We start from the raw sequence: 144,179 nt of genomic DNA on the forward strand, positions 1-144,179 counted from the left end.
TAAATTCAACACAGATGCAGTTTGAAGTAAGTGCACCAAGATAACTAAAGGTATGATCGCAATGAATGCACGTACGTGCAAAGTGTACGAGTGTATACTGTAGAGCCATAAGAACACGTTATGACTTGTTCATTGTATATTGCTCTTTCCAGATTTTGTTTCTCATCTGCACGCGTGAATTTGCACATACGTGCATTCAATGTGTATCTACAATACATTGTAGATGCACAAGACCAATCCAATTCAATTAACGCCAATCTATATTCAAATTTAGGCTACATGCTTTCAAGGACATTTATTTTTTTGCAATTTTTGAAGAATTAATTTCATTTATGAAATGATTTTTATACAGTCTACAAGTTTTCAAGTCATATAAGTCTTAGTGCCGGTTAAATTTTAACCGTGATTAATTCCACGCCGTCTTTTCAAAAACTCTGGTTATTATTAAGTTAATGACGGTTAAAATTTAACCTACTTTTGTGCAACCAGGCCTTATAGTCTTTTTACATATAAATGAGTTCACAACCTGAAATTCCAATTGTTTGCTGATTAAGAGCGATTTAGTAGAGCTATGCATGTTGAAGATATAAGACTTTTTCAATTTATCACAGTAATGTGAGAGCTGAATAAATTTAATTAGTTGTACTCATTTTGTTGTTCATTTTAATTACTCAGATTGATAATAAATTGTTTATATTTTGCATCAATTTTACAATTCAACATGAATTTCATTGGCTTAAGAAAATTTATTAAGACTGTTCGGTACACTTTTTTATTTAAATTGGATAAACTTTTTTAATATAATTGTTAAGATCATTATAAGAGTGAGAAAAAGTAGCAACTGAAATTTTCAAGTGGTCTGAAGATTATAAACGGTTTCGAATTTTACATTGGAGTTTTTTTTTCAATTCATTCAGTATATCATTGGCTTTGTTGTAATATGCGTTTTTCGCGATTAATGCCAAAATAAACAAGTTGTCGAATTTACGAAAAATTTTACTTTTTTATTTATGAACGATAAGGGGATAAAATTTTTTAGTTTGGAAAGAAAACAAGAGTTAGTACTTCAACAACCCATAACTCGCTTATTAGACCACTTAAAAATTTCAGTTGCCACTTTTTCTCACTCTTATAATGATCTTCACAACTATATTGGAAAAGATTATCGAATTAAAAAAAAAGAAAGTGTACCGAAAAGCCTTAAATAAACCTCCAACCGCTCAATGTTTTTGAATAAACAATTTATTTGATGAAAACTTCTGTTCAACTATAGAAAGTCAAAACACTGTATAACTGCGTGAAATGTAAAAAAATCTACGGGGGGAAAGAAACCTTCTTTCGGTTGGCCGGGTGCTAAAAATTGTGTTCAATTTGTAGATCTATGCGAAATAGCTAGAAACCACTTCTCTGCCCCAGAAAACTAAAAAATGTTACAGGTTAAATTACGTTAAGAAAAATATCTCTGAAGCAGTTACTCAACTTTTTCGAATATAACCAATAAAGACGTTTTTAAAGAAGAATTCATTGGAAATGTGTGAGACAGCCTTCCAAATTTGACAGTTGGAGATTTGAAAGTTCATTTGAGCGTTGATGTATCTAACAAAGTGGGGTGTCTCTGGGCTCTTTCATGAGAATATTATGAAGAGAGCTCTGCATAAATATGCGATTTTAGTGTTTCCTTTCTTGTTTATGCCTCCTTTGTCAAACTTTCATGGGTCTTTTCACTTCAATATATATCTAATGTTAACTGTGTTTTATTATGTATTTAATTTTTGTTTACATTATCCACATATAGTTTTCTAATATTGTATATTATTTATATTTTTCAGGCTTGTCTGTTTTTATATTTCATTTTTCTATAAAATTGGTGTTGTACCGTTGGAAGATGAATAAATAAACAAAAGAGATGCAGTGTGTTACATACATAATATATGCTTGCTAGTTCAGCTTGCAAAACATGGAGCAATACAATTAATAATTGGCTGTCTCGAACGTAAATGGCTCAAACCGGCAAATGACTACGCAAAGATGTGTTGAAATTCATAATTCAACTTGTAAGCCGAGCAAGTGTCAGCATCAATGAGAAAATACAGTTCAAAAATCGAAATCTAGATGAAAACATGAAGCAAAGGTATTGATTGCTATGAAAGGAGACGATATAACAGTAAATACCACATTATTGTCATCTAGAAAAAGATATTTTATTCAACCCGTATTCAAATCCAAAGAATGTGAAAGGAATAAATAACAGGCATTGATTTTTTATAATATTAGAAGTGAAAAATCTACAAATTAATCATACACGAAAATAAAAACAAAATATAAATATATTTGTTATAACTCATAAGGTCACACAGCTATACGAAACTACAGATTTGATGCAGTCTCAATTTTTAGGCTGTAACCAACCGTTCGTGTTTGATACAGTGATCAAGCAAAATAAATTTATCAATAATATCCATACGTCATTAAATTATCAAATTATCAATGGAATCTAGAAATCTTTATTCCAGATAAAGCATAGAATTTGAAAAATTAATTGAATTACTGTGGTTACAAGTATACTCAGCGATTTTAAAGCGAGTTAAATTGAGAACGGGAATGCTTAATTGACTTGGAATAAATGTTATATATCATAATGCTTTAAATTCCACCGTATTGACAACTTTCTTAGTGAGTGCTTTTTACTTTGATTCAATTCAACTCAAAAATAATACTGAACTTCAAACACACCATAAAAAAGAAACTGACAACTACTCTTTTGATAAATGAAAATTACAAATATAACTACAAAAATGCGATCAATTCCTGTAAGAATTTTCCAAACCATTTTGGTTGAAAGATAAAATGAATTCAAAATAAACGTTTCCAATGTAAGTTATAATGCAAAATTTTCTTAGAATCGTAAGTAGACGGTTAAAAGAATTGATGCATGTAGCAAAGGAATTTACTGGTACGTACATAGTACGTAAAACTTTCTCAAGCTTCATTGACCAAGGAAATGTTTTTCAACACTTAATCACAAATTGAAGAATGTTCAGAGATCGTAGGAGTTTTCTTGAAGAAGAAATAACAGTGAACTAGTGGAGCTTGGTCTGGTGTTATCACATTTCATAGTTTAGAAATCTGAAAAACAAGAAGGCACATGTTATCTATCAATTAAGAGGACAGTTATAAAATAAGGAATACAATTTTGGTAAAAATTTCAAGGTGTTTGCAAACTACAGCTTACATTTTTCATTTCGCAATAGAAATATATCAACTTATAGAAACAAATAATAATCTATAGTAATAAACGAGAGTAGGGTTGTGTATGGGTATGTTGATTGGCGAAAATTAGTGGCTTGAGTAAGAAACTGGAATGATTTGAAATACTGTACACAGATAGCTTTTCCACAATATTTGTTACTTATTGCACAACAAAGTTAGAACTACAGTTTTCCTCTTAGATTTCCAGGAAATAATTATCCAGGTCCGGTTGCCAAGTTGTATTATATTCAACTGTGATGAAGTAGACATCTGTTCATTGAACACATCTGCCGCTTCTCTGAATGGTTCTCGTGGCATTTAATCATAATTTAATCACTGTTAGAATTCAACTACTTTTGTGCAAGCGATAGGAAATGTCACTGAACTTCCATTGATTTGGAATACTATGACTCATTAACTATAGCTTTGATAGCTTCTTGTGAAAGCGCACTACCTCCAGAATAGATGTGCGATTACTTCAAAAAAGATTATAGAGGTGAAATAAAAGAATAAAAGCGATTTTGTCAGTTCCACATAATTTCTATGGAGATATGGATTTGACACACTACAACAACAATGCATTGACTGCAAAAGAAGAATTTCATTAGAAAATGAAATTTATTAACTTTGAATTGGATGATAGAACATGACTAACCTCTTGTGGAGATTCTAGAAGCGCCTGTGCATTGCTGGCTTGCCGGAGAACCTGTTCTCGTTGTTGAAGCGTCCACCGCCTCCTCGGCCACCGCCGTATCCCCATCTGCCACCTGTCACAATACATTAACAGTTCAGTCTTCACATAAACAACGCTTATGAATTCATTTATCAACTTTAAATCCATTTCCAGATAATTTGTGAGTGATATGTGGAAAGAATCAAATAATAAAAATTACTTTGGCGAGATACTACAGGATATTATAATGCACATGATTCATCGGTTTCAATTTGGTGATTGAAAACCATAAAAAAATATTCACTATGCAGATTGATAGAAATGAGTTTGCATTAGTTCAAATGCTAATGAATATTATCGGACCTATTCTTGGATTTTATTCAGATTGTTTACTTGGATTTTGGTACAAAAACATTCAACTTATCAACAAATATTTTTCAGATCCTTCTCAAGTGCAATGCCGTATTTTCGAATAGAATTGCCAGAATAGATAATATTAATCTATGATGCAAAATGTGGCAACGTTGGGCCAATCACCAACTTGACGTTTCCCTAATAAGCTTGGGTGACTACTAGGAGATACTTTATTATAAATTTAATAAAATGCTTACTAAGTTTGTGTTTTTTTCTGTATTTATTCAGCTTGTATTTATTCTAACTCTATTTAGTTATTCAGAGCAATATTTCTCTTTGATTTGGTTTAGGCTATCTAATTATTATGTGAATTTGTAATTGTATAAATCTTGTATATATGGCAAATAAATTGAACTGAATTGCCAAACCAATCAGCCAACCGGAGAGGTTCTAATAACAGAAAAAACGCTCAAAATGGTCTTCCCCTTATTTTTTCCAATAATTCATAATATGATGTGTGTATTGTTAAAGTGTGTGATTAGCATACCTCGTCCACCACCCATGGATCCTCCACGACGAGCGAGGTCGACCAGTTCAGCGGGCACCTCCTGTTTGGCCTCCTGCAACACCCCCACCAGGTCGCGCGCCTGCTTGGCGTTGTTGGCCGTGAAGAACGTGTAGGCCGTGCCTGTCTGGTCCGAACGGCCAGTTCGCCCGATCCGGTGGATGTAGTCCTCAGACGAGTTCGGGTAGTCATAGTTTATCACAAACTTCACATCATCTACGTCTACATTTCAATGAACAACACAACAAACTGTTAGTCACAATGACCGGCAATTGCTTATGGAAGCTAAGTCATGTTGGGGGATCGATGAGGCATATCCAACCTAAACATTTGCTATTCTTATGAAACAAATATGTGCTCAAAGAGGAATTAATTTATTAAACTACCAATAAAGTTATTCATTGTGGAATATCATCCTTCTCAAGAAATTTGAAAACTCTGTAATGCATAATTGAAGAGGAAATCGAATAAAATTGGATTAGTGCATCATCTACTTCAAGTTTACAACAGAAAACATAAGTCGACACACAACATAATTTGTGGAGTGAAACCAATTATATAAAGCGATAAGTTAACAATATATCCTAAACACAATAACTTTCTTTTGAAACAAAATGATGACTTTGATGTCTGAATTATCTAGATCCATGGGGGTTATTAGGTGACTTTCCAAATTAATCTACTTCAATCATAATATTTCAATGCCGTCAATTAATTTACACAGTTCGAGTAAACTGCTTGATTTTCAATATTTACTTTCAAGTTGTTTTGACAACACCACTATATTAACAAATAATTCCACTGCAATTCAAGACAATATTCTTGAACTTCTACTTCAGCAGCAATCATAGAAGTATTCCAACCCTTAACTTATCAACTCACGCCCTCATCAATATTGTATGTATATACAGCTACTGATAAGTAACCCCTAAATAAATATTACTCCATTATTGAGTGCATTACTTAATAGCTTTTACATTACCGATTCAGCAGAAAATTGATGAGCACAGTAAGTACAAAGAGATGATCAAGGAAAGGCCGGTAGAGGTGAAGCAGTTGCGTTTCCCAATCACTTGCCAATCTGATTCAAGAGCGAGACGAGACTCTCTCCCCTCCCTACTGGCTCGGACCGATCCAATCTCACCACGTGGCTTACTGTCATTTTTTATTTCATAGAATAGCAAAATAGTTGGTAAAACATATACTTACACATGAATGCCTCATAGGGGGTTCTCTAGTTCTCTCTCTCTCTTTCTTGTCCACTAATTTGATGAGAGACAGAGAAACAGGTGCAATGTGTAACAAGAGTATAAAGGCAGATGCCTCGGCGAGCCGCTGCGGGTGGCATTCAAAGTGCGGTTATGTTCATTTCGACCTGCATTACTCCTTCTCCAAATCTTTCTCTTCTTATTTTACTCCATTCATCATCACAATCAGAATTTAATCACAATCATCATAATCCACCAGGTCTTCAAGAAATCTCGCTCCACGCTCCTAGCTCTTTCCATTTCAGCGGCCAGCGAAACGGTAGACAGAGCGTGCAACGAGCAGAGGCACTTCATACTGTGCCTCTGAAACATAACACAAGAAAGGCAGACTGATCAGTGGACACCAATGCAATGCAAGCAAATACACACAACAACAATACACCGAAGGATACAACACAACGTCATCAAATTTACACAGTGCACGGTGGAGCAATCAATTAAAATAATCATATTATTTCATTTACTGTAGTTAATCTAGAAAATATCAATAATGCTACTGGAATCATTGATTAGATTCAGAAGTGAATATTCAATACAATAATATTATAAATGAATAAAAATAATGATACAGGCCCTTCCAGAAAAGCTTAGCTTCAGCTCTGGAGGGACTATTCACTTCTAAATATTGTATTTCAATATGAAGGCATATATCCATCCATTGTATTATTACATATTTCCAAAATATCAACTTTTTGTTTCTTAGTAGTCTATCGATTGCTCCATTCTTGTCTAAAAAAATAGTTTTATAATGCAGAGCAGCTTAGTATTTGGTGGACTGATATACGCTTTATATTATACGCTAACCGATTTGCTAGAAAACGGGTTGCTACAAGGACAACCACTGTTTTACTAGACTACGATTCATATTATCCAGATTACTAGTGACCAGCACAGTAACACCGACGGACGACAATAATTCAAGTTTAGCACTGTGTAAACGAGCCTCGCCACGTCATCATCAATTAGTAAGGCTGATGCACGTTCAATGTACTGTTGTTGCTAGAGAAAAAACTGCAACATCTTCAGGTCCATAAACACTGAGCATACATATCTTGGGGCACAATACCCCCCCCCCCACAATTTCCCACGACCGAGTCATTTACTTTGTACAATAACTTTTACCAATTTAAAATCTCTTCTCTCGACTAAAAGCTTCTCATTCAAGGGATTTTTAGAAAATTACTTACTGCTCTCAAAACTTATCTGTTGAGAATCACTTCAGATCTACCCATCATATAACGTTAGATCTATGAAAAGACCAAATTCAAATAAGACTTTTAAATTCAAAGAATTGAGACTTTTAGAAGTTGAAGAATTGAAAAACTACTTTAGGTCGATTTTGAGATGCCCGTATGTATGCCCAAATTTATGCGGCGACAAGAAGCAGCTTTCCCTTGTCCGCCTGCCTCTCTCTCAGTCCAGTGATGCCAGCCCACACCCGCACAGCACACAGCAATAGTCACCGGTACTTACCAAGGCCACGGGCGGCAACGTCTGTTGCCACCAGGATCGATGATCTGCCCGTACGGAATTCTGCAACACAACAACAAATTCAGTATGTCTCATCTCCAATCTTCCACTAATATTATCATACTAATTTCAGCCTATCGATGGCTTACGATCTTGTCAGGGTACAATCATAAATCAGTAAAGCACATCAATTGGTTGCATGTGTTGTTCTAAATATTGATCAACGACCCAAGAATAACTTAGTTTATTTTAATTTGAAATTTGTGAATTTGTACACATTTAATTAATTTAATACATGTCTAGTAAAAAATCTAACAACATTAATCAAAAACTGATTATACAATCTGACCTTCTCAGTTCTTCTTAGAGGACAAATATATAAATCAATAAAATTCATGGAATTGATTTCATCATAGAAGGTTTTGGAAATTTCAATTTGCATAAGAATTCAATCAAATATATTGTGAAAGTAAACAAAGTCATCACAGGTAAAATTTAGGTGACACATCAAAGTCAACTATACAGGCTGTTTACGAACTCCCTACCAACACTCTAGGGCATTGTTCCTGGGTACAAAATATAACTAAATATCATATTTTAATTGTCCGGAAGTCTTCAGTTACTCACACAGCGGCCATATTGCTTTCTTCACTTATTATTTTCTAAATAATGGTTAAACATACGAAATTAGAACTTTGCACAATCATTAATAACAACCAGACAAAACTACAAAAGAATTATGATAACTTTTTAAATTCATAAAACAAAATGGCGACCATTTAAAAGTTTGTTTCTCAAATAACTCAGAAACCCTTGGATTTACAAAATATAACACAAGAATAACTGTTTTTAGTAAATTTAATTACCTATCGATTAGTACCTGATTTTCTAAGATTGGACCAATGTTAACTGAGATAAGGCAGCCTTGGTGATAGGTAACCACTGAAAGTTTGTTGCTGTGCAAACCAAGGCATGCTATTAGAGTCGCCTCAATTATGCAACAATCTCTATTTGCATTGCATGTTAATAGTAAGAAATTTTAGGTTATTTCGAACAGTAAAATAACGTTACATAACCCTCTAAAGATGGGTTACCAACCACTGAATCTGCCATATCTCAGTTGATAATGGTCCAATATTAAAAAAAATCTGGTACAGAGTTAATTTTTAAAGTTCGAGAGTTAAATCTTTACAAGTTATTCTTGTAAAGTTTTTGTAAAATCATCGGTTTCTGAGTTATTAAGAACCATCGTTTTCTGAGTTTAAGAAATCAAATTTTAAATGGCCGCCATTTTGTTTTATGAATTTGAAAAAAATATCATATTTTTTTGTAGCTTTGTCTATTTGTAATAAATGATTGAGCAGTTTCAATTTCGTATGTTTAACCATTATTTAGAGAAAAATAATAAGTGAAAAAGCAATATGGCCGCTGTGTAACTAAAGACTTACGGACAATTTAAATACGACATTTAGATATGTTTTTTACCCAGGAACAATGTCCTAGAGAATTGATAGGGACTTCGTAAACATCCTGTATATAAAATTCAGAATTGTATAAGATATTAATAAGGAATCAAATATTTTAAAATCGTTACAATAGTATTATTATAGTTTTAATGTTGAAACATACCTCTTAGAACATAGTCACGATCTTGCTGGCTCTTATCGCCATGAATTGACAGTGCATTCCATCTGTAAAGCAATGATTTTTATCAGTCACTGATTGCACTTATTGCACTCATCTTGCATATTAAAACGTAACATAAAGTTTCAGTAATGTTTACTTTGTTCTTCAGTGCTTAGTTACTTATTTGTATTACATTGCCAACAAATTCGCATTGCAAATTTGTATCTTCTTGATTCACTCCATATGACATAATACTCATTAGGAGGCGACAAGCAGATTCATTATTTTTGCACCGATTGAGAAAGCAATGACACAAATGCAATTAATACAACGTGCTTTGTTCAGTGCAATTAGAATTACAATCATTGTAAAAAAGTATTGCAATATAAAAAAAATCTAAACGAGGATTCAACTTTATTAAAATTTCATCAGTTGATCCCTCAGCAAATTTAGAATAGAAGAGTTTTAGCAAATGCACACAAAAATGCAAGAGATAAAGGATCATTGTCATGCTAGTCTAATGACAAGTATTTAATTAAACGAGAGATAAAATGGTAACTCACCCAGAGCGTCTTATTCCTTTCGCGATCAGCTCAACTTTCTTTTTTGTTTCAGCGAAAATCATTGTCTTATTCTCAGGTTGTGTAGAGATTTGTTCCAAAAGTCTAATCAATCTGTAAAAATTAACATTGATATTATCAATAATATATCATGTGATACTAATATGATAGTTATTCAATCAAACACAAACCGTAATACATTCTAGTTTCACCAAAAACAATAATTGATTGGGTCTGACGTCAATATTATTTTCAACATTAAATTATCATTTTCATCAAGCGATTTGTACATTGACATCAATACTGTTCCTCAGTTTGTGTTATTCTAGATTATAAATGTGGTACAGCTTGTTGAATTCTAGGATACTGCTTGAGTGGTTGGTATTAAATACATTATCAATGTTTATAGTTATTACGTTTGTTAGTATAGAATACGAATAAGTGCAGTACGTATGTAAAGTGTAATCATGGAGAATAATAAGTATGTTTCCCTCACAAATTTTTAGATAGGTTTTTTATTGTATGTATAGTTATCAAATCTCCTTCAATTCAGACTAGTACCTATGAAGGGATACCTCCTGTAACTTTCAATTGAACCCTTTCTTTGTATTGTCTAAAGGAAAAACGATTTAATTCTTTTCATCATAAATTTGTTATGTAGATACGAATTGTCATGAAAAATAAACAAAAAGGAATAGAAGGTTTAGGCTTACTTGTTTTCTTTCTCGTGTTCTTGGCAAACATCGACTACTTGTACAATATTGTGATTGGCGGAAAGCTGCAGGGATCCAATGTTGATTTGTACGTAATCTCGGAGGAAATCCTCAGCCAATTTCTTCACTTCTTTTGGCCATGTGGCAGACCACATAAGAACTTGTCTGTCGGGCTGTAAGAGAAAACAGAAAATCATGAAAACATGACATATTTGATTTTGGTCAAAATAATAATGCAACGACATGTGCATGCCTTATGAATGCCTTCTCAGTTCTTCTTAGAGGACAAAACATGATGAATCATAGAAAATCATAATGGTAATCTCATCATTGAAGGTGTGCAAGTTCATTAAGAAGTGCTAAGAACGATATTCCCATTATACGTATAGGAATCACTCCAAACTTGGGCCAATTGATTGACGAAATAATGTGAGGCTTTCGTCATTCAATTTGTCTCAACATTCAAGTTATAAAAAGAAAGACCACCCTCCCATTCGAAAAAAACAACAAACATTGACAATTTTTACATAAAAATTACATCTTCAGTTAGTCATTATTACTATGACGAATTCAAGTTTCAGTGAAACTAGACGATGTCAATAGATGACAAATTCGTTGAGAAAAATAATTTCTTCAATTCAATGGTCATGAATATGAAATAAGATTGTCATTAACTGTACAATAGAAGAAAAAATATTTTTTCAATATAACATCTGATAAAATAATGACCTCCATTGCAATCTATGCAAATCCCAATTTTCTATGGAATTTTGCAGAATATTTTATCACATTCATAATAAACTCGTTGTTTTTGTGCTGGAATAGTTAGTTCTGGGTGGATTTTTCATGAGAATTCTTGCTTTCAAGTAATTCCATAGAATAAGGTTGCAGGTTGTCAAATCCATGGTGCAGGGTGGGATAGGATCCATCACTTTTAGAAAATGACGCCGCCTGAGAACAAAGCATTCACAGCATTCATGATAACTATAAGAGTTGCAATGTTGTTTATGAAGCAACCATTCACTGAAAGACCCTGTATATTATACAGGGTGTGTGCCACGAAAGATATAACAGCCGAACACCATAGATTCTACATGAAATTGGCATCGCCTTAGTAATGTAGATTTTTCGACATTTTTTTTAAAAATGCCAATAACTAGAAAACTATCTTTCAAAATCAAATTAGAAGGATATGGTTGTAAAGGGGAAGAAATTTCAAAAGAAATTAATGTGATTTGTTCCTTTGTTTGACGTTTTTGAATGTTGAAAAGAGTATATTCATCGAGTTCTAAGACAAATTTCAATCAGTTTGAACGCTCTTAAAAATTTCAAAAACGTACAAAGTAACAAATTATTATACGAATCGTATTGGAATTTTTTTCCTCTTTCTAACCATATCCTTAGAATTAGATTTGGACTGATAGTTTTCTCGTTATTGACGTTTTTTTCAAAATATTTAACAATAGATTTATCTCGAAAACTAAGGTCGATATACGAAAATTGTACTGGACATTATGTTATGCAAATGTAGAATCTATGGGTTTCGGTTGTTACCCCTTGTGTGACATATCCTGTATAATATAGGGTATTTCAGTGAATGTTGCTCTGTAAACAACATTGCAACACTACAAGAGATGAGTTGTCATGAATGCTGTGAATGCTTTGTTTCCAAGCTGCGTAATTTCCTGAAACAGGGATACATCCATCACCACCCCGCACCACAAGTTTGAAAACCTGCAACCTTATTCTATGAGGTTACACACCTGTTACACATTTCGTTGAACACTCTGTATTATAATGTACAGTACATAAGTAATCGATTTTTGGAGTAGTGATACGATACTCTAGTATATCCTATCTATCCTATTACAGTAAATATGATGTATGATTGATAGTGAATGTTGCGTTCTTACCCGAATTTGTTCGATGATCTTCCTGATCTGGGGCTCGAAGCCCATGTCGAGCATACGGTCGGCCTCGTCGAGCACGAGGTAGGTGCATCGCTGCAGGTTGGTGGTGCCTCGCTCGAGGAAGTCAATGAGGCGTCCAGGTGTGGCGATGACAATCTCGACTCCACGCTCGAGTGCGCGCGCCTGCGGTCCCTTGGGTGCGCCGCCAAACAGACAGGTGCTGCGTACATAGGTGGCTGAGCCAAACTCTTCAGCTACCTGCTGGATCTGTTGCGCCAGTTCACGCGTCGGCGCCAGCACCAGTGCAATCGGCCCGTCGCCGCGCTGCAGCGGCTGCTGGTTGTTGATGTGCACCGTCGCTGGCAGTACGTACTACAACATACATAACACATTCATTGTTACTTTATTCTCAAATTATGCATTTTTGAGATTTATTCCTACAAGTGCATTCGTAAGAATAATGTTTTGACGATTCTTCAAATCAAATAATTAACAGAAAAAAAAACAAAATTAAAAAATTATGTATCACACAATGGGTGTTTACATTCCAAATATTCAAGTTATAACCCCTTATTTCTTAAATCAATCAGTCGCCATTTTTTGATTAAAGTACCATGGAACAATTTTATCGATGTCATCTTTCTTGTTTTATGAAATGCCTTTAAAATGATTTACCACACAATGGGTGTTTACATTTAAAATATTCGAGTTACAACCCTTAAGTCACCTCTTTATAAGGGGTTGAAATTCAGTTATATGGTTCAAAAGTTACGAGTATTTGACCATAACTCATGCTGAAAGTTACAGTATTATACCTACAACAGTCTCCAATTTATTGAAGGGTTCCCATACATATGACTCACTCTGTATAGTAGTCTCTGACAAAGAAACTTGGCTGTTAGCTGATTGATAGAATCCCAATCACATAGAAACTATAAATAAATAGTTAATATACAATAAGTTATTGTTGCGATTCTTGATGTTTCCTTTATTACATAATCCATTCATTATCAATTCACTACTTATTCCAAGTAGTGTTTAATGATGTTCCGATAAATTATTCATTATACTTTTTTCTATTCAACATTTATTGTAAATTCATATTTCTCTCTAATCGTCAACCCTCCGATTACCCAGGCAGAAAGAAGTCTAGGGCTTATGTGTGTATTTACCTTCAGCAAATAAATAAAATAATAATTATAATAAAGAACAATAGTAGAGTGAAAAATTTATAGCAAATAAGTTGTTTCATCATTCTACCTATGAAAATAACTTACTCTGAAACAGTGAAAGAATTGGGTATTGTTTTCAAGTTCACGTTGTTTCTATCTCAAAGACGATTTAAAACAAGAGGTAATTCAAACTTCTGATAAATTTACTGAATAATAATGGCCTACATTTTTGTTTATATAAATTTTTGTTAAGTCAGGATATCACATTTCACAAAAATGATGATCTATGCCAGAAGTGGAAAAACTTGTAGTTGAATTTTGAATATCAGCCAAGGAATATTAGTTAAAATACAGTGTACATTATACAAGCTTTCCATTATAAAAAAGAGAATGAATAATACTCACAGCTAAAGTTTTGCCAGAACCGGTCTGAGCAATTCCCACCATGTTTCTGCCACTCATTGCAATCGGCCAGCCTTGAGCTTGAATTGGCGTCGGGAAATCGAAACCTTGTTTCCTGTAAAACAGAAATGCCACAATGAATAAAGCTATAACGTTCAAGTGAGAAAAGTTCATCACTTCAGTAAAATTCAAAATGAATAAATAAGTAAAAGAAAAGTTATTCATGAGTAAAATAGTCGTTCAGCACTGTTGTGCTGAAAGATGTGCTAAAAGATACAACTATTTCTAAAGAATAGAATTCCTTCTCAGTTCTTCTTAGAGGACAAAATAAATGAATCACAATACATCATTGAAATTATTTCATCATGGAAGGAAATTTCATTTTAATCATATCGAAGATGAGTTAGGTAGATTAAGATGTCTTTTGATAAACACACACGTAAAATTAAAGAACAAAATTCGAAGTGGAAGAAACACTTACTTGACTTGATCCATGACGTAGTCTGGGAAGCTAGCTTCTTCGAAGAATTGGATTGGGTTTGGAACGAGTCCCTTGACAGTAATTTCCTTGCTATTCCTGTACTGCTCAACTTCAGTAAGAGGCCTGCAAAGTCAATTTGAGTTAGGTCGATATTCAACTAATAAAAAGCAATTTATTAATCTGGCAGATCTACTAATTGTAAGCAATCAATAAAAGAATGTTTCAGCACTGGTCATCTCAGTTCTTCTTAGAGGACAATACTCAATCACAGGAATTCATGTAGATATTTCATCTTAGAATGACCAAGGCCGATCAGAAAGTGTTTTTTCAAACTTAAAATTTAAAGTTGTGGTAGGCTGTACCGACAATGAAAGCGTTGAAAGTTGTTACACTTTTAACAACTCTACATTCCAACATCAATCCCCGGTTGTATAAAAGCCTATTACATTTTTATCTTGATTAAATGCAAGCATTTTAATCTTGATTAAATGCAAGCAACAAGAACTAATAAGAGAAAATCCTCTCTGGTTTTCCTGGCAGTTTATCATAATTAGAATCAAAAAGGCTTCAGTGCAACCGGGTCCAAGTGTTTTAGATATTCAAGTTTTTCTACTGACAACTCGATGATTGAAGAAGTTTATTATTCATGGGTCTGTAATTTATAAATTCACCGCTATGAATCTGAATCAATAAAATTCATTAAAGAATACGAACTGTTATACATTTCACAAAATGCAATAAGGTGATAACTTTTGGTTATAATAGAGAATGAGTTGAATAGAAATGTTGAGTTATAAAAAACTGACTAAAACATTTGAATCAGCAAAAACTGAATCATCAAGATCAATGTATTAAAGTGTAACCTGTAATAAGAAGGAAGTTGATCCTAGAATTATATAGCCAAACTCATATTTTGGAAGTATTTTCCATCGAACGTAAAACAGCAAGAAAGTCTATAGACTTAAACAATTTACACTCCAAAAATGCCGCACTATTATAAATATGATCAAAATTGAATAAGGCCAAACAAAACTGTGATCATTCTTGAAAAAAAGGGCTTTAGCTCATGTGTCAAGTGAATCAATCTTCATTTGTAGGACCATTAACCAACCAGATAAGCTGGGTAGGTCATCACGTCAATATATAATTTCACACAAAAGTTTTTGACAACACTGTCACGTCAAAAAATAAAACATAATGGCATAGATGGCTAAACACGGTGATGGCCGCTAAATGTCAACTATAGACTCCTGAAAAAATTCACTCAAGGAGTAGTATGGTCTGGCACGCAGCCAAGACTTGAGTCTCCTCTTAAACTCACTGTCACTCAAATGACGCACAGATGTAGGTAGCATATTCAACATTTTAATAGCGATATTCGGATAACAGTTTTGAGCCTTACTTAGCCTACATCGAGGAACATTGACGTCGAGAGCATTTCGAAGTGAGTAGGCACTCTGCAACCCCCTCAAATTCACTGTCAGATTGGTATTCCTAATACCAACCAGGGAAGCAAAGATAAACTGGCTAAAAACTGTGAGAATCCCGAGTCTGGCGTAGAGTGGCCTACAGTGCTCCAGATGACCACTAGAAGACAATATCCGAACTGCCTTCTGTGGTTTGAGCCTTCTGAATACGTGGCTAATGGCTACGTGGTTTAAGCCTTCTACTACCTTCAGAATGTGGTTTATAGCTGGATTCTCACACAAGTCACAGTGAACAGTTAAAATGTAATTGCCAAGTTCTAATGAGATTATTCATACTCGGTCGACCGGCCTCAATGGGAATAATGCCATTGGAGATTATGCAAATTGTATTTTCACAGCTGTGTATGAATCCAATACTAGATCATTTGAAAGAAATAGTCATTACCTTCTGGCGACATTAGGATGAGGCACATAGAAGTCTTTGGAGAATTCGGGCAGATCGAGTTGGCTCCAGTTGGGTTTGCGAAGGGCTCCACCCGGCTGTCCTGACTTGCCCCCAAAGCCACCTCCCCTGCCGCCTCCACCATAACCACCGCCTCCTCCGTAGCCATTGCTCATACGAGCGCCGCCTCCGCCACCGCCTCCACCATAGCCGTTGCGGGCACCGCCGCCTCCACCATAGCCATTGGTTGAACGGCCGTTCATTCCGTTACCTCTGTAAGACCTGAACAAATCATAACAATTACAAAGTTGACTACAACCAACTACTTAATCCAGTCAAAATAAAATAAGAAGTGGAGGAAAGGTAGTGCGATACTAATACATAGGCTTTTTCAAGTAATAGAACGGATAAATAATTTAATATGTTGTATGACAAGCAATAATATGCAGAATAAACATTTACAGGAATAATGCATAAAAGAAGTAATTTATATTCTCCAGTCTCTAGAAAATCAGAAAGGGAAGACAGTTTGATCGGTAGCAGTAGTCTAACTGTTAAAGAATATAACAAAATAAAATGACTTAGGGATGCGATTGTTTCAGTTGAACACAATAATTATTTTAGCAAAAAGAAATTGATTATTTAAGTTGCAATTTCAACTGACTGACTAGAACAGCCTAGTACTGTATGTATATAATGAGATTCACGTTAGCCAGTGGAAATGATAGGAATACAGTCTCTTTTCACCGCTATATTTATTCATACAAATAATGTATGGAAGCAAAAAATCAGTGATCTAATTTGCTCGCATGACAACCATCAAAAATAACTTTACAAATTAAAAGATGAATGCACAAATAATACATACATAAGCAACTATATTTCAAATCAAAAATATTAATCGACAAGAAAATTAACCAAGATTTGTTAATACAATTTTTTAATTAAAGTCATATTTTTATAGTTTATTACATTTCTACTCTACTACAACGATTTGTAAATAGGGCGAAAAAAGAGAGCTAGGCCTACTTGCTTGGTCTAATGGCAGACAAGACTGACTTGATAATTTACTTTTCGTACTTTTGTAGGGCCTACATAAAATTAAATAGCAAGAAAAAAAAATTCTAACTTAAACAAAACAAAATACTGGGAATAAAATAGTCTACTCTGTTATTATAAGCCGCTACCTCAATAGGCTAGCTAATTATAAACTAGCCTTTACCATACAAGCCATGACCTTGATAAAAATTGCAAATTGTAAAAGTTAATATCATGGTTGAATTGTGTTGAGAAACAGCCTTAAGGTAGGCTAAATGAACAAAAAATAAATATAATTTGAGATTATTTAGCTTTGATATTCAAGTATTTTTACAACACAGGAATTAGTAAGCAATCTAGCAATGGGCTAATGTATTGATCGAAAGAGTGACGCCATTTTGGCGAATCTCGACATGTTGCAAATTTCTTTGATTACCAAGTCAAGAAACAAAACTAAACTCTTGAATGTTTCAATAGGCAACTCAATGTGATTAAAAATTTAAGTAATAGCTTGTTATGAGTCAGGTTTGGAGTTACTCGTCTAAAATTATACAAAATTATTACGGTGGAATGTTCTAGAACGAATACCCTGAGCAATTGCAATTAGCATACTTACAAGGAAATTGAATGGCCTACTAATAACACAATTTCCTTGACCTCAAATAGGCCTACTTAAAATAACAAGAATTAGATTTAAATTGAATTAATAAATCAACACAATAATTGAAAACTTACATTGTGCAAGGTATTGATCGTAGAGTTGACAAACAGAAACGGGTAGCAGACAACTTTGATACTGTACCTGCAAAATAACACAGAAAATTAAACTAAAGGACAAAATCAAAGCCTTTCAAGAAGGAAAACACAATATTAAAGTTAGAAAAAGGCTTAGAAGAGATTTACTTACTGAACATTATGAAAAATGATGAAATAAAAATGTGGTCGGACTAGGAACTTACCAGTTGTCAATACGGTGGATGTGAAAGAGACTGAGCCAGCCGGATATAGACATCTATATCTGGTCTCCTACCACGTGATCAACTCATGATCCTAAAAAATATTTTGCGAGATTTTATTGAGAAATATATTTGAGATCTGAGAAAATATCACGAAAAAATGCATAACTTCTGAAAAAATTACTTGAAAAGAGCAAATCTATTTTTTAAATGACTTTCCGATGTTGTAAGTATACATAATAAACAGAAAGCATTCAAACCCTATTTTCAGGATCTATTATTATTCATGAAACTTTTTTCTCTGTTTCTCGGATGATTCTCCCTTGAATAAAATTATTGGTAGTTCTAAATAGCCTTCATCACAAAAACTATAACATTTAGAAAATGAGACATTGTGATGTTGGTGTGACTGATTCTATAGAGAAATTATTGTCCAATCGTATTTTTCTAAAAAGAATGGCGGGATAATTGAGCTATTTTGAATCGTGAACTGTTACACAGTAACCAACTTTTTGATTTTTGATGCCGTTTTTACTTTCCTTGCCCTATTACCATAGGTGAGGAAAGTATTGCTCTCCGATAAAAATTCAGGTACCCCAATTTCAATACGTTTCAAAGTCCCCTGAGTCCAAAAAAGTGGTTTTTGGGTATTGGTCTGTTTATATATATGTGTGTGTGTGTATGTATGTCTGTGTAAACGATATCTCATCTCCTAATTAACGGAATGACTTGAAATTTGGAACTTAAGGTTCTTAAGCTGGGTTTACACCAAAGTTATAAAAAAATGCTAATAACATAATCCTTATAGATTCTATTAGATTGAATGGAACTTGACAAACACATATGTTCATCATGTGTATGATAAGATATGTTCAATCTAATAAAATCTATAAGGATCAAGTTATTAACATTTTCTTATTAACTTTGGTGTAAACGCAGCTTTACCATATAAGGATCCGACACGAACAATTTCGATCAAATGCAATTCAATATGGTGGCTAAAATGTTGTCAAAAACAGGGTTTTTTCGCGATAATCTCGAAAACGGCTCCAACGATTTTGATCAAATTTATATCTGGAATTGATAAGCTCTATCAACTGTCCCATATCTGTAAAAATCTCAGGAGCTCTATGCAAAGTTGTATTTAGATTCCCAATTATTACGCTTCAGATACAAATTAAACAAAACAATTCAAATGGAAAAGATTGAGCATGAAAATCTCTACAATTAATGTCCAGTAACATTTTCACCTAATATTTAAAATAATAATGTGATTATTCAATTGCAATAAACTGTTGATTCTATATTAAATCATTCACTATGAAGAGATAGCAGAAGACCTTGTGTGTCTCCAGCGTTATTGTCCTGTCACCAGCTGGGTCTGATATTTGAATAGTAGACTTGAGATGCGCGTGAACACCAGTAGCGTAACGCTTCCAAACCGGCCCCCCCCCGAAAGAAAAATTCCGGGCAACTCTTCTAAAATCGTATGTACCACCTTTTTCCAACCCCCTTCTCCCTTAATCCCAAGCATTAAATTCTAATGTGAACGTACATCTTTCATGAGTGAATTACATAGCTTAGTTGAAAAAATAAAACTTGTTCTCAATTGAATTCTACAATTCAAGTCAAGAATTATGTTTTAAGCTACAAATATAGAATCCAACCTTTAGAGCTAGAACTAGAATTAGTAAGTAGTATCTATAGTGAGGTCCACGTTATAATGGCAGTGGATAAAGATAGAAGAATAGCGATGCCGATTCTCTGCATTAATTAATTATATTTCTACACTGTCAATAACATAATTGGCATCGTGTTGGACCTAGAAAAGGATAGTACCACTGGCTTTGTCGAATGATAGAAAAGGATAGCAAAACCAAAGTTGATCAAATACTGTCATTATAACGTGGACTTCACTATAGTCTTACGATTAATTTTTTCAAATAATATTTCTGATTGCCAATGAATTGCAACCAGAGGAGTTTATTGACAGAACATATACATCATAGTTGTTATATTATACATACAAAATTGCTAATACTAAACTAACTTAGTTCTAATTATGATACCCCACTATAGTAATATGTGTCGGGGTGATCATAATATTCTTTTCTAAAACATGTATAAAAATGTAATTAGTAATTTTAGTTATAAAGGTTTGTTAGTTATTAAAGGTAGAATAAAAAGAAGACAGTAGTTCATTCTATATCATATTTACAATGAGCTCCTCGGTCTGGTAAATGCCAGTATCATATAACCAATTCCGTACTGCTCTTTTAAATCTATATTTATTTCGTCCTTTGTGATCTGCAGGATTTTATTGTAAATTCTAGGACCTAAATATTGTACAGATCTCTGACCAAAAGCTGTGTTCATTCTGGGAACGAGAAGAAAATTCAGATTTCTAATTCTGGTGTTGTGGCTATGGAAAATTAAATCGGTAAAATTTATATTCTTCTTAATATAGATTAGGTACTAAAACTAATACATATAACTGTCTGGCACTGAGAACTCTACTCTCGGTGAACAATTCACTTGTTGGAAAACGGTTGTTTCTGTTTGTCATAACCTTGAGAATACGTTTCTGAGCTTTAAAAAATTGAATCTTCTAAGTTGTAATTTGCTGCTTCTCAATCCAACAGTCCATATCTCAAAAGTGACTCTACAAGTGAGAAATATACTATTTTAATCATATCTTTACTAATTACCGTATATGACGAAGCTGGTAGAACTTATAAATGAGCTTTCTTATTTTCTTAAAATGTGTACGATAAATGCTCATCCCATTTCAATCGATCATTAACAATTATACCTAGATACTTAACATTATCAGAACGCTTAATAAGAGGACAATCACAGTTTCGATTCTCCCCTTTACAATAATGGAGCTTCATTGATGACTTTGATGGTTTGGTGCTATCAGTTATAGAAAAGGTTAAGAAATTTGTTTTCCTTGCATTTAATGTTAATAGGTTGTTCCCCATCCATGTGGTGACCCTGGAAAGTTCTGTTTCTGCTGTTTGAAATACCTCATCCCAGTTTCTACCCTGAAAAAGCAGGGCCGTGTCAACTGCAAATGCTATTACCCTACCTCCGATTCGAATGGAGCACCACTCATTTGCAAATATAAGATATAAAATTGGGCCCAAAACTGTTCCTTGAGGAATTCCAAGGATCCTTCTGCACTCATGTGACTTCCAACTTTTGTTCTCTGCTGACGGTTGCTAAAAGGTAGGATTTGAACCACTCCAGAGTGGAATTATTGAAATAAAAATTTGATGTCTCCTACAAGACTCGTCCAAGTTCTACAATCACTGCTTTCTGGGCACAGTTGTAGCACCTTGGTTCTTTCTCCCACATGTCTATTTTCTCACATGTTTGTATTCTGATTTCTTGTTCGCGCACTTGAAGAAGTTACAGTTTTAGTAAGAAGTTAAAATTTTTCAAGGTTTAAAATTAGAGTTCGATTGATAATATTATTTATTTTGTTGATTTGAAAAAAAATGTTCAGAAGAAATAGTAGCTTACCTTTGAGTTGTAGGATTTATACTTTTAATTTATTCTGTCGTCTTGCTTTTTGAGATGCAAATATTCTTATAACTATAATTATTATTACGAGTATATTTGAACAATGATTGTTTTTTCTTTCTTGCCTTATTCATTATTTTCTACTTGTATTCTCTTGATATTAATTTATAACCAGACTGATAACATTGTTCTATTGCATATATCTTCTTACACAATGAATGAAACCTGTCATTTTCCACAATAACACTTCTGCTTTTTTATCAAAAGTTACTTCCATGATTATTTAATTTTTCTTTTTAAAGCATGCAATATATAATTATCATTTTGGGCCCTATCCCGGGTAATTTTATTTTTTCAGAAAACCTATATTAGCCTACATATTATCCGGGCCCCCCGCGCCGCGGGGGTGTACGTTACGCCAGGTGATCAATTTTCATAACGGCAAGGACAGTTGTGTTAGTGCACCACACTAGATTTTTAATTCTGTAGAACAGTGAATCAAATAAGAAGAAATATATACTTACATTATGCTTATTAGTTGATAAGAATAATTTCATTCTGGAACCACTTTGTAAATTATAATCATGGATAAAAACATTGAATATACTGAAGTATAACTTTAATATTTTTAGATTTTATGACCTGTTAGCTCAATAATAGTAAATTTACTGAATTTATATCAGTAAGGATATTCATAGTCAATTGTTTAAAAATAACAATAAAATGGTACCATTAATAAAGAATTACAGTGCAACACTCAAAGTTAGCTCTTAGTAGGTAACTGACAATTTTTCATAGTCTGCGTTTACACCAAAATTAATAACAAAATGTTAATAGCTTAATCCTTATAGATTCTATTAGTTTGAACATAACTTATCATACACATGATGAACATATGTGTTTGTCAAGATCCGTTTAAACTAATAGAATCTATATGGATTACCGTAATTTATTAACATTTTGTTGATAACTTTGGTGTAAACCCAGCTTAAGCCGGCTAAAATTTATTCCATTTTTTAGTTTAAACTCAAAATTTTGTATTTTTTATTCTACAGACACGTTTGAGACTATTTGTTATTTTTTATAAGAATTATTGTGTTTTTAATTAGATATAGCTTGCAGCATTTTCATTCATGTTTTCAAGTTTTTATCAAATTATTTACGTTCATGATTGTACAAATTTTGTAATCCAATTTTTACCTTCTCCCAATTCACTAGACTTGAGTTTTTAAATTTTCAGGATAGGTCAAAACCCAATGACAATGCATTTTTTTTTCAAAAATTAACTCACTCCGTTGACATTTTTGAGGATAACAGGATATAATTGATAAGATAATATTGATGCATAAGAAAAACATTTCAAGTTACTGGTACACATTTATCATTACAAATAACATGTTCATCACAAAAATACAGTTAATTATAGCTGGTCATAGGAATGGTAAGGGAAAAAGAGGGATCAGTAATAGGACAGGTTTTACAGCAGGGGCGTTTGCAGGGTAGGGTACCAGGTGGAGTTGGGATTTCATCAGAGGTGAGTGATTGGTTATTACTGAACATTTTCTTGAGGTTGGGAGGCTGCTTATAAATGAGGGTGGGTGTTTGGTAGAGGGATTGGAGGAGACGACATGGAACAGATCTTTAAGGACAGGTTTGAGGTTTTCGATTCCAGGGAAGTAGGTGGTACAGAGCTTTGGAATTTTGAGGGATTTGGGAATTTTTTGTGGTTGGATTAGTGTCTGTTTTGGAGGAGAAAAAATTCCCAAATCCCTCAAACTCCAAAGCTCTGTACCACCTACTTCCCTGGAATCGAAAACCTCAAACCTGTCCTTAAAGATCTGTTCCATGTCGTCTCCTCCAATCCCTGAAATGATTTTCAAAATTGATTTTTTCTTCAAATATCACTCATTTTTGAAAAATCATAACTCAGTACTCATTGGAGAAAAAGAGTTCCGAATGATCTCATTTTATTCAGAATTTCATAATCTAGAAAAAAGGCGAGAGCAAATTTTTCTGTCCGATTACGAGATTTGGCAGAAATAGCTGAAAACTGGAAAATGAGCCGAGAATACGAGGTTTTTGGGCCACTCTGTATCTAGCACAAGGAAATTTTGCATGAAGAGATTGGTTATGGACTTCTCTTATGTACCCAAATAATATATTAAAAAATCAGAACTGCAATATAAATTGCAAGCACACCCCCTTTTTTATGTCTATATTGACTGGACTATTTTTGTTGTGATTGAGGTTCAGTGAGATCTGCTCCTCTCTGTGTTCCCCAGCGCCGTGAGCAGCTTAAATCTCCAACACTCTTACTATGTCAGCTATGACATTTTGGCACAAGAAGGTGATCGTGAATCGTCAATCTGGCCGGCATAGAGCGACAGAACATGGGCGAGCGGCTGAAGGAATCAGCTGTTGCGCCGTTCCTTCGACTACAACGACCAAACAGAGTCGTCATAGCCTACCGAGAACCCAAACTCCGTGGAGAGGCCAAAGTCATTATGATCGTTTCAATCTCTACTTCTTTTGACAGTTTTTTGTCATTTTTTGATTAATCTGAAAGCTTCAGTGAAGTTTATGTGGAATTCAACTGTTTTCAGGAATATACACTACAGAACATAATAAACAGTATTATGATACAGGGTGAGCATAAATTATTGAACACATTTCATAGGTGAATAAAAAAAATAACAAATGAGTGTACTTACATGAATATTGATTTATTGAAAAGCCAATTTCAAATAGTTTTATTTAGAACACATGAAAAGTTCAACAAATTTCTACATGAGCACCTTTTGTTGCACGTAAAATATCTAGACGATATTCAATTTCACGCCATACATTGTCGATTATTTCTGGAGTGATGTCCTAAATTACGGCTACAATTCTTCGTTTTAGTTCGTCAATATTACGTAGCTTCGTTGCATACACCTTATTTTTGACAAATCCCCAAAGGAAGAAATCGAGTGGTGTAATATCAGGGGATCGAGGAGGCCAGGAAATCGGTCCATCGCGGCCAATCCAACGTTCAGGAAATTGTTCATCCAGGTAATTTCGAACATGTAGACCCCAATGTGGAGGTGCCCCATCTTGTTGGTAGTAAACATTTGGCTGTCGATATTCGATTTGTGGTACTGCATACTCTTGTAGCATGTCAAGATACGAAGCACTAGTCACGGTAGGCTCGGCGAAAAAGAACGGGCCGATAACGCCATATGCAGCCAACGCACACCAAACATTAACCTTGGGGCTATCACGTTCAACCTCTTGAACAACATGAGGGTTTTCGCTACCCCAAATCCGACAATTATGACGGTTAACAACACCGTTGACATGGAAGGTAGCTTCGTCAGAGAAGATAACCTTTCTTAAAAAATCATTATCTTCTTCAACTTTGTTCAGAATTTCGACAGCGAAATTGTACCGGCGTGGTTTATCGTCTTCTTTAATGTTATGCAACAATTGAATTTTGTACGCATGCAATTTTAGGCGTTTGTGTAGCACTTTCACAATTGTCGACTGCGGTATGCCAAGTTCTAAACTCGCACGACGAGTCGATTTACTTGGGCTTCTCAGAAATGCTTCCCTTACTCGATTTACTCGATCGACTACTTCCTCGGATACAGTAGGCCTGCCAGCACCTTTCATGTGCAAAACATTTCCTGTGTCTTTAAATTGTTGATACCAACGTTTAATGGAGTTGTTAGAAGGAGGATCACGGCCATACTCTAAACGAAAACGTCTTTGAACAGTAATAACCGATTTGCTTTCGTGAAACCACAGAACGCACATAGCTTTCTCCTGCACGGTAGCCATTGCTCAACTGAGGCTCTGTCACCCCCACCATTGAGCCGACTGTGTTACCGAGAACCCAAACTCCGTGGAGAGGCCAAAGTCATCATGATCGTTTCAATCTCTACTTCTTTTGACAGTTTTTTGTCATTTTTTGATTAATCTGAAAGCTTCAGTGAAGTTTATGTGGAATTCAACTGTTTTCAGGAATATACACTACAGAACATAATAAACAGTATTATGATATAACAATGATAGGATATCGATCGACGACAAACTGCATTGATGATACACTATGATGATATATATACAATGATGGGATATCGATCTATGACGAACTGTGGTGAATTGAGCGAATTTGTCTGGAATCAGGTCAACGAAAAATACTTTTCAAATGAACATTGGAAGACTTAGGCCTGGTTGCACAAAAGCCGGTTAAATTTTAACAGTGATTAATTACACGAGAACCAATCAGAGAAGGCCTTTCCAGCAAAATTTGGAATTAATAGCGTATGGCGCAAGCTTATCATGAATGAAGAGGCACCTTTATCCATGAAGTGGGTGATATTTGAAACAATAAGTAAAGCAGTCATGACATACGCGGCTCAGGTTTGGGGGTATATGGAGAGAGAAGAGTTGGAGATATTTTTAAGATCATTTGTTAAGAGAATATATGATTTGCCAAAAAAACACGCCAAATTATATGATTTATCTGGAGACCGGAAAATATATGTTGTGGCTGTTTACGTTGCAAGCACACACTAAATACATATTGCACTCTTTCGAGCTCCCGGCTGAGCGATATCGATCAATGATTGCAAAGTACTGTTTAGAAGAAACGTGTGGATGGTATTCGGAATGGACTAGGTTATTGAGTGATATTGATATCGAATTGCCGATAGCAGCGCGCAACTGGTAAGCGGTGAATTTCAGACAGGGGTGGGAGGCAACATGGGAGCGGGCAATGATAAAAATGAAAACAAATTTTCAAAATAAATGGCTAGAAAGACGAGAGCGTTCCCAGTTCCATAAGGTGTACGCAGATGTAAAAATTGATAAGATGATAGATTTATCAATGATGAGAATAGGCGCAACGCTATATAATTTATATTTAAAGCCAGAGGGGGACTATTTTCATTAAATCATAGCCCACATAGAGAAGAAGAGATTGGTATTTGTTCAATGAGTAACAACAGAGAAACAGAGGATATCTTTCATTTTATCGATAGCTGCTCCATACTGTTAGAGATAAGGATGAAATGGCTGAAAAGAAGGTAAATGGAAAGAGAAGCAGTGATACTTGAACGGTAAATGTTGGCAGAGTCTGGTCGGGTTTTTGAGAGAGGCTTGGGCTTATAGAAAAGAGTTGATAAGGGAATTTAATTTTTGATTCGTAAATAATAAAGTCGTTGATAGTTTTATAAGTGTCATTTAAAATTAGTTATTAATGTTTTTATTTGTCTTTGATCAATCCAGCCACATTGACGCCCATATTGAACTTGATTAGTGTCATAGTAAGAATGTGTAGGCATTCTGAGCATTTTGTGTGTGAGCAATGATGCTGTGTCTGCTTTTATTATAAGGACTGTAAACTATCAACCCGGCTGACGGCTTCGGCCAAGCCAACTTTTTTTTTACTTTGTCAAAAGAGAACATATTATGTTATGTTGAATTCATTTTTCAAACGAGGTGTTTTTGTGAATGAGTTTTCATTTTCTCTTTTTGTATTATCTGAATTACGTTAATGAAGTTCTATTCTATTCTGTAATTGATAACGATTAAAATTTAACCGGCTTTTGTGCAACCAGCACCAAATGATCACCTACAAGATTATTGTTAAAAATGCAAAAAACAATTAATATTACATTATCTTTATCTCTTATAAAAAATTCATACAGTAACATTTTAGCATTAGCAAACCTAAATTCAAACTATGGTACAACACTCAAGTGAATATAAAATTCAGTCAAAAATTCCTAACCTTGAACTTTTAAAATTAGCTCAATCTTTAATCATAGTAAATTACTAGTACAACTTTGTTTCATTGTTATATGAGCACTTGAGTGCTCGAAACTAGTCGTGTTTATATAAAAATAAAACAAAAGGGTACTAGTTATCTTCTATAATTGAAAAATCAAGTAGCCCTATTGAAATACTTTACAAGCTAAATCTATTCATCAATTACATATTGAAAATTCTTAAATTTTATTTTGACAGTTTATGAATGTCGTATATCACAAAACGGCCGAGACAATTAATCGTTGATAAGTCTAGCACAGTATTGATGTAATAAACCACACTGAGTTGTAACTATTGTTTTTTGAAGCCTTTCAGTATTGGGTATATATTGTCAAATGCCTCATAGATTTCTTGCCTCACTTTAGCTCCTGAAAAAGAAAGTATTACATTATTAGTTACCTATGGATTTATCTGGAGACCGGAAAATATATGTTGTGGCTGTTTACGTTGCAAGAACACACTAAATACATATTGCACTCTTTCGAGCTCCCGGCTGAGCGATATCGATCAATGATTGCAAAGTACTGTTTAGAAGAAACGTGTGGATGGTATTCGGAATGGACTAGGTTATTGAGTGATATTGATATCGAATTGCCGATAGCAGCGCGCAACTGGTAAGCGGTGAATTTCAGACAGGGGTGGGAGGCAACATGGGAGCGGGCACTGATAAAAATGAAAACAAATTTCAAAATGGCTAGAAAGATGAGAGCGTTCACAGTTCCATAAGGTGTACGCAGATGTAAAAATTGATAAGATGATAGATTTATCAATGATGAGAATAGGCGCAACGCTATATAATTAATTTATATTTAAAGCCATAGGGGGATTATTTTCATTAAATCATAGCCCACATACAGAAGAAGAGATTGGTATTTGTTCAATGTGTAACAACAGAGAAACAGAGGATATCTTTCATTTTATCGATAGCTGCTCCATACTGTTAGAGATAAGGATGAAATGGCTGAAAAGAAGGTAAATGGAAAGAGAAGCAGTGATAGATTACTTAAACGGTAAATGTTGGCAGAGTCTGGTCGGGTTTTTGAGAGAGGCTTGGGCTTATAGAAAAGAGTTGATAAGGGAATTTAATTTTTGATTCGTAAATAATAAAGTCGTTGATAGTTTGATAAGTGTCATTTAAAATTAGTTATTAACGTTTTTATTTGTCTTTGATCAATCCAGCCACATTGAAGCCCATATTGAACTTGATTAGTGTCATAGTAAGAATGTGAAGGCATTCTGAGCATTTTGTGTGTGAGCAATGATGCTGTGTCTGCTTTTATTATAAGGACTGTAAACTATCAACCCGGCTGACGGCTTCGGCCAAGCCAACTTTTTTTTACTTTGTCAAAAGAGAACATATTATGTTATGTTGAATTCATTTTTCAAACGAGGTGTTTTTGTGAATGAGTTTTCATTTTCTCTTTTTGTATTATCTGAATTACGTTAATGAAGTTCTATTCTATTCTGTAATTAATAACGATTAAAATTTAACCGGCTTTTGTGCAACCAGCACCAAATGATCACCTACAAGATTATTGTTGAAAATGCAAAAAACAATTAATATTACATTATCTTTATCTCTTATAAAAAATTCATACAGTAACATTTTAGCATTAGCAAACCTAAATTCAAACTATGGTACAACACTCAAGTGAATATAAAATTCAGTCAAAAATTCCTAACCTTGAACTTTTAAAATTAGCTCAATCTTTAATCATAGTAAATTCCTAGTACAACTTTGTTTCATTGTTATATGAGCACTTGAGTGCTCGAAACTAGTCGTGTTTATATAAAAATAAATCAAAAGAGTACTAGTTATCTTCTATAATTGAAAAATCAAGTAGCCCTATTGAAATACTTTACAAGCTAAATCTATTCATCAATTACATATTGAAAATTCTTAAATTTTATTTTGACAGTTTATGAATGTCGTATATCACAAAACGGCCGAGACAATTAATCGTTGATAAGTCTAGCACAGTATTGATGTAATAAACCACACTGAGTTGTAACTATTGTTTTTTGAAGCCTTTCAGTATTGGGTATATATTGTCAAATGCCTCATAGATTTCTTGCCTCACTTTAGCTCCTGAAAAAGAAAGTATTACATTATTAGTTACCTATGGATTTTATTCAAAGAAATTAATCTCATAATTATATTTAATTTGTAGGAGGCCAAAATATTTTAGTGAACATTTTTACATGTATATTTCACCGAGTAAAAAAAATGCAGTTAAACGATGAATTATACAAGGTATAAAATAGGAGATATAATAAAAATACAAATTTCTTTAAAATCACACAACATTGGAAAATTGTGCACACAGCGCAAAAGTAAACAAAAGTTAAAATTTAACTTAATTGCAAAAATATGGATTTTTGATCTCTTTGGATTTTATAACTTTTCTTTGCTGAGTGTGGTGAGACTCCAAAGCGATTTCAAGTGCCGGTTGTACAAAAGCCGATTAAGTTTTAATCATGATTAATTCCACGAGAACCAATGAGAGTATTTTCAAGTTTTTTCAAAAAAGAAAAAACCTCTGATTGGTTTTCGTGGAATTAACCAGGATTAAAATTTAACCGGCTTTTGAGCAACCGGTGCAACGGGAAGAAGCACTCTTATCTTATCTGAGCAATTAGTGATACCAACGTCAACCGCTTCCCTCAATTTGTTTATCAATGTTTCGTCTCTTTATATTTTCCAATTAAACAATTTTCTAGACACCTTAGATTGAAATTTGCCAAGAGTTATTTCATTAACAATAATATTGAGAAGTCTTACCCACCTGTTAACACAACTTTTCCGGATACGAAAATGAGAAGTACAATTCTTGGTTTCACCATACGATAGATTAGCCCAGGGAAAAGTTCAGGCTCATAACTGAAACACAACCAACAAAAATGACAGTTACTGATGGGTTGCGAATAGTGAAATAGTTTCCTTCAATGTAAGAATTCTTTCCATGTAAAATATTTTCACATAGGCATGAAGAAAGTGAAGAGATAACTGACTTGATACAACTTTGCCTGGATAACATTTTGGCTAATTTTTGGTATAACTGTACTGGAGTAATAGAAATATTTATAGAATAAGATAGCCTATAGATGGAAATGAATGAAGAATTGCATTCATTAGCATTTGAACAAAAGTCATTACTGATTTATTTTCATCTGTAGACTGGCTGGATGACAAAAAACAAGAGAAACTGGAAATTGATTGGAATTTGGTGAGTAATAGAGTTGTTGAATATTTGAACTCATTCTCACAGTCAATGCGAAAAAACTAAACTGGTAAATTTTAGTCTTAGAAACACTATCTCTGTGCCGTTTTAAATTGCGCCCAAGTAGAATAAAATTTTACAAAATCACGATTAAACTGTATTTATAGATTATAAATGTATGAGGTAATATGTAATGATTCTATTATGTAATTAAAAAAGTTGAGGAAATTAGTATTTGAGTATATTAAAGAAAATATTGAGATTCTAGAAATCATAAATTTTTATATCTAATTGAATCACAATATTTGTTGGTTATACGGAACTAAAACAAGGGAGAGGAGAGCGCAGGCTCCTGCTGCATATGACGCGTCACATATTGACTGACAAATTGGATCTTAAAATATTTCTATAAAGCAATGAAAATAATATTACTCAGATTTCATAAACAATCTATAAATACATACTACAGTAATATTATTACTGGAATACTGAATACAAGACTATTTGACTGATGATGAACTTGAAAGAAGTAAAAAATGTTATCGATAAAGAAAATTCCAATATTATATAAAAATTGCAAATGCAACATGCACATTAAATTTCACAACAAACAATAAAAAGATAGAGAGAGCGTATCTTAATACTAATAATATTAGTTTGCTTATGATGCCTACAAAAGTCTATGACCTGTGCTTCAGTAACGAATTGAGGAATGTACAATAAATATCAGACGGATTGGGAATCGAACCTAGTAAACCATTTAGGGCCGGTTTCCGAGCTCGGGATTTAGCCAAGTTCTAGACTTTAACTGACTTCTGACTCTGGAGTCAGAAAATTGGCTTTCCGAGTCAGAGTGTTAACGTAGTTGAGGACTTATATAGACTCTGGAGTTTAGAGATCATGTTAGACCCTGAAGTTTATAATTTCGCTTTCTGAGTGAAGGTCTTATAAGTCCAGGACTTAAATTAGATTCTCGCCTTTTTCCGAGTCAAGGATTTATCAAAAATCGTCAAGTCCAGGACTTAAAACAGCGTGATTTTAAACCCTCGACTGAGGTAGGGTTTAAATTCAACTCAATGCTATGATCAGCAAGTTCATTCTGGAGCAGGTTTTGATATTCCTTGGAGTTCAGCATCCGTGACAATTTTATTAGCTCATCATAGGCGCCGACGAAGTTGGTACCATTATCGGAATACATGACCTTACAAGGACCTCGTCGAGCAAGGAAACGGCGAAAAGCTGATAAGAACATTTGGGTTCGATAAGTCCGAAACTAATTCAATGTGAACGGCTTTAGTTGCCATACAGACAAAAGACAAAAGTACGATTTTGAAAACGATAATGAGACAACGAATCTACCCGAATTTTCACGACGAACGGACGATGCAAAATTCTTCTCGCATTCCAACTCATCAGCAGTGAGTTGTTTTCCTACATCTGGAACGCTTTCCACTTCCCAAAATTTTCGAACTAACTTATCCAACGGTGATGTTAGACAAGTCATCAAACACGTTGAATTTTCTGAAGATTGAGTTAAAATAGGGGCTCTACCCATCAAATATAACCGAAAACACTTCCAAGGCCATCAAATAATTCGAATCAATTTCCACACGACCATTTCGGAAAATATGGGGCACTAATTCAGCTCCTATAATAGCGTCAATTTCGCTGGGAATGTGATAACTTTCATCAGCAAGTCGAAGACCAAACAAATTGATAATTTAGAATTATCAATTTTACTAGTGGGAAGCTGTTCCATGATTTTTTCGACAACTAATGGTTCAATGGAAAATTTAACACTAGAATCGATTCGAGATTGAAGCGTGACAAAAGTACGACCAAAAACTGATTGCGAATTTCCGCCAAAACCATTCACAATTAATTGGAAAGGAGAAATCGATATACGACAAAGCAATTTACGACAAAGTTTACGAGTAATGAAATGACTTTGACTAGCTGAATCAACTAAAACTCTTATTTTGTGCAATCTACCTCTCTTATCAGGTACCTCGACTTGAGCAGTTGATAGTAGAACACTATACGGTGCCGACTTCGAATCGATAGAACAACAGGTAATAGTATTATTTTCTACCTTTTTCGCATCCGAATTTGATGACGAATTTGAAGCATTTCCGAAATGTAAAAGCGAATTATGCTTCTGACTACATTCCTCGCAGGAAGAAGTACAATCTTTACTACGATGGGCTGGCGAGAAACATTTCAAACAGCAACCCTTCTCCTTAACAAAACGAAAACGGTCCCAAGGTGATAACTGACGAAAAAGACGACAATTGATCAATTTATGATTGTCATCGAACATTTCAGACATTCTGATATTTTTACCGGTGATTTGGTCACTTGCGAATTCGATTGAACAACCAACACTTTGGATTTTGGTATTGGTTTCACTACTGGCTTGCATTGTTTAGACGATTCGTCATGCGGTAACGATTTAATCTGCCTTTCGATGAATGAAACAAAATCAGTATATGTGGGGTCATCCTTAATATGAACTGAAGCTTCAAATGCCTTTCGAGAAACAGGATCTAAAATTTTCAACGCTTGGAACAGAAATATTGCATCAGATACATCTTCACCTCGTAGCGTTTTAAGCAGTAATTGAACCACAGAACTGATCGACTATAGAAACTAAACCTGCACGAGACTCAGATTTTAGACAATTGAATTCGAAAATTTGTTTCAAGTACACATTTGAGAGTGAGCGGGGGTCATTGAACCGCTTAATTAATGCATCCCAAATAATTTCATAATTATTAGCAATAGGTGGTAGATGACGTGAAATATTAGCCGCTTCTCCAGATAGTTTGGACACCAGATATTGGACCTTTTGTTGATTTGGAATCGATTTGTTGTCATGAATCATGCATTTAAACATTTCGTAGAATACCGCCCATTTTGATTGATCTCCGTCGAACACAGGAATTTCAATTTTCGGTAAAATATTAGACGAATCCTTATTGGAAGATACAAGTTGAGCCGGGTAGAAACACTAGGTACAACCTGACTGCGTTTTTTCAATTCACTAGCAATTGCTTCCATATGTTCGAACATTTCCATATGTGAACTACTAAATTTGGGTACAAATTCCGGGTCTTTTTCCATTTCAAGCTCCTGTATTTCCATTTCAACAGCTTCATAATCCTGAACAGTTTTAAGAGTGGAACTATAGAGAATTAGAAATTGTTTAGCACTAGCTTCTTCTTTTAAAGCCTTTTTCGACAAATCGAAAGTACGTTGAATACGATAGAAATATTGCTCAAGTTTAGCTCGTTTGAGCTTTAACTTCTTTTCACTCATGATTGGATATTGGAAAGGTCTTAATGATTTTCATTTACTAATTTTCGAATAAAATTACAAATGCAACAATGAACGATTTTCATTGATGATTCAAGCAAGCAAAATGATAATGTTAGTACAAATTGAACAGAGAAAGCTCATAGACGAAGCAAGCTAAGCGATAACGTTATCAGCATTGCAAAGTAACGGTTCCAATCGGACATAGAGATAAGAGTGAACCAACTTGATCGGCTCAATTCATAATGTACAAACAGGTTTGAACCCTAGCATGCACAAACGATTTACAATAAAATTGGATAAGTGCTTGCCAAATATTTGAATAAAAAATAGCCAATAAAATCTGGCCTGGTGGACAATGTAAACTCTAAGGTTCAACTTTACGAAATTTATATTGATTTTAAATTGGTAATCAATAATTTTGATGTAAAGTGGACTGTATTGAATAGAAAAGGAACAAGTGATATCTCTACAGAAACAAGTACATGCAATGAAATATAAAAGAATAACTCACCGAAAATCTGCAGAGTACCTAATGTAATATTTATATTATTGAGCTTACAACTCCCAGGTAAGGTATTCAGGTGTCCCCGAGGTAGGAGATGAATCAAGGATGGTGAAAAGGCAAGCTTAATTGTCATCTACTGTTGGTAAATTCGGCTTCCATCATATAACGTTGCACATATATTTCTGACGAGATATTTACAATGTCTTTAAAGACTATAGATCGGTGAACTTTCCAATCGAAAAATAATAGTTTAAAACTTTCAACTAAAGGGAGTTTGGCAAACACTCTTCCAAACGTAGGTTTATGGTGTACGATTTAACACTAACGAAAAAATATGGATTTTTGATCTCTTTGGATTTTATAACTTTTCTTTGCTGAGTGTGGTGAGACTCCAAAGCGATTTCAAGTGCCGGTTGTACAAAAGCCGATTAAGTTTTAATCATGATTAATTCCACGAGAACCAATGAGAGTATTTTCAAGTTTTTTCAAAAAAGAAAAAACCTCTGATTGGTTTTCGTGAAATTAACCAGGATTAAAATTTAACCGGCTTTTGAGCAACCGGTGCAACGGGAAGAAGCACTCTTATCTTATCTGAGCAATTAGTGATACCAACGTCAACAGCTTCCCTCAATTTGTTTATCAATGTTTCGTCTCTTTATATTTTCCAATTAAACAATTTTCTAGACACCTTAGATTGAAATTTGCCAAGAGTTATTTCATTTACAATAATATTGAGAAGTCTTACCCACCTGTTAACACAACTTTTCCGGATACGAAAATGAGAAGTACAATTCTTGGTTTCACCATACGATAGATTAGCCCAGGGAAAAGTTCAGGCTCATAACTGAAACACAACCAACAAAAATGACAGTTACTGATGGGTTGCGAATAGTGAAATAGTTTCCTTCAATGTAAGAATTCTTTCCATGTAAAATATTTTCACATAGGCATGAAGAAAGTGAAGAGATAACTGACTTGATACAACTTTGCCTGGATAACATTTTGGCTAATTTTTGGTATAACTGTACTGGAGTATAGTCAGTCTATAGAGTCTATATGGAGTATATAGTCAGTCGCCTGACAAATATTTATATAATAAGATAGCCTATAGATGGAAATGAATGAAGAATTACATTCATTAGCATTTGAACAAAAGTCATTACTGATTTATTTTCATCTGTAGACTGGCTGGATGACAAAAAACAAGATAAACTGGAAATTGATTGGAATTTGGTGAGTAATAGAGTTGTTGAATATTTGAACTCATTCTCACAGTCAATGCGAAAAAACTAAACTGGTAAATTTTAGTCTTAGAAACACTATCTCTGTGCCGTTTTAAATTGCGCCCAAGTAGAATAAAATTTTACAAAATCACGATTAAACTGTATTTATAGATTATAAATGTATGAGGTAATATGTAATGATTCTATTATGTAATTAAAAAAGTTGAGGAAATTAGTATTTGAGTATATTAAAGAAAATATTGAGATTCTAGAAATAATAAATTTTTATATCTAATTGAATCACAATATATGTTGGTTATACGGAACTAAAACAAGGGAGAGGAGAGCGCAGGCTCCTGCTGCATATGACGCGTCACATATTGACTGACAAATTGGATCTTAAAATATTTCTATAAAGCAATGAAAATAATATTACTCAGATTTCATAAACAATCTATAAATACATACTACAGTAATATTATTACTGGAATACTGAATACAAGACTATTTGACTGATGATGAACTTGAAAGAAGTAAAAAATGTTATCGATAAAGAAAATTCCAATATTATATAAAAATCGCAAATGCAACATGCACATTAAATTTCACAACAAACAATAAAAAGATAGAGAGAGCGTATCTTAATACTAATAATATTAGTTTGCTTATGATGCCTACAAAAGTCTATGACCTGTGCTTCAGTAACGAATTGAGGAATGTACAATAAATATCAGACGGATTGGGAATAGAACCTAGTAAACCATTTAGGGCCGGTTTCCGAGCTCGGGATTTAGCCAAGTTCTAGACTTTAACTGGCTTTAAACTCTGGAGTCAGAAAATTGGCTTTCCGAGTCAGAGTGTTAACGTAGTTGAGGACTTAAATAGACTCTGGAGTTTAGAGATTATGTTAGACCCTGAAGTTTATAATTTCGCTTTCTGAGTGAAGGTCTTATAAGTCCAGGACTTAAATTAGATTCTCGCCTTTTTCCGAGTCAAGGATTTATCAAAAATCGTCAAGTCCAGGACTTAAAACAGCGTGATTTTAAACCCTCGACTGAGGTAGGGTTTAAATTCAAGTTCTAGGCTTAACTGAGCAAACACAATTCAGTTATTGTTTTGGAGTAGATAAAAAGCCAAATAGATATCATGGAATACCTAAATTATTTGGATTAGTCCATCTAAATTCATAATTAATAGTTTGCAAGTTTATTTTGGAATAAAATTGTATCAGAAATATGCGTAAAAAACTAACCTCATTTTACGACTGTGACATAACCTAAAAATGTTCAAGCAAAATAATACAAGGATTGCTTTGGAATTTGTATTTCAATCTGAATGTTATTATTCAATGTCATATTCAACATATTAATAACAATAACAATAATGAATTATTATTCCAGTTTTTTCAAAACAAATACGTTTTCAAACTCAATAGCCTAATGATATTTTTATTCCAAAATCACTGGTTAGGATCAATAATAATATCATAACGTAAAATGAAATATTTATTCATTCACCTTTCAAAGGTTTTGCTTTGAATAGGTCTACAAAGAAATCGAAACTTATTTTTACAAAATAGTTTGGAGAGCATGCTCATTTGAACTGTCGCGTTGCAATCAGCTGTTTCCGTTTTGCTATAATGCCAACAATACAACAGCAAAATATTGTGAATTTCCCTCATGTTTACTGCGTTAAAGTCCTGGACTCAAATACGTCGAGAACTTGATGGACTCCGGAGTTTAGAAGATGAAATCGTGACTCAGAAAGTCAATTTAGACCCGAGAGCTTATTTTAGTCCTGGACTCTGTAAGTTCAGAACTTATAGATCCCGAGCTCGGAAACCGGCCTTTATTGTTGGTTACAGTCTATCTGTTGATTTTCGAGTGTATGAATTGTGAACAATATTAAAACCGACTTTATTGTTTATTGTTTTTGAAGGGACGGATTCAAGGATCCAAAGGTTCAGAGAACCCCACACGTCAACCGAAGCTTATTGTGTTCCTAAGTAGTATGTTAGTTAGTAACTGTGTTCTTTACAAGAACCAGGAGTTTTCCCTATACAAACATCCCATTCATCACCCGGTTGCTTGTTGCAATCCAGTGTGATATGCTTGACAGTCTCTTCAGACTCATTAGTCCTCGTGACCTACGTGAGTTCCACTCCTGGCCTACTTTGAAGGTCCTACCGCTGAGGGAGGGGTGGTCAAGTTGCCTCTAGGGCGCCCGGCCACCCTTGACTCAGCCTCTTGACCCACATTTGTGCCTAAAGTTTCACCCATCTCTGGTCTCTTGGGTTTTCTCTTTTTGCCCCTCCGAAACTTCGCAGAGTCAGAAGCCTCACCTCTCCCAAGAAGTTTTGCCTAAATGGCCGTCCTTCTTTGAACAATGGTGAGGTTTGGTCACTCCACCCAAAACTCTTGACCTACGTGAGTTCCACTCCTGGTCTTTTTGTAGATCCTTCCGCTGAAGGAGGGGTCGCCAAATTGCCTCTAGGGCACCTCGCCACCCTCGACTTAGCCTCTTGACCTACATTTTTGTGCCTGGAGTTTCACCCATCTCTGGTCTCTTGGGTTTTTCTTTTTGCCCATCCAAGTCTGCCCTGATGGGGCAGAACCGTGGGTTTGAAGGCAAGGCAACTCCAGAAGTTGCCTTGAGGTCCATTTTAGTCGCCTCCTACGACAAGCATGGATACTGTGGGTGAATTCTGGTTTCCAACACATTCTTGAGTACGATGATCGACTCAAAGCTCCCCCAACCCACAGGGGGAAACCGACTTTATTTTGTAGAATTGTGTTGTTTTTCTCCAAAAATGTATTTTGTATACTTGAAATTTCGTATAAAATGTCGTTGACCATGCATTTTTTAAAAAGTTTCCTATGTCAATACAGCAATTTCTATTTCTATCAGTCTAGCAGGTACTATCTATGATTCGACTTGGCTAATTATTCAACTTTACGTGAAAGTTGTTAATTTAAAAGTTTCTTTTTTAAACGTTTTCTAAGTGATCTATGAATGGTCTAGTGGGTGTAGCAATTGCATAGCAGCCTTGAGTTCCCGGGCTCAAGCCCGGATATGCACAAACGTTTTTAGCTGGGTCATTCCCGAGTTATATATATATATGCATATGCATACATAGGCCAAAATTATAAAAAAAAACATAATTTTAAACTTAATATTTCAAATACTAATAGAATTTAGAACGTTCTGGAGCCACTGACACGCATCTTCTCCAGCATCATGGAGGGCCGACAGCCCTCCATGATAGGAGTATTGTGGACACTCAGATATAAGGTGGTTCATTGATTGGATTTGTCCACATTGGCACAGAGGATCAGATGTGTATCCCCATGCTGTCATCAGCTCAGCACACCTTCCCACCTGCGTCCTGAACCGGTTAAGGCCACACCACTCTCTACGTCTCAGCTGGGTGCCAGGAACAATGTCATTTGGGTCATCCACAAGGCCTTTGTTCCTGACCTCTCCCTGCAACCATCTCAGTCTCCATAACTCCCTTGCACTTCTAATTTCCTCTTGCTCGTCAAGTCTCAAGTATCTTCTTGACTTGAGGCGCCTTGGTGGAGGGTTAGCCAAATCTCTTGAGACTGGGAGATCCTCATGAATGTGTTGTAACTGGGAAATGAACTTGTTCTTCTTCTCCAACCTTCTGAGATCTGGAGGCATGATGTTACTGAGCACAGGCAACCACTCAGTCTCTGTTGGTCTCAATGTCCCACTAATCTTCCTCATAGTTTCATTGAAAACTGTATCAATTTTCTCAACATGTCTGCTGCGAGCCCAGACAGAAGAGCAGTACTCCCCTGTGCTGTACAGAAGTGCAAGACTTGATGTTCGAAGGGCATTCATGTCACAACCCCAGGTTGTTCCCGCAAGTTTGCTGATGATATTTAGCCTTGTCTTCAGTTTATCTCTCAACCCCTGCAGATGTTGTCGATATGTGATTCCCGTGTTATCGAATGGGCACGATAAACTGTAGGTCCTGTCTGATATACAGTAAACAGTCGTGAGATCCATTGACGGCTTGAATTAAAATTATGCAGGCAAGGTGGAGCTTCAGTCAGCGACTGCCTGAAAAGCCATTCATAAAATCCATACCAATATTATTATTATTATTATTATCAAACCTTCAATAACTTCTTCTCTTGAGAGAACAGCATGAAAAATAAATATAACATAAAGTTGTTGATGAGCTGACCTGCTAAATTGACCGTGTAGCAGCACAAGTCCTTCCAGTCTTATTGGGAATTTCACGTCACAACTGCCAACCATGTTTTGGATTTTGAAGTCCAAGAATTTCGCCTGAAAGAGAAAAAAGAGATTCTCAGAAGAGTTGACAATACTTAAGAAATATGATTATAAATGAAGGCAAGTGAAGATACTGTTTGGGAAGAAGTGGATTAAAAAATATGTTCTATAATGGACCTAATTCTATAATGCACCTTCTACGAGTTGTTTAAATGACTTTGTATGAAAGTCTGCAAAGTGGAGATTGAATGAAATATTCCTGCGATGACTTCTGCAATTCTTTATTTTATGTACAAACTAATCTCGTTTAATAAAACAAAATAAAACTTGTAGCACCCTTTATTTATTAAAAAACTTAAAGTTTTATTTTGTTTTATTAATTTAAAAGCAGCCCAATTCAATAAGTGTTTTATAATCTCGTTTACTACGTTTTTTTTGTATAAGTCGTATTGAATTTAATACTATGTTTTATATGGTCGAACTAACAATGCTTGAGGGTCGACAGTAGGGCGGCCATTTTGGATTTCCATCTCCATAAGCATAATGTTCATTTGTATTTTAAATAGCTCGGCTGATTTTCATCTAAAAATTCCAGTCAATATATCATTTTCAAGGTCTATTCGTCCTCTGTTATTTTGCTTTGTTGAAAATTAATATGTCTTCAGAACACCTTTCCTATTATCTAATTAGAAAAAACTTCCATGATCTCTTCTGACGTTTTGGAAAATAATTTCGCCATCTATATGGTAAATGCGTTTTGTTAAAAATAATTTTTTCATAAATATCCACTCATCCGTCTAGTTTTACAATGGATTTTTGTGAAGGTATGTTCCGTTTATAAAACACAGAGTACGTTGACAGACCCACACACCGAGAATGACTCCAGTCGCAGAACACATCTCAACTATCCTTGAACCGTTATCAACTAGCAGTAGATAATAATAATTATTATTATAATCGGTAATAACAGCATTTGTTTATCATGTCCTGATATATTTTCCATTATTATAGTGATTATGAGATCATTTTTCATAAGTGTTATGTCAGTTAATATTCATGATGTTATGATTCATGTGAAGTATTCAATTCCACAATATTATTTGATATAACCTAGTCAAAAACTCCACACAATTATTGTAATAGACGCTTGCTTTCTGTGCTTTTGTATAGGAATTTACAAATATATTTCAAAATTTACTGATTTTACAATTTGTTATTATAGTTATAGATTATTATAATTTACAAACTCATCGAAATAGGACGTCGGAGCAATGTATGTGCATATTATTATATGAATGTCCAATTCGTAAGCATTGTGAGCAATCAAAACATCTGGATAGTGCATTTTGTATGTATTTGTATGACCTATTTTCCTATAGTGAGGTCTACGTCATAATAGCAGTGAAGAAATATAGAAGAACAGCGTTACCGATTCTCTGCCTTGTCACTGCCTTCTATAGAGGACAGCTGATACCAGTATATCTGATGTAATATTAACTGGTCATTCTTGTTTAATCATATTTTATTCGTCAACAACATATATTTTTCAATGATTGAAAGATACATTTTTTTATTGAGATAAAATATTGTCAATCATATTTCTACAACGATATAGCAACGTTGCAGAGCTAGAAAGGAATAGCGATATCTGCTTTATCGAATGATAGACACCAATGTTAATCAAATACTGCCATTATAACAGCCCTGGCCCTCACTATAATAGCAGCTGGGGAAGCTGTCATCCTAATTGCTTCTTTACAAAAAATAATAAGTAGTATGGCTTTTTTAAAAGTTGAGTTTAAAAATTAGTGTACAAAATGTAAGAATAGATTTTATTGAATTTGAGTTTGAGGAATTAGTATACTTATTCACATATTCAATAATAGACAAAACACAATTCATTAAAATGATTGAAACAGGCATAGCCCAAAACTGTTCCTTCCCAAAATTTTGATTTATACACCAAGTCCCAAAATTAGGTTATGTTTCATTCACTTTTGAATTTGAGTCCAATTTTCAGTCCAAACAAATACTGACTATCGATCTATTGAAATGAGAGTGTGAATAATTAGAAGGTATACTGACTGGAAAGCCGAGCTTCTGAATGATGCGAGCGTATTTGCGCGCGGCGAGCCGGGAGTCTTCCTCGCTTTTGGCACCGGTGCAAACCATCTTGCCCGAGCTGAATATCAGCGCAGTCGTTCGCGGCTCTCGTATCCTCATGATCACCGCCGCGAATCGCTTCGGGTTGTACTCGGCATTACGCGCGTGCAACGCTATCTTCTTCAAGTCCAGCTTGCAGCCGAGGTTCACCGTTGAAACTATGTTCCTAGAGTTCACAAAACAGTAGTTACTCATGCTTAAGCAGTTACTCATGCTTACTAGTACTTCAATGGCTGATATTTAGGCTAAGATCAGAATAATGGCCGGTTATTCAAACCGAACATGTTTATTTGTCATAAACAATATACAATCAGTACATTTTTTATTGCTGATGATGCCCACATGAGCTTGTGCGTGGGTAATAGGAAGTGCGAGGATGTATTATGAGATTACCAAACGCAAATGCCTATTCGATGGGAATTCGAGCCCGCGACCAGGTAGTACAAGCAGACTGAAGGGTGCAACGCCTTAGTCAACTCGGCTATCTGGCCGGCAAAATGACAATCAGTGATTGGTATACATTAATATATTATATATATTATCATATATTCATTCATTACATGGACTATAGTATACTATATGAGAATAGTTTCACAAATACTGTAGTATACTATATAAGAATAGTTTAAAACTTTGACAAATGATGATAAAATACACACAAATGTAAAAATGCTTCAATGAACAATATTATCAGTTCGAATAAGCCATTTAATTCATTTAAAGAAAGCAATATGAAAGAGCTGCAATAACTGAATAATAAAGTGATGGAAAGGTCAAATAGTGAAAATAGTTGGGGATTTTTGTATTAGGAGGTTGAATTTCATGATGTTCATGTTTCAGTAATAAAAGTGTTACTCAATATGATAATTATGTTAGGAATTGTTCTTATTATTATAAATTTCCAATTGTAAGAGAACTGTGAAACATACCAATAATTCGTGCAACCCTGAGTTTGCAGCACGAGGCTTTATGACCAATGTTATTTGAATACAGAGTGTCTGATAAGTCACTGAAGCCGACGGCTCCGTTCGGATTTAATGACTCAATGGCTCAACCACACGGCGATAAGTGGTGTTCAGTTTAACTATATGTTGTCTGAGGACATTCAAAATCTCAAAAAAACATTACTTGCGACATGCGGAAGTAGCTAAAAAATATTACACTTTAAATTAATTTACTGCTATACATCACTTATATACTGTAATATTCAATAAAAAATAATATAAAAACTTATAATACCCTTAACGAAAAACTATATACCCTTTAAGTAATAATACCCTTTAATAAAGGGTACTACAATTTTTCGTATTGTTTTTATTAATTTGAACAAAAGTAGCCCATATATGTGAAGTGATTTTACTGTAATATTTGTTTATTAAATTCCTAATTCGCACACGACTCGACATACGTCGCAATGAACTAAAATGCCAATGCTCCGATGACGACTAGTGTGCGCAGCAACTAATAAAAGTACGAACCGTACGAAGCGTGCCGTCCGTCCGATGACGATCTGTGTGCGGCTACCTTAAAAGAAATCACTGCGTCAAGGATAACGTGAAAGTGGTCTTTCACGTTACTCTGTTGCAATGATTCTTAAGAAAGATCTCAGTGTTATTGCACCCAGTGTTGCATGGATCCCTCGTTCAGCCCTCCACCACCTTTGAACTCGCACCACAGATCCCCACAGCTCATAACGAGCGGCTATTTCTGCTCTTTCTTCCACAGTCAATAAAGGGGGCATTTTTAAATTGAAACAAATGAAAATTGGTGTTAAACACAACCTCAATGAGTGCTCTATCTAACAAATTTAGTTCTAACAAAATTGGTTCATATATAAATAAATTATAGCAGTATAAAAATGGGGAGTGACTTGTATAACAATACAGAAGCACACAATTGCCGTTTTTTCTCTCACACAGTTTAGCTAACAAGCTCTCTGAATTCTGTGAAATCTGGCATCACTGTAAACCATGCTGCAAACTAAGGTTTGCACAGACTACAGTAGAGCACATGCAGAGAATAAGACCAATTCAAATAAATGAGGGTTTACATCCGTCGGTTTCAGGTTGAATATTTGGGAATATAAGAGATGATTGATGAGCTGCTATATAATTGAATTGGATTTTAAAACCGACACAAGAAATATGAAGACAAAAGTTACGTAATCCAATATAAATGCAACCACTTGATGAGCTAGTTTGGTAATGTGAATGATATAGAGCCTAACTATGAACTATTCTCAAGAACTCAATTTTACAAGTGCAGTTTGTTTGCCTAGCATCCAATAACATGACCCAATTAGAGTACAATCTTAGTTCTTGGTAGCGAGGAAACCAATTGCTTTCAATACTTACTGCAATTGGGGCACAATTCCTGGATCAGCTGAGGATGGTGTCATGGGTGTCATAGGTCCTGGCGTTCCGGGACACATACTCGACAACTGTGGCGTTTGGTTGGGAGCTACCATTGGCGACATCATGTTTTGCTGCAACATTATCAATACACAGTTGATCAACACAAAAAACTACATTGTTTTAGATAAACTCAGATTAATTTTCCAAAGGGTAAAAATTCCTTCCTGAATATTTATCTCAATTTTTTAATTGCGGATGATCTCCACACGAGATTTTCTCTTGTGCATGGGTAATGGAAAGTGCGTTAGTGATTTGATGAGATAATCAAACGTCCATGCCTAGAGCGGGATTCAAACCAACTACCAGGTAGCGCTAATAGACTGAAGGGAGCAACACCTTAGTCGTCTCGGCTATCCTGGCCGGCAATTTATTTAACACACAAATGAACTTCAATTCCATTCATTCTCGATTACTAATGTTTCTTATAAAATTATAAATTACTTTACATTTAATAACAAAGCTGGATTTATTGTCTAATTTTCTTTAAAATGTGTAATTAACATCTCTATAGATAAACAACCATAGCTGGAATACGTTAATTTATCGATGAATGCTTCTGCTGTAATTTTTCGATGAATGCTTCTGCTGTAATATATAATATAAAATAATGATGGATGGTGTTTGTTCTATGTTTGTAATACATTGAAGGGAGGGTTATCAATTGTTTGTACTAAAGAAGCCCTTTTAAATTGTTTGAAAGGGTTCGTCTAATTGTTAATAAGTAAGTGTCCTTCCACGAATATTATCCACTATTTAGTCACAATGATAGCACCACATTGATTTAGTTCCAATTCATAGCACAATGATAAATGATTCAAAGATTTAGAAAAACACAAAAAGAATATTTATCATTGATTTGGCTGATTTTGCATTGATCTTATGAAATTGATGATTTGTTAATCGTCGCTAGCAGATAAACCAATAAGGTTTTGCTGGTAACGCCGAATAATTTCAAGAAATTTAACATTATATTTTTTGTACTTTCAAGTAATTTTTTTCAAAGTATGTATTGTTTTCGTTTATTATTTTGAGACAATAAATTAATTTATGTAGGCAACTTACCGGTGTCTGCGGCTGCATGAGCTGCTGCGGCGTGGAGAACCCGCCGACGAGCGAGGGCGCGTAGGAGGGGCCGGACAGGGGCAGGAGTGGTGGGGGCTGCACTGGCAGCTGCAGCTGGTCCTCATCGTTCTGATGCAGCGGAGTGCCGATGCTCGGGATGCTGAACCCTGGACTCGGTAGCATTCCGTCCATGATCGAGCCGTCTCAAACAAAACATACAAACATAAATAATAATTGCCAATGAATTGCAACCAGAAGAGTGACTATCTATTTACAAATACTTAATAATTATAATACACATATTAAATAAGTTAGTACTAATAAACTTAGTCCTAATTATGATACCCCACTAGTCATGATATGATCATAATATTCTTTTCTACAACATGAACAATATCTAGTTCAAATTGCATGACAAATATCTAGTTCTCGTTCAAAAACCTGATACTGCATATCACTCAACCTTCAGGTAGGCTACATTCCTTTTTTCAAAAACATAATATTGAACTCTTTCACCGACATTTCATTAGTATGAACTACAAGGGATCTTATGTTGGTAGTGCCAAAAATTAAATTGATGATATTGTATTATTCCTAATATTGTATTAACTTGGTATTCAACTTGCAGATAGGCTTATTTCCTTTTTTCAAAAACATTTATATTAAACACTCATATTGAATCGACATTTCATTAGTATCAAAATAATATAATCTTATGTTGGCAGTGTCAAAAATTACATTGATAATATTGTATTAATCGTGTTCTTCAGTCAATGTATAGTATACTCTAGAAATGTTGTAAAATGGTGTTTTTTCTGATCTTTTGACAATAAAATTCAATTTAATATATCGATACATACCCTGTTTCGATAAATAAATACTGTATTAATAGGCTACTGCACAATATTTCCCCCCAAACACTTCGACAATCTCACAATTATATTATCTGGTTCTCCAAGAAACTTTGGGTTATGTGAAGAAGAAGCTCTTATTGCATCAACTTCGCCCACACACTTGTAATAATGTATACTAATAATTAAATAATGTTAATAATTTTCAACTCTCCAAGAAACTTTGTTTGGGTTATGTGGGAGAAGAAGCTCTAATTGCATCAACTTTGCCCACAACACTTGTAATAATTTGTAGTGTAATAAATAAAGGCAATTATCCTAACCTACCAAAAATTTTATTCTTATATTCTCAACATCATTATCTTAAATTACCTTAGCGCTCTCTCATCCTCTCAATTACCGTATATACTTTTATATACTTTCCAGGAAGTCGGCAATTATTTGTTGAAACATCGCCGATTTATGTAGTTACATTATAATATTATACTATCATTATTCAAATTGCATTAAACCTTCATTGTGATTAATAATTTTTCTAACTTTGTAAAATTTTTGAATAATTAGCTATACCGTCATTTATTGTAAGTTAGTGTATAAGCCAGGAAATATTGTAAATTACATGAATGAAAAACGCATGACTAACATAAAAAACATGAAGAGCTCTAAGCTAATCATATCCTTGCTCAATTATTGATCAGGTCTGTGCTCCATATGTCATAACCAGCTTTACCGTACATTCCTGTAAATTTTTTCTTTATTTTCACGAGTGATGAGCCTGTTTTTGAAAATTCTTTGATTAGTATTGTATGCACAATTGCTCATAAATATCCTATTAAATACAAGGAGTTAGTGTTACTCCTGATTTCTAATAATCATGATAAATTGTACCGTATCATGAGTACTGTAGGCCTACTAAGTGACCGACAGTTGATACAGTTATTAATAGTTGTTCTGTGAACAGTAGACCTCGCGCAGTTATTAACCGCATCCTCCTCTTATACTGTCCATCAGAGTAAATCCAGTCTGTATGACGTGACGGCGAGATATCGGTGTGGAAACGGCTAATGGCTGTTCGGGTTGGTGTATCAAAAATGCTAACATTAAAAGCTAATCTCCTTCAAGACATACTGGCTACAGGACAGCCCAAATTCAAAGCAGAGAAAGTTCGAGAGACAATACTATGTTATTTTAATTATTAATTGCATGCGTTATTGCACGTAATTAATAGTTCATTTAATAGTGCATAAAAATTGCATTCAATGAGGCATGCAATTAATAGTCTACACAGCTGCTGATTTTTTTTTATCAAGTTACATTGAGATATTGAATTGCATGCGTCATGGCATGCAATTTATAATCCACTCGACAGCTAATTTATGATGAATAATTCTTTAGTCTGATTTTTACTCTAATATTGGAGTATGAAGGAGGCTTCTTTTTCCTTTTATATTATCCTTGAAATTCAAAATTTCCAAAAACCTTATATACGTTGACGCGCAATTTAAAAAGGAACATACCGGTCAAATTTCATGGAAATCTATTACCGCGTTTCGCCGTAAATGCGCAACATATAAAAATATAAACATCAAGAGAAATGCCAAACCGTCGACTTGAATTTTAGACCTCACTTCGCTCGGTCAACAAAGAATAAAACATAATAATAGTAAACTGATTAAGTGTGTGATCACATTGAATGCGTACTGTATGTTATGTGCTTGGTTATGGTTATGTATGACCAAGCGTACAGACTAATGAGAAACATATCTGAAAAGAGCAATAGAAACTATAGAAATACTCACACTGAAAGCTTGTACTAGTACTTGCTATTTACGTTTAGTGTGAGCAGCTTCATGCAAGTCACAACTTATTTTAATGGCAATTTCCAGTGCACTTGCACATACAGGCATTCAATGTAAACACATCCATCATTTACAAATTGTATAGAATTTTGTAAAAACTTCTGAGTACATTTAATTTTCATTGTTGGAAATAAGTGTTCAGTAACATAGCATAGATATACATAACTCAACTAAGCTTGTAGAAAATATACTTACAAGGAAAACACAACAAATGGAAGCAAAATAAATGGATTGCAGTGAGTCTTATTTCATGGAAAATTATAAACCAATAATAATCCATCCCGGGAGGCGGGAGCCTTCAATACATATGAAAACTTCGAGCTTCAATCATTACACAAAACTATAACCTAGAAATTCGTTTATCAAACGCTTCAAGAGATTTTATTTCTACAGAGTGACAACATAACAAGCAGAAAAAATAAAGATAAAATGCGTCAAAGTGGGAAATGACCCTGACAAACAAGATTTTTAGGAACTTTGTAGTTGCACGCTGAAGCCCAGTACCAACAGGTGCATGGTGCATGCCGGTTTATAACAGTAGATTTAACAAGTTGATTTAACAATTTTTATTAACAGTAAAATTGGGAACATGAACCACTTTGTACCTGTACATAATGCCCATAACGCTCTCTGAATCTTGAGATATATTTTCAGGCAATATTTTCTCTATGCCAAACCATACCGGTATTTTGTCATGCTCAAAGGGGCCTTTAGTAAGGCTGGCTCACATTTCAGATGTCAAATCATATCAATATACAAAAATATATATGTAATATAAACATAGAGAAAAAATGCAAAATTGTCAACCTAAATCTTAGACCACGACCATTCGAATAGAATAGTGTAGAATATTATAGTTCTTCCTTCCATGGAGATGTTAACAGCTTGTCGAGGTATTATAGTAAGGTTCACGTTAAAATGGCAGGGTTTGATTAGCAATGGCATTGCTATCCTTGTCTATCATTTAACAAAGCGGTTAGCGCTTTCTTTTTCTTGCTTTGCTCTGTTGCCAGATCGTCCATTAACAATGTAGAATTAATCATTAATTAACAAAATATTCCATCTTGGAAGTTATAAAAATATTGAAAAAAATCAAGTCTTGCCCAATAAAAAATAATTGATCAATATAAACGAGAATGAACAGTTAATATTACATCAACAAACCTGTATCAGCTACCGTCTTAAGAAGGCATTGATAAGACAGAGGTTCGGCAACGTTGTTCCCCTATCTTTTTCTTCTGCCATTATAACGTGGACTTTACTGTAGTGCGAGTTGATCCTGAGAATGTCAGTCTTTGTTGTCGAGCCACCTTGACGGAAATTTTAAGAAAGAAAAATATACTATCGGAATAATTGAGGAATATAATAATTAATATACTTTAAATAGAGTCCAGTATAATTTTTAACATTTAAGAATCATTAAAAGGTTATTCTAATTATAATAATACAAGTAATATAGTTGGTAACAAGTTTTGGTTGGTACTTCCGCAGCTGTTTTCTCTTGCCCCATTGTCAGCGTCACATAACCTCTTTTTCATTCTCATTTTTGCTCTTTCTGTTGAATGTGTTTGCCTTCTGGTCATCAGATATTCGGCTTGGCTATTTGTAAACGTTTCTAATTGTATTATAGGTTATTAGAACTACTAATCACATATTTATTGAGTTGGAACAATATTGTACAACTTATAGCTACAATGGACGGTTCAATGTCTGAAGAAGCCAAGCGGCAAACTGTAGCTACCATGCTCAAAGGAATTGAAAGGTATTTATGTTAAGCTTGCCACACTAATTTATTACATAGTTAATTAATTGGATAAACTGATACCAAACATTATTTTTTTAATTTAAGATACAAATATTATTTATTTTTCCTTTATCTATGTAACATTTACTTGTAAGGGGTGCAGTTTAGTATATGAACCGCTGAATCCAGCATTGAGCCTACATAGATCAAGACGAGTTCAACCATGTAAGTTATCACAGTGTTGTCGATTCCAAAGGATCAGCTGTGAACAACTTGGCGGAAATTTAAGCTGCGTTTAAACCGGAGTTGATAACACGAGTTATTAACAAAAAGTTATCAACTTGACTGAATTGACAAAAATTTCTCTTAACTAGAGTTAATAACTCGTGTTCAGGGGCGGTCTGGCCAGGTCGGCTGGCCGGGAATCCCCGAGGATAAGGGACCCCCAAAATGTAAGGCCTGCACAGGCCTTACTCCAAAACGGTTTAAAAATCAATTGGGCATCAATTTATATGAAATTTTCCGGGGGAGGCCCCCGTAACCCCCCTCTTGCCGGGGAGGTATTCCATAGCCCCCCCCACCACCACCCGGTGAGGGGCCCCGCAATCAGCCATAGCCGAGGGCCCCCAGCTGAGTCAGGTGAATAAGTTCTGAAGGAAAAATATCCATCAATGTTGTTTTCCGTCTCGAACTGCTTATTATTAAATCACTTTTTGCCAAACCAAAAATTGCCATCCTATCCATCTACTTGTCTATGAGTACAACCAGGAAGATGGCGGATCTGCCGAATGATCTCGTTGGTCACAGTAAGTGAATAAATTATTCATTTATTGGAAAAAATCTGACTGCTAGTCGTTCTTTTTATAGCAAAAAGTGATATTTGAATATTCAGTCACTTAATAGCATTAACTCAAAACTTCCCGAGATATTTGGGAAATAAAAACATTTGCTCAGTCCATACTGTTCAATTTTCATTTTAATCATTCTTGCTACTTTCTTCAGTGGGTACTGAATTAGTCCTTTCTAATGTATGGTAAGTTTAGGCTTGGTCAGGTCAGGTTTGCCATTATTAGCCTTACAATAATGTAGATTGTAAAGTAAATTCTCTTGTTTTCTTGCTTTCAGATACAATCCATCAAGACTGGATATGCTTGAGCAGTATGTAAGAAAACAAATTGTTGATAATTCGTACGATCTTGAAGCAAACCTCGCTGTGCTTCAGCTGTATAGGTTCAACAAGAATTTTGAAGTGGACATCACTTGCAAAATTCTGCTTAAAGCACTTACCAATTTTCCTCACACTGATTTCATTCTGTGCAAGTGTCTGCTTACTCAAACTCTGGTAAGTGTCAAATGAACCAAACTCGACAATCTTATTTCAAAATTTTCAAATACATATGTACTTCATTCAATAGTTGAAATAATTAAACGTTGAAGCGATCCGAAATCAATTTGAATGATCCAATGCTTACCTGTTTTACCTGTACATCTATCTTTGTCATACGTCATTTGAAAAAAATATAATTTCCTCAAGTTTCCAATGCCATATAGTGATGTAGTCTCCACCATTGCTCAACTTGTTAATTTTCAGGTGCCAGAACTCTGGCTGGCCCGACTACCGGGGGGTATAGAATACCCGCCAGGGGAAGGGGGCCCACCCTCAAAAAAATGTTCTAGATTTAGCCTTAAACCCAGTTTTAAGTATGTTTTCAATTATTTAAATTTTCAATCAAGATTAACGTAAAACAAATAGAGGTTTGATCAAATTAAATGGAGTTTTGATATTTTTAGCTGCAACTACATTACGTTCTGGTACGTTCCTGGTTCCGGTCGCGCTGGGAGGTACCGGAACGCCGTTCCGGCTGAAATTAAGCACTGATCTCCACCCCTCAGAGCACGATAGATGACTTACATATCACGTTTCAAAATTAAAACTGAAATTTTTTAAATGAATTTTGCATAATATTCTGATGGATAAAAGGACAATTATTCAAGAAAACCAATCACAATTTTTTAAATAAACGAATGTTTTGAAATTTTTTATTAATTTTTCACAATCATTTGTCAATTATTTATCTGCCCGATGTGAGATAATTCATTAGCGTTTGCATATAGTTCTATGTCCATTAAATTTATTTGAGTGACGTCATCTTACCGAGCAATCACCGTCATCTGCGGTTAATCTCGTTTAAATTTAACAAACTTATGTGTAACATGTCTTCAATCTTTGCATAAATGATTTCTTTTATATATTAGCTTGCATAATTTAGTTATGTACTTGGTAAAACTTTTAAAATTGTCATAGGTCATTTTGTCAATGGAGGTAATGTTAGATCTAACTAATAATGTAATGAGCAATTCTGTTTCTTCAATACAGGAGGAATAATTTATGTTTTAATGTTTCTTCTTCTGTTATTTTTTTTAACAGAATTATGATTTTTGCGTGCTTTTATCACCGTATTTATTTTTTGTTGCAGTGTCAAGACCCCAGAATTCAAGGCATTATTGAACTTGCAAACTATTTGGAGTGTTGTCGTTTTCAAGAGTTCTGGGAGAAAGTGAACTCTTTGAAGGACTCTACAATCAATTCCATAACCGGATTCCACGATTCGATCAGGAAGTTTGTTTGTCACGTGGTCAGCATTACGTATCAGACCATCAATGCTGGAGAACTTGCTGAAATGTTGGGAAACATTGATAGTAAGTACCATTGGCTACAGGCTACTTAACCATTGTAGAACTATAAATAAATTGATAATGAAAAAATAATTTTATTTTGTTCAAGAGCCTTAGCTCATACAAATGGGTTGCACAATTGGTTGTCAATTAAGTAGTAAAAATCAAAAAGTAATAAAAAACTTCAATCCTTGAAATGGATAAACAAATAACAACATAAACACAAGAATCTTCCTTAATAGCAGATTTAAAGTTTGGATATTTTAACAAATGCAATTATGATTTATAATAAAATAATACTGTAAATCAGTGGTTCTCAAACTTTTTACTTCAAGCCCCCCCTGCATAATTCAGCTATAAGCCGGACCCCCTACATGTATAAGCATAGACTACTATACATGTTGTACATATACGTATATGTACGTATATACCTACATATTTTACACTCAATATTTATTTTGTTGAGTTTTCACATTCTATACATAACCCAATGTTGCAATAGTTTCAATCATGATAAAAAAACAAATTCATTATAATCTATTCAGGTACTACAGCTACTATAGTACATAGTTGTTATTCTTGTTTCTCATAGAAATTAACAATACAAAGAGAGTCAGTGTGAAGGATGAGATTGTTTTTTCGCACAGAGTTTGTTGAAACGGGGTGTCAGCTCCGATAACGCTACTCTAAGCTCCTGGGTCATATCCAGTCTTCATCTATATTCACTTTTCATGGCAGCTAGAGCAGAAAACCCAGTTTCACACGGATAAATTTTAGCAAATGGATTCAATATCTTCAATGCCTTTTTACTCAAAATTGAGTGTTCCTTTTGCACACCAATCCAGAAGGATGTAAGAGAATATTCTTCAAACTTCATTTTAAGCGAAAAGTCACCTTGGAGATGAATGAGGTTTTCTTTTTCTATCATGTTGAGGGAGCACTTATTGATTGAGAATTTGAATTTGACAATACGGTTGGTATAAATATTTTATGAGTAAAAATTACTCACATGTAATTTTAAAAATAGGAACATTGCTTATCGTAATATTATTTTAGAAGTAAATTTAAAACATTTTCCAACCAAGCTTTGCGCCCCCCCTGAGCATTCATCGCGCCCCACACTTTGAGAACCACTGCTGTTAATAATTATCCTGTGAATCCTCTAATCTCCCTAAATATCTTTGCCTGTTGCATTTCTTGTTACCATTACTGCATGGCGTCTACCATAGTTATCATTGTAGAACTATATTTCACCCAAAAGTCATGAAATTATGTGCTCCATCCTCCACCACATTAGAAATACTAACGAATATTCAATAAAAATGTTCAACAATTTGCTTTTTAGTCTGAATCCATTATATTATAGGGTATTCGGCAAATAGATTTTGAAGTACTTAGTGATGGAATTTACTGATGTAGAAGAAATTTTTCAACTCCCTGATGAACTAAGAAGATAGGATTATGAATAACCAATTGTTTCTACAAAATTCAGGGTTGACCTTATTATAGAATACCAAAATTGAAGGCGACAAAGTAGGGTTGGAACCTTGTTTTGAAACAGTATACCTGTGGTTAATTCCATTGTAAATACCGAGCAGTTCTTAGTGGAGGTTGCTGTTATCAAATGTTTGTAAAACGCAGACGAATGAATTAACGATGTAACTTACGGCTCGTATTACATTAGATCACCAGCTTCAGTCACCATTGGGACTTCAAGCGTCCAAGCTAGTCGCGGGACATTAGTTATTATTGCGCTCATTACACTAGGATCAATCATGGTGGTATTTTTTCTAACACGGGTCACTAGCCTGGTGGCCCAATGTAATAATGTAATACGATCCTAGAACTAACCAAAATAGATAGATATGTTAACCCAGTATTTTAAGTAACTCTCACAAAAAATTACACTACCTATTTAAATTTCATAAAAGTTGACAATATTTTTTTCTATACCAATATTGGTTTCTGGGTCGAAGAGTTCATTGTCCAATCCTGGTGTGAAATGCAGATTGTTCTGATCTGGAACAAGATTGTAACATGAAAGATTTGGTACAGAGTACATCACACTAACAAGTTTTTTATTCTTCAATCTTGTTCGAAATCGTATATGAAGTTTCGAACTGTGTAACGCTCCTTACCACTAGACCAACCCCAACCCGGCCGGCTATTTATTTAGAATTAGGTCTCATATCAAACGTGAATCGAGATTATGATATTAAAATCAAAGATTTGAAAACTTTTGTACGAAGATTTGGAAAAAAAACTTTGAGTCAAATTTCTAATTGAGGCATCCATCACCTCAGAAGGATTATGCAAAAATATGCTATAGTGAGGTCCATGTTATAATGGCAGTGTACGATTGACAATACTGTTGCTGTCCTTTTTTATCATACAAAAAAACACATAGCACTATCTCTCTCTAGCTTTGCATTGTTGTCAGTTTGCCAGAATATTTTATTTTTACTTTTGACAGTGACTGTACAAAAGTAAACAATTCATTATCAGTCGCCATTTTTTCTTCATTCTATCGAAATACTTGAGTACACAAGTCATATAATTGATTTAAAATGTATTTTTGAAACAATTAAATAATTTTTAGACATTACCGTATGAGAAACACCCATTAACCCTCCGTCAGGCGCACCTATGGCCGAACCGAAATAGGGCGCACCCGGCCTGAGAGGCCACCTTCATATTCTAACCACCACTTCACACTAGATCAATTATAATCCAAAATACTAATAGGGTAATGATTGGTAGGATCTTTTCTAAGTAATTATACCAAACATATTACAAAAAATTGATTTTTGAACACTACTAGTATGGTTAAATTTAAAAATAAAAATTATCAATTGTAAAAGAAAAAAAAATTTTTTTAACAATTTAGGCTATTTGTTGAAATTATTGGAACTGATCTTCAATAATTAGTCATTGTGATGTTGAGGCTCCCAAATTAGCTGCAGTCAAACAGGTTTGACACAGTGGCCTAATTTGTCATCCTAATCTGTCATTTTTTCTAATTTGTCATTCTCCTGAATCCTGTTTCAGTCACACATACTCCACACTTTCTTCTTTTGGGAGGTATTGTTGGTCATTTAGTATTTCAAGTTCATTGGGCAAAAACCTTTTCAAGCGAGTTTGCAATTGAATTGGCATTCCACTTGTATTGGGACTTCGCCGGGCTAATTGTCCCATCACAAGCTGATGAAACAAAGCTTTTAGATATATTCTCATTTTCTGAGGTTCAAGTTGATTTCCAATCAAGATCACTTGTGCATTGATGCACAACATTCAACATTCAGGTAGGCATAAAAAATAAACATTGGCCAGCATCTTGTGTTTATGACATAATCAGGCGCATGTGGCCTGTGAAGCCATGTTGAAATAACACGAACTATGCAAAAGTTGGCAACTGACTGAGGCTGGCATGTTGTGAGGTTGATAGATTTAGACGAAAAAATGGAGTGGTGGGGCGCTCGGCCGCCTGTATGAAGTGAAGAGGGAAATTATATTGTTGGTTGGCCTCTGAGGCAGGCTGCGCCCGACAGAGGGTTAAAATACCTGAAATGACATTTTAAAAGTTGATAACTAACCATCCTAGACTTCATCCAAAAAAATCTGATCTTAGTTATAAAAGCAAATTTTCAAATTAAATTATGGAAACAAATTTCCTTGATTAATTTGACATTAAATTGATTATGTAATCAAGGAAATGATAATTATTATTCGATAAAATTTAATGGGATGAATTGAGTAACAGCTGTGTACACTCAGTGGCAAAATGGAGAGACTTGTCAACGTTTTCTCCTATTTTCTTCACTGCCATTATAACGTGGAACCTCACTATAGGTTGTTTTTATCCAGTAAGAATTTCTCGAATTGTATTACGATGACTGTTTTGGACTGGAAATAATGACTAGTTTAATTTATAGGGTGGGTGAAATGTCCGAGAACATTAATATCTCATACACAAAGGTAATTTGACGGTGGGTGTAATTGGGGATCCTACTAAAATTGAAATACTACTTTATTATGACTTTAAAAATCTGGTCCGCCATTTTGAATATAACATTTTTTTTAATAGGAAGTTTGTCATGCGATACATGATTTTGATACGGAATTTCAAGAAAAAATGAACGGCGAAAACCGCACATCGGTGTATCAAACATTTTCGAAGATATTCACATTATTAATCAATACCATGCACATCAGAAATGAAACTGGTTATATCTTCGAAACGGTTCGAGATATCGATGTGCGATTTTCGCCATTCATTTTTTCTTGAAATTCAGTATCGAAATCATGTATCGTATGACCACCTTCCTATTAAAAAAAATAAAGATTCATTAAAAATGGCGGATCCAAGATGGCGGGCCAGATTTTTAAAATGATAGATAGATAGATCGATAAAGATAGATAGATAAAAAAATTTATTATACAAAACAAAGGATACAATTTACAATTCAATAAGTCAAAAATTCAATAGGCATGGCTTTATGCCGTCAGCCAGAGTTGGTTGTTTACAATATTAACTTAAAAATTAATTCATACATTATAGCAACGAATTATAATTAATAATTATAGCAACGAATTATAATTAATAATTATAGCAACGAGATACATACTTGAAAAAGCATAGATTACATACATCATATAAGTGAACATAAACTCAATTTTATAAATCCTTGATTACAAAAATTACGGTTAATCAGAATGCACAAAATAATGACAAATCCCACATATTAAATGTACTTATTCAGAAATTATACTCTTAACACTAAAAACTCCCGATACTCATGTGCCTCATTTACATACCCAAACAGGATTCTCCAATCTTTACCATTCAGGTATTGGAGAACTGCCACCTCATTCAATACCCAATACCAAACCATTTGGCACGTAATTCACCTAGGATTTTACATCTACCTATGAAGTGATGGGTGTCTTCCACTTCCCTACTATTGCACAGTGAGCAAATATAACTTTCATAATCTCTACCCACCCTAAAATTTAGAGGTAATAGAGACCCTCTCACCTTGAAAATCTGACTGATAAAACTCCTACTATGTATGTCGCTAATATAATCTGGTCTTACTGGATGACACATTCTAAGATTATAATAAATGGAATGAAACTGCGAATTTGCGGCACAATCCCACCAAGTTTCTATTATTTGTTGCGTATTCGATTAATAATAATCTCACATTTTCCTAGCCATTCATTAGGGTGAGTTACAGGGTCTATCCAATCCACATTATATTGTCTGCTCAACATTCTCCATTCCTTAGCCCAACCGCATTTACTTCGGGATGTCAATATTGTTATTTTTCTTATAAATTTAGATTCTTATAGGCTTATCGTTTTCGCTATGTATCTACAATTCAATTTTAATGTATCCAACCATATATTATTCTCTTCACTCTCCAAATACAAAATATAATTTGGTGTATTGACCGGCAAACAGAACAGTCTCTTAATAAAGAATCTATGCAATCGCTCCAATTCCTCTCTTTGCTGATACCCCCATACTTGGGCAGCATATGTTACCGTCGCCTTGTTTACCGAACTAAACACGGCACTTCATTGTTTGTAATCAGTTTCTTCCATACACTATTTATACCGTATTTTGCTATCGATACTTTATCTTTAAAAAGGCTCGTCAAAGATATCGTAGAAGTGAAAGTGACTTCAAGGTACTTGTACTCGTTTACTACTTCTATCGGTTCTTCTCCATACCTCCAATTCTCACTCCAGCTTAATCTACCCCCCCTTTCTAAAGACGATTATCTTCGATTTATCTGTATTCAATATCAAGTTCCACCGGCAACAATAATCTCTCAATTTATTTATCATTCTCTGCATTTTGTGAATACTATCAGTGAATATCACCAAGTCGTCAGCATAAAGGAGTGCATTTATTTCAGTATCTCCCATCCGTAGCCCACCTCCTATGTATTCACAAATATCGTGAGTAAAGATAGAAAACAGAATCGGGGATACTAAATATCCCTGTTTTAAGCCACTCTCAAACTCAATACTTTCTGTAAGACCATTACCATTCTTGCACCATACAGCGGATGTTACTTTCTCATATAATGCTCTCAACACCCGGACAAACTTATTTGAAATACCTATTTCCAATAATCTGTAGAACAACGCTTCTCGATCAATAGAGTCAACGCGGCCTTGAAGTCCACAAAGAAACAGTAAACCTTTTATTTCTTACCAACATATGATATCTTATCAAGTTGTACAAAACATAAATATTATCGACTGGCGAATACCCTTTTCTAAAACCGGCTTGATTCTCTCTAATAATTTTTCTCTGCGTTACCCACTGCTCTAGTCTATTCAGTAAACACCCTACAACCACCTTATAAATTGAGTTGGTGAAAGATATCGCCCTATAGTTTTTCGGATCTCGCGTATCTCCTTTTTTGTGCAATGGGAAGACTATTGATTTTTTGAATGATTCGGGAGCCTTGCCTACATAAAAAATCCTATTGAAAAGAATTATCATCAATTGTATGTATGTTACAGGCGCCCTTCTATCTTCCCCCGGAGCCTTTCCATTTCGTAACTTTTTTAGTGATAACCTGATTTCGTTGATATCTAAGGCTTTGTCCAATAACTCATCCGTAATATGGGGCTCTGCATACGATGTTGGTCCACATACTCGAATAGGCGTGTATAGCTCTTTAAAATGACATACCCATTCCTCTGGTTTTATATCTATTTTTCTCACCTCGTTTTTTCCTTTAAATTCACGCAACAGTTCCCAAAAATGTTTAGAATCTTTAACTGATTTTAATTTTGTTTTTACTCCCTCCCAATAAACATCTTTTTTCCTCTTACATATTTCTTTGTAGTCTTTCACAGCCGCTAAATAGTCATTCTTAAGTAAGATAGAGTTATTTTTCCTAAATAATTTCAATAAAGCAAACATTGTGTTCCTAGCCATTTCACATTCTCGATCGTACCAAGTACTTTTCTTGAACTTATTATTTACTAATTTCGGCTCCTTCTTGAAATTGGTGGTGTCGTATATCAGTTCCTTCAGTAAAGTACATGCCTCATCGATATCTTCTGGTAAATGAGAAACATTCCGACACCTCTCTGCTAATTTATCAACAAAACTATTTCCATTCGCGCTATTCCAGGTAAGTTTTGGGGCAAGTGGTACTGAACAGCTTTTTTCAACTTCTGCTATACTTTCACACTTGATAGATATACTTATGGGAAAATTATCTGAGAAGTTCGCGCCCTTCACTTCAAAATATTCAATTAAATGCAAACTATCTAAGCTGACACAACACAAATCGATAACCGACGCTCCTCTGTTATGACACAACAAATGTGAATTCCCCCGACTCATCCCCCGTGACCCTACCATTTAAAATAACGAAATTAAATTCCTCACAGAGATTTATTAATTTTCTTCCTTTTTTATTGATTACGGTATCTTTAGACAGGCGTTCGTACTCAATGCCTGTGTTATCGAACGCGACTTGTGTCGGTAAGCTCTGCCCTTCTCCAACTCGCCCATTTAAATCTCCCACAATAATCATATTTTCGGTATCATCGAAAGAGAACAGAAAATCATACAACATACAGTAATCCAATTCCCTCTCACTCTCCAGACCTCCACTCAGATAGACTGGAACTATGTACAAATTTTTTTCCAACATAAATAGAACGTTTCTTCCATTCCTATTCTCTATTCTTATTTTTCCCTCCCACCTGTCCCTAATAGCTAATAATATTCCTTTCTTAGCTCTACCAAATTTAGACTCTCTTAACGCAAATTCCCATGAGAAAACATAACCCTGCAAAAACCTATCGAAAATAAATTGTTCTCCTTCTTCTATAAAAGTTTCCAATAAAACAAAACACTCATACTCTCTTAAAAAATTAAATAATTCTGAAAAGTTCTTACCCTTTAACCCCGCTACATTATATACAATTACATTAAACTGGTGCTGTACGACCTGGCTGACGGCTACATCTCAATGTTCCTCGTCTCTCTCCGTAGAATCATTATTGGGCTGCACCGCACTGGTTTGTACTGCACTCGTCTGTATCGCATTCGTCTCTCGGCCTACTGCATAAGCTGATCTGCGTAGTAATTCGTTGACCGTTTCTCCATCACATTCCAATATTTGTTGAAGCTTTTCCTCGCCGCTCTGTATCCCGAATTTTAGTCCTTCATCCTCATCCCACCGAAACGTTGCATTACCAACAACCAGTCGGTCGTGCTGCACCATCACTCGTTGCTGAGGTACTACTCTTAGTATTTCTTTTTTTATCGCGAAAAGCCGTGATCTCACCCGTCTAGTTTCCAATGAAAAGTCTTTGTGCACAAAGAAATTGGTCCCCTTCAACTTTTTAGCGTTCTTCATCAAATGATTGATGTCAGCGTCATCTGGAAAATGAGCTATAAGAGGCCCCCCATTCCTCATGTTTCCTAACGAGTGCGCTCTATTCACCCACAGGTCTGGTCTTGCATTAAGATACTCTACACAAAAATTCTTAATATCTCATACACAAAGGTAATTTGACGGTGAGTGTAATTGGGGATCCTACTCAAATTGAAAATACTACTTAATTATGACTTTAAAAATCTGGTCCGCCATTTTGAATATAACATTTTTTTTTAATAGGAAGGTTGTCATGCGATACATGATTTCGATACGGAATTTCAAGAAAAAATAAACGGCGAAAACCGCACATCGGTGTATCAAACATTTTTGAAGATATTCACATTATTAATCAATACCATGCAAATCAGAAATGAAACTGGTTATATCTTCGAAACGGTTCGAGATATCGATGTGCGATTTTCGCCATTCATTTTTTCTTGAAATTCAGTATCGAAATCATGTATCGTAAAAAAAATAAAGATACATTAAAAATGGCGGATCCAAGATGGCGGGCCAGATTTTTAAAGTGATAGTAAAGTAGTATTTTCAATTTGAGTAGGATCCCCAATCACACTCACCGTCAAATTACCTTTGTTTATGAGATATTAAGCCGTTCTCGGACATTTCACCCACTCTGTATAAAACCATTATGTTATAGGCCTACGCATTATATTGAACTCAAGTTTCTACGATATCGATTGATTTATTTTCAATATCGGGGTACCGAGCTTCCCTCGTTATTTATTTATTGATAAACAAGACACAATTCTTTAAAATGATTGCAGAAGGACTAATATGCAAAGCCCAAAACTGTTTCTTCCCCGAATTTTGATTTATACACTATAATTAGTCCAAAAAGTAGGTTATATTCCTTACACTTGAATTCAGGGCCAATTTCCAGTCCAAACATTTGAAAACAGAAAAGTTCCAATTTAGATTGTTTACAAACAAAATTGAATAAAAAATAACACTTACTAATCACTTAAAACTGTAAAATAATGATTAACTTTGAAAATTCCGATATACTTTAATTTAGAATGATATACCATGTTATGTTCAGTTATTTTACCTTTCAAGCCCTTAAGGTTTCTTTATCTTTCAGGTCGTGTTTATATTTTACAGCTGGCTATACGTTAGTTTATGAATTTTGGGGATGAGATATTTTGATTTTCCACAGGCGCACTCGCCCACTCACTTCCATTATCCGCAGACGACGAAAGTCTCAGCTGTGTTTCCAAGGATGAATTATCCTTTTAATTTCCTTCAGTGAGTTTTCACAGGGATGAGACCTAGTGCAATCGAATTTTTATATCATAAGCCTACTATGTTCCAAATTTCGTGAAAATCGTTAGAGCCGTTTTCAAGATCCGTTGGACATAAATAACTATATAACCAAATAACCAATAAATATGTACAGAAATTGCTCGCTTAATGTAATAGGATACTTTAAATATTGTTTTATCCTTGAGTTAATTTGCAAATATTTTCATTGCAGATCTGACTTTGAGGCAGTGGGTGAAGAAGTATGGATGGGAAGAGACATCGAATGGCCTCATATTCATTGCCAATCAAGACGATAATATCAAAACCAAAAACATTTCTGAGAAAATAGAATTTGATAGCGTGGTTGATATAATGGCATCTTCTATGAAGAAACCAGCATAAAAGGCCATTCACTCCAAATTCAAAAACTTATACTAAAAATTAAAAATTTTACATTTTTATTCCAACTCTTTTCTATTTTTATTAACAGAACTCCTTTCTTTAAATTTTATTCTTAACCAGTATAAAACAACTTAACATTTCTTGCACATTATTGCTCCATACTCCATCAGATATGGTTTTTCATAGAAAACATTACTGTAATTTCTCTGCTTAGTTCTGATCTACAGGTCTGAATTCAGTGAATGCTAAATGCTACATGCTGTGAACCCGTAGTACATCAGGTTTGACAAGCGATGCTAGTTTACTGACGATTGAAATTCATTATTTACATTGAAAATATCACCCCCTACATTAAAACTGCTATAATAGTGAAGAGAAAACATGTACTAGTGAAAAAATACATCATATTAAAAAGAATCTAATTCTCTACAAACCTACGATGAACATTAATTTTTTTAATGCATGCTGGAGAGTTCGAAGCCCTGAAAGATAAAAACCTGTTATTTGAACAATTTTACATTTTCAAGAACTAGTATCTCAAAAACTTAGATATATCACAAAACTCCACTCAACAAAAGTTGTGAAAAATTTAACAAACTTCATTTTTGAATAGTTAGTCTTGTCGGTTGAACGCATTGTTCCCAAGGTATAGGTAAGCGTGGAAGCAAAAAGATAAAAATGCAATTTTTTAAACCACCCTCCCCCCTTAAGCCAATGGGGTAAGGTTGAGGACTTTTGATATGTCCTCCTCCTAACTAGTCTCAACAAAACTGCAAAGTGAAAACATATCCTCTAAATTCCTTTGGTGTTCGGTATATTCTCTTTGGTCTATTGCTGCAAAACTGGACATTTCACACTCAAAAGCTGCTGCAACAGTCATAGGGAAATGCGTAATAGTGTGAAACTATACATCTTATTGAAGAGAATTTAATGCTATATAAGCTCATGATCAGCATGGATTTTTTCCATCGATTTCAAAAAGGCCATTTTTGCAAAAAAATTGGAGGTTTGGGTTTGGCAGGACTCTCAACTGTGAATAAAAAATTTTGATTTGATTTGGTGAACGTGTTTTTTCAAAAATGTTACCCGAACTGATATCCCGAAAACTATGGAAGATTATAAAGATTGTAGCATGAGTATTGTGGAAAATGATGTAAGCTTCAATATTCTGTATAGAACAGTCATGTCCGTGAGATGATAGTTTTCGAGTTATATGCAGCAAACTCAAAAATGGTACCTTTGAACCACACCCACCACCTTTAGCACAGGAGGTAGGGGTGAGGACTTTTATATGTACACCTCCTCACTACCCTAAACAGAACTGCGGGGTCAAAAATTGTCTTCCAAACTTTTCCTTCTAACCTTTTTGAGCATTCATTGTTTGGACTTTAATCTCAATGTATTTTCAGCACATCACCATGCTACGCAGACTGATGAGATCTTCCAATTTCTCATGAACTTTTTGAAACTGAAAATGGAAAATATTGTGTTGGTGATTGTAGAATCAGGAGGAGTGATGGTAGCGGTATGGAGGTAAAAATGCGGTTGGGAATAAAGTAATGAAACTGTAAAGTAAAGACTGTTGTGTGTGGGGGCTTGAGCCGTCTTTGGTTTCGCCTCGCAGTCGGCGGCGGTTAATCCAGTGAAAGCACCAGCCAAGAAGCACGGCGTCGGGATAAGCGTCTTTATCCAGCTGTATGAAACTGTGAAATATAGACGCCAGCATCGACTGTAAATCTGTTGCGAAATCTTTTCACAACATTACTGTTTGTTACAAAAATTGATGTTGCTTTTGCCCATGGCTTGTTTTTGATGATAGCTCTTCAAAGCTATACATTTATGTATATATAGAACTGGAAGGTTTGCTGCAAATGCGTGAAACTATAGAAAATTTTTTATTCCAATAACGGGTTTTTGCTCAAGATAAATTTAAATCAGCCTTTATTTATTCTACTGAAAGGATGAAAGCAAATTTCACTTTTCTTAATTCTCTACCATAAAATTAAAAAAAAAAAATAGACTATGCCGATACCTGCAAAAATATCTCAATGATAAGGAATGTCAACAGCTTGATTTGATAACCACAATTCATGGTAGTGATATATATTACTAATATATATAGTATAGTATTACACAATACTTCAATAGATAACTATCAATATTCGCTTATTTGAAATTTGACATTTTCACTTTTATTGGAAATTTGATTTAGACTTACTATACCGAAAACACCATAAATTAACTTTTTACACCAGAAATAAGTACTGAGTAGAAAACAGTCAACATAATTTTACTCATAGGAATACCTAGTGGTAACGATTAATCCACCAATCATTTTTTTGTGATTGGAAAAGTGGATGTCTTGAGATACAAGGAGACTTGAAAAGGTGTTGTATCTCTATAGATTTTCAATTCAAATGAGGGTTCCTGGCTCATTGATACTAACTAGACATAATTGAATTGAATTGAATTTATTGCCAAAAATTACAAATACATATTTTTACAATACAATATAAATAACATTGATTGTAACTTAAGTGCATCAATAACATCACTGTAATACTCAATTTAATTATATTTAAATGTATTCATTTGTTTGATTGTGCTGATGATCAGGCTCCTTCAAGATGACAATAAATGTTTAGGAAGCAGTTGATCTTACTAGTGAAAATCTTGAAAAGGTTCTTTATAGACTGATAATGTTTTGTATTGGACAGTAACATAGCCTACGATTCATAATGTAAAATGCTGTTAATGATTTAGTTTCCTTTCTTGATTAAAGATAAATATGTTATTAATGCAATATAAAAAATAGTGTATTCAAGGGAGGCTTGAGACAATTGGTTGAGGGAGTTTTGAGACGCAGACTCCCTTCGGTTTTGATTATACTGTCTCAAGCCTCCCTCTATTTTATCCTATTAATAAATTTATTAATATTAATCCTTCCAATTGCTTTATTTGAAAATGCATGTAGAATTTACCACTATTGCAGTAATGGAGTTGAGAGTCACATTGATAAATATCAATGAGGTGAAAAATAAAAATGAGAATAGTTATCCAGAAGGTCGTTTGTGATACTGGGGGGAAGAAAAAGTTACTGAGGTGGCCTACTGTTATGAACAGTGACTTCTTCCTTACTTGATCTTAAATTATCATTAATTATTTTGTCATTTAAAAATGTAATTCTAGTAGATTAAAGGCTACCAACGTATTTTTTTTTTTTAATTATCGTCTATTAATTTTTGTTTTTATAAAGTCATTCATAATTTATATTTTGATGGACTACCTATTGTAAATGTGAGACATTGTAGTCAAGTGTTTTCAATTCATTTTAATAGATATATCAGTTTTGATAGAAGTAGAGTTTTTTTATTATTTCAATTAGTGTCTCAAGCCTCTCCTTGAGACAGAAACATCGGGATGGCGAATGTTGAATAACAAGAATATAACAGGCAGGAAATGCACAAATGTTTACTGGAGAGGATCCTATTTATGAAAAGTCAAATTTTTCAATTTAAAATGATTTATCGCATAAAACATGGAAAATGTATCAAGCTCCCAAAACTCCCCCATGATAAAAATAAACATGATGATTTATTATAGGTATTAATATATTATAATAGAATAATTATATTGCGTGGTTAGTAGAAATTATAAACCAACTCTATATCATATCTATACATTTTTATTGGCTGATTATAATTTCCTCATACCTGCTTTGTGGGAATATGAGAATTTTTCGTGATGTACAAAACTTCCGGATAGCTGGAGACTTAGTTACCCTGGAAGAAAATCCGGGATTCTCCATTGCCTCTCGGCTTTGTAGAAGGATTTGAGGAAGCGGACGTAAGAGGGAAACGGGAGTACGAAGCTAATCACAGCGGGCTTAGAGCGAAAGCAAAGATAACAAAGAAAGAAAAAAGACAACGGAAGATCCTGAGGCGTAAAAGACATCAATTACATTAGCGACGATGCTTTTTGCTAAACAAGCCGCCCAAGGTAAGGCGAGGTTAGGTTAGGTAAGCAACTGGGTTTTAGCCGAGCTAAGTCGCATCTTGCACCTATCCGCCAGCTTAAATGCGCAACCCTCGTTTCTCACTTACTCTTTTGATCTCTCCTTTTTGACGACATCAAAATCCGCAGCGCAACGCCACGCGTAGAACCTTGCCGGCCCTGCTAATAAGTTTCTGGCACTTATAATCACCACCCTTCTTCTCCGACCTTCTTTATCGCAATCCCCTTCTCCTTCTCATTCTATTCGTCTCTACCCTTTGCCATTGCTACCACCCTCACCTTGTTATTTGTTTGATTTCGCAATCACACATCAACTCATCAGGCGTCTCCACAGTTGAAATTCATTATTCTCTTTTCAAAAGTAATTGAACCTGTCAGTAAGTTCACACTCGATGCGACCCTTAAAATTTTTCAATTGACTCTTTATGCCAATCAGTAAATAACTACCTACCTGCTCCAAAGATCAAAGATAAAAAGCTTTTCATTTTTAATTTAGTGTGCTACTGCTTTTTTATAGTCAGTACGGTACCGTATACAGGGTGATTCTTAATTATGGTAAAATAATTCAATACGTGATAGTAGAGGTAAAAATAAGAAAAAAAGTTCTTATAAACATATATCCATAAACGCTTCATTAGCGAGCTATACAGGATGAAAGATTTCGCCCGGAATTCAGTTCCTCTGGTGAAATACACCGATGCTGAATTGTTTGGGCACTAGTTCTTAGAAAACTTATGCTGGATTCATATGGAAAAATATCTGAAAAATTGAATAAAACTAGTCTGGAAGCTGTAGTGTGAGTAGTTTTTGAAAAAAAGTTGAAATATGCAAAAAATCCAAGTAGAAAAACACAGACTTCTACGTTTGATGCCTAATAACTTACTTTAATGACCAGTAAACAAATAATTTTTCGCAATAAAAATTGTAGAGAATTTAATTCTGAAAAGAATCATGTAAGCTGTGTAAACTAAATTTGAATAAAAATTAAATAAAATGTATTATTATGTAGTACGTTACACCACAAAAATTTACTGTTTTATGAGGAGAGAACTAATAACTCCTGTTCGTTCTAGTAATATTGTTAGTCTGTTGTCCTGTATGTATAGAATTGTGTTATTATGATGATTACTGATTATGTGCTTAGTATGTGGAAATACATAAGAGTAATCCATACTATAATCCAAGCTTAACTTCAGTGCAATGATCGCTCTCATTCAGATAAGACGTCATCTGAGAGACTGAGAGTGTTTCCAGCCGCGCTGCCGTTTTATCATGTGGTGTTCATGTCCAAGTTGCAGTTTGGTAAGGTTCTGATTTATCATGCACATTATTTTTTTTTTAATTTGTAAATTATTTCCAAAACAAACGTTACAAACAAAGAAAAACAATAAGATAACTTACTTATTGCATTAGCATGCATATTAGGGTTAAATGAACTCACTATGAAAATAAGATTTCTCTAAAATTTTCAAGTGGTTGGATGAGCTTACTAAAGCTGCGTTTACACCAAAGTTATTAACAAAATGTTTATTTCTCCGTTCTTATAGATTGAACATAACGTATCATACACATGATGAACACATGTGTCTGTCAAGTTCTGTCCAATCTAATAGAATCTATAAGGACGGAGAAATAAACATTTTGTTAAAAGCTTTGGTGTAAACGAAGCTTAAGTTTAAAAACAAGATAATACAGGTTCAGATAGCCGAATTAATGATGTGTGTGCACCTGGGCAGATTTGTGATGGTTTTTTTTGTGGTGGGGGAGGTTATTCAAATGAAAATTTATTTCCAGAATGAAATAATACAAAACAGGATACAATGCAATTACAAACCAAAAAATACAAATTCTTAAAATACTATATAAAGTGAAAAAATATTATTTGAACATTTCAATCTTTCTTTTATATTCACATTTTAATCTATCTCACTAGTTCTTTTCATTATATTTAATACTGAAAAATATTCTACAACTTTTGTTTTGAGGCTACGATTCCTAAGATTTCTATTGAAGATGCTCGTTAATAATTCTTTTCAGTTTTTATTGATCTCAGAATAATTTTAAAACGCTTTCTTGTATCAATGCTCATCTATCGAATTTTATAAAATAGGAAACTATTGCATTCAATTATCAACAGGTGACAGTCGTCTGTGTAGAAAAATCTCTTGTTTCTCTCTCTGCATAACATTTTTCAGGGCTTTCCACAAGGTGTGCTGCGACACTCTTTTATCCTGGAAACCTGCGTACCGGTACTGTATATCCAATAAGAATACATACTTCCCCAATTTAGATTATTATTGAGCAACCGCGAGGAAATGATGAGTTTGGTAACGCTGAATCTGAAATCAAAATTTTCCTTTCTCCTATTTCTTGGGATTTATGAGTGAGAGGATCTTCATACGCAGCTGACCATCACTGCTGAGTAGTCACAGCCGAGCAATTATCTGCTCAATTAGAATTAATTACCTGTCTGCTTCTATCGCCAGTTACTCTGGACTTACCCTGAACTCAATAAAACATATTGAGTCGGCTGAGTGAATGGCGGTGGGGGTGGCTTTGTCAGATGGAAGGTGGCCGGTCATGTCCGGGTGAAGAGTGGAATAACTGTTTTACACAAACCTAACGTACGGTATACGTCGTACAAGTATCGTAACTAGCAGTTTTACAACAAAAATTTGATGTAAATATTGTATTGGAAAGTATTTTTTATTTTAGTAAGTTTTTTATTGTCAGCATCAGCCGTACCTACTACTAAAAGTATATCTAAATCTGAATTTAAACTGAACAATTATTCTAGCCTATTGATCAAAAAACTAAAAGTCTTATATGTTGAAAATTTCTCGGAAAATTATATAAAAAGTGCAGGAATTGTATAATGAAACATTAAACAAAAGCTCGCGATTCGAGCTTTCTTCCTTTCATCAAGTAGTCTTCAGAGACTTTCAGGCTCGGTTCAAACACTGGTTGATTGAACTATGTATCATCATAACATTTAATTTCTATTCCTAGACTCAAACTGAATCTGTGCAGTAAATTTAAGCATTTTTTGTCCAAGTGTTTTGTTAAATTTCAAAAAAAAAAAATTAAAATGGGTTCAAAATTTCGTCAAGAATACACTCAAAATCGGCGATAAATTTCGATTTTGGGAGTATTTAGGGGGTTTTGGGGGCGGTTACTCATTCTTTTGCGTGTCCCTTTCGAGTTGATTGCAAACCTGCATTTCAACATACTAAACTTAATTTGTGAAGTTATACGAACTCAAACTGATTGATTTAAATTGGTGAAGTTCATAAGGTTACTGTTCTAAGTGGATTAGAGTGAGCCCATACAACATTATTTAATCACTTGAGATCACGAATCACAATTTGAACTGTTAGGTACCGGTGGTTATTGGGAGTCGAGTGATTCAAACGTCAGTCAGGCAGTTGATAAGCCATCTGCTATGACTCAAGTTGCTTGAAAACGGATTAAATTAATTAATTAGTTTGGCAAGCAATCCTCTGAGCGACCGTTTCATTATTTTGTATGGATTCAACAAAAGTACAGCCACGATCAAAAGCTGCTTCGATTGCGGAGAGGGAACCCCAAACGTTACTCAATCCCTTCAAATTGTTCAACTACAAACTCGAACAGTATATTAATATCATGGATTTAGTTGGAAGAAGTGGGAAAATCATCGATTGAATGAACGAATTGGAGTAAGATTATGCGACTCAACATTAATTAAATTTGGTAGAAACAAAGTTGCTCCATTTATATTTTCAATGCATTGTAAAATATCAACTCAACTGTTAAACTATCAATATTATTGGTACGGTAGACGTTGTATTTTGATAAATTGAGTCCCTTTAAACACTACAAAGTTTTGACCGAAATATAAAAAAAACAACTCAACTTATAAGTAATACCTAATTATTGAGCTTCACAAGAATATATCACCCTATTTTCACATGTATTAGGCATTTTACTGATATTATTCTTGCTAGTATTATCACAGATACAAACCGTTGTCCGTGGTATTACTGATACTGGTTAGCTAGCCTACTTATGAGATTTTTATGTTATGATGCAATACATTTTGTGTAAAATAAAACCTCTTCACTTTAATCAGATTTTAAACCCCGGTACGTCTTTTGAAAGACATAACCGACGTATCTCCCAATGTTAATCGATCTGTCCATTTCAAACCGGTAAAGCGTGGATTTAACATTGGGAGATACGTCGGCCAATATGTCTTTCAAAATTCGTTGTAGGGCAATGGAAAATTTTAATCAAACCGATTAGAAGAACTTACATCCTAAACACGACAAAGAGGCCAGCAAGTTGAGGACTCTTGGCTTGTTACGGTTAACTGCCATAGCAGAGTCGATTTTGGGGCAGTCTGTCTCCGTAGGCTCTTTGTCTTTCGGGGACTATTTACAATGGACCACAATGTTTGCAGGAGAGTGTTCCCACAGCCTGGAACAGCGTTACTAGGAACACACCATAAGTGCATTAAACGCGTCCGCTAGAGGGATATGTTACATTCAACCCCCTCCCTCTCCACCAGCTGATGTCGGCTCAGGTTTCACTTCCTCTAATGGGGTGTGAAGTGGTTAGGCGTTCTCACTCTGACTCTCCCTCCATTAGATATAACCTTTCCTTCCCCAGCTCAACACAATCTATATATCTTTTTATTGTGTTGGGAAAGTGGTGTATCAGAGCTACTGATTGTTTACTCACATCTCACTTCTTGTTCATCTTGTTATCTCGAAATAGACATCATTCTCTAGGTTTTGGGAGGCAGAGTCATGTCCGGAATCACCAAGTTAGGTCAACACATTTGAACATGATGAAATCAGGTACGCTTCACAAGTGCACTGGAAACTGGAACATATGATCCATTATAATGTATCCAGCTTCACCATGTTCAAATGTCTTGACAGGAGTTCGTGAAACCGGGCATAAGACTAGTGAAATATTTGGGATTGAAACATTTATTTTGAATTATTATACCCGGCTGGTTTCACCAAGCTTAGCCAGCAAGACATTTAAATATAGCTGAGCCGGGTACGCTTCACAAGTATGCACTGAAATTATCGATAGTAACCATCGTCATAAAAATCATATGTTCCAGTGCACTCGTTGTAAACCGTATGCCTACATGATCTGTCCATTCTCAAATGATTGTCTTGACCGAGTTTCATGAAATCCGTCATGATACGTCAATAAGTTAGAAGGATGCATTTCTGTGGATGCATTTTTTATTTGATAAATCAATTCTTATTTTTCTAGAGAAAAAGTCTATTCATTATGAAGTGTATTTACATGAGATTGTTGCTGCAAACATCAAGGGTGGTTTCAGTTTTACCCAAGGCTATTGGAATGAAACTGTATTCTAAATAAATGAGCTTCGTTCTTAGTTTAGACTGGAGGATTTTTGCGTTTGTATGTTTAATGATAACTACTATTGAATGCCTTGACCAATCAACTTTTTGTAGCGATTCTATCCAGTTCTATGAGACGTCAAGTGCAGACTAAAAAGTCGTAAAAGACGTAAGTGCTGTTCTTGAATATAGAATAAAGCAGAACTAATAGGTTTTAAATGTCCAGTAATAGTCTAGTGTTACTATTGATAATTTGAAAAGAATGCTCTTTCCAAATTCAAAACCAGCCCTCAAAATCATCCAGATGTTTTGAAACAAAAAGATGTAATCAGAATATGACATATAGTTTATTGCACATTCTTTTCCTGATCACTCACTATACGAAGTCTATGTTTGAAAATTTACCTGTTCAAAATAACCTATGAAAGAAATGGAGCAAGCTACTCTATTGAGTTCTATTTGTTGAAGAAGTAAGTGATCGAGAGTGTTCAATCAGGCTTCAAATTTCTGCACAAAAACTCAGTACACAAGTGGCTGCATGAGTTCCTCAAAGCGAAGGCAACTTTGCGAGGGTTTATTAAGCTGGTTGACCCTGACTGACCAGTTCAGTAGTTGAGCTCAACAAAGCCGTAAAATCCACAGGAGCTCAGCAGAAGCGCAAGTAGCTATGAGACGCTTTCGTGTCACGCCAACTATGCAAGATCGGATAGCAGCAATTACATGGACCGTGACGGATTTCAGAGGCTAAGTAATACGGTGGAAGGGAGCGATATTGAGGTTATTGTGAAGCGAAAAGCACAAAGCGAACGAGAAAATCTCGTCGATCGAATGTGACCACATCACCAAATGAAGGGAGCAAGGGAAAGTCTATAAACTATAGTTGACCGTATCGGGTATTTGTCAAGCCAAAGGTGGTCGGTCCCTTGGTTACCATAAAATTGTTTGAAAGCCATTCAGAAGGACATTAGATGGGCGTGCGCGTGCGTAACAGGCAATCTTCAGGTTTTAGAGCAAACAATCTAGAAATTGGTGAAGAGATGAAGGCATAGATTGAATGTGTACTAGACGTATAATAGAAATGTGAGGGTGATTTAGATTCTCGCGAAGTAGACTTGAGGAGGGTGTCATTGATTCCTAAAATAAGGAGTAAAGGAAGTTCGTAGTCCGGTAATCGTAAAGCTGTATTGATCGTGGATCAAGCAACAGAGAATAAATGATGGATCTACTTGGTGTTATCAATAGAGCTTGAGTTGCATTTGCTTGATCTATATTGATCTCCTTGATCGTGGATCAAGCAACATAGAATAGATGATGGATCTACTTCGTGTTATCAATAGAGCTAGAGTTACATTTACTTCGTTTTTGAATCTGCAGCAGCAATTTCTCAACCAAGAGACAAATACTTCAATGGTGAAAAGAAAAAGATTTTCGCACCAAAAATTTTGAGAATTTGATTGGAAGCAGAAAGCTTGATCAAGGTTCGAAAATGTTCACTTTCAATCAGTGGCGTAGTCAGAAAAAAATTTCGGGGGGTGATCATAACATTGGAGTAGAAAGCACCTAAACTTGAGGGTGACACCGGGGGGTGTGGGGGTATGGAATACCTACTCATTATTAGGTAACAAACTAGAATGCTTAAATTTTGGCTCCAATAAAGCACTATTTCAACCAGCGTTATAGGCAGGCTTAGTTTTAACTTTTTTAATAATTTTTCCAAATTTAAGGGGATGTGTCCCTCCTGTCCACGGCAGAAACTACGCCCGTTCATCATAACCGGAGTACTCTCTAGAAGAAGCTGCTGGTGCTTTGTTTAAGAATATGCATGGAACTGAATAAACTATAATCAACTAGCGCAATATAAGCTATAATATTATTGAATTACTTCATAATAATAGATGGTAAAAAGTGAACTAATTTTGAAGTGCTATCTGTAGTTCCTTTATCCCCTGCTATCTAGTCCATACGCACTAGACCACTCTATAAGAATATAGCTCATTATTACTAGTAGTTCTATGAACAGTAGACCTCACGCAGTATTTTCATCCACAAGTACCTGATTGAAACTATAGACCTTATAGCCCAGTCAATGAAGGTCCAAAAAAGCAGTTTCGATACATTATAGACTACAATATTAGTTATATTCATTTTTTCAATAAAATTGACAGTTTTCTTGATAAAAAAATATATATGTAAAAATTTAAGGGGTTTGCGATTTGATTTTTTGTTTTCTTCGATTAACTTCAAAGCAAGTAGTTTTAAAGAAAAATGAGCTGGAAATTTAATGTAGCCACTCTCATTGCAAATCCATTGATGTATATTGTTATGTATTTGCGATTCGATTTCACGCCGTGGAAGGGGAAACAGTCGACGCGGAACGGCGCGGCTGACTCTCTTAGCCATAGTAAACAGCAAACTGGAAATCAATTATCTCTGTGACCATTACTTATCCTTAATCTATGGTAAAATACAGTAGTAGGCCTACTACTTTCTAAGTTGCATTTTATTCACACTATGGCGCTCGGAACAATCAATTTTGTCTATCGTTTTGACATGCGATGAAACTAATTCTTCACATTTTAATTCTCTAAAATCATTTTGTTGTTATATATGTGCTAAATCATGCATTCTATGACAGACAAAGATATTGTTTGCAACTGATAAAATATTCATACTATTACATAATATAATTCATATTTAGAATATGTGTGTATGATCATAATTCTATGCTGAAATTTATCATTAGTTACGAATGTCAAAACTGAGATAAATCATAGATTACAATAGTGTTAACAGTGGCAATTTCCTGAAAAATCATAGCGTGCAGTGTTTGCTGTTTTCTACAGTTAATATTCTCCAAGCCAGGTTGATAATATACCTTCAGTTGAGCCAATATATTATATGACGACTGAGGCATAAACAAATTTATACATTGGGCTTGTTGAGTTGGAACTTTCTATGATTCTCTCTGTAAAGTAGCTTATCTTCCGTTCTTACTAGTTGAATCTACATTATTTAGACAGTCCAATATGAAAATTTAGTAGATTCTAAAGATGAAAGCCATGCAAACATACAAATTAAGGAAGAGTAAGCATGCATAAAAGGTAGGAGAATCATGAAAGTGTTTCACATTTAACCACAAAGTACCCTACCGTATAAGATTAATATTGAAAGATGATTCATCATTTTCTATTATTTTTGTTAACATATCGATTTTTCACCTCCACTCGCATCTTGTCATTCATTACACAAGGTTGGCAGAAGCTTTTCTTTATGTCGATTAATATTGATTGAAATTGATTTTGATTAGGACACCAAAAGAATAGATCATTTTCTATTTGAAGCATTCAAATTAAATCTATTGAACATGATTTCTTATGACTTTGCATTCACAGATTTAGTTGGGTGAAGCTATTTCAAAAATGTACCTGATTATCAATTTCATGGTTTTTATACCATTCTAGTTCATTGTGATCATTGAAGGGTTGAAGTGATGAGTTAGTTGAAGTGAATTCTACTACACAAGTATATTGTGCTTATAATGGGCTCTTCCTTATTTTCTATCGATATTTTGCTCCAGTAGAGAAAATTTAAAATGTTGGTTTTAAATTTTATAAGCTTTATAAATAATATAAATAAACGGTAATATAAATTTGATAAGTCCAGTATCAAATTAATCGATGTTGATTTTCATTGTATCGCTTTGTATCAATGTTACTTGCACTGTTTGCAATTCATCACTATTCTCTCAAGAATTAGTTTTTTATGAATTTCATGATCTGAAAATTGAAATTCAAATGCTATTTGGATGACGTTCACATTCCACTGTTTTTTTTACAATAATTGTTACGTTGAAGAGTGAGGCAGTTCAATTCATTTGGAAGTAAAAGGAAATCACAGTGCGATTTGAACAGTGGATAGTAACTTTGAAATTCAGTTGCTCAATTAATTACGGCTTAATATTTTCATTTGTAATTATAGTTGATCAGAAATATGCATTGTATATAATGTTTATATTTCAGTTTGACTTATCTCCTATCACAGTCTCGCTTTCATTCATAAGCATGATAATCCTAAATACGTTGATTACCTTAAAGATGTAGCTTATCTTACGTCCGAACAATGTACAATACAAACAATTTCCATTAAATTACTATTATGATGATGATTGGAATTTCTGCCAGTCATTGAGAAAAAGTCATTTTATGAGCCTTGAAATTCGTACCTAGAAAAAGTTGCATTATTACTAGAAATTTTGTTATTTTTACTATTTATTATAGGTACTGTACATTGATTTTTGTGATTATAGAGATCAACTACTTTATTCTGAATCAGGATAAGGATAAATAGGGAAATTGTGAGATGGGGATAACATCCATAGTTACATAGTGTAACCGAATGTGCAACAAATTAATCTACTTTCAGCTAGAAAATTTTCAACTTATCAGGAGTATAGTGTTATTTATCATATAGTATCTCAGGTAGGCCCACCCTTTTATTTTTTTGTTCACGTGATCTGATGATATTCATTCCATTATCAAGTGTTTAAATTATAAAGAGTGATGAAACAAGATAAAACACAAGAAAAGCTATGAAAAGAAATTTTGAATCTTCATTTTTCACAAAATACGGATAAGATGAAGGAGTCGGACACATAATATATCATGAAACTTCGTTGAAAAACATCAATATCTGAAACTAGAGTTATCAAAATTGTGTTACCTCTGACTCGTATGGAGAAGGCGCACTTCAAATTAATATAATAAATTCTGTGAGCAAACAACGAAATCCTGATTTTATAAAAAAAAGAAAATTGTAATATTTTTAGAGTATTGAAAAGTGAAAATCTATATAAATCAAAACAATAGACAAAATTAATTGTTTCGAGCGCCATAGTGTAAATGAGATGCAAAGTAGACAGCTGCAGTATTATTCTGTTTACTATGGTGAAGGGAGTCAGCCGCGTCGGCTGTATCCCCTTCCACAGCGTCAACTTGAATCGCAAATACATAACAATATACATCAATGGATACGCAATGAATGTGGCTACAATAATTATTCGTCACACTGTTCTTTAAAATTACTTGCTTCGAAGTTAATCGGAGAAAACAAAAAAATCAAATCGAAAAACCCCTAAGTTTTTACATTTTATTATTTTATCAAGGAAACACTGGGAAATGGATCCGACTAATATTTTAGTCCATAATGTAACGAATCGAATGACATATGATAGATTTTTTTCCGATTAATGGTTACAGAGATAATATTGATTTCCAGTTTGCTGTTTACTATAGCTAAGAGAGTCAGCCGCACCGTTCCGCGTCGACTGTTTCCCCTTCCACGGCGTGAAATCGAATCGCAAATACATAACAATATACATCAATGGATTTGCAATGAGAGTGGCTACATTAATTTTCCAACTCATTTTTCTTCAAAACTACTTGCTTTGAAGTTAATCGAAGAAAACAAAAAAATTAAATCGCAAACCCCTTAAATTTTTACATATATATTTTTATATCAAGAAAACTGTCAATTTTATTGAAAAAATGAATATAACTAATATTGTAGTCTATAATGTAACGAATCGAATGACATATAATAGAACTGTTTCCGATCAATGGGTACAGAGATAATTGATTTTCCGTGATCACCTGCATTTTTCAACTTAGAGGGTGGCTAGGGGGGAAAGCTCCAAGGGGATTTCTTGGGACTTTTGGGAGAATGACCCTTTGGGAGGGTTCTATCGATGGTGGGAAATTCAGCTTTTATTTAATTTTCGGATCGAAACTGCTTTTTTGGACCTTCATTGACTGGGCTATAAGGTCTATAGTTTCAATCAGGTACTTGTGGATGAAAATACTGCGTGAGGTCTACTGTTCATAGAACTACTAGTAATAATGAGCTATTTTCTTATAGGGTGGTCTAGTACGTATGGACTAGATAGCAGGGGATAAAGGAACTACAGATAGCACTTCAAAATTAGTTCACTTTTACCATCTATTATTATGAAGTAATTCAATAATATTATAGCTTATATTGCGCTAGTTGATTATAGTTTATTCAGTTCCATGCATATTCTTAAACAAAGCTCCAGCAGCTTCTTCTAGAGAGTACTCCGGTTATGATGAACGGGCGTAGTTTCTGCCGTGGACAGGAGGGACACATCCCCTTAATATTTGAAAAAAGAACTATCCTCCTCCAAAACAAAGTAAGTTTGAACACTCAAGTAAAAAACTTTTGGGGGAATGACCCTTTGGGAAGGTTCTATCGATGGTAAAAAATTCAGCTTTTATTTAATTTTCGGATCGAAAAAACCTTTATTGACTGGGCTATTAGGGAAATAAATTACAGCAATAGACTGGCTTCTCCACACATCTGTGTAATCACTTGTCAGCTGATCTATGATGAATAATTTTATAGTCTGATTTTTACTCTAATATTGGCGTATGAAGGAGGCTCCTTCTTCCTTTTATGCTAGTAGTTCTGTGAACAGTAGACCTCACGCAGTATTCTCATCCACAAGTACCTGATTGAAACTATAGACCTTATGGAAATACAGCAATAGACTGGCTTCTCCACACATCTGTGTAATCACTTGTCAGCTGATTTATGATGAATAATAATTCTATAGTCTGATTTTTTTTACTCTAATATTGGCGTATGAAGGAGGTTCCTTTTTCCTGTTATACTAGTATCCTTGAAATGCAAAATTTCCAAAAACCTTGTATATACGTCGACGTGCAATTAAAAAAGGAACATACCTGTCAAATTTCATGAAAATCTATTACCGCGTTTCGCTGTAAATGCGCAACATATAAACATTTAAACATAAAGAGAAATGCCAAACCGTCGACTTAAATCTTAGACCTCACTTCGCTCGGTCAATTATCATTGCTATGCTATTGAAGTGCTTGCTATTCTTTCATCTCTTATAAATTTATCGACTTACATAGTACAATATACCGTAACGAAAAGATGGCATTAGATGCTAATTTTTGTGGTAACAAAAAAATTCAGGTTCCATTTCGGGGGGGATACATCCCCTATCCCCCCTGGATATACGCAACTGCTTTCAAAGGTTTTTTAAATGATACTAATCATCGTATATCCACAAAGGGACCAATGAGTTGATCGACGTTGATAAAATCACTTTCAGTTTCAATACGTAATTATTTCGTCTCCTTGTCCTATCATAATCAATAATGTATGTGAGGGTATTTGGTCGAAAACAAAGTGAAATTTATTACCACTTCAATATTTGTTCAAGTCGAGCACACTAGCGCAATGCACATTAGTAGGTATGAATTTAATTTATACAGTCTCAATATTGAATTCTCAATCATCCTATTTAACAATTACAATATTCATATTTCATATTGTCCAAATTCAGACCGAATAATTCAATACTCGTGTGTTGATGCAAATGAAGTTTCAACAATCCTATGAGTTGATGTGTTCACATATTTTAGTTTTCTATTGAATTGACGAATGGAGCATGGCAAAGACAAACTTCCTTAGCACACAATATTTAAATACAGATAAAGATACGCTGGATATAAATTATTAATTATCATGATCAAATCAATCTGAATCCAACAAAGTAATAAATTAAAAGTATCAATAAGGTTATCTTCATTATAAAAAATGAATATTATTGAAAATAATAAATAGAATAAGAGAGTTCAAAGCATTGCGAGGTATACATGATGAGGGGGGCAGTAATAAAAAGGTCTGTGTTCTAAACACATTATATTATATGCATGAATTATTGAAATGAAATACTGATTACCAATTAACATGCACAGAGAATCTTAAGATATAGGTTCTAGAAAAACAGGAATGAAGTGATTGAAAAATGAGAGCAATTGTGTGAGGAATTTGATGGAAGATGGAACAATATCCTTCACACCATGGCTTACTTTAGATAAATGCTGGAACGCACAACTTGGCAACGTCGCAGCCAAGCTCAGCTTCAGGCCGAGCAAATTGAAGTCAATTGGGTAGACTCCCGATTAACTACCTGCTTTATGCCCTTTATCAAATATCAATACTGAGAAATTCAATTCATATAATATTAACTGATAGACTAATTTTAACTTTAGTTCTAGGAGGTTCAAGTATAATGCCTAGCTTGGCAATATATTTCCAACTGTACTTACTTTCTGTGTCTGTATTTCCTACGAGCAATTTTAATGATCAAATGTATTTCATTAATAGATGAAAGTATTGAATAGTACCTTCTAAATGTAAAATAAAAATATGAAAGTCGAATATTGTCTTCTTTTTAAGAAACTTCTGAATTTAATGCATTCGCTTTTTGTGCATCTAGCCTATAACTAACTATACACCGTAATGATAATCGATAGTTCAATAATATCTATCGAAGGGAATATATTCTACTACCATTCAGTTTTTGTTCGTAGTAATATCTATCATTCATATTAAAACACATCATCAAGTACCTTACCGTTTATTATTTTTTTTTCTTTTAAAACAAGACTTGTTTCAACTCATCTTTTTTTATCTAGGAAAAATGGCTTTAGATGAGTTGGAACTAGTCGTGTTTTGGAAGAAAAAAGAATAATAAAGGGTAAGGTACTTGATGATGTGTTTTAATATAAATGATAGAGTACGGTAGGCCTACTTGAAGATACGGTATCATCTTTTGATAATTTCAAAGTATGATAGCTTTATAAAAAGAAGTGATAATTCATATTAATAATTAATTGATAGGTTATTGAAAGAATAAATTGCTGGAATAATGATAATTCATTCAACTTTGTTCATTAACTCAATTATATCCAGGCATAATAGTCTATCTAATCTATCTATAGTAGGCTGTGTTCACACACGTGTTCAAGATCATCTATTTTCATGGAAGTTTGTCAAAAAGGTGCCAGCAAGTTGGACTATACGGCTGGATCAGATAGTAGCTTGAAACAAGGATATGGAGGTAGAGACCCGTCGACCAATGGGGGCGAGCGCTGCTCTCTTCTGATTGGCCGACAACCCCTCGACTCTGTCGTGGACTGGGAAGGGAAGGGCTCATAGTTGGGGCACCCAGCCGACAGCCGCCCTTCTTATTCTAAGCTCACGCTTCGACACGGTATCATGCTCACTCTAACGCACTAAAACTCCTGCACTATAGTAAGCTACGGCTCAACGGCACACAACAATCGCTTGCTTATGAGATCTCTTTAGAACTCCTAGAACACCTTACACCTGGTCACAAATTCATATCTGATTTAATTTCAAATTTATTTGATTGTAACATCTCATCTATAATATGAATAAAAATCGAATCTCAAATTTTGACATTCAATAACTTTTTTATGTGTGAACCGAATTTGATGATTTCTTTTAGTTCTGTTCGTTATGTTCAGGACCAGGTTTATGGCCTATCAAATTTATAATCCGAATTTAGGACTCTTTCCTACGGTCCTTCAAAGTTTACATGTAATCCTTATGGGAGAAGATTTGTGAGCTGGCCCAATACCTACTATTACTCTTGAAGTAATAGTAGGTACTAGCCGTCAGGCTCGCTTCGCTCGCCATATCCGCCCCCTGGACCCCTGACTGGATCATCCATGAATGAGATCAGCAGGCTCGCTTCGCTCGTCTGCATTTTTCATTTGAGCATTTTTATCATATGTTAGGACAATCCAGTCGGGGGTCCAGACTAAACGTCTGGCTAAACGGATATGGCACGTGAAGCGAGCCTGACGGCTAGTAATATAATATTCCCAGGATTGAAGTAGCAGTGCCCAATAAATTTTCCCGCGATAAATGCATTTAAATCTTCAACTTGGTACCAACCTAACAAAGTCAACTCAACTTAATGCCAACCTGACAAAATTATTAATTTAGTTGCCAGTTAACAACTGTTTCGAAGAGGTACTCTATCTAGATTATAGTTCTATAGTAACATATGATATGGAAATTTCAATTATAATATTAAAAGATTGGGAGAAGAAGAATATACATGCTAAAAGACGAACTTTAAACCCTTAAAAACAACCCTTAGAGTTAAAATATTGCCAAAAGATTTCTTAGTGCGCCTCTAAAGGGCCAACTGAACATACCTACCAAATTTTGAACGTTTTTGGTCCAGTAGATTTTTAGTTCTGCGAGTGAGTGAGTGAGTGAGTGAGTGAGTCAGTCAGTCAGTGAGTGAGTGCCATTTCGCTTTTATATATATAGATTGGCTGGCCACACACAGAAATAAAAATCAGCTGTTATAATCATTGCTTCATACAACAGCCGTCGGTAGATAGTGGACAAGAGTAAACTAAAAAAAATCTGGTGTGGCGCACTCACATAACTTTCCTTGCCGTTATGAAAATTGATCACCCGACGCTAGTGTTCCCGCGCATCTCAAGTCTACTATTCAAAGATCTGAGTCAGCTGGTGACAGGACAATAACGCTGGAGACACGCAAGGTCTGCTATCTCTTCATAGTGAATGATTTAATAGAATCAACATTTGCCAATAGTTTGCAATTGAACAATCATATTTTCTCGAATTTCGAGCTTATTTTCCTTGAACATAAATTGTAGAGATTTTCATGCTGAATCTTTACCACTCGAAATTCTTTGTTTAAATTGTATCTGAAGCCTGATAATTGTGAACCTAAAATCAAACTTTGCATAGATGGGGTGGAGCTCCTGAAATTTTTACAGATATGGGACTTGTGGCAGTTGATATAACTTATCAATGACTATTTTAGGTATGGATTTGATCAAAATCGTTGGAGCCGTTTTCGAGAAAATCACGAAAAACCCTGTTTTTGACATTTTAGCCGCTATCTTGAATTGCATTTGATCGAAATTGTCCGTGTCGGATCCTTATAGTGTAAGGACCTTTTAGTTCCAAATTTCAAGTCATTCCGTTAATTGGGAGATGAGATATCGTGTACACAGACGCACATACACTCATACACACACACACACACACACACACCACACACACACACACACACACAACACACACACACACACACACACACACTCACACACACACACACACAACACACACACACACACACACACACACACACCACACACACACACACACACACACACCACACACACACACCACACACACACACCACACACACACACACACACACACACACACACACATACACACACACACACACACACATACACACACACACACACACATATACAGACCAATACCAAAACCACTTTTTTGGACTCAGGGGACCTTGAAACGTATAGAAATTTAGAAATTGGGGTACCTTAATTTTTTTCGGAAAGCAATACTTTCCTTACCTATGGTAATAGGGCAAGGAAAGTAACAAAATGACTGTTCTGTGTGTAACCATCCAGCAGTACCGCCTCAGGTTCAAGACTTACATGCTCTAAAGACATTGCTTTTTTGCATAATTGTGCTGTTTTCGGTGTTCAGAATTAATTGATTTTTAGTAAATTATTTATTTTGTAGTTTGATAAATATCTATATAAATAAAATGCCGCATCGCGCCTCCTCAGGTGTGCATCCAGCTAAAGTTTGTCATGAGATGCATTAAACTATTTGGCGGTACGAAGTTCGCCGGGCCAGCTAGTTGAGAATGATCTCTAAAAAGACATCAGTGTATATAGAAGCAGATGATGATTGTGGTTGACCAAGTGGTATCTACTCTTTCTCTTTCACAACTTCTATAGTGAGTTCCACGTTATAAGGGCAGTGTTTGATTAGCAATTGTATTGCTAATACGATGAAAGAGGTTTTCCCTTTCCAATTTCTGTGAAATAGGTTTATATAAAAAAACCAAGGCTTGAGAGAGAATAGATGAATAATACTTGAAATGATGATAATGATCAACTTGATGGGTTGTTTAGGCAGTCACATTAACAATAATGTAGTTCAACAATAATTGAAGTCGGGTGGGGATTGTTCACGCCACTTCGAGATCTTCTTCGGTGTCGCTGTGATGATGCAGTGACGTCACATCTGGCAATGGCGCCAAACTTCTGGCTAATCCTGATTGTTCTTCTTGCAGTTTGCGCAGCCGCTCTTGCTCGTCGCGTTTTTGCTTCCGCCATTTGGCTCGTCTGTTCTTGAACCACACCTGCACACAAAAGCAACACAAATATTGTTAGGGCTTCAAGACATGGATGAGTAAATATGATGAAATGGTCAATCATTGGAAGTGAACAAGTTGTATTCTGTCCCAAAGAAATTGACAAATTTATTGAAGATGGATGAATGATCTCGTTCTCTCGAGCTTAAAAGCTTCTTGTAAGTTCTAAAGTCAGAACACTACAAGAACTCCTGATTGTGGGCTAACCAGAGTTATACACAGACTTTCTCGTCTAGAGTCGGCCTACACATACTATAGTTATGCTACAGAAAATCGTAACTCTAGGTAAATACAAAATTGAAGAAATCTATATTTCGATCTTGTTGTCAGTAATGGGAATTGGCTGATTCGAGAATTCTAAATTATTTTGATGAGATTTAGTCCAAAACCAATTTATTCATTCAAACGTTTCTAAAGAAAACGCAGTTGGACGCATCGATGGACATGTCAATTACAAATGCATTGAAGAATGCCCGGATTTCTGTGTCTGACTCGATGCGTTCCATTCTATAGTGAGGTCCATGTTATAATGGCAGTGTTTGATTAGCAAAGGTATTGCTATCCTTGTCTATCATTCAACAAAGCGGATAGAGTTATCTCTTTCTCGCTTTGCTGTGTTGCCAGATCGTTTTTTAACAATGTAGAAATATAATTATTTGAAAAAATATTTAATCTTGATTATGAAATCATTGAAAAATATAATTTCTTGGTTGATAAAATATAGCTGATTATTTTAAACGAAAATGAACAGTTAATATTACATCAATAAACCGGTATCTGTACCTTCTATACAAGACAGAGGATCGGCAACGTTGCTCTCCTATCTTTCTCCACTGCCATTATAATGTGGACCTCACTTTAGAACTCTTTTCATTGGTTCAGTCACCAGGTAGGTCTACTGGAAAAGGCTGTTTTGGGAAATAGACCAAATTTATCGTACAATGATTCTGGAGTTTTAGAAAACTCAAATACAAAAAGATGACCTTCTAAACCTGTGGTTTTTTACATGGTGATACTTCTTTTCAAGAGAAAACACTTTCAAGAGGCACCAGCGTCGGGATTTTCACCCTTTCTAATTGATTTTTTTTAAATTTTATGAACTCGTATTTATTACTCGGATAGAATATTCCGCTTAACCTTCTAGTCGTGACCCTGGGTCCCTGGGACCCGGGCAATTTTTGTTATAGTTAGTTTATGTTTATGTTAGTTATAATTTTGCTTTCGTTTGCTTTACTGTCTATTGACTATTGTGACCCATGTAAATTCATGTCAGTAGACACTTAAACTTGATGTAGAGTGTTAGTGCTCTGTGACTTGTTTTCGTGAAATGACGTTTCTGGGTCCCAGAGACCCAAGGGTCACGACTAACTTTTTTCATTTTTTCCAAATGCACATTTTTATGCAATAGTGATTGGATTCAAGCAGTCAATATGTTTATTTTGAACAGATACTTCGTAGAATGTACAAATTGACTTCTAGCACTCTATTTCAATGACATTAGTGATACTAAAAATACATTCATAGTTCAAGGTAAGAATACTGACCCGGAGTGGGATGATAGTGAAACCAATGAACTTTAGGTAATCCCAGGAATACTAAATCCCTTTAAAGTGAACTTTATGAGACCTTATATATTTTTAATGTTTCTAGTAGTGTTTCAGGTTTTAGGATTTATAATAGTATTCATCACTATAATTTCATAAGTTCTGCAAAGATTCAACATGAAATAATTGATGGTAGGGTAAAAACTACCCTAAGAGAGAACTCTGACCTTCCAATTTTTTCCTATCTTTCTAGTAGTATTGCATGTAAGATCCATCATAGTATTCATCACTATAATTTTTTGTTCACTTTATATAAAATAATAACCAAACGTTACTTTTCACTACCCAAGAAATACAAGGTTTCACAAATTTATTTTTATAATTATAATAAAGATCGATTTCTGCTTTACACAAGTGCTCAATGCGTTCATCAATAACCCTTGGACATATTAGAATCATAGAATAACATTATATCTTAAAATCTATTGAAATATTCAATATGGAAGAAGTGGGTCCCTGGGACCCAGGGTCACGGGACCTAGAAGGTTAAAAATGTTATACAATATTTTTCAGAATACTATATAAAATTGATTAACATGTGAAATAATTACATTTGATAAAATAAGAATGAAGATTTTACTGAACTTTGGTATGGAAATTGTATTTAACAAATTGCAGTTATGACTTCATAATGAGCTGTTGCTTTTTGATATTAATTTTGGAATTTTTGGGTTGGAATTTTGTAATATTTTAACCATTTCTTCTTCAGTCAGAAGGCCGGAAAAATGTATTATAAGATAGGAATGGATCATTGTGATGTGTGGGTCTGTCTCGCTCCCTCTCCACCACGCGAGGGTGAGTGAGAGAGAGTGAGAGCGAGTGAGAGATACCCTCTCGGCCGATCGAGTATCATTTGGTGCGTGAATGCTCTCAATGCATCCAGAAGTCTGAATTATTGGCGTTCATTGGCGAAGAATTTCACCCACAACATGAAAAGTGGCCCTCAACTTTTCGTTTCGACCGACTTTTCCTCTTCGTTTCACATTCGCTCCTCTTTGTCGGTCTCTGGACAGCCACCTGTTCTCTTTCCAACTCTTTTCGCCTCTTTCCAAGTTACCGACTCCAATTTTCTGCTTGGAGAGAATTCCTTGGCCGACAGAGCCCGCCGCACTGCTGAGGCTATCGGTGCCTTCTATTCTCACCCTTTACAAAGGCAACTGTGTTAAACTATTACAGCGCCGCTTCACCATATCTTTGCAGCTCCTGCTCCGGCTTCATGGGTAGTCCAAACTCAACACATCATTTCCACCAAGACCGCAGTCTAAACGTTGTAGCTCAAAGTTCCGAAATTTATAGAGTTAATATCTGGAAAGAAATGGAGAATTTGATTTCTAAATCAGGAATAGATTAAATTTTAGGTGGTTGTTTATTTTTCTGAATATTTAATGTCTTCAATAGCCCAGCTAAAATAAAAAATAGTTACTACAGTATTTATTCATTTTTAAAACAGAATAAAACCGATCGCTCAAGAAAACCAACAACATGATGTGAGTTTTCAAAGCCAAAGACAAAACTGTCTCAACTAATTTTCAGCTCGACCAATAGAAGAAAACTTGGGTAATGCGTTTGAAATATTATTGATAATGTTCTATATGGTAAAGAATTTGGTGATTTCTTTGATGCACATTGCAGATGGCTCCTCATAGAACTGCAATTTTCAACGGCCTTTCCTAGTTGTAGCTTCTCGATTGTGGAACTGACTACCATTTCATATACAGTTCCAGCCTCTTCTATAAATTCATTCAAATCCCGTTCATCTCTTCATTTTTTATTGAGGGAGAACTATAAACATCAACTCTTCTTGATCTATTTTCTCTTTTCTTTTCATCGTATTTTTGTACCTTCTATTATTCCTATTCTAATTTTAATTTATAATTAACATTTTGATTATCAATATTTTGTTTTTGCTATTATATAGAGAAAATTAGAATAAGTCTTATTATCATAATTATTACTTTTACTCTTATGCAGCTACAGTATGAGATTATTTTGTATATATCTATTTTCTTCACTTTGCATTTATTGATAAAGAAGTTTTGTTTCAATAGGCTCAAGCGTAGAAACAATTGCCATATCATCAAATAAATTTCAGCCTATTTCAAATTCAAGTAAGTTAGTAAATCCCAAGTAAGTTTTTATTGTGAAAATTATAAAAAAGGAAAATCGATCTTTAATATACGTTATTGTAACATCAATAGTAGGCCTAGTATTTAGTGTACTTACTACGCTTATCAGTAAGTTATTATTTTTCCATAGTGTTATGAATGCATCGATATCGGGCATCAGGCGTTCTATTGTGAATGATCATTCCAAGGAGCAGTTTCAATGGGTGTCTAATCAGAATCCAGCAATCTGCATTATTTTTCATGGTTGTAAAAAATATTGCTCGATAGGTTATGGAAGCAATAAAATGTAATTGAATAGGCTGAATTTGATTATTCCACTACAACAACGAAGAAATTAACAGGTTACGGCGGATCAAGGAGATAAGGTTATTTGAATGTCACACTTAAAAGCTAATCGAGTGTTGAAAGTTCTTTAAAACGTATTGTGATATTTCACGGTGTTTATAATATGATGCCTAATTAATTATTTACACCGATTCCTCCATATCAACTATCAAGATGTTATTTCCAATTGATTAGTTTCAATTATACCTCACAATGAGAAATTGATAATCTGTTGAAATTAATCTTACCAATGTGATAATGTGCTGGAAGCAGAACAGAATTAGGTTAATGCAAGGAAGCGTAGGTAGAGACCGTGTATGTCAAACTAGCGTTATGTATCCGCAGAATAAGGATTTACGCCACTTTAGAATACGTTTTAATCAGCATGCCAAAGAGAAAGAAACAATACATTGTGTTACATTGGTAAGTTTTACATTTTTTGATCTAGTTTGAATTCTTCTTTTAGGATTATTTCTAGGAAGATTTACTCTCAGTCTGTTCATAACGGAATGATGAACAACAATTTCACCTACATAAACTTCTTTGCTACCGAGTCATGTATCCGAATATAGCCTACATAGTTGAGTTCAGGCCTATGTGATTATTTTAACCCTGAAGTTACATGTCAACCATTTTATTCTAATCGATTTGATTTTATTTCATTTCAGTGGATTCCAATAGATTACATTTTTCTACCAAATTTTACCAGGTCGATAAATGAAATTGTTGGGTTTCTAATGAATTAATGAATGCAGAACACAGACTATTTAGTTGAAAAAAATTATAAACTTTAGCCTACTTTAAAATTATTTCTAATTTCAAATATAGTATATTTAATAAATACGTAGCCTATATGTATATATTAATTTTGAAATATTGGTTCAGGAATAGTAGGCTAATTTCCTGCTCTCTAATTCACCTTGGTCGTTCAAGATTTATTATTATTATTTTTTTAATTTTTGCCAAATTACTTTCTTTGCTAAACACAAGAATTCTGGAAAAATGAGAGTGGGGAACGAGAGGAATTCCGTTCAATCTATGAATTATTATGAGCCTTTATTGACGAATCTGTTGATAATTTATTAATTGAAATAATATTCACCTGTTAACTGAAATCAGTATTTACTGCTAAAGTTGACATTCCACTGTGAGAGCAGCTTTCGGTCATTCAACAAGGCCGAGCTCATCCATTTCATCCAAGAAACTGAGACAGATAGTCCGCGAGTCGATTAGAAGCGTTGTCTCTTCAGCAGGAGACATTCCCCTTTCCCCGCGGGATATTTGTCCACTGGATAAACCAAGAGCGACCGGAGCAGTCCGAAAAGCTCTGCGGTCGAATTAAAACTCCTTTAATTCTTTATTTTCAGTTCCGCTGCTACCCCAAGTCCCCGAGGAGCCCGTTCTTTCCTCTAAGTCCCCTCTTATCTCCTCACTTATTTGCTGAAGTCGTCGGCTTCCCTCAAACTCACGTTTTTTCCTTCCTCGGAACTTCCTGACTCACTTCTGATTGTCATCTCTTTTTACTTATCAATCCTACTGTTATCGTCTTCTCTCCCCTCATCCGTTTCCCTCACTGACCCTCTCATTCTCCTTTTTTGTCTTCCATCTTCCTGTTCTCTTCTAATTTCTGGTTGCCTTGTCCTCTCTCTTCATCTGATAGTTGTGTTTGAGTTCAACTCCACTCGGGGTCGTATCCTAAGTACTCGCTCAATGTGCAAACACACTGACCCTTGGTTGAGGTAAACACTCTCAAGACTCTGTAACTAGGTAATGACTTTTCTTTTCTCGTTCTAATTTTTCCGCTCTAATTTCTCAAAGCCATTCTAAATTTTTTATTATTCGAAAGTTTGTGCTTCATGTGGAGTTTTGGAGGATACGAATCGAAAGATTATATGCTATGTTCAAATATTATATTCTATTTCTTCTATGGTGTAAAGTGATAATATCGCAAGAACTAGAGTTTCATAAATAGTACTTTATACTCTTAGGATCGTACTTTGAGGGTGAAAAATCGTTAACATCTCAATGGAATGTATTATCACGAAAAGTAGACTACAGAAAATCTCCAAATACTATTTTCTGTAAAAAAAGGTTAGTGTAAATAAATTATGATTTATTATGGATATTTGGATGAGTATTGTTAATAAACCAGGTTCTTCTATATTTTGAATGGAGTACAGAACTTTCATGTTTCAGAAATCATCAGAAGTAAAGTTGATATAAAAGATACACGTTCTTATAAGATAAAACCAGAAGACTTTAAACACTGGGTGAACTGAACAGCGAGAAGCATGGAGGTTAATAGAGTGTCAAATAAGTAATTATTGCACATACGAAAAGGCACACACACTACAAATACATACAAGGATTCACAAACACATGCACACGCACGCGAGAGAGCACACCGCTGAAGAGCAGAAAAGGCACGCTTTAGCTTGTATGTGAGCACAATAGGAGCTGTATAGTAAGTTTGTTTACTCGGCTAATGGATGGATGTAGAGAGAAGGCTGAGCATTACGAAGTAAGGCCGGTGTAGCTGTGCCTCTTCTCCTACTTCTTGGCTCCTATCTCATGAAATACTTACCGACTTTGCATGTGATGTCGGCAGGGTGGGTGGGTGAGGGTAGCAGCGTCAAATCTCAGCCAGCGAGCCCTCTAAACGTTCAAAGTCAAACAGGATAATTGGGCAAAAGGGGGCGAAACTCAATCCGACAGGGGGTTGTTTTTCACAGGCGGAAAGTGAAGCGGGGTGGGGGAGATCCCGCCCATTTTTAGGCCCTATCTGGGGGAAACAGCCGGTCAGAGGGCTGAGTCTCGGTGGTGTGATCCAGTACCGTCAACCCCCTCCGACTGATAACTACCCTTACAGCGCCTGATCCATCGCAACGCCGGCATACGTGATAACAACTGTCTGTATTAGCCGCTAATCATAGCTGGAGAATATAATTTCGAAAATTTTCAATAAAAATTGGGATAAGCAATACGAACAATACCATATCAAACATTAATAAATTACTCAGAATCAATTGGAAAAAAACTTTGTGAATTTATTTTGAAAGAACAATTTTTCAATAAGACATCCATTAATTGTTGAAAGAACTGTTTAAAGTTATCGTGAGTTATTGTTGAACTGTGAATATCATTTGAATAGAACTCTTCCTAACACTTCCTGCATCTCTAAATGATCTCAAGTGATTCAGTGTTCTTCTGTTGGGTGCCAGAGACAATTACATTTTGAAGTGAGTAAATCTCTACAGATTATCGTTCTTGTTTGAAATTAATGCATGGATATCAATGAGAGAGAAATAATGGAAAAGACTTATTTACATCATCAATATTGTAAATGGAGAAGACAATAGAAATTTGTTTGTTACAAAGATTACTTCTTCACAGACAGTAATATAATCAATACCTTGATTTAGTTATAACCATATACTTGGATTACACATTTATCCGATTATAAGCGATAGGCTTTCATACGATTTTGAGCAATTCCTCCATGAAACAAAGATATTATCAATATCTATCGAATGATACGATTACTCTTCTTAGACTTTACTTAGGATTGGAATAAGAGTTGAAGCACAGAATACTTCTGTTATGGAAGTTTACTTGGGAAACTGAGTTCTCAGTTCAGAACTATAAAAAAATCGAATTTTTTGAACTTAGATAGGCTCTCTATAGTTTTTCGGTTATCCGAAGACGATGAATACCTTGTTGTATTCCTTGCATACTGTTTTTTTTCTAGTGATAATCAAAGAAGGAACGAGCATCATAAATTAATTATTGCTCTCTCTCAATGGCTTTTCTAGATAACACAGCAATCGAACTTCATGGCTGTTCTCATATAATAGAGTTTTCAGATCCCCATTGGATCTCTACTCTAGGGTATCTGTCCTTTTATATCTTCTTTCCATTACTATTTACGAATTGTTTAATGTAATTAGCCTGTGTAACTTGTTAATAGAATCCATTTAAAAGTCTGCTTTCGAGTAGATTATACTATTCTCAGCAATATATTCTAATATTAATTTCATAATTAGAATTTTCTTTTTTTTTGCTGAGTATGATACCCATATGAGCTTTAGGCTTTAGCGTTTTGTTTAAAAAGATGGAAAATGTTGATAGATGAGTTGACCTACAGTGTTAGGTGTGTTCCGAATCACCGCGAAGTGATTAAAACTTATAAATAAGTATTTAGATGAGTTCGGCTCATAAAGTAGTCACCCTACAACTGGATTAGCAGGCGCATGGAGCTTGTCTTATCGATAGCTTATCAGCGCGACCACAAAACTAATCGCTTCCGATGTTCAAGGGAATCATTCACCAGTAGCTAACTTTGTAACAACATTTTTAATATGTTAATAAAACAATGAAACAGGTAACGCTGAAGTAGAGCACGATAATCGTCAGTTGCACGTTTCATTCTGTAATGCCTGAGATTTGATTTGAAACCAGAGAGATCTAAAATTTCTGAGAACGTCTATCACAGTTAATCTATCACAGAACGTCTATCTAGCTAATTGAATCAAACTCATATATGTAGAAAGAATAAATTCTTTAGTAATGATAATTTAAAAAACGGAATAACAGCTTTAAAAATGGAACAAATGTATAAAAATCCGGGTTGATGAGAAATTTTCATCTTTTGAAGAAATAAGTGAAAATTTCGGGGAGAAGTTTTTTGTCTTGATTCTTGGAAAAACAAGATTTGTGGAATATTTTGATCTTACAATTCAATATTCAATCGCAGCAGAGAATACAGTAAATAAAGGCGAAGAAACTAATACAATTGTATAGTAATTAAAGGTAAGAAAAATATTGGGATCAACTGTAATCAGCTATGTGAAAAGTAAAGTTTGATTTATGTAGGCTTTGACGAAGAAAAAACATTTGAATTTGGTCCTTTGCTTAAAACGAGGATTGTGAGTTCTCTCCAATTTTTGCTTCTATTTAATACTTGATTACAGAAGATACAATAATTTGAGCCTAGCAGATACCATTCATGGAGAAAGATTCCAAGAGGACAAAATCATTAGCTTAATAATAACTATAATTTCCAGTGAGCAATTCCAGGATTTTACATGCGTAAGAAACTATATAAATATGATAACGATATGTACCCAATACATTAAAGAAGACGAAATGCGTAGTATGCTGCTACTTAATGCGCATATTATGAATTCCACAGTATCATAAACAGATCTGAAAGCTTCATCCGCTTAGAAATGAGAGCCTCAGATTCCCTTTCAATGGGACAAGGGGAAATATATATATATAAAATCAAAGTCCTCTATGAGTGAATCCAATTGATATGTCTGCCTAAGAGGTTGATATGTACATTTACAACGGTGAAAATAAATGAAGTTATCGACTGATTACAGATTATTCATTCCGTTTTCATTGATAGATTCATATGAATGTATAAGTTGAAATTTTATTGAAACGTCCAGTTAAAGTTCTGAAGTTAAGAGGAGATGCCTCCCAACCCTAATCAAATATGAACAGCAAAAATAATAAATTGATTGAGAACACTCTGCATCTATGTAATTTGTATTATCATGCTGATAAAATAATTGTGGCTCTCTTGAAATGAACATAGACTATATATTTGATCTAAAATTTTTGGTAGATTCTGAATTATAGGTGAGTTTCAAGCTTGTGCTAGTTAGTTAAACTAGTTCAAAGCAGTTACCTTTCTGAATTCTAATAATAGCACTATATGAGTACAATATTATGAACAAATCATTTATCGTTACTTTTCGTTGGAGCGAAAAGATGTTACGCCAACCACTGAGTCTCATGACGTAACAAAGGAGGGAGTCTTTGAAGGAGGACTATCAATTCCAACGGTTCAACTTATATCAATATTGATAGATTGACAATACTAGATGAGTATCACAATGGGATTTCGATATAGTACATGTTTTCGCAGTCCCTTGAAACGTCAAAATACAGTGGAACCTCTATATAGAACACCTTATTTAGTACATACCTCGTAATAATACATTTTTATATCGAGATTTCACTGTATCACATAAGCATGTTGAAACTCTCCGTTTATGAGCTGAATAATAATAATAATAATATCGAGTGACCTGGCTGGCTCAGGTCTGGTATGAGAGGTTTTAGGTCGCAACTGATCAATTTCAGGGCCTCTGACATGACCTATCGACTGCTTTTCAGGCAGTTTATGAGATGATTATTTGTGGGAATAGTAACTTCATTTGCTGCACAAGTACAAGATTTAGCTCAACACACTCATCTTTAATCATGAACTTCCTTATTTTTCATAGCCACTATTTCCTCTTTTTTTTCTTAATTCCTCATTTCTTCCATAATTCACTAATTTCTTAGTATACTAAGAATTAAACATCCAAATTCCGCGTTTAGTAATCGAGGATGAGAAACCAGTTGAACGTCAGACCCATAGACCTTTTCATCTCTAGGTGAATCAACACCTCATTTATTTATTAAATATGGTCATGAGATTATTAGTAATTAAAATCATGTTATCCGCAACACATTAAAGCTTTTCTATTTCATCCAAATTGAATTGTGAGTGAAACTACCCCGATTCTATTTCCAACCACTAACTAGCGTGTAAAATTACAAGCCAGAATTTCAATCCCTTCTTTTGAAACAACAACCCTCTATTTCATTTGTGAATGGGGCTTGTTAGTACGATCCTATTGGCCTAGGGCGAAATTGATTGGCCCATCATTGAAACAAGTAAATAATGTTGAGTTAATGTTGGTTTGATAAACCATACTCGAACTCTATTTAATATAACATTAAATCACTATTGTTAGGAACCCATGCTACATTCCCGATTGATTAACCTACTGTGACATCGGAACGTGTAGAATGTTGATGTTATGTGGAAAATTAAGTTTATTTTCTATTTCTAAATACAGTACATACATACTGTAAGAACTAGCTTGAAATAGAGTTTCTTGATGTTTAAAACATTGAGCATTTTGTTTTAGAAGAGTATGTTCTTCCCGGACCCAATCCGACGTTTATAATAGCCTCTTATCATAGCTTCCTTTAATGAATGTCATGCTCAAAAAATTGACAACACTGAACATCTGTTAGATGTCCATAATATAATCATGTAGATATTGTTATCCATACTTCTATGAATGAATAACAAAATAACACGTTGAACGTGCTATTGCTTGAACTTCTTGTGTTATTGTCTCATTCAGTGCTTAAAGTATACGTGGTTTGTTGTCGTATACACGATCTTTGCGGTATCCCCATAGAAAATAGTGACAAGGTGACAACCGAGGTGAACGAGGAGGCCACTCCACATCTCCAAGCAACGAGATCAGGCATCCTGGAAATTTCTGGCTTAGAAATTTGTTAGTTTCTCTCGATGTATGGCATGTTGGAACCATTTGGGTTGAAATTTCTCCTCAACTTTTTTAAAGAAATCATGCAACATTGTTAGATAACGATCTGGATATTAAAAATGGCGTTCTTTCTAAAAAGTAAGGGCCAGTAATGAAGTTTCGACTAATGCCACAACAAGCAATTAATATTCGCCATTGATACAAAACAGCATCTACAAACAGAAAACCTCAATCTGTATTCTTCAATGTTTCCTCCACGGCGGATAAGGCAAGGTTATCTCTTAGACAGCATTCTGTCATCAACTTCTGCAGGAGTCTTTGGTCAAATCGGACGTCCTTATTTATCCGTACGTAATTTATGTTTTAATTTTTGCCCTCTCTAATATTATCAAAAAAGGCAACATCCAAAGTACATACTGTAAAAAATATTCGAGTTTCGTTCAAAGAATAGTATATAGCTAAGCCAAAGCCTCCTATACTTCTTCTTCTTCTTCTTCTTCTTCTTCTTCTTCTTCTTCTTCTTCTTCTTCTTCTTCTTCTTCTTCTTCTTCTTCTTCTTCTTCTTCTTCTTCTTCTTCTTCTTCTTCTTCTTCTTCTTCTTCTTCTTCTTCTTCTTCTTCTTCTTCTTCTTCTTCTTCTTCTTCATGGCGGAGGTTGGCAATCATGATGGCAATTTTCACCCTGCTTACAGCTGACTTGAAAAGTTCATTTGAGGTGCACTTGAATCAATCCCTTAAATTACGCAACCAAGATATCCTTCTTCGCCCCACTGACCTCCCACCTGTTATTTTGCTTTGCATAATGAGGTGCAATATTCAATACTTGTCTACTCTCATTATGTGACCCAGGTACCTCAATTTGCGCTCCTTGATTTCACCAATGAGTTGCAGTTTCTTACCCATTCTCCTGAGAACCTCTTCATTTGTAACATGATCGGTGTATGAGATTCTCAGCATTCTGCGATAGGTCCACATCTCAAAGGCTTGTATTTCCTTCTCACCCCATCTATTCAATGTCCATGCTTCCACACCATATAATACTACAGGAAACACGAAACATTTAAGGAGACGCATTCGTAATTCAAGCTTGATGTCTCTTGATGTCAGTAAATTCTTGATCCTGATAAATGTGGAACGTGCTTTCTCTATTCTTATTCTCTTCTTATACTTCTTCTCCAAACTCCATTTTTCTCGACTTTTCAACTCGAGATGACCAGTTGACAGTACTACTTCGCAATGATGCCATTCTTCCTAGGGCATGGCGTTCTATTAGAGGAGGCTGTGCTTTTATACTCTGAATAAACAGGTTGAGACTTTGACAAAATATCCGTGTTGCCAAACTGTGCAGAATTTCTTGACATGCAAGCCAATATGACTTAAGGAAGAAGGGTATCATCTCATGAAATTCATTCCCTAGAAAGATTAAATCCTCACTAGGAAAGGGCAGATTTAAATCGTTTAAAATATGACAGTCGATCATGTTCGAGGAGCTTAACAATGTTAAATGTCAATGGAATGAAGAGAGAGGTTTACATTCACACGCACGGGCACACGAGCGTGAACATTTTATTACCATTCGCATCAATAATGTATGAAAATAGGCATGGCTGAGCTTTGCTAACGGCTTGCTGATTAAAATACAACCAGCCGAATACAGCAACAACCCGGAAATTATTGAAATATTCACCGTATTTTGCTATATTATAGTCAACAGGTGACTGTGAATTAGGCGCCATAACAAAAATCGACTGTATCGATTGCCTCAAATTATCGATAAATTATTAAATCTATCGCAAGACGGTGGGATGGAGGAAGCTTTGTTTTAACTTAATTAATTCCAACGAATTAAACGCAAATTCATTTTATCGGTTAGCCGCCGTAATGAACAATCAACGAACGATTCAAACTTATCAGCTCCGATGTTTGCTCTCCTAACAAGTTTTAATAGGATAAAATTTGGTTATTTCAAGCAAACAAGATCGGTGTGCTGATTATATTTTGCCAATGATGTATTTTGCTGAGCGTCGCGATCGGCCGCATAATAGATTGATACATTGGCTAATATCCTCGCCTCGCCCCCATTCATCGTTGATTGCCTTACAAAGTTTGTTCTTCTCTGTTCTGCGCTCATGTGATGAGATGTAATGTGATGATAAACTGCACGAATACAGTAATCAATCTGTTTGAGAATGGATGATGAAGAATCCAATAGAACAACACGTCTTGATGAGTTGTTGGGATTTAATCAAGCAGCAGAATAAGTCATTACAAAATTATCGGCTGAAATAAGCTTGAAGAGTAGATAAACGTGTCAGTTATTTTGACTATCACAATGTTATACTTGATTAATTGAATCAAGTTTTGATTGATATAGATGAATCAATCTAAGATGATCTTATTTAGGAGGCTGTTTTAGAAATTGATAATGTTTTAGAAAAATGAGTCAATTAGAATTGCCATTAGGATACTAGAATAATTCTCACAAATTCTATCATTGTAGTTTGGGATTTTGAAGTAATTGAACCCCAATAAAATATCATCAAAAGACCACTTTTGTGAGTAAATCTACATTTTATTTCTATCAGTCTTATTTGAGCTCTAAATTGTCATTGATCACTAGCTACTTTTTGATCTGGATATTTTCAACTGACAACTATTAACCAATTAGTGAAATTACATTTTACATTCCCAGTTCACATCTCATAATAATATTGTGGATAGTGATTTACTGATTGAGAAAGCACGGGTTACCTGCTAGTCTTTAATTAATAAACTAATTTTTTCCCATTGCAATCTAGTCTAAAAAGACCAATGAGCAATTTAATAAACCAAATGAGATTTTAGTATTCTAGTGAAATTGGGATCTCACATGTTCATTCAACAGCTTTGTATGGATAATCTGAAAAACTTCAATGAATATGCGATGAAGGATTGAAAAATGTTTGTGGTTGCAGACGAAGGTGGCTGTGCGCGGAGAAGTAGAACTGCAGTCACGCAGAGAGTTGGACGACAGGGAGAGTGAGCGGGAGAGGGGTAGCGAACCCCGGGCGCTGGACTTCAGCATGGTGCAACATTCGGCTGCAGCCGCCGCCGCCGCAGCCGCAGCTGCGTTCTGGGGCGGGGGCGGCAAAGAGACAGCCGCCTCTCACTCACCGGCCACTCTGTCACCGCCTCCGCGCGCCTTCACCATCGACAGCATCCTGGCACCCTCCCGCCCCCACCAGACGTCGCCGCCATGCCGCCCTTCACCCACCACCGCCCAACCACCTGCCCTGCTCAGGCATCCACTGCACTTCTCTCATTTTGCCGCAGCGGCTGCCGCCTCCGGCTTTGCTCCCGCCTCGTCCGATTTCCTTGGTAAGTACAGTCAACAAATGCTCATAATCTATAAATTCCAGTCAAAGACACAAATCCTTTACCTATAATCTCTCTGAGAGTTATAAAACACCATTTAACATCCAGTAAAGCCAGTTACACACCATGATTTTTGAACTACGATTTTTCCAATCCTTATAAATTCTACCAGCTTGAATAGAACTTAGCAAACACATGATGTTATCATATGTTTGCCGAATTATGTTCAATCCAATAGAATTTATGAGAACGGCGAAAAAACATCGATGTGTGTGTAACTAGACTTGGACAACAATAAACACAATACGATACATCGATTACAACTACTAATCTTACTAAAACTTCAATTTGGAGTCCTGTTCGCCAGCATTTTTCCTTGATATTATTATCACTCTTCTTCCGTCATTTCCACTTTGTACGAGTTTTCCTTTTGACTTTCAAAATTGTTTGATTTTTTTAACTTTGAGCTGACTCTTCCCACATTTAAATTGTTGTGACTTCTTGAATATTTCTCCCAGACAATCCTGCCTGTGAATGTAGAAGTGGAGAACCTTTCAAAATTCGGGTTTTCCCCAATTATATTCCTGACTAAAGCCGCTATAATTTCCGAACTAATTCCAATGTCTTTGTTGTTCGACTACTGTGTTTCAACTTACGAAACAGGGACCGCTCTCAAACAGAAAGGCGGTGACATCTAGGTATAGGTTAAGCTCGTTAGTAGTAAGCTAATACCTAATAAGAGTGATCAGCGAAGCGCAGAAGCAGCAAGAGCAGCGTGACTGGAGGGAAATCGCAAAACCCTTGTGCTGAGAAGCGCCACTAACCGCAGCAACCTGCCAAACAGCTTAACTTCAATCTACAACACACACTTCAATCACACTCTGTTCCAATAATAATCAAGATGATAATCATACATAATACTGCAATTTCTGTGTGCTCTAATAATTATTTCAATTATCATTATCACTAGGCTTCCAACTAACAAGCTATTTTGAACGTGTACACCCACAATAGAGGAGAGTTAGCGGTATTATATTGCGTATGATCTCGGTGTTTTATCAGCATGATTTGGAATAGTTTATTATGTATCTTGGAGTGTAACTTCATTGATGATCCCTTTGTTAACTGAATATTCAAGTCACTGGATAGATAAGACGAACTGCTGAATTCTGTTTAAAACAGTAAAATACGACTTCAGGTAGTAGGTGCAGTAACACAAAAGTTGAGATTGTGGTCCGCATTAATAATCATCCAAGTATGTTGTGATTGCCTAGCATCTAATAATAGGAACCAATCACAATGTTTCTTGAAACTGATTGATATTATAGAAAGACATTCAGACTTGGCTGAGAATGTACTTAATAATCGTTACATACTTTTATCTGAGTTTGAAATGTAGTATCTTATGAAACATTGATCGACTTGTACAAAACCAACGGAAATTATTACAAAATAGACTGGTAAATTCATTTGATTTTAAGCTACATTCAAATATCAAACAAGTTGAATACTTCTCGAATGTCATCTTATCTTGTTAAGAATGAACAACTTGTAAACACTATAAAGAAGTTCAAGGGTGGTTATCATGATTGATTCTTGAACAAATAGCGTGAGAGAGTTGATGAGGGAAAGAAATCGTGTTTGAAGGGTGAAGAAGGTATACTTTTTGCCACGTGGAACCCAACAATCTTCTGATACTGGAGGCGAAGACTTTACTGCCAGTTCATCTGTGAAATTATTATTGGTTTAAGAAGAAAGCGCAAGAGCCTATCCCTTCAGGCATCGAAAATAATATTGCAAGCCGAACAAGTTGCATTGCAAAGTAACTTAACTTTCTTTCTTGATGGTCATTTAAATATTAAACTCCGATTGCCTGAGGCCAATGGCCTAGAAGCGATATTATAACGGTTGGTGTGCTAGCATTCATGAATTTTTAAACTTTCATCACCGATATTATCGATTTATAGCTTACCATTTACCCAGAAAATACACCTTGCGGGTCGGAATATCACGAAATTCATGAATATAGAGCTTTTGTTCTCAGTATGCTTTGTATTCGAACAATCTGTATTATTCTGGGAGTGTAATATCTGGAATATGATGCAAACTTTGAGAACCAACGAATCACGTCCTGCTTCACAGCAGGAAGAAGAAACATGGGTACTTGGTTACACTATAAAATGATTACAGTTTAACAGATATGGTTCAAAAATTTAACGACCTCAATACGTGGTTTCAAAACGATTAATTATCATACTGAGATGGAGATGAGTCTGAGAACAAGTTTCATCACTCAATCTGAAAGTAGCAGTGAGTTAGAAGTAATGTAGAAGTAGCATATCCATTGAGATATGGATAGAGGTCTCTAAGGATATGAAATTCAAAAGCAACTGCGAACTCACCACAATAATATTATGACATAGCAGTTCGTACCTTCTTTACTCTCGTCTGTTTCGGATCCAGGAAACTTTGTATGGGCTGAATGTCAGTGGCTGACATTTCCCTGGAAAATCCGAAACGTTTTGAGCGAAGATTTGCAGGAAGCGGAGTGGTTTGTGCAACTCTGCAGACTGGCGGTAATTCCTGTGAAGAGGATCGAGGCAGCCGAGGCGAGAAAAAGGATCTTCTCTTTTGAGGAAGCGTGAGGCAGGCAACGTGAGGCGCTAGGTCTTAATTTGAGGTTAGAGGGCGCCACAGATGCTGATGCAACTCCTCTAAGCGTTGGGGATTTTCTTGCATGAGTGCGTAACAGCTCTTAGCTATGCACCGGTGAACTTCGAGGATTTGTATATTTTTTCTTAGTACAGCACTCTTAGAATGGAAAAGCTTGAAGGAAATGTGAAAAGCTCCTCTGCAATGTCGAAGCTTCCTCGATCCCTAAGGTCAGACTTAGCTCTTCTTCCGAATAAAGCATCATGCAAACACATTCTTACAGTTTGGTCTGCTTGGAGACGACCATCATATTTTTATATTTTATTCATATTTTCCTTTTGTATACCATACCTCCATTTTATTCATTCATTACTATTGCTTTCTATTATTACATTCTCTTTATCACCCACCGATGATAACCACCGTTTTTTAAAATTATATTATATTTCTGATCATCAAAATGTGAAATAATTCACTATGTCTATAATCTGATATCTGGCAATCTTTTTGAATCATAAACCTGAAAATTCCAAGCATAATGTTAATAAGCTTCTCAACTGTTGATAATAGCCTCTGTTGAACTGATTCAACAAACCTAAACCAAGTGAGCCTCAATTCCATTTATGGATTATGAACGTTCATAATTTTTTTTTGCGTAAAAGCTATCCGATGTCTCAATAAAAGGTCTAGCCGATAATCCCCTGATCACGTCATTGGTTGATATACAGTACATTCAGCATTCAGTTGACAGCTACGTGATGATTAGAGAGAGAGAGAGAGAGAGAGAGAAAATAAGGAGAAAAGAGAGGAGAAAAACTCTCGCCTTGGGCCACAGGGGACGTTCGGTTTACTCACCATCTATTGTAAGGTCTTGTGACCCTTTTTTAAACGAGAGGTGAATGGTTTAAGCCAGTTTGAAACCTTTTAGGGGAAGTATCTGTGTTAATGGGGCTGGAAAGACTTGGTACACTTTTTTCTGCATGAGGGTTTTTCTTGCACTGGTTCACCATGCCTCACCAAATGGTGGCCTCCATCTCACTGTTATGTGGCAGATGGCTCACTGGGTCCGCGTCTGCAGTCGGGTGTGGTGCTCGACAAATTCTCACTGTTGACTATTTACACGACGCTTTCTACCTAGATCTGCAACTCAAAGCAGTAGCGCAATGTTTGAGCTATGTATGAAAGTGAAAAGCACCAATACTCATTATTTGGAATTTTGGGTTGATTTTTGACCCAATTCCCGTAATTTCTTCCAAAATACAGATGAATAATGCACATACAGTGTTTGCTATATGGAGTATACTGCATGTGAATTAATTCAAAATCACGGTTAAAATGGCTGTATTTTTTCTGTCGTTGGTTTGGCTTCTATATAAATATAAGGTCCTCTAGTTTATAATGCCGCATTTACATGTTGGCAATGTCGACAAACGCCAGTGTGGTTTGCCAGTGATGGCCTTCATTGCCTTCATTTGCCTACGTTGGGTTACCAGGCTAGGCCAGCGACTGGGCCAGCGACTGGACTAGGCATAATCGTTCATATTTAAAATAGTGAATCACAGTCCTATCAGAATCTATTGAGTTTTGATGTTGATTAATTTGTTGCAGCGGTTGCGTATCCAGGCCTGTACTCGGGCTACATGTCGGCGGCCGCGGTGGCAGCTATGGCAGTGCAGCAGGGGGGTGGCATGGGGGGCGGCATGGGAGGGGCACCGCCCCCCAAGCGCAAGAGGCGGCATCGCACCATCTTCACCGAGGAGCAGCTGGAACAGCTGGAGGCCACCTTCGACAAGACTCACTATCCTGACGTCGTTCTCAGGGAGCAGCTCGCTCTCAAGGTCGATCTCAAGGAGGAGCGTGTTGAGGTTAGTATCCAAACCAAATAAAATACCAACTCTACATTCTTAATATTTTTAACATTTCCAATTTTCAGTTTGTACTCACATTACATCTTGTTTTTGTATAATCCTTTTGTGTGGAAATAGATTTGATTTGATTCATTGCATGACTTCATGTTGGTTGCAGAAATCAATGAAATTCAACTCAATTCAAGTTTCATTCTATTATTTCTTCACTTCACCAAATCGATTTCTTTCTTTTACTAAATTTATCCCATCATGAAACAGTAACATCATTTTAGTTTATTATGAGTTTCCATTGTCTTCCTTTGGATATGATAATAATGTCATTACCAGAGAGCTGTACATATAACAGCATTAACTATATGTTTTAGTGATTAACACTGATTGGACCAGTGAAATTCAGGGAGTGCCTCAGAACTGCGCGTTTCAATTTGTCTAGTGTATGAACTTATAAATCCACACCGTTATGAATACTCCTACAGGGCATATTGCAAAGAAGAGTAATGGGAAGGAGAGGGGTCGGCCAGAAGAAGGATTTCATAGCTGAAAAATTTGAGAGCATTGTTCTCCATGAACACCACGGAATTGTTCCGTGCAGCTGTGGATAGAGTGAAACTAGCCACCATGGTAGCCAACGTCTGGAAGCGGACAGGCACATGTAGAAGAAAAAAAATGAACGTAACCTAAAAGGTTCTATTCAATTAGGCTTTAAAGGTAATAGGAAAGGTTAGGGAGGTGAAGTTTTGGCTTTAGAATGGCAATATGTTAAGAGTATTTGGAAAGTGTTGATAATTTTTCATAATAAACACAAATTGATTTTGATTTACGAAAAGCTGAAATACTCGCATTTTTAGATATGGCACCCTGAGATTCACGTTATGAATGTTGTGAAAATATATGATGCCAGAGTTGCTAATTTTATGTTACCACCGCCATTTATAGTAGATATACAACTATCTCAAGCTAGTAGATATTTAAGCTATTCCGGTATACCGTATCTAATATACTTTTTGTGTATTTGAGAAGTTGATATTGTGGTAATTATTCATATCTTAGTGTGAAAAAGACTAAGAAATTGTCAAAAAGCCACAGATTTATTGATACTTAGAAAGGCCGGTTTCGGTTATTACACCATAACCGAAACCGGCCTTTCTAAGTATCAATAAATCTGTAAAACTATAAAACAATACGTTATAAATTTATAATGAAAAAGACTAAGAAATTGTCAAAAAGCCACAGAATTCAACAAATCTGTGGTTTTTTGACAATTTCTTAGTCTTTTTCATTATAAATTTATTACGTATTGTTTATCACATAGATCGACAAAGGTGTAATAGCCGAAACCGGCCTTTCTAAGTACCAATGGTCTAAAAATCTGTGGTTTTTTGACAATTTCTTAGTCTTTTTCATTAAATATCTAATATACTGTTGATTCTTGATAATAATAAATTCTATCTCAATGTAATTCATTCGACAGTAACATATTATATTTTCTCATGATTTGATAATAAATTTCAACAATAATAATTGAGATTGAATATTTTGGTAGTAAATTAAATTTCTTCATAGTTAACAATCAACTTGGCAATAACAGCAGTGAAGACTCAGTAAAGGATGGAGCTATTTGTTTTGTTCAATGACGGATAGCAAACCAATGTTAACGAGGTGCTGACTTAAAACGTGAATCTCACTACAGATGTCAAAGAGAACGTGTGATGTTTCCATATTAATCGAGATCTATATGGTGGAAAAGTGAGCTAAAAATAAAAGGTTAAAGATTGGAAATAATTGATCGTGTAGGTAAGTGGATCTCAATAATAAACTGAGCTGAAATTACTTGGGGTGAAAATTAATCTTTGATAATGATTACATTCAGTTCTGAATTAGAAATGTAATTTTAGAGCTCAGATGAGAACTCAACCGAATCTAATATTCATAAAATGTTTGATGTTTTTTTGATGCCAGTAACAAGCATGAGCCATGCATTAGAGGCTACATGTACAATGTAAACACGATTCATCTTCCACTTAATTAGTGCAGCAACAATAAAATTCTGAGAAACTTGAAATGTTAATTAGAGAAACTGTATCAGAGCCTGTTTAGTAAAACGAATCGACTTATTTGATAATTGATTATTCATTCCAGCAAACTTCTAATAATATAAAGAGTTGGGCGGGTGGTGGATTCTTGTTGTAAAAAATGTTGATTTTGATCTTCTTTACCACTAGACATCGTCGCTAATTTAGCACTGCAGTGTTTTATCGCTTCAAGCAAGAACAGCCAGAGTAATTGCATTTTTAGCGCTCTTTTGTGTTGTAACACAATCTGGTTAAGTTCTTAGCCAGAGTGGCAGCTGTGAAAGTTGGTGGAGGAGGCTGCTTGCTGCTGCACAGCTGATAATAACAAAAGCACTCGATTAGTGGCTTCGCTCTCTGCCAGATGAGATTTCTACGGCTTCTCTCATCGCCCAAAGCTCCAGCTTTGCTTTAATTAGATTCGAGAAAAATAAATAACAAGAGTGTGCCTGCCGAATCCGAATAACAGCATTCTTTAATCGATTCAATTGTAGGAGCACAAGTTCTGTTGCTGCTTAGTACACTCTTATTACTACTTATTACTCACTCTTTGATATTATCGCTGCAGCTACTCGTTCATGATGTCAATCGTTTCAAGAACCTTGAAGCCTACAGAGCAGATAACATTCTATCTTACGCTCCATTTTCTTCAAGCTTGAAGTTATAATTCAGAAAGTTTTAATTTACAATTATAAAAGTCTCCTCTATTTACAATAATGAAATGTCGAGCATCAATTTCTAAAGAGTACCCAGTAATCACAGTCGAAGATAAGGTCTAAAATTTGTCCATTACAATCTAACAATTAATAATCATTACTGATCATCGCACAAGTTCTCATTCGCGAACACATTTACATTCCAATTAGAGTACTTTATTTCAATTTATTCGATTACCTCAAGTTGTCGGAAGTCAACGGAAGGAAGTGAAGGATCTATTTACATGTTTTAGGTAACCCGAATCAGAAAAACGAATAATTATAGAACAAATTATTATTGTGGTAGAGTGAAATTTTAAAGATGATAATTGGGTGGACTTGGAGTGATAATAATGGTTTCAAGGAACTAGTTCAGATTTAAAATTAACTTGCTTGTATGTAAGGATTGATTTGAGATTTCCATTTATCGCAGAACCTTTGCATGCATTTTTTTACGTCAAATATGTTTCGATGGAGGTTGATTTTCCAGTATCTCTTCAATACATTCGTTTAAAAATTGTTCAACTTCCGTGAAAAAAGACAAATTTCACAAATAATAGATTTTCTCTTCAATTTCATGGAAGAGAGTTTTTACAAAAAGTTGATCTTGCAACTCAAATTGAGTTCATACTCAACCTTCGATATTAATTTGATCAAGACTCAATGCTTTGGGAGTCTCACAAATTATCTAAACTTTGAATTAGTTCTGGAATTTGAAACCATGAAGTGTGCAATTGAGAGTAACTTACTTGTACAGAATGTTCAGTGTATGTGAGAATTTGAACAGTCTATACCACATGGAATTAATATAGGAGAGTATGAGATTGTCAATGTAATCCACTATTCCGTTTACATCCTATAACTAATAACATACATTTCAATGGGGCAAATAGTTGGCTTTCGGCCTATTCAACCCTCCATGTCCAGCTATTCATATTCACTTGGATTCCTTGGCGAGGACAGGATAACTCGGAGGCCAAGGAGTAAGCTAAATACAGTACTGTATAAACGTTGTGTGTTGATGTACAGATTCGAGAGAGAAAGTGTTATTGCAGGCACACTCAATCCCTCTCCTACACCAACAATGAGACCAGCCTACATTATTATCGTATGTAATTAGCCATATCCACACACCATCCCAGCTGCACGCATACATTGCTGCTAGATTATCACTTAATCGGGTTTAGCTCATGTCGCCTTGCATATGCATTATGCTATGCTCCATATCATCATGCACTGAATTTGGCTTGCTAAGTACCTTGCTATTTAAATTGACACTCGATGTTTGCAAATAATTGCTGTGTAAGTTAGAAGATGTCATTTTCATCTATCAAAATATTTTATAAGATCATAACGGTCTTGTGGTTCACAAGAAAGAGTGAAACAGTGTTCTGTATCCGTTTGTCTATGTACACATTTTAATAATGTTACGATAATGAGAGTATTGTGTCATATTTTTTGATTGATCCGATCTACTAAAAATCTTCGTGGCACTATCTTGTTGGACTCTTGGAGAGATGTTGTCTCCATAACTCTATATATGGTATCACCTATTTGTACTTCTTGGAATGTTATTGAAGTTCATTTATAGATAGAAGAATGGACCATACCTTACTGTATAAAATCATAAATATACTGGTATTGATAGATATATAACAGGGGATGCTACTGTTAAAATCTACGAATATTTTCAAAACATTTATCGCAGTTGACGCAAACTGTGTCAACAAATGAAAATTGAGTCAATAAATTTAAAGATCTAATAAGTAATCTTTTTGGGTCCAGTTTCCAGTATGTTGGGCCTACTTGCTTTGAAATCAAGCCAAGCAATATGACAGAATATATTTGAGAGTAAAATTCCTCCCCTAAAAATAATGTTCTCCTTCCTCAATTAATGTTAAATTTAAAGTTAATGAAAAATTCTACTAGATGAAGCCTATATCTTCCGAGTCTCTAGTCTCTGGATTACAGAATGATCATTGCTGTAGAGTAAAGTAATGACAATGACGGATGATACCAATGTGGAATAATATCCTTTGTTCTAAACTTCATCGTTTTAATATTCCACTCATTTCATCCAGCTTAGCCATATTCTGGTTCATGTTATTCACACAAACACAATTAGCTAAGTGCAAAGTAACAAATACTGAATTATTAGATGTTTCGCTGCAAATCTCCGCTCAAGAATCCAATGAAAATCATGATATTTGCAGTAAAGCTTTCCACTTTGTGAACTTTGGTGTAGGATTAATGGGATCCGAAAACGAGAATCTAAAAGGGAATTATTTATCCTAGATTAAATGTATGTTGTCAAATGAATTCCAATGTTTTAATTCTTCAAGATATGAATGAGATAAAAAGTCACCACAACATGAGCGGTGCTATGGGGATTTATACTCGTATGCGGGTAACTTCCCGAATCTAAATACATAAAAGCGGTGGTTGGATTGCATTTCATAGTCAGTAACGTAAACATCCACTGTTACAGGGACTTTTTAGCATTTCTAAATAATTATAGTGGTTCTATTCTATACTAAATTTGAGTTTTTGGAAATATTTGTTAACTTTAATAGTCTAGACAACAATGCATTTCTCATTCGACAATAATTCAAGTAGACCTACTTTAACCAAATGAAAAGATCAAATTGATCTAAAAAAAATTTTTTTTCTTCGATTACATGAGACTGACATCCTAATAGATAACAAAAAATGTATTCTCAATTACTCTATGAGTAATTACCAAGTTCAGTAGAATTACAAGTATTTGAAGTATTCAGTAGATTGTTTGGAAACTCAATTAGATGATGAAGATGTATATATGAACAGAGAAAAATGTCGTCAAGTATTGAAAGTTACTGTATTCATCCGAGGAACAGTGATAAAAACATGTCGTGGGTTGCAATAGAAGTCAAGACTTTCTCGAACCTATGAAAGCTCTGTGAGTTCTGAAAGTATCATAATTTATTAAAAAAAAACTTGATCCTTTCCAAGACTCTGATACTCATCAGCAGTCCATACATGGAAAAATATTGACCCCAAAATTTTCAATCATATCGGAGTAGCTATTTACTTTATGAATCTATCAGTCAAATATGATCAAGATCATTAATTAGTGATTTGCATAAAGAGACTTTGAGGATTTCACTCCGCTTCGCTTACCACCAATGTGTGATATGGATTAATGTGACATATTACTCAGTAGTTCTGATGGGATCCCAGCACCAAGCTAGTTTCTAATTCGGGAAGGGGTGAGATTATCGGAGCTGCTGTAATTCTACAAAGATTATAGCGATAATTGTAATCAATAGTAAAGCGAATGTAGATGGGGGGGGGGGTTTAAGAGCGCTTTCGCAATAATGACTAGGATGCGAATGGCCTTTCATCTTTGCTCGCCTTGTACGATTAAATGAACAGGTGACTGGATATCGCGACGATGGATATAGACAGCATCAGGACGATAGGAGTGTGCTTTCCTGCTTTGTGCCTCGCATCTGTGTAGGCCGACACATTTATCCACCAACCCCCACCCCCCTTTCGATAACCATCTATCTATCTGTCACTTTATTCATTGCACTCAGGCATGACGAAATGCAGTAGACAGGCGGGGGCACGCCTTGAGTTTCGAGAGGGGGTGTTGGGGGAGCCTCGGAAGCTTGTTATTGCCGCCAGTACCGCCGCGCCGTATCCATGACAACGATTACGATACCGTCAAAGCCCCTCAATTTTAGACGATACTCTCTCATCCCTGCAATAGTTCTCTCTCACTCGCTCTCGACAAAATGGAACCCTTTAGAACGGAATTCGAGAACGATCCACCACTATCACGACTCCACCCCCTCATGTCATCCGACTGCATTACGTCTCATATTATTTTATTATTTGTGTGAAGCGATACAATGCATGGTGCTGCTGCTGTTCCTTTTGACGTTTGCGCCGATATTTTTATTATTATTTGTCTTTTTGATCTGCGAAGAGGAAAGTTTCGTAACAAGATACGAAAAGCCATCGGCTCGTGAAGGCTGTGCTACGCGACAAACGACTGACAACGTCGAAGATAAAAGCGATAACAAAAAATTAAATCATACCTCGGGACTTGAGCTCCGTGTTTTCGCCCCCACACTTCTGCAAATACAGTTGTGTCTATGTGAGCAGAAAAAATTACAAAGCGTTCTCCGATTGAGAAAATGGAGACTGGAGGGCGAAAACAGAAAAATGACGGGGAAAATGCTACAGGAACGAGATACGCCGTAATACCTGGGATATTTCATTACACTTGAGGACGTTCAGCACTTTATACTTCACTTTTCATATTCCACCGATATGAAACAAGCTCTTTGTCAAAGAGAAGAGTAATGACAAAACGAAAAGATAATCTAAAAGGCAGCGTGCAAAGCTATAACCAGCCAACCGTAGAAGATTCGAAACAATTTAAATCTTCTCTTTTACCTTCAACGTCAGCTTTATTCCACTCACACCTACATTATTCCACTATTCTTTTCTTCAACGTCAGCTCCTTCCTGGAAAAAATAATAATTAAATTATTACAGAATCTCAAAATCTAAGGTCCTGTTGCGTTGCGCTCATATCATTTGAGTATTCGTATTAATAACATAATTTATTTATTCAGGGAAGCGGAATAACGAGGCTTATGAGTAATCATTCTTCACAAATCTTAAAATTGATTAACAAATTCGATAACAGCTAACCTTCATCCTTCACCAACTTTGTCCATCTTACTCATTCTTCTGGGATATTATAATCTATTTGCTCAATATTATTGAAGCTATTCAATTCCAGTTCTACTCGTATGAGGTATGAGAATTAAAGCCGTTGCTTAATAAGACTATACAATGTCCACTCACAGAATTACACTCCTGATAACAAAGAGAAGGGATTCAGCGAAACTTCCTCCTGTACAACATCTCCACCAAAACAGGGATATCGAATTCACTAATCTGGTCATATAGCCTTTCTATCAATGTCTGAAGTTTTCGGCCATATACTAGCATGTTACTTATATACCTACAGTACCAATTGCTAGTTGAATTGATTTTATCAATTCATGCATCATAATAGTTTAAATTCCGTTTTCCACCATGCTTAAAGTTTGTTATAATTCTAATAGGACATTAATTTCTAAATACCGGCGTTTTATCTCTCCAGCGATTGATTTTATCAAGCAGGCAATCAAAAATAAAGCAATTATTCATGACAACCAGCGCTGTGTTACAAAGTGAGCCTACAGCCTTGCAATCAGTGACTGTACATTTAATAACGTTTGAGGTGAGGACGCAATAAAGATGAACGATTGCAGTGGCAGAAAGCAGCCGACAGGTCGACAGGTGGGCTCAAATCACTACTATTGAAGTTCATAGCAGACAGCAGACAAGCGAATGAGTGAACCAGCATCCAGCTACAGTTAAGACCACACCATTCTCATTATAGTCGAATGAAGACCAACGGTCCCTAAGAGAACGACAGTAATTGGCTGTCCAATGACACAGGGGTGGATCATTTCCACAGGGGTTGACACGCATCCGAGGGGTTGCTCTGGAGAGGGTTGAACGTCGTTCTGCCTCTAGGAATTGCCGGTATGCGATCGTGTAAAAATTCACCTCATCTCTCGGCAATTTCATGACTTTGCGTCGTACTGAAAGTCAGAAGCTCTCAATTGCCATTGAAGAGCTGCAGGGCAACCCCAGGGTATCTCTTCGCCAATGAAGTATCTGCGAGTATTTTTCAATCATCATCATTAACTTCTCCAGAACCTTAAAGCGAGCTTCTCGTTGTATCAGTGGCTACATTCGCCCCTTGGGGCGGTTTGTCAACAACACGTTCAACAGCTCTCCAAGCCAACCCTTCAATTTTTACCAGAACGTCCCCGTCGAATTTTCCCAGTTTTTTATTCCGCCTTCGTTCATAGGGAACCAGTTAATTAAGGATCCCGTATTTACGTAGTAATTGTTTTCCTCTTTCCCGCAATCACAAACAAAAAATCGACAAGTTAATATTAAAGTGTACGCGACAAAAATGATTTGTATTTTTTTATTACAGCAGCATACCTCACTTTCCTGAACGAGAAAAAATGAAAAATTTCACCGATTTATTCCTCGGAGGCTTGTTGTCGACTTGTCTCGTTTTTTGCAATTTTTCTCGTGTAAACGATGATTAGCAATCGCTCCCCACTGAATACATTTTTATTCGACCGCAGTCACTAGAAAAATAAAACGATTGGTATTTCAATTATTCACAATTTTTATTTGATATTTTTTTCGGCATTTTTGGATTCTGATTCCGTTATATCAGGAACTAAATAGTTCTTCCGAGAACATGATAGGCTAATTTGTTCGTGGAAATTGTCTTGTGAACGTAAAATGACTTCGAAGCGAAATCAAATAAAATAGTACAATCAAAACTCGCAGTAGTTCAGCAAGTCAGTTGAATTACAGTTTACTGAGTGCTGAGAAGAACGTGCTGAATCAGATAACCGCATATTCAATTTAAAGGTTCTTTTCAATAAATTAAGCTTGCTAATTGGAAGACAGGAATCAAGTAAGCCGTTAATAGAACCCGTGAGTTCGAATCAAGTAAGCCGTTAATAGAGCCCCTGAGTTCCCAATTTCGGAGTCATCTTCCGCATTACCGTTGAACATGAGTTGATAAAGTTAAATCTATATTACAGCTCTAAGCTGGATAACAAATCTCGAAACTTCTGACAGTTGGTTCAGCTTATTGATTTGGTGGAAACTCAGCATTGAACGATTGAACTAATTGAGACAATGATATATATATATATATGAATAAGGATTGTTGTGTTATCAAATGGAGACTTTGTGATAGTCTAAGAGCATAAGAGATTCTAAAATATATGCATACAGTATATAGAGCCTGAGAGATTCTATTCTATACAGAGATCACTATTCCATACTGAAGGGTAGAAATAGATATTATACGAAACGTATATCAATAATAATAACTATTTTAACTTTTTGATATCCCTTCTCGTAAAGAATTCCAACTTAGCGTGATTTTTGGAGACATGTGTTTACGAACTATTGGACTTATCAACTCAGCCTTTAGTAGACTTTAGTCAAATCTCTAGTGTTTACATGGGAAGGTGGCAGCTTTTTTCTTTCTTCTATGTTTAATCTTTTTTCTCTGATTGCATCCGACGTGTCAAGAGTCAACTTATTGTCGCTGGTGAATGGAGACGCAAACAGAGAAACGATTGTTTAATCAACAAATTGGTCTCGGTCGAGAATAGGAACAAAGCAAACAATAAAAGCTGAGAAGTGAAGCGACAAAAGTAGCGACAGTTGGTCTCAAGATCCGGCTGATCGGATTCTGAGATGATAAGTGCTCACTTGAATGTTTGATGTTCAATAAAAAAAATCAATAAATTTTCAATCCCTGGTAGTAGCGTGATTTATTGATCCGTGAAAAGGCAAGCTAATTTCTAGCAGTTTCTCAAGTGCCTTATCCGTTCAGAATGCAATAATAATGTATGAATAGTTGCATGCATACTCAGTCCCGACCTTGTTCTTAAAAAATTTAGGAACTAAATAATTTTAAATTCATGGCAACTCAAAATTATATTGTAGCCAGGTGTAGAGAGCTGAGAGTCAATGAAGATTATACGTATAATAATAATTCTGAGGGTGATGCCCACATAAGCTCTTTGGCTTGTGCGTGGGTGATGAGTGAGAGGGATGATGAGAGATGACGACTACTTTTTAGGTTGTCGGGACCGACGCTTTATCGTCTCCTCCGAAAGTGAGTGTATTTCAATATTTGTAATATGATTCAGTGATGTCATGTGAAAAATCAATGCCAAGGGAACAAATAAGAGAAGCATACACAAATATTATGATGACTGTTCAATTGCAGTTGAATTATAATGGGGTAAAAGACGTAGCCCGGAGTAAAAACGAGCCAAAGAGTAAAGACAGCGAATTTTGATTTTTCGTCCATTTTCCATCTAGTTTTACTGCAATCATCTTGTTTAGAAATTAAACAAAGTATTTGGATATCATTAATTTCGGTGTAGCAGTGGAAAACCTTGACCTATTAACAAATCATCCTGGATTGGACTAACACATTCACTAAGCATGATTAAGGCTAATAATTCATGAGAACTAAATGATGCAGTTGTGTTATATATTTGGATAAGTGATAAAAGACCGTGTAGTGTTCAATGGAGGTTGTAGGATAATAATAAAATCCAATGGTAAAAGGCAGAATGTGAACTACATCTGAAAGTTCCTATTTGAATTTGGAATTGAATGATTCTTTATTGATTCCCTTCTCGCAGCTCCAAGACAAATAATACATGAAAGACGTGAGTTCAAGTTGAAGACCCACTTGGCTTTTAGAGATTCAAAAAAATGCATTTGATTCAGTCCGTACTGTTCAGTAATTATTATTTGGAAAAACAATAGACCTACCCTCAGAAATCATACCTGAATACTTTATCAATCAATTTCTCAGATCGCGAATTAATTAAAAAGCAAGTGTGTCTGGTCTTCTAGGGAGATTTACGGTTGAAAAATTCGCTGAAAAAACTTCAAGATAGGGGAGCCGACAAAGTAACTAAACTTTCATTCCGAGAAAGCTTGCTGGAAAGTTCAGAGGAGTAGAAAAGAAATAAAAAATCAAAGATACTCGATGGTTTGAAAAAGTTAACCCTTTTTTGGAAGCAAGAAATTCAGAATTAATTAACTAATTATACAATAAACAATTCATAAGAAATTCCCAACCATTTTGCATCTCACACAACCAGAACCAAGACGACCGCAATGCTAATGTTTGTTTGAGTTTTGAGTGAAAATCACTCAACCAAGCTTAAAGTTGGCCGTTTTTCCTCTTTTTTCTGATGAAGAAAATATACTTTCTTCATCGCCTTGGTCAATTATAGCAGGAATATTCTTAAGGTTTTTGAGGTTCGGTGAAAGTTTTCAAAACTTCAAATTTTATCTTGAATCTTCACATTATTTCTGAATCTTCACCAATTTACCAAAATAGTTCCTCAAGAAGATTATGGAGTGGAGAATTCAGTGACTTTTATCACTGATAGTCTTCTCCAACACGAATAGTTTTCATACGTCTCCAACTGCCAATTCCTATCCATTCCTTATGGGGCTTGGGAAATCTATCCTGTATAATGCGATCTAGTTTTCTGAAGCTAGGAGTACAGTCTTTAAAAGATCAATAATTTTTCAATTATTCATAAAATGGTGAACGTGACCAATACTTTTGACAAAAACTATGTTGTGTAAATTATAAAAAATCAACAAATTATAATATTTCCAAACAATTTTCAAATTTTGAGAATGATGTGTTATTTATGAATACTATCATTTTTTCATGATCACTTTTCGATTAAATTGATAATATAACGAACCAAATTCTTATAGTTGAACAAATGATGTTGGAATAGTGTCTCATATATTTTGTCGTTTTCGTCCTATTTTCGTGGTTAAGTGGTGGAATGGACTTTACTGTCCATACTTCACCCCGTCATCAAAAATACAAAAGGCATTCTATCCCATTCCATCATATTTATCATATTGTTGAATTTTATAATTATTACAGAATTGTAGCTTAATGGAAGCTCAACGTCTTGTTACAGACTGTGAAAATGTGTTAATGCAACCAGATTTGCACTTGAGCTCCATATATAATAGCCCTGAATCGGTCAGATTATAAAGTAAACTGATGTAGGGGTCTCAAGAACTTACAGGGAAGTTGGCAGGTGAGCTTCACTACATGTGTTTGCCCTTTCTGGTCGTGCCAAATTTGATTCTCAGATATCGAATGGCAAACAGTGCAGAGTAAACAGCACAAGTCACAGGCTGGGCATAGCCTCAAGCTGTTTCAAACACTATAAGCTGAAGCTAAAGTTAGGTTCAGATTGAGCCAGACCTCTCAACTTGGCTTCTGCTAAAGTTAACCAATTATCTCCTTTAAACCTCCACAACAAACCTCCACTCCAATGCCTCCGTAAATCAATTCACTGCTATAATGATGTTCATGATTATTAATAGATGCAGGTAATCAAACGTCAGGCTTCATATCTAGACATCTTCAAACTTGTATTAAATAGGTGAATGTCAATTTTCCAGAATGTATTATTTTATACATAGGAAAAATGGTTAGCTATTGAACTTCATATTTTTAAGTGTTACCTTTGTCTTTCTGAATTTCTGAAATGTTCAATTAATCTTCCCAGTCCTGAAGCTACTGCGTGGTGGTGCTATTTGAAATGTATACAAATTCATTCCGATGAAAGATTCTATAGGTCATCACCAAGAGAAAATATTCTTCCCATGTATCGAAAATTATGTAGAAACTTCTATGCCGTATAACATACATTCATACTGACATTTTTCTGATGTATTTCAACTAGGAGCTTTGACAGATGTGTAGATGTGAAGCCCAAGGTTTGTTTACCCGCAACTTATTTTAATGTCGTATATTCAATTGCATTGTATTGGAGCATATCAAATTCAGCCCAGTAGTCTAGTTAATCCAAGATTAGATGACTACCTCTTCTTCACAATCCGTTGATACCAAATGAATACAAACAACCCTTTGTCCTATGGGACTAATAGCTTGGAGATGATTATGCTGCTATTGTCTTTCGATCTTATTTACTAAGCTTACAGCATTGAGAGCCCTTATCATTCCAAATGTGTAATTGCAAATAGGCAGTGTGTGGCTATGGTCTTTACATGTGATTGAAGCCAAAACGTTGCGTTTGATACGCACAAGATCGCACAAATGCCAAGAATAAAGGGGCTTGAATTAGAGCGAGATTTGTGTGAGATGTGAATGTTTGTGCTGTGGTTAGAATGTAGTGAACAGGCTGGCGTGTACAAAGGGATATTGATAGTTTAGTCATCGGCCAGAGAAAACAGAGCAAGGCTGAGTAGAGATGGATGTGTTGTTGTGTTGGTGAGGGAAGGGCTGGATACTTCATGTTGAGATTTATGTGTGTTGGTGTAGTGTTGGTTTAATTTGTGAAGCTCATATCAGCGCCGGTTTTGGGCTGGGGTTACTGTGAATGGGCAGGCAGGAGTACTTACGGCTACTAGACAATGGTCTCGGTCTGCTCCATGAGTTGAGCACTCTTCACTCTTCCCACACCACACATCATGGGCTACTAACCCTTGCCATCGTCAAGAGCCAACATAGATGAGACTTTCAACCTTCCAAGTCTCCCTTGTTGTTTCTGGATGTCATTATCTCAGTCAAAATCATCATCATCCACATCATAACTGATCCCCCCTTCAATGATCGGGCCAGTGCCTGAGCCTCACTCTCTCACTCACACCCACCCTTGTAATCATTGCTTCACCCTCTCACTCACACCCACCCTTGCCGCAAGCCTGTTTTGTTTTCGTTAATTAAAATCCTCCCAAATTGTTTTGTCAAGTGGTCTAATATGTATCGAACAGCACCTTTTCTCTCCTCTCCTTCATCTGCTTGCTAATTTCATTTTGAAAACAAACACAACCAATGAGGTCACTGAACGATATGCAAAAAACTATTTTGAACAGGATTTAGTTTCCATGTAGAACTAGTAGTACACTGATTTATTTTTCACTTTAACGAAAATGATACTGTCAAAGTCTGACGTTGATGTTTATCTAAATCTCAGGCATTGAATTGTGATCACTCATAGTAGATCATCACCATTGATATGGAATTTTAACAGAAAACTGGAATCATCAGTGATTACTCTTGTAGAGATTAGAAAATGAATAATACATGATTCCTATTGAGCTAATTTCTTAGTAGTGAAGTGGGAAGCCTAGAATAGTTCAGAAGTTATGAACAATTAAGCCGATCTCCTGGTGACAAATGATTTTGTCGGAGAAGGCTTAGTTGTTGAAATTGTGCTAGGCCCTGAGATCTGCGGACTTGAATCGTATCAATAAAGTGGTCCTAATTCTAGTGGTTTGAGGGTATTGGAAATAAAAATATAGATATGTGGTTGACTGAAAATATTACAAAATACATCTTTACATGGATAATCAAATAATCAATCTGTCTTTAAGAGACCAACACAACATATCTTTAAGAGATCAAATACTCATGTCTTTAAGAGATCAAATACTCATGTCTTTAAGAGACCAAATGCACATGTCTTTAAGAGACCAAATACAATACGTCTTTAAGAGACCAAATACTCATGTCTTTAAGAGACCAAATTTACGGGGACACATCTGATATTGTAGTGGGAGGTATCAAGTACTTATCTAAGATCTTTCGTCCTCGAGTCCGATGTCCAAAGGGTGATGGATGAGGATGAAGGGTGATGGCCTCCAGGCAACGGGCTAGTGGCGTCAGATCGAAGATCGTCTCTCAGTCCCGCACGGCAAGGTCAGATGTCCGATATCACTGGCCATCTCGGTCGGCGAATTCGTAAGCCCTCGTTCGACAGCAAGGCATATTTACAGCTCGATCCTTGAATGAGTATTCAAGAATACACACACACCACAAAAAACCTGCAACACAAGTCACAACTACTTAGTAATGCTAGAATAAAAAAACATACTAAATATTGTATTCAATGAATGATTTCTCATGAAATCATCTAATGAATACAATACATACAATTTACATAAATATTATAGGTTTTAATTGTAGAATTTGAAATCTAAGTTACAGAGTTGCAGTTGATGTACAACCAGTGAGTATTTCAAACTTTACTCACAATTACAAAAGGTCAGAGATATAAATGACTGTACCAATAAAATAAAGAGTAGGAAGATACTCCATTTAATTTCACTTTGTTGTACATTAGGATATCGTAATACATCTCAGATGTAAGACTACAAAATTGAGTAAAATTCGATCATAAAATAATCGATTAATTATTTAAATTAATTGAATAATTGTTAAATCAGGGGTTGTTACCTGATACATTAAAATTACAGTAAAATTATCAAAATAAAGACAATACAACAATACTATAGAATATTCATTACTCACCCTTGAATGGGTTTTCGACTGTTACTAATCCATAGCCTACAATAATAATAAAGTGCAGCAGTCAACCGCTCTGAATTAATAAAATACTTCATAAATAAGTTATTGAAGAAAAGATAAGCGATTAAAAACTGATGGAATACATTATTCCCGATTATATAATTTCATGCTCCAGGAGAGAACAAAAAACAAGACGAATATGTCATGATTAAATCAGATAAGAAACAGATCAACTCAGAAAATAATGTCTGTACTCTACAGAATCTAAAAGCGGTCTACTGTTCAGGTCTCCAAGTCGACCGAATCAGGCTCAAAAAATAGGTATCAGGGCAATATTATACATTAAAAAATACCAAATTACAAAGGACGTGGTGGGGACGACAATAATTTCCCTCAAAAGAACGAGAAAGGAATAAAACTAACAAGGACAGAGAACAGGAGAATTCCCTCAGTCAAAGTAGAAGACTCAGGCATAGAATGGACGTTCAACTGATTTTTATGATGATTTTGCGTCTACAACAATTCTAAGTACTCAAGGGAAACGTTGGAAAACAATAGAGGAAATATTAGAATTTAATTACGTAATGTGTTGAATTACATCATGAAACTACTCCGATACCGTGAGAATCGTAAGTCAATCCAGCACTCTAATAACATTTTATCTTGGAAAAGTTATAATTTCGAAAAAAAAAATTCGGCACACAATAAATCCATCAAACTGGGAGAACTATTAGCGGAGATGTACAAATGATATTAATTGCTATGATTATAGCCAATCTCCTCACTGAAGAAACTAGCGAAAGAAGAAGATTTATAAATTTAAATTTTCAATTCTCTAGATACAGCAGGTGGAATAAATTGAGTAGATGATTATCACAAACGGGCATTCACCGGATGGAAAAGAAGTTTTTGTTTCCTGGTGACAAAAGAGTTGGTTCACAAAACAACAAAATTTAATCGCATGATCCAATTCTAGCGGAAACAATTGATAAGTTTGTTGCTGGAGTAAAAAGGTAGTAAGTTATTATCGCCCTGAAAGGGGAAATCACGACTGATCGAACAGCAAGTGTGTGAACAAGGATTTAGCTGCTTGGAGGATAGGAAGAGAGAGGGTGAGATGTGTGAGTGGATGTGAGGGAAGAGAAGAGGAAAATCGTTACATCTGTAGCACCGTGTGAAAGATGTAGGCGCCAGAGCAGCAGACATTCGATGGTGGGGATGATGGAACAGAGTGTTGCCACTTTTCCCGGAAAAGAAGAGGGTGGAAAATTCGTCGGAGGGAAAGAGCTCCCTTTCGGAAATCGAACCCTTAGGGGGGTAGAAACGAGCCGAGAGTATCCTATTAATAAAATACAATCATTCATCGTTCTGCAGCTATAATTTGAGTGTTTGCCTTTGTTCGTTGGTGGAGCGCCTAACTGCAATCGGGTGGTCCGACTCATACTGCGAAAATCGGGTCCAATGAGGGGGACTCGGACCCCGATTGGGGTGGGAGGCAGGGTTAGCGGTAAAGCGGAGGAGGGGAATAACACAACGCAAGGAAAGGCGAAGGCAGGCAATAGCAGCAGCAGCAGAGATTATTCTATTACAGTAAATCAACAAAGAGTGTTTAGTCAGAAAACACCATCGTCTCAGAGCCTTAGCGGTTTGGTTAGGGAATAATATGGTGGGAGGGGCAGTAGATGAGAGAGAGTTTGAGGAGACTTCGAAAGAGAGGGACGAGAATCGTGATTTGAGGCAGAGGAGTTGAAAACTACTGTTCACCCTTGTTTCACAGAACACACACTCGCTCTTCCTGTTCCCAAGCTTATAAAAGAGGAGATGAAAAATTCAGACCTCTAACTCGAACCTCATGCTGCTAATACTAATCTAGCCCCTTGTTTGACATAAGGCTGATCGTATAATATACGCTGGCCTATACAGATATGTTCAAATCTCGCGGTATATATTTTCTCTGCGATATTGCTATGGCGTATTAGGAGAGCGCAAAGGGTTTGAATGCTCGACGGCGACTGCATTTCATCTGCGTGCTAGCAAGTCATACGTGTGCATAAATTATGAGCGACATGTCAATTTACTGCCGCCGCCGCCGCCACCGCAGTTCGTTCTTCTGCCGCCGCTGCGGCGATTAGTTGCCAATGTGCGCTTGTCTTTCAACAAACAGCTCGGCTTATTGTCGTGTGGACAGTGCTCTTGTGCAGGCTCCTGGTTTATGTGATTTACGAGTAGATCTCATTATGCCTGTCTTTAAATTTGGTCTGCTGACAAATGTTGAAATAACTGAGAACATACTACAGAGTGATATATTGCAGAATGATTATCAGTACTTGAAACTGTTTCAAGCACAAATCGTGACCCGAGTCGCTACTGTGATGAAAATATTTTATGTATTTTACTATCACGGCAAAGAATTTTCATTTTTGAATAATTATAGTATGATTCACCATAATCATAAGGTGTAGTATGAATAATGTGGATTGAAACAAATCAATTTCAACATACAAGGACAGATTAGTTTTTCTCTCCCCTCCATTTTCAATCTTTCACATTTTCAATTATTTCTTCATATGATTCTACTTTCTTTATTCCCCAAATTATTTCTATTTTTAAATTATTTGTCTCGTTCTCCACAGCTGCTATTCCATTTAGCCATAAATCAGTCAAAGGAAAGACGTTGTGCATAAAGAACTCATCGAATAAAAATGTGTTAGTCGGCTGTCTAATCGAATATAGTTCACCGACTTTGTTGGGAGACCACCCAGGTGAAACATTCAGCGTCGAGCGCATCACTTGGCGTAACTTGAAGAATGGACGAGATTGTTTGTTGTGTGGTGAAGATGGGGCGGCAATCTAAGGGGTAGATTAGGGGTGTGCGAAGAATAACGGGAAGCGATCTGTTCGCTCGATTTGCCCGATGATTCTGGGTATCAACTACTCCATCTAACACAGTCATCTTCTGGAACGTCCTTCCCCCGCCTCTCTCACCACCCATTTCCTTTTCAGTTTGAAACCTCATCACCGCGGTTGAGATGCAAGTTTCCAGTTGTAGCTAAGCCCGCCAGAGCCCCCCCCCTCTGCATACACGAGTAGCCCCCTCCTCTGCCCAAGCCATCCCCATCACCCCTCCTGCTGAACCCAGCTCTCATCGATATACCCTCTTCTCGCTATCCTGTTTGCTCTCATAATACAAAGACTCCTATCTCTGTGATTTAAATGCATAATGGATAACCCCTGTATTCTGTTCAGCTCATTGCCAAATGATAACAGTCGGCCCTCTCAGCGTGCACGGCTCAGCAACATCCACCACGGACTTCACCGTACTCTATCCTTTCATCCACTCATATCTCTTGCTCTATCTCTTCCTATGTGAAATCTTGATTTGTAAGAAAAGAAACAATAATTTTTCTGAAGATAAAATTTTTTTAGATAAATTATATTTTGCAAGTTTAAAGATATTGTGTACGAAACGCAGTCGAATAAATGGAGAGTTTTAATATAATAGAAAGACGATTACTCAAGAACGAATCTAAATCGCAATGACTGAAAGTAGGAAGTATTCGAAAAATCATCTCCCTGGATGGTTGGAGAAAAACAATTTATTAAAATCAGTTGTGGGAATATTAGTGGAATCTCGGTCATCTCTATCACTCATTTTTTTTAATAAAGGCAGCGAATCAAATCAAATCAATTTAGAGGATATTCAGAGACCATGGTTTGAATTAGATGGTATAAGCCAATCCAAGAGATATTTCTTGTGATATTTCTATGGAGTAATAAAAAGTAGCTTATGAAATAATAAGAGCTTCTAACTTTCGGTAAATGAGGATTCCACTAATTGTGACTTCAGAGAGTAATATTCATTTTCCATTCATCCTGTAGATATTTTATTGAGAGCAACAATAGTTTGAGAGTCGGAAAATTGATATAAAGAATTGCGAACAGAAGTAAGCAAATTGGAATATAACAGAACGTATGCGACAGAGCATTGGACATGGAGATTGTTTCGTTGAACTCCCTTCCAAGATTCCTGGGATTGGGAACTGTACGAGAATATAATATGAACTGCTACCGTTGAATACTAGATAAGTTTGTGTGCTCCTTTTCGCATACATGGGTAAGATATTGTGAAAAGATGGCGAGCGAGATGAAAAGAGTCGATAAAGAAGATGGAAAGTTGAACGACGGTTTTGAGCTCTAGTAACGCAGAGGGTGGATGGGAAGAAAAATACATGTGAAATTCATCCGGCGCTACATTATTCTCATCCAGTCGTCATCTTTTTCTGCTTCTTCCTCAATTTTATTCGTCGAAAAATAATATTTTTCATCCATCTTAAAGTTTAATAGCGCCGCTCCAAGTTGGCTGATTCTGTAACCACTCGAGAAAATCCTTCCAGCGCATTAACTTTTTATTCGCGGAACATTCTTCGTTACTTCCCTCTGTTTCTAACAGTCTTTCTTCTCACGCCCTCGCACACCAATTTATTTAAGAACATCCTAAACTAAAAAACTCTTGTACTCTTCTTAAAGATTTTAAATTAACTCTAAAAATGAATCAAGTATTTTTTACCTATATTAAGTAAACAAGTTTCTGTATTTAGACAAACTATAATATTCACAACCTACTTGACCTATTCACTGTTTTACTATTTAGTATATCTCAGATTATATCATAACCATGGTAGTCATATTTAATTCCTTCAACTGTTCAAGCAAAACTGTGCCAAGAATCTAGTTTGCTCAAGGTAAAAATCTGTCCAAATGAAAAAGAGGACACAGGATATTTGCATTAGGGCGTTGATTCTATAATATTATTATGCAGAGACAGAGGAAAAATCCCTACTCAAGTGTTCGAATGTTGCAGCACATACAGCCGTCCGCAACATATGTCTGCTCACGTCTTCATGTGTGTGAATTTTTTTTCGTCTGTCTAGTGCGTTCGCCCAGTAGTAGCTAGGCCAGGTATAATTTTTATAACGCAGTTTTCCGAACTCTATTGAACATTTCAAATAGAAATTTGAGGGAGATCACATTGAGGATGAATTTTGACACTCTAAAGTTCATTACATAGATGATAATCTAGAAGATTCATTCATTTACAAGGTATTGTCCATCAGCCAATACTGATAGGTTCTACTAGCAACCAATCATTCAACTATCAAGCTTGTTATCACAACTAGTCCGGTAATTTAAAGCTAATTCACACTCCACGTTACAAAGAGATCGTTTAAGATCTAGAATTATAAGAGTATAAACATTTACAACTTAGTGACAGTGTCACAGAGAGATTTCGTTCCCCATTACTTTTGACATTTACCAACACTTCCAGAGTAATAGTAATTTTGATCTCTCCTACAATTCAGTACATTTCATACTGACTCCTTAATAAAGCTAGCAAGAATGGAGAATGGAAGTTTAATTAATCGAGAGGAAAACACCATTTTTGTTGATTCAAGAAGAACGGAGATTAGAGAAATGTGTAGAGCTTGCAGCAAGCACAGAATGGCCGCTTATCCTCTCCACTGGTCATTTGAATCCTCCTTTTTGTGGCAGGAATCGCAAAATCCCTACAACAATAAAAACGAGTCTCTGTTTTTGCCACTCGTCGAATAACAAAGCGGCAAAAAGTAGAAGGATAAGGGGGAATTGATGAGTCTTTTCACTTTTCCCCATCAACTTAATATGTAGGATCAGAGGCATTTCGAGCACATACGGTCTAGCAAAAACCGACGATAAACTCAAGGATAACATTCGAGATTGTTTGGAAAATGCCCGTTCACTCTGTTCCTGTGGGATAATCCAAATATAAGATTCATTTGCATGAGAAAACTCGACTAACAGAAAAGGATACAATATGATCTATTTCATTATCACTCAGAAATCTAATATATATCTTATACTTCCATTACTTGGTTGAGTTCATACCAGTTTTCAGCTTCTTCAAACGAGAGGAAAATTACCATGATAGTTCTCAACTGAATTCAAGCTCATTTAATTTCATCAAACTGAATATTATTTGAATTTTTAGAGTTTAGAACTACAGAACTGTTAGGCTGACTGATAGCATAATTTGGGTACTGAAGAGTATATTGTGTTGTTCTGAACGATTAAAATATCGAATCAATTAATAATTTTCACAAAGATTACTCCTTTCTCGAACAAAAAATATTCTAAGCCATTATTATTCTATTGACTCATTATATGACAAAATGGGCGAGGGCGATGAGAGGAAATGAATCAAAAATAATCTTACCAATCTAATACACGAATATTGATTCGTGTATTAGATTGGGAAGGTTATTATTGATTCAATACTTGAATTGCATTATTGCTTCAATCAATGTTATTTTGGGGTGATAAACAATTACCAAGCAAGTCAGGACCTCCTATAGGCCTACTACCGGACCAGCGCCTGAAAAAAAGGTATCGGCATTGATATTTTAAACGGGAACTAGGCGACCCTCCCAAACACATCATTGGTGATTTTTTCTTAGTGGAAATTCCTATAGTTCACCAACTACGACGGCCATTTTTTTCTAGACTCAGGTCCGGTAGTATATAGAGAGTCCTGCTGAAATCCATTTTTCTATATGGAGAATGAATATGAGCTAGTGTACAAACTCCGGGAATTATTTATTTAGTTAGAAAAAACAAAAATTCCAATTACAGTATCATCATATCCACAATAGGATACAGAGTGCAGACTGGTACAGAGCACAGCATCACACAGATTGTGAAGTGAGGCCAACGAGTAATAATGGCTGGAGGCACGGCGGCCAAATTGCATTGCAAAAAAGCGAACATGACTGTCCACAAAACGCTCATTAGGTGCTCTGCTCTGCAATGTTTTACCCTGATTAGCCGCGATTGTCGGCCAGCTCTCTCTGATTAAACTCGCCATTCGTCATTCGTTATCCCCTCGTACCATTGGCCATCACCCGGCTTATGAGAGAGGCGCATGCGCTAATTTGCAAAAGTGACAAGTTCAATTCCCATCGCTACCTGCAAACGATGATGAAACAGGAGAAGAGAAGAGTGCGGGAAGGAAAAGAGGGAAAATGAGAGAGAGAGAGAAACTCCATAGCAAGGGAGGATGAAGAATACAAGGAAACAATAAGAGTGAAATAAATAAATGGAGGAGAAAGACCTGAATGAAGTAGAGTAGGATGAGGAAGAGGACAAAAGAAGAGGAACAAGTGGAGAAATGAGACAAAGACGGATACAGTAAAAAAGAGAAGGAATAAGATGAATAGATAGTAATAAGTTTGTTAAAGGGAGAGAAGCTGTATACTACAGAAGAGAAGATAACGGAGGAGGAGGTGGGTACGAATGAGAATATGTGGGATGGAGATCAGGAGAAAGGGGAAAGATGAAGAAAATAAGAAGAAATGCGAGATAAGTTAGAGGACTCTGAGGAGGAGAAAATAGGAGATGTATTTTGTAATAATTATTTGCCCACTCTTTTCAAAAATGAGAAAGAAAAAACAGGAAAGAAGAAACAGAGGAGAATGAAGAAGGAGAAATGGATAAAGAAGAACTGTATAGAAGAAGAACATGAGGAACGATCGTCTGATGAAATTAAGTTTTTCTCCGAAGTCCATATAAATAATCATGGGTTCGAATGTGCAAAACCTATCTGTTAATCTTGCCAGTGATTGACAATATCACACAAAAAACTTTTTTCGAATGACGATTTCAATTATTAGTAATAGGTTGAAAACACAGTAAGTTATAGAGGATCAGAGGCTTGATGTAGAGATGGAATTGTATCCAATTTTGTTTGTAATTAAGCTTTGTGCTGATGAATTCCGATGATTCCAATGCATTTTTAAGCCTCTCCAATATCATTTTCATCGGTCACATAATATAAAATTGTTTAGAATGACGTTTTTATCTTATTTTTATTATATAATAATAATTTTCCTTCATTGTACTGAATTAAAATTTCATACTTTTGGTTTTTAATGAGTGATTTATCAACTTTGTATCGAATATTGGAGAAGTTTCAGAACCGTATCCAATCACACAGATTGGATAAGCACCACGCTCTCGGGTAGAGTGGCCGCTTCAAGCTATTCTGACAGGCTGTTTGTTACCAGTCCCAGGATTTTTGATTGATCCAAGTAGTAGAATAAAATAAATAAATAAATAAATATATAAATAAATAAATAAAGTCTTTATTGTTCCACTTCACAAATACAATTATACAATAACACAATATGGAAAGAATATCCTCATAATTTACTTAATGAATTCTCTTCATAAATGAATATATATTTACAATAAATTATTTAAATTGAGAATATTAGATACATTTTCTTTTATCTTTTGTGGAAACCAAGCCCCTACTAGGCAAAGGCCCACTTCCCAGGTCACACCATTTGTCTCGATCCGCCGCCAACTGCATCCACGTTGCACCGGCCACCTTGACGATGTCGTCTTGCCACCGGACTCGCTGTCTGCCGACTTTGCGTGTTCTGCCGACCGGCTGCCAAAACGTCAGCCTCTTCGTCCACCTATCGTCGCTCAATCTGGCCACATGGCCCGCCCACTTCCACTTCAGACTCCGCACCTTTCTCACCCAATCTTCTGATTTGGTTATCGCTTGAACTTCAGTGTTCCTCACCTTATCAAATCTTTTGATATTTAGAATGCTGCGTTCCATGGATCTTTGGGTGACTCCTATTTTTCTTAAAACACTTTGTTTACAAGCCCATGTCTGCGAGCCGTAGACCAGTGTAGTGAAAACACAACTCCTTAGTATCTCCATTTTTGTACTTGTGCGAATATTTCTATTCTTGAGTATGAATTTTAAAGCCCAATATTTACTCCAGGCGATCGCACATCTCCGCTTCACTTCTCTCTCCGTCCTGTCACTGAATGAGATAAGCTGCCCAAGATAAATTGTCTCGTCCGCCCACCTTAGTGGACATCCATCCGAAACGATAGCTTCCGATTTTCTATTTGTCATCAAATAGGTTTTTGAGGGGTTTATAGAAAGGCCAGCTCGTCTGCTAGCTGCTGACAGATCGGTGAGCATAACTTGCAGTTGTTGGGCCGATTTTGCAATGACTATGATGTCGTCTGCAAAGCGTAAATGACTCAAACATTCTCCTCTAATATTTATCCCGCATTTTTCCCATTTCAATTGTCGGAAAATTTCTTCCAAAGCAGCATTGAAGAGCACCAGCGAGAGTGGGTCACCCTGCTTAACACCTCTCTGAATAAAGAAACTCTCTCCCGGATTATCCAACAATAGTCTTGCTGTACTGCCGTTGTAGAAATGTTTTATTATATTAACATATGTTGATGGGACTAATTGCGCTTGTAGAGTCGTGAACAGAAACTGGTGCTCCAAAGAATCGAATGCTTTTTTATAGTCAACGAAGGCTAAGTATACACCAACTTGGAACTCTTCACATTTCTCAATAAGCTGATTGACACTCTGGAGATGATCCAACGTAGAGAAGCCACTTCGGAAACCTGCTTGTTCGATTGGCTGTTGTCGATCAAGTATTGGCTGTAGACGAATTTGAAGCATTTTCATGAAGAATTTTCCAAAACACGATGAAATACTAATGGGTCTGAAGTTGTTAATGTCGAACATGTCACCTTTTTTGAACAGTAGTAGAATATCTGCTTCTTTCCACTGTGAAGGCACTGACTGTTCCATGAGAATTCTATTGAATAGAGACAGGACCGTATCCTCTGACAACGAGTGCAGTGTTTTCAACATTTCATTTGATATTCTATCTCTTCCAGACATTGTATTCTTCTTCAATGTTTTTGCAACTATCGTTAATTCATCACTGCCCAGCAGAGATATATCGTGGATGACGTCTTCGTGGTTGCATGGAGACATCACTCTCTCCTCCACATCACTTGAGTATAACTCTTTATAAAAAGCAGTGGCAGTATTAACAATACCTAGCCTACTCCGTTCTATCTTGCCTCTCTTATTTCTCACTCCTTTCTTCCATTCTTTATTATCAAAGAGCTGTTGTCTCAATTTCTTCATCGATCCATTGCAATCCAGCACTGATTTGATCAAGTTGTCTTCATATGCTTATATTGAATTCAATTCTGTCTCGATCATTCTTATTCTTCTTCCTTTTTAACGTTTCTCTTTCTAAAATCAGTTGTTTAGTTTCATTCGATATTTTCTTTGGTTTTATTTCAGTGACTGGTTCAAAGATATCTCTGAGATGAAATTCAAGTTGGGTATAACTTTCTTGTAAGTCAATTCCTCGCTGCTCCTTCCATTGGTGGATTCTTGTCTCAAAATCAGGCAGCTCATTCAACTTCAATCTAGTTAATCTCGTCGTATTTCCATTAACTGGTGATTTTGGTCCCTTCCTGAAGTAATCCTTCGACATTTCAACAGTTATCAGCCTATGATCAGTGGTGAAGCGTAGTTTTCCTGAAATGTTGATATCCTTTATCGTGCCTTTATTTTGCGCCAAAACAAAATCTATCTCATTTTTCACCAGTTGATTAGGTGAAATCCAAGTCCACTTCCTGCTTTTCCTTTTTTTGAAAAACGTGTTCACTATTTTCAAGTCATGTTCTAAGCAAAACTCGACTAGTCTCTGTCCTGCGTCGTTTCTGACACCATAGCCGTATTTTCCAACTACGCGACTTTCACCAGCTTCTTGACTTCCAACTTGACTATTGAAGTCACCCAAGATCATATTCACGTACTTCCAATTCCTTTTTACATTTTTCAAAGCAACCGATAGGGACTGGTAAAATGCTTCTCTATCTTCTTCCTCGGCTACTGATGTTGGAGCATATATTTGGAAAATATTCAATATTCTTTGACCCATTCTTAACTTGAGCATTGCTAGTCTCTCAGATATTCCATTAAATTCTATTATTTTCGTCTTCAAATGTTCTCTGATCATAAAGCCAACACCTCTTTGACCTTCAGTCTTTCCAAAATGATAGAGGATGAATCCACTCCTATGAATTATCTTCTCCGAATTTCTTCGCACTTCAGCCAAGCCTAGGATGTCGATTTTTGTTTCTGCCATGGCCTCTTCTAGTTCCACCAGTCTCTCTTCTGTTCGCAATGTTCTCACGTTGAGTGTGCCTATTGTTAATCCTGGGAGGTATTGGTCGTTTTTCCCCTCGATGACCGGTCTTTCTGGGGAAATGCTAATAGTTTTATTTGATTTAGTTGTAAAATCCTTTTTGCTGTTTCTGCTGATTGGCCTGGTTTCCGTTGATTCCTATTCTTTCTTGTCCGAACTCCTCTGTTCCTCCTTATCTCGAAAATAACTATCGATTGATCCCTTCTTTCCTCCTGAACCTTTTTCCTTACCAACATTTTTTCCTGTCAACCCCGTCTCATCTGTTTGTTTAAATACTTTCGTTTGATGTTCTTCCTTCAGTGGAGAAACGCTAAGAGTAGAATATTGGGTCACAATTATTTACATGATTTGTTGAGTGCCAATCACTTTCTTATAAAATATATAAAATTATGTATTACATTAGACCACTAATTATTCACAATATGAGAAGGGGTTACAACAGGTTGACATACGAGTAGTACATTATATGACATACGAGTAGTCTATATATAAAAGCGAAATGGCACTCACTCACTGACTGACTGACTCACTCACTCACTCACTCGCATAACTAAAAATCTACCGGACCAAAAACGTTCAAATTTGGTAGGTATGTTCAGTTGACCCTTTAGAGGCGCACTAAGAAATCTTTTGGCAATATTTCAACTCTAAGGGTTGTTTTTAAGGGTTTAAAGTTCGTCTTTTAGCATGTATATTCTTCTTCTCCCAATCTCTTAATTATAATTGAAATGTCCATATCATATGTTACTATAGAACTATAATCTAGATAGAGTACCTCTTCGAAACAGTTGTTAACTGGCAACTAAATTAATAATTTTTTCAGGTTGGCATTAAGTTGAGTTGACTTTGTTAGGTTGGCACCAAGTTGAAGATTTAAATGCATTTATCGCGGAAAAATTGATTGGGCACTGCTAATTCAATCCTAGGAATATTATATTACTAGCCGTCAGGCTCGCTTCGCTCGCCATATCCGTTTAGCCAGACGTTTAGTCTGGACCCCCGACTGGATTGTTCTAACATATGATAAAAAGGCTCAAATGAAAAATGCAGGCGAGCGAAGCGAGCCTGCTGATCTCATTCCAGGACGATCCAGTCGGGGGTCCAGGGGGCGGGGCCCCCTGGCTAGACGGATATGGCGAGCGAAGCGAGCCTGACGGCTAGTACATTATAAAAATCTTGATAACTTACATTATTTAAACTCCAAGAATTGAATGAATCCGGACGAGGACCTTAAGGAATATTTAAGAATTTAACTCAATCTTCGGAATTGAAAATTAAAATATTTCAAATTAAAAGGTTAACACTATGTTATTCATTTTGCCTGAATGAGGTGATACAATCAATACAATAGAATCACGACTCTTGAATAATGAGTAACAATATAATCTGATGAGTTTCACTGGTTTGAGTTTCATTCATAGATACATACGTAAAAAGAGGCTAGCTGAGTTCGGTTCATAGATACATACTTAAAAAAAGGCAGAGAAAGAGTCCAGTGTTTTCTGCATAAACGGGGACTCACCCCAATATTCATCTTCGAAGGGACTTTCAAGAAAAATAATAGAGATATACGTTAATTTAATCGTTTAGTTCAAATAAATAAACACTATTTGGGTCCACTCCATCCAACTGAAGGAGGCTTCATTTGATTTCAGCATCATTATGTTCCGAGCAGAAATGATGAAGCTGCCCAACTTCTAAATCATAATAAAAGGGATTGAATATCAACAGGGCTCCATAGGTGGTTATCGTGGTCGTATCTGAGTTGGAGTGAGAGAGGGGTGAGAGAGGGTTCTATTAGTGGAGATGTTGCTGTTGACAGGCAATTGCTTTTCGATTAGGGAGGGTTCGAAGGCTTTAAGGGCTCACTTTAAGGTATACTATATTAGAGGCGGAAGGTGTAATTGAACAAGGGCCGGCGGTCCTTGAGGGAGGGGAAGAGAATGATATCATAACGAAAAGGCTAGTCTACTATTAGTCTATATATACTAATCATCGTTTGGAAGCCGTTATTTTTCCGCACATATTTAAAATTCTCGTGTACTATATTATGATGGAATTTTAAAATAAAATTTCATTTATTTTGAAATAAAAACACACATATAACGTTAAATTCTAGAGTCTTATTTGGTACAGACAGGACCATGGTTTCGAGACCATACAAGTAACATTTTCAAGCTGACTTTTAATAATATTTTCAGTCAGCTTGAAAGCCCCATGTGTGTGGTCACGAAACCATGGTGCTGTACCAAATAAAACTAGAAATTTGACGATATATGTGTGTTTTTTGTTCGTATTTCATTATGGAACGGTTTTACAACATCGACAGTGACTCAGTCGAATTTTTTAATTTGATTTTATTTAGTACTAGCCGTCAGTCTCGCTTCGCTTGCCATATCCGTCTAGCCAGGGGGCCCGACTGAATCGTCCAAAAATGAGATCAGCGGGCTCGCTTCGCTCGCCTGCATTTTCATTTGAGCATGCTTCATTCCATCAGAAAGTCAAAGTACTTCCTCGCTCAATTCAATCACCGATTAATTTCAATTATTTAGTGCAGGGTGGAAAACTTCGTTAGGATATTATGAGAATTATTGTACTCCAGTCTAGCTTTTAAAATTAGAGATAGGAATGACGTATCTTCATCAGGCGTATCTTTGGCGAACAAAATTCTTTCACCTCAGCTAAACCTGTGTAACTTTCTGAATTTTCTTAGATATATTTCCATCAATAATTGAAAAAGGTGAGTAAACGTAGAAAAGCTGAGAAGAACGTTGAAAAAACGTTGATTTTTGGCGTATCTTTGATGAAATATTAAAGTCAACTTATCACAAAATTTTTAGAACCTCTGTACCAAATTTGAACATTTTCTGTCTATTACTTGATGAAAGAACTGAGAAAACGCAAAAAACACAACATTATTACAACCTAGCTAAGCTTCTGTAATAAATTTGAACATTTTCTGTTCATTTGTTCTCGATAAAGCTGAGAAAACGCTGGAAAAACGCAGATTTTGGGCGTATCTTTTGAAATTTTTCCAAATCCGTTCTTGGTGCGCCTCTAAAGGGCCAACTGAACATACCTACCAAATTTGAACGTTTTAGGTTCGGTAGATTTTTGTTCTGCGAGTGAATGAGTCAGTCAATCAGTGAGTGAATGCCATTTCGCTTTTATAAATATAGATGTATGATGGAAAATTAAGACATAGACTAGGTTGGTACATGAAAAAACAAAGTTACTACATAAGTTCAAATAATAGAATTGACTCTTCTATTGTTTGAATTGTAGGGAAATTGCAACTATTTTTTGGTATTAAACTGCTTTATAATAATTTTATGTTATTTTTCCTACAGTTACCTTGGAAAGTAGCCATTGCTGCACTGATTACAGAACGCAAAGAATCACTTTTCCGCTCTAGTTCGGGAAAAATTTTTTCTGCACTCCAGATTTGCAACATGGCTACGCAAAATAGTTGGTGGGTTATATAGAGGATTAGTGCTCGAAAACAAAAATTAAGTTGGTAAAAATGACTGTGGTACACCTCACTGCACGTGTGTCATAATATCAAGGACACCGAGTTGGAGGACAGCACAGTGCAACCCACACAGCACACAGCCCCCCCCCCATTCAAACACACATACATTATTCTATTTTACTTATTCATAATAAAATTACACAGAAAAACATTCGATGCATTTCAGCGAATTTTACCCATAATTACCCACTTTTCATATTCAATAGTAACAAATTACTAGTGATAGTATCCTAGACCCTATAGTACTTTCAAGAGATCACAAGACTTCACAACTTTGAAAATTCTTATAAATCTTATTAAACAAGATACAGAGCTGGTTTTGGTGTTGTTTTAAAGCAAAAAACTTCAAGTTTGTTCACCTCAAACTTAAGATGTTCTATGTGCCTTCCGTTGGTTATCTTACAGACCCCATCGATAGTCGATTTCTTCCCAGACTCGTACTAGCATTTGAGGTGTACCTTGCTCAACAGCAGCGCAAATCCTTACTGTACGTTCAGGTAGAGTGGCTGGCTAAGTAGATACACCTTATCTTTTATGAAACCCCACAAGAAAAAATCCAGCGGTGTTAGGTCTGGGGAATGAGGGGGCCATGCAATTGGCATATTACGGCCAATCCACTGAGTTGGAAAGCGTTCATTAAGAAAATCCCGGACGTCAGTCCGGTGCACCATCTTTCGTAAAGAAAAAAAAATTGTTCTCGGTCATCCTCATCGATCTGTGGTATCAAAAATTGTTGCAACATATCAAGGTACACTATGCCGTTGATGGTTCTCTCTTGGAAAAGAATGGGCCGTACACTTTCCTCTTACTCAACGCCCCCAAAACTTTCACTTTAGGGCTATCACGCACATGTTGCAATGTTTCATGCGGATTTTCACTGCCCCAAATCCTACAGTTATGTGTGTTAACTTTGCAACTTAAATAAAAAAATGACTTGTCAGAAAAGATTATGTTGTCCAAGAAGTGTTCATCATCATCCACTCGATTCAACATATCCACACAGAAGCTCCTACGGGCAATGTTATCAGTGTATTTAATTGTTTGTAAAAGAAAATATCGGTATGGTTTCAAATGCAAACGTTTTCTCAAAACTCGCCAAACTGTCGATTGTGGGACTTGAACCTCTTGAGATGCACGCAAAGTCGATTTCAGAGGGCTCTTGACAAAACCTTGTCTCACTTGCTCAACAACTTCGTCAGATGTGCTTGGGTGACCTGAGAATCTTGTATGTTTTGTATTCTAATCAATTTTGATATTGATCAGGTTCATCAAATTCGAAATATTATTAATTTGAAGGCAAAAGAGTTCTAGCAAGTGAAAACTAGATTAAACGGAAGCTCTACGACTGGTTTATAGAGAGTTCATCATTCGATCCTTTTAGGAATTTCAATAATAGGAATTGTGGATCACTCTTGTAGATAATTGTGATATCTGAATAGAGCTTATGCTCATGCATAAACAAACAATGAACAACAATTGAAAATCCACTTATTTAAAGCACGGCAGTATTTTGATGTGGTAGATGCTTTCATGCGGCTGTGGGAGGGTGTGAAGTGTGAAGGTTGATGCTGTTGCTGACAAGAGCAAGCTATCATCGCATCTACAGCCAAACACTGAGCAAGATGGAGAGAGAAGCCATGATTGCCGCCGCCACTTGACTTTATGGATCTTGACCGTACTGTAGGCGAGGGGTCACCCTCGAAAAAGGGATGGAGATTGTGTGAAATTACCGAGAGGGATCGCTGCTCTGAGGGGTTCTACCGCACGATATTGTCGAGTGGTGAATCTGTTTTTGTCATATGAATCACCATTATTATGATTATTATCGTGCAGTCAGCTTTATTATTCTTGGAAATAAGGCGAATGAATAAGGGAGAAACCATGAGGCCGTCAGATCCGAGACACTTGAGCAAAAACGAATGCACAACTGCTCAAGGATGAAGCCTCTTTCATCATTTGCTTCTCATTGTATTGCAGGAGTAATTTCACAGTAAGCAGCTTCCTTCACATCTTTCCTATTCTTTCTTCTTCCTTCCACTCCAGCTCTTCATCGTACTTTTTTCCTTTGTTCCGTATCTGCGCATCTACTGGCATCTTATTATGCTAATATGCTAATTTGCATTACTTCATCGCTCAAGCTCAGACATCTAGGTTTTGCTTAGTACAATATTTGACTGAACAACTTATATTCTTACATACAAGTTTTCATTCCATTTCTTCCAGAGGGAAAAGTATTTAGTTGTGATTTAGATTTATGGTATCTGGTTTTGAATGAAATCCAGCATATATCAATGATAGAAATCAATTACTGTATCCAAAGTGACCTAAGAAAATCAAACCAACCATTCAAAGCCAACAAACTATTCCAAATTCAACAAGATAATCAATGTTAAACATCTTTGCTACTTCAAATAATATGATTTCCAACAAGTATTGTACTTTTTTATTCAAAGTTTTCCTTGAGCATTTACAAACATTTCCTTTTAGTTTTGTTCCTATTCTATATCATTCACACTTATACATCGGTACACTATAGTGAGGTCCACGTTATAATGGCAGTGGAGAAAGATAGGAGAACAACGTTGCCAAACCTCTTGTGCCTGCACTTTTTAAAAGATGATAAAAAAGATAATTTTGAATAAAATTTAGAATTTAGAAATAGGCCGACACATCTGGAAAATACCTGAGTCTATTCCCAATTCATGCAGGTGAACGGGCAAGAGTCAAGAAAACTTCAATTAATCTTGCCATGCCTGATTTAATAGGTTTATACTATAGAATAACACTACAATTTGAAATAATTGAAAAATACAAACAGCTTCAATCAACATTGGCAACTAAAATCGAACAACAGAAACAACAATTTCATGTTACTTTGGTGACATTCTTCATCTGATTCGGGGGCGCATTACTATCCCCGATTAGATAGCAATACGTCACAAAACCAAACAATATCAGTCATCAAATAACAAGTTAATTTCTACATGGAATTACTCAAGAAAGAAAAGCCCGTTGAACCCAAGTTTCGTCGATAGTAACCCATATAACCCATTTCATAATAATTTTGAATCCCCACTTTTGATTGACATTCTCGAATGAACCTTTGTTTCACTACACTGCACTTTCGTTGGTCTGTACGTTGCTTTATCGTCGGGGTTACAGTACCTTGTTTTTGGCGGTGAGCTTTTACCGGTTGAATTTGGCTTGACGGCGACGTCCTCTTACGTCCCTAGACCTGTCGTCTGAACGGGTGTCTTGAAGCGGTGTTACATAAAGTTGCGGAACCAAAGGGGTGGTAGTACAAGAAGTTGGTTTGGGGACACACATGAACCGCTTAGCGGTTATTTGAAGAAACAATTATTTGTACATGATGAAGAAACACAATTAAACCTTTCAGGACATGGCACTACTAGAAAATTTAAACATTAATAAAAATAAAACTAGCTCCTACATTAACTACTTATATAAACTTATAAACTTGCCCAAAAAGGGGGAAACATAATGACTACATCTTTACTCTCGTAGTGCTCCTAGCAAAGTGTCGTCTGAAACGTAATCTGGTCTCTCGACTGGGGAATCCCCCCACTACTGTATTTAGAAACAGGTCTCCTATTGGGCGAAGGGAAGCAATTTGACCAATCGTCGCGTGGCTTCTAGAGCCTTTGGACCAAATAGTAACTGCAAAATCGGTAGTTTGTTATAATTTCAATGCTTGCTGTTTTCCAACTTATCACACTTTATGTCGCGACAAGAAGGCTAAGTTTTAGAGATAATTCCATAATCTACATTCCTCGACGACTCGGAGCCACAATTTTTAAATATCTATCATGGGAAACTCGAAGTCATGGCCGTTCATAATAGAGAGAGAAAATAATTTATTTCGCTAACTCACTTACAATAATGGCTCTAGTCTATTGCGTATTAAATTTACTATTATAACTTGGGAAAAGGCCTGAATTAAAAGGAGTGCTCGGCACACTCCCCCTCCTTACGGTGTGAAACACGCAAAAAGAAATCTAATCAGGATAAGTTACCATAGAGGCATTCTGTATGCTTTGGAGAGTCGAATTTCTGGATTGATAGTAGGATCCAATTTGAAGCGAGCCCTCTTCAAAAGAAATCTCTTTAATCATTCCGAAATTCAGCAAACTGTATAACTAATTGAGATTTGTGGCAAGAGTCTTTAAAACTGTGGCAAGAGTCAGGACAAAACAATATGGACGTGTCCACCTTTTAAGTAGGTACTAAAGACGGACCGAGTATAATAATCTTGAATACTTCAATCACTTTATTGAGTCCCTGGTTATTTTCTTGGCAAACTCTAACAAGGGAAAACGTTTAAAAGACATCATAGTTTTAATTGGTTCTATGTTACTCTGCTGTTGTAAAATATGAAGCACATTGATTATAATAGTAAAGGATGAAACTTTTTCACTCAGCTGAATGTATTGAAATCTAACTATCATTACTATAGAGTTGAGAGTGCAACATATTTTTAACAATATAAAGCAATTCAGTAGGCAATACTATTCCACATAGGCTACGATTCAAAGATAATAATGGTTGAAACTGCAACGCTAGCGAGCCATCGGAGAGCAATGACACACGGTTGATGTACATTCCGTAGCTATGAAAATTTTCTATCCATTATTGTATTCCAGCCGGAAATCTCTACCACTGAATTATATTAAGTGAACTAAAACGGAAGCAGTTAAACTGAATACACCTATGATAAGTTTATAATTGTATTAATCATGGAAGGTAAACTAATAAAGAATAGGGATATCAACAAAATAATATGAAATATAAAGTGAATAGAATATAACATATGAGGCCTTAGACATTATTCTTATTATTTTATGAATGAGAATATATTTTATCTATATGTACTAACTCCTAACTATGTGAATGTATAATTCTTAACTATGAATGGATGAGTATTAAGCTATTGAAAATGGGTATAGTATAGAATATTATGATAAATCGTCTTATGCTAAATAACTTATTATTATTAGAGACATCACATACATACATTGCTACATAGGATATTATGACTGTTGATAACTTCAAAAATTGATCATCACCCGATTTACCAAACAATCAATTATCTACTACAGTAGGAAAACTGTACAATCATTTCATTTACCGCGAGTATGCAGCCGTGCATGAAATAAAATTAAACCTAATTCACCTACCTAAATATATTTAAGATTACGAGGTTAATAACATAATTTAATGACTAATCTAGTTGCACAAGTTATTTACATTCCGGAATTTCTTCTATATACATTATATTGTCACGTAACAAAATCTTTGACTAATAAACCCTTCATGAACCCGTAATGAATCCTTCTAATGAATACGGTAAATATCTTTATCATAACTCTTTTTCTCTTTTCTCCTTCTCATTCATTAGGAATCATCTCGTTGAGTGTATAGAGACAAGGCTATAGAGTGGCGCCATACTCACAAAAACTTATCTAATTATAACTCACGACAAAAAATCTTGTCTTCAATAGACTGATCTGTATCCTGGTCGGATCTTTTTTCAACATAACTCAAGTAGTCATCTATCAAATTGCTGTTTATGGTGGTTTCAACCGTTGAACATTTTTATTTGAGAGACATGAGCTTTTTGTACAAAATTTTGGGTGGTGGGGTCGTGTAACAATACGGTAACCGGAGAAAACCAGTCCCTAATAACGAACGGTCCCTTCCACCTGTAACTGAGTTTGCTAGAAATCTTATTAACGGCGCTGGATTGTACATGTGCTTGTAATAATACTAAATCACCCGTTTTGAAAGGTACATCGACACAACGCCGATCATATCTCTCCTTCACTCTCGTATGTGCTCGAAGTAGATTATTTCGAGCCTTTCTCCAAATCTGAACTGTTCCCGAATTTAGTCGTTCAGGGAAAATCTCATCAAACTTCCATGCATTAAGCAATGGGTGATTGGGACTATACCTAAACATAAGTGAAAAAGGGGTACATCCTGTGCTATCATGTGAAGCCAGGTTGAAGGCCAATGGCAGCCAGCTTAGGCAGTCATGCCATCTGGTTTGCGATTCCGCATGAAAAGCAATCAGAGCGCTTTTCAAGTTTCGGTTCACGCGTTCAGCTACATTGGGGCAGGGGTAATAAGGGGGCGTTGTGATATGTTGAATTCCCAATTGGAAACAAAAATTTCTAAACAACGTCGAAGTGAAGATGGTCGCATTATCTGTCACCAGTCTTCTAGGCACAGAAAAATTAACAAAAATTGATTTCAGTGCTCTAATTACGGCTGCAGTATTCCTTTTCTAAGTGGTATTAACCAACAAAACTTAGTAAACGAATCAACGCAAGATAGAATCTGAGTATATCCCTCAGTAGTTTTGACTAACGGGCCTACTCAATCACAATAGAAACGAGCTAATGGTTCATTGTCAACTCTAGAAGCAAGAAAACCATAATTTTGTTTAGTGGAAGGTTTACTACGTCCACAAATATCACATGACTTTACAAGTTGGGCAATATCCTTTCTAAGTCCGGGCCAATAAAAATGTTCTAGAATCTTATGTGTGGTCTTAGCAAGGCCCAAGTGTCCACCAATGGAGGTCTCATGATAATACTTGAATACAAGGGGGATGAGAATTCTAGGAACTACTATCTTCAGCTGATCGCTAGTCCTAACTTCAGTAACTAGAACACCTTTCCGTAAACTGTACGGGAATTGTTCTTCATTCTTATCAATTTTTTCGAGAATATCTTTACAAAAGGGGTCATTGTCTTGATGAACTCTAATATCGGTGAAGACTAGAGGGAAATCAGACAACTTCAACGAATTCACCATACTAAACAAAGGTTCGATTTATAATTTTGAACTTTCTGGAGTTTCTTCGGTACTAATTTCATCCTGATACATTCTTGAAAGGCAATCGGCCACTACATTTAATCGCCCAGGTATGTGGGTGACTTCGAATTGGTAGGTTAACAATTTCAAAATCCATCTGCCAATTCTTCCCGTATTTTTGGGGTTATTGAGCATCCAAGTTAGAGCAGAATTATCAGTCAATAATTTAAATTTGGAATGTTGAAGGTACAATCTAAATTTTTCCATCCCGTAAATCGCCGCTAGACATTCAAGCTCGTAGGTTGAATATTTGCACTCCTGTTGACTCAGTTTCTTTGAGGCATAAGCAATAGGGTGAAAAATACCGTCAAATTCCTGAGAAAGTACAGCAGATATGGCCGTTGAAGAGGCATCCGTTTGGAGAACAAATTGCTTAAAGAAATCGGCCGTCTTCAAAATAGGAGGACAAGATATGGCCTTTTTCAACCCTTGAAAGGCTTGCTCATGAGTTTCATCCCAAATAAATTTACAATTTTTTTTTCGAAGATCATTGAGCGGTGCGGCGATCTCAGCGTATCTAGGGATAAATTTATAAAAGTAGCCCACCATCCCGATGAAACGAGCGATAGCTTTTTGATTTTTGGGAGTAGGAAATTCACGAATATTCTTGGTGCGAGAAGGATCAATAGAAATACCATCTTGGTTGATCAGGTGACCCAAAAACGAAATCTGTTTTTTTGCAAATAGAGCCTTTTCCGGATTGACTGTGAAACCAGCTTCACGTAAGCGGAGCAGTACGGCCTCAATATGTGCCAGGTGTGAATCAAAATCTTTAGAGTAGATAACTATATCGTCCAAATGATGAAAAACAAACTTATATTTCACATCTCCAAACAGTCGGTCTAATACCGAAGAAAGTGCTTGTGCACCGGTAGCCAGCCCGAACGGAATACGCTTGAATTGATCACTTCCAATGATTGACCATTCCATCATATTTACTCATCCATGTCTTGAAGCCCTAACAATATGTGTGTTGCTTTTGTGTGCAGGTGTGGTTCAAGAACAGACGAGCCAAATGGCGGAAGCAGAAACGCGACGAGCAAGAGCGGCTGCGCAAACTGCAAGAAGAACAATCAGGATTGGCCAGAAGTTTGGCGCCATTGCCAGATGTGACGTCAATGCATCATCACAGCGACACCGAAGAAGATCTCGAAGTGGCGTGAACAATTCCCACCCGACTTCAATTTATTGTTGAACTACATTATTGTTAATGTGACTGCCTAAACAACCCATCAAGTTGATCATTATCATCATTTCAAGTATTATTCATCTATTCTCTCTCAAGCCTTGGTTTTTTTATATAAACATATTCCACAGAAATTGGAAAGGGAAAACCTCTTTCATCGTGATTCAGGTGTTTGTGATTCAGAGGCCCGGGTTCAAATCTCGGCCCGGGCAAAATATTTATCTCGGGCCACTCCTGTGTTTCGGATGGACACGTTAAGCCGTCGGTCCCGGCTGCCTAAAAAGTGGTCGTTAGGTCATGTCAGAGGCCCTGAAATTGATCAGTTGCGACCTGAAAACTCTGTCACTAGTTTTCAAAACTCTGCGCCAGCCAGGACACTCGATATTATTATTTTTTATCGTGATCTAAAATAATTTTTGACAGCATGAGAGAAGCCTAAAACTGTCTTTGGAATTGATATGTTGAAAATTGGTATGTGTTTAGCTGTATTGAAACAATAGTATATGTTTATTCATAGATGCATTTAAGAGCAGTCCATATTTATGGGTTACACGTATCTGAGTTTGAGAAGAAACACAATTATTTGCTGCCCTTTTATAGAATTGTATACATTTTGTACTGGAAAAGTACTACCATCCTAGTAGTAGTTATCTAATTTAATTGTTCTAATTATTAATGAATCATCGATAATCAGTTGCGAAATCATCATCAATCTATTATTATATAATAGAGTGACATATTAACATGTGTATTGAAATAATTTGAAGGTTATTTTTCATCACAGTGTTTAATTCAACATATATTGAGAAATGCAAAATTCAAATGTAAGGTAATTCAAAATATCAATGTAAGGTAAAGAATAATCAATATGGTGCATCTCTCTCTTTATTCCACGAAGAGTCAGAATCACAAGGGAAATTGTCTAACTTGATGGGGGGAATGGACTCAGTCAACAATTACTCCACGTGAACAATTGAACTCCGATACCTGTGGAAACAGAAAACTCTGGGTATTGTTATTAAAAAACGCTATGAAACTAAAAAAATGATGTATATAGACTTACGTTTCTTTATCGATAATCTTGATTAAGAGGTCAACTCTTCTATAATAATTCTAGTCAAAAGTTTGTTGAAAGCTTTATCTTAAAATACGCTATTATTGTAAGTAAATAAGCCATTCATTATTGTATTTTAATAATAACTGTTATAGGACTAATGAAGAAATAGTTTGGAAACTCCGAAATTTACTGGCTTAGTTTCAAAAATGCAACTAAATCGACAATAGAGCTACATTGGTTATTTTTGCACGTATAACACATTGAAATGTTCTTAATCCATCTTGAAAACTGAAGTGTTCTGTTCATGGTCCAGGAATGACAATATCATCACGAACATTCATCACATCATTCACTACAATGTATAGAGAACCTTTAAAAAATGACAGGCAATTCATCTTTGACGAATTCCAAAATATGAATAGAAAGATGTGTACTTCAAAAAGAATTCCTATTCCTATTTGAAATTAGTTTCCTTAGCTGTATCCAAAGAAATGTTGGTTAATGTAGTGAAAAATTATCAAAAATCTATCACCATAACGGATTATACTTGTGAATATTAAATATGTAGAATCACTAATTCTTTATTCAATTATTCGGGCAAGTTAGAATCTTTGATCTACGTGTTTGTTATCGATTCATCATTTTGGATGTGAGTTATTATGATTATAAAGTTATTATTTTCTATGTTTGTGTAAAAAATGTAAATAGTCATAAGTGTATATTAAATTGTTTGTCAAATATATAACTTGAGTATAAGGTGTTTTTGTAATTAATTTTCTCCTAACTGCTTTATTATTACTCTCTAGTAGGTATGAGAACTAATAAACGTAGTTGGCTCACATTGATTGTAAAATGGTTGA

The 144,179-nt window shown here is 35.5% G+C and overlaps 4 protein-coding genes and 2 non-coding genes across 10 annotated transcripts; 2 read left to right on the top strand and 4 right to left on the bottom strand.

Annotated features, from left to right (window-relative positions):
• Positions 1-2,179: 2,179 nt before the first annotated feature.
• LOC111050997 (ATP-dependent RNA helicase p62) lies at positions 2,180-18,394 on the bottom strand. Of its 5 annotated transcripts, none has more exons than XR_005571281.1 (14): positions 18,310-18,364; positions 18,086-18,152; positions 16,316-16,594; positions 14,444-14,566; positions 13,966-14,077; positions 12,392-12,760; positions 10,479-10,651; positions 9,769-9,879; positions 9,209-9,270; positions 7,583-7,642; positions 6,051-6,412; positions 4,824-5,063; positions 3,905-4,016; positions 2,310-3,126 (listed from the first exon to the last, which is right to left on the bottom strand). XR_005571281.1 is itself a non-coding variant. In XM_039427952.1 (13 exons), coding segments are annotated over exons 2-12 (1,629 nt in total). In that variant the 5' UTR covers positions 18,088-18,152; positions 18,310-18,394; the 3' UTR covers positions 2,180-3,126; positions 3,905-3,918. The 5 variants fall into 5 exon arrangements, 3 of the variants coding, with proteins under 3 accessions (XP_039283886.1, XP_039283885.1, XP_039283887.1); XR_005571280.1 differs by having other exon boundaries at positions 18,258-18,338; XM_039427952.1 differs by lacking the exon at positions 6,051-6,412 and having other exon boundaries at positions 2,180-3,126; positions 18,310-18,394.
• LOC120351729 lies at positions 7,929-7,996 on the bottom strand. Its single transcript, XR_005571503.1, has one exon. It is a non-coding gene; the product is annotated as a small nucleolar RNA SNORD61 (small nucleolar RNA).
• On the bottom strand, positions 14,264-14,332 carry LOC120351730. The gene has a single exon (XR_005571504.1). It is a non-coding gene; the product is annotated as a small nucleolar RNA SNORD61 (small nucleolar RNA).
• A 10,811-nt stretch (positions 18,395-29,205) lies between the features above and the next one.
• On the bottom strand, positions 29,206-48,900 carry LOC111050996 (TATA-box-binding protein). Its single transcript, XM_039427954.1, has 7 exons — positions 48,723-48,900; positions 45,818-46,020; positions 44,696-44,826; positions 42,264-42,507; positions 40,129-40,232; positions 35,442-35,536; positions 29,206-29,737 (listed from the first exon to the last, which is right to left on the bottom strand). Exons 1-7 carry the CDS (start codon positions 48,805-48,807, stop codon positions 29,661-29,663), a joined length of 939 nt encoding a protein of 312 aa, XP_039283888.1. The 5' UTR covers positions 48,808-48,900; the 3' UTR covers positions 29,206-29,660.
• A 1,110-nt stretch (positions 48,901-50,010) lies between these two features.
• Positions 50,011-63,097, top strand: LOC111057808 (eukaryotic translation initiation factor 3 subunit K). The gene is made up of 4 exons (XM_039427955.1): positions 50,011-50,289; positions 51,397-51,613; positions 52,749-52,971; positions 62,863-63,097. The coding sequence occupies exons 1-4, from the start codon at positions 50,222-50,224 to the stop codon at positions 63,030-63,032; spliced, it is 678 nt and encodes a 225-aa protein (XP_039283889.1). The 5' UTR covers positions 50,011-50,221; the 3' UTR covers positions 63,033-63,097.
• A 25,805-nt stretch (positions 63,098-88,902) lies between these two features.
• On the top strand, positions 88,903-144,073 carry LOC111052114 (homeobox protein goosecoid). Its single transcript, XM_039429422.1, has 4 exons — positions 88,903-88,992; positions 98,881-99,283; positions 103,541-103,797; positions 142,066-144,073. Exons 1-4 carry the CDS (start codon positions 88,903-88,905, stop codon positions 142,237-142,239), a joined length of 924 nt encoding a protein of 307 aa, XP_039285356.1. The 3' UTR covers positions 142,240-144,073.
• The last annotated feature ends 106 nt before the right edge of the window (positions 144,074-144,179 follow it).

The sequence above is a fragment of the Nilaparvata lugens genome, chromosome 5 (genome assembly GCF_014356525.2).
Source record: "Nilaparvata lugens isolate BPH chromosome 5, ASM1435652v1, whole genome shotgun sequence".
Taxonomy (NCBI): Eukaryota; Metazoa; Arthropoda; class Insecta; order Hemiptera; family Delphacidae; genus Nilaparvata; species Nilaparvata lugens.

Excerpts from the sequence above, each read along its gene's own strand:
- LOC111057808 (XM_039427955.1), top strand. The coding sequence starts at position 50,222 with ATGGACGGTTCAATGTCTGAAGAAGCCAAGCGGCAAACTGTAGCTACC. Across the intron at positions 51,614-52,748 it reads GTCTGCTTACTCAAACTCTG|TGTCAAGACCCCAGAATTCA; the intron begins GTAAGTGTCAAA and ends TTTTTGTTGCAG. Across the intron at positions 52,972-62,862 it reads AATGTTGGGAAACATTGATA|ATCTGACTTTGAGGCAGTGG; the intron begins GTAAGTACCATT and ends TTTTCATTGCAG.
- LOC111052114 (XM_039429422.1), top strand. The coding sequence starts at position 88,903 with ATGTATCCGCAGAATAAGGATTTACGCCACTTTAGAATACGTTTTAAT. Across the intron at positions 88,993-98,880 it reads CAATACATTGTGTTACATTG|ACGAAGGTGGCTGTGCGCGG; the intron begins GTAAGTTTTACA and ends TTGTGGTTGCAG. Across the intron at positions 103,798-142,065 it reads TCAAGGAGGAGCGTGTTGAG|GTGTGGTTCAAGAACAGACG; the intron begins GTTAGTATCCAA and ends TTTTGTGTGCAG.
- LOC111050997 (XM_039427951.1), bottom strand. Across the intron at positions 10,652-12,391 it reads AGATCATCGAACAAATTCGG|CCCGACAGACAAGTTCTTAT; the intron begins GTAAGAACGCAA and ends TTTCTCTTACAG. Across the intron at positions 5,064-7,582 it reads CGTTGCCGCCCGTGGCCTTG|ACGTAGATGATGTGAAGTTT; the intron begins GTAAGTACCGGT and ends ATTGAAATGTAG.
- LOC111050996 (XM_039427954.1), bottom strand. The coding sequence starts at position 48,807 with ATGGATTATTATTGGTTTATAATTTTCCATGAAATAAGACTCACTGCA. Across the intron at positions 46,021-48,722 it reads CCATTTGTTGTGTTTTCCTT|ACGGCTCGATCATGGACGGA; the intron begins GTAAGTATATTT and ends GTTTTGTTTGAG. Across the intron at positions 44,827-45,817 it reads TCATGCAGCCGCAGACACCG|CAAAACATGATGTCGCCAAT; the intron begins GTAAGTTGCCTA and ends ATAATGTTGCAG.